Source organism: Cydia pomonella, chromosome 1, assembly GCF_033807575.1.
Source record: "Cydia pomonella isolate Wapato2018A chromosome 1, ilCydPomo1, whole genome shotgun sequence".
In the NCBI taxonomy this organism is placed as follows: Eukaryota; Metazoa; Arthropoda; class Insecta; order Lepidoptera; family Tortricidae; genus Cydia; species Cydia pomonella.
Window position 1 is genome coordinate 21,419,836 of NC_084703.1, and position 144,179 is coordinate 21,564,014.

The following is a 144,179-nucleotide window of genomic DNA, read 5'->3' on the forward strand; positions in this document are numbered from 1 at the left end:
AAAGAACGCCTATTTTATTTCTTTTCAAGGTTTAGTAGGTCAGTGGCTTGGGTCGACCGCGCACCGCTTATGACATAATATAATTGTGACGCAACACACTGAGCAACTGAGGTTTCGCTATCTCACTCCGCCTTATCTGTTCCGTGCTTCACCATCTCAGATCTTGTAACTCGTTTTGTAAGTTACATTGTTTTCAAGCAAAAGGTCCGTAATTGCCGTAGAAAATGAAGAATCTCTAGGTTTCTGTGCTATTGTTATTATAGTCGTAATGTACAATGGCAGTATTTAGTCGGGTTCAAAGTTGATCGCCTCACTGCAATGCGAAGATGCTTGACCTAAGCCTTAATAACCATTTCGAAAATAAGCATAATGATTTCATAATAATGTCGCTTGACACTTTTAATATTGTGTTCACTCCGTAGGTATATTCAAAAACACCGCTTTTTTATAGCAGTCTGATTTCCATACAAGCAAACGGCAGGCAAACTATTACAACAGTTTTGCAGAATTTCTGTTTGTGATACAATTTTTTCGTTTGTTTAGTAATAAATAATAATAATAATAACATATTCATCTCCGGTTGTTGTCACGGACATAATCTCGAAGCCAGGATTATTCACCGGCATCTTCCTCTTTACCGACCGCGCAGTACCATACTACAAGTACTTACCCCCGCCAGTGCTCGAAAATGGTCGTGCCACGCTCTATTGGGATCGATCTATTATCACGGACAGGACTATTGTAGCCAATATAAGCCTGATATCGTGCTGTTAGATCGATCACAGCGCCGGGCCGTGCTCGTCGACGTCACCATCCCCCATGATGAGAATCTTGTGAAAACCGAGTAGGACAAGTCCAGTAAGTAGTTAAGTACCTACTAGACTTAGCTCACGAGATCACGAGATAACCTCCATGTGGAATGTTGATTCGACGATCATGTCCCGATAGTCGTTTCAGCAAACGGTCTTATAGCGAAGAGTCTCGACCAACACCTTGAGAGACTCTCACTTGGTGGCTGGATCAAGGGTCAGATGCAGAAGACGACAGTCCGGCGGTTCCTCTCTCTGCGGCCCTGACCACCGACAGCTTGGGCTCTGCCCCGCTCGGCACTCTAGGTTAGATTTTTTATAATGTGTTTATATGTATTTCGCATTCTTTTGTGTTTATATAGTTTACTTTTATATTCATATTATGCAAAACCTTAAACCTAATAAAGAATCTCTTTAGCCAATAGCCTAGTTCATTTTAGATTTTATCAACTGTCAATAGTTAACAGGCAGCAAAACTAAAGTTACATTGCAGGATTTTTTTTTTGAAAACTGACTCTCAAATAACGAAGGGATTCCTAATTCGAAGCATTTCTTATTGATACATCGAGCTCTGTCCCTTTATATTAAGAGCCCGGTAACGGTTTTAGAGCAAAAATGTAAAATTGATAGATTTTGTCGTTGAAATTGTACAGATTTTGTTGAGTAATATCTAAATAACAAGTATTGGTTTCTATTAGAACGTCTTCTCGTCTTGCCTTTTAATAATGAGGTCACAAGCGTGCGTCCCCGGTAATATGTGACGAGAAGGGTCAGTTTTAAAAAAATCATAAAAAAACTATGGTGATATATTATACAAAATGATGTATAAGATCAGTTTCAGCAAATGTTGTAGATTAAGTTTCAAAATTAAGTTAAAATTAAGTCGACTTTCAGAGAAATTATCACTTGTTTTGAAGTCATTTTTTGAGAAAATTTATTTGGTCTAACTTTCATTTACACTACTTCAAATTTATAATAACAAAAATATAGTCTATTAACGTTGAAATACAGGATATGTGTAATACAAATTAACATTTTTTTAGCAGTCCAAATTTTATGAAATTTACAAATAAGATCGACAAAATCAGTGCTTTACGCGCGTTTACCTAAACGTCCATCAGAAAAAAAAAATCATAACTAATTAAGTGACTCTGTTTGCAAAAAAAATATATATTAAAATGAAAGATAATTGTTATTTCTTATAGTTAACAAAAATTTATAGTTAAAGTTTGAGATTTTTGCGACTAAAATCGATAACGGCCTCTTAACTAAATCCAAATTTGAACATGAGTCCTTATAAATCAAAAGTTTAGGGGAGCTTTCATTTCTCCCCTGCCAGCGTACCTTATTTCCTAAATTCCGAAAAAGTTTTGTATTTTTTATTTAGAGACTAATTTTCATTTACATACGGTGAGAGGTCAGTAGCTTGTGTCTATGTGCACAAATACCAATATTTATTTCCACAATGGATTGTCTGATTTTGATGCGGTTATATATAAAAGACATTTAATTATAATAATTAAAGCAAGTTGGTCTTATATTATATGTGTCTATATAATTGTTCTGCGGTTTTAACGCACCAGAGGGTGCTACCGACGGTACTAACATTTTCATGCAGGTTTTTTTTGTGTTTAGAGTTATAATTCTTATTGATTTTTTATATATTTTTGAAGTCGGTCAAAAAGATAAGAAACTAATTATAAGAATATTGCCACGATGTTTTCTATGGAGATGAGATGATTTTTTTAGATGTATGATTAAGTGATATGGTAGCTGATTTAGGAGAAAAATTTATAGGTACGACGACCAGTGACGAACTGTTGATGTAAAGGTAGCTATTATAATTGTTAGCTTTAGAAAAGGTAGGTAAATAAGTAAGGCGAACCATATAAAAACTAGTAGAATATTGCAAACTATGCAAAAAAGAAATAGCTCTAGCTGAACACCGTAAAGTAATTATGGCCACAAGTATCCCCTACACAATCGCATCGGTCCTACGAGTAGATTGATGGGGCTAAGGCGGGACCAACAAACATTTTTAATCGGATCGTCCATCACTCAATGGCTGTTGTTGCTATGAAGAAAAGTTGCTTTAAAGAAAAATACACAAGAACGAGCGCTCAGTCTATCGCAATATGATTTGTGAGTACTCGTGAAATGTTTCGCAAAGGGCTGCAATTGCACGAAACTTCCACTTAGGTCTGTTACAATTTCCCACCCAATTTTCGTCCACCAAATCATAGCCGATTTTAATCGTCTGCGCAATGTCTCGACTATTATCTAATGCTTGTAATAGATTTACCAGAGGCTAACAATCATCCATTTTCTTATCCGTACTAAGCCCATAAAAGATTACTGGAGCCGAAATTCCGTGATAACTACAATTATTGATGCACTAGAAACTTGTTACTTGGTGAGTTTGGTTGCTTGTTGCTTGGTGAGTAAATGTGATGAAAGAGTTAATTCATACAACAAACCTAAAGTTGAATATGCTATGCCCGCCTATATAGTTGATTAGTTTTATGACTTAGGTATATAATAAATACATGCCTACCGTTTCAGATCCCTAGGACACCTGAAAATTTATATTTTAATTTCGTTAAGTGCTTATTTATTCTCAAATCTATTTCACTTTTTAGGGTTCAGTGCTACAAAGTTATGGCTTTTGGACGGAACTTAATCTAAAAGATGTGTGCGGTTTCGTAGCTTTGTCTATACATTATAGAATGTTAATATAATAATATCTGTTATAGATTATATATATGGCGGTTTACATTATTTATTATATTTAATTAATATCCCATAGTATATATATTGTAGGTACACCCTATCGATAAGGAGATTAAATACTTTTTTACGTATGCCGTTTTGTACAGTATGGATGCCTACCGTCTCCAATTGTCCCTCAGTTGCTCTAAGGTCAACTAGAAGAAATCATTAAAAGGGATAAATTCGCCTTTGTACTAATGATGAGTGAGTTTTTCCCTGCAATAAAGTGTTGTACTACTAATACTACTTACAAAGGGAAAATAACTGAATCCGTATACAATATCCTACGTTGTGTCTGTTTGTCAAAGGCACAATTTGCTCCGAAACTAGGTACTGGACCGAGTTGAAATTTGACTCTAAGATAGACGTGTAACTTACATAAATGAATTTTAACCATGGGGCCACTTTTGTAATCTATAACTAGGTATATCGTGTCACATGGGCATCGTATGAAAGTGCTCATCACATACGGGTAGTGAGAATTTCAAATATGTGTTGTCATTTTTGTGCATAATTTTAAGATATACATATTAGTATCTCGGATGATACTGAGAGGTACCTACTAAAAAGATAGTTCCATTGCCCAATCCCCATCCCAACCTAGCTGATTTTGTACTAAAATGGCAATTGGCTTTGGCATTAAATTGGGCAATCAAACTGTCATTATTGTATCTGGGATATTTAAATAAAGTTTAAGCATCATTTTAAATATTAAATGCAAATACATTATTAAATAGGTAATACATTCTGACTTGGCAAAAATCTAACAAAGAAAAATAAAAATGTTTCGTACCCCTGCCACATTCACTACAATATCATCACAGTCACAAGTCCATAACGCAACTTTAGCAAAATACAGTGCAACTGTGGTTCGAAGTCAGTGTCTGCCAGAGCGCAGTGGTGATAGCACGCGCTCCTGTCGAGCTCTCACATTTGAAGGAATACCCCACATGTGAGTACGACTACATAAAGTGCGTATTGTATTAGATAGTGAAGTTCCATCTAAACATTGATTTCATTCAAAGAAATACACGCTGTGCGAATAAGTGCGTTGCGATAGTTTATATTATATTAAATAATAAGCTTCAACAATTTTAACAACATAAGTAAGTTTTATTCTTCCAATCTTAAAATTACACAAATAGTAGGAGTAAACATAATTAGCGTTTTAATATTTCTTGTTGTTGGAAGCAAGTAAGTAATTTTAATTAAAAAACCCTAAAAATTGACGCCGAACTTTTTAGTCACTTCTGAATCGGAAGAAATGGACGCAGATTAAACACTTTTACAAATTAATAAAATTATGTATAGGTAACAAACTTTGATGGAGCCCCTCTTGCATGTAGTTATATACAGTGTTAAAAAACGTGTTACATAGATTACTTAGCATAGACAACTATTTCTCATCACTACACTTCTCTATGAAATCTTTATGAAAAATAAATCTTAAGCGGACTAAATTAATCAACAAACCGTTATCAATGTTGTATCCCGATGTAATTAATTGAAAATAAGGGTTGAAAAAAATGAGATAGTTTTGATATATTTGGTATTTGGTGCCCAACTTCGCCCTAGTTCAATATTAAAGTATTTTTTTACAATGAAATAGAAACTCATTTTTGAATTTGAGCGCTCGTTTTCGGCACTCGAAAATCTGTGGAAAACGGCGAAATGCTACTTTTGAAATACTACTACTAGGTACTACTTATTCAAAATCCTAAATGTACAATTAACCCTTTTCCGGGCATAGTACGATTTATCGACCACATACGCGCCATTAGAATTTCCACTTTAGCATTCCGATTTAAGGTTCATTTTAGATGACACTTTCAAGAAATGTTACTTGTCTTCAAATGAATCATCAAAGCTGGATTAATTGGAATATATTTGGATTTTTTGGGAAAACCTTGTAGATTGGTGCGGCTTGGAAAAGGCTCCACTAAACGGCCATGATACAAGTTATACTGAAATATGATTTAATATTAGTTAAGATAAAGTTATGTACTAAAGGCAAATTAAAGGTACGTATTTTTGTCAACCCTTATTTTCAATTAACTGTAACATATACCAAGGTTTGTTTATCAAACTACTTAGCTAAGCAAGCACACATATACATACGACTCACACGAGTTCTATAGTTAAGTTGTTTACTGATACTTGCCTGATTTCTAACGGAGTTACAAGAGTAAGTCATTTCAATTGTGATCTTGTATTTAAGTAATAACACCTATGCTATCTAATATTTACTGTATTTAATTTGAATGATCTCATTGTCACTAGTCAGAATTGTTGTTAAGTAGAACAAGGCAAATATTCAAATTACATTGCCAAAAAGCCAAATTTGTTTGAGAAATGATATTGATAAGAAAATGTCTCAATGTTTCGTTCCGGCTTGCGTTGAAATGGAAAGCTACCGTTTTCGAAAAAAGAAATGACTGCGTGTGTTTCGGTACATTCAAGCGGTTCTGATGGGTATACATACTTATAATATAATCCATAGAATATCAAAATGGTTATCAATACGTCCGTTTTCTGTATGTACCTATGTTATCTCCGAACTCCGTTATTTCTGAACCGATTCGGAAAATAGAGTCAGCCCAAGATTAAGTTAGCAACGATTTTGATAGCCAAGCCTGTGCAAGTGTTATTACGTAAACGTCATAATTTATAGAAGTTTGATAACACTTGCACTGTCTAGGCTACTAAAATCGCTGTCAACTTGTCTTACTTTGACTCTATTTGTTATTTGTATAAAAGTATATTTACACTTAGTTTCAGATTTCTCACATTTTTGCCCCATCCAGATCTTGAAACATAGGCGAGGCGCGAAACTTTTTAATGTCATGTATGTTTGGCCAGACAGGAACGAGTCCTACATACATAATTAACAAAAACTTAAAACTAAAAGTGAAAAAATTGAACCTTTTAAAACATAATGAAAACCAACTTCCTAAAGGTTAAAATTAAATATTACCTACCTGCCCCTTTAATATGCGCTAGTAACTGATGGCACCGACTTCAAACATGAACATATCAGTATCTTGCTAGGGCATATAAATGTATGTGAAAAAATTGAACCTTTTAAAACATAATGAAAACCAACTTCCTAAAGGTTAAAATTAAATATTACCTACCTGCCCCTTTAATATGCGCTAGTAACTGATGGCACCGACTTCAAACATGAACATATCAGTATCTTGCTAGGGCACATAAATGTATGTCAATAAATACTTTTTGAAATCATTTTTTTTTTAATTAAATATTTGTGTCCTTAATACTCATGATTCTCATAAAAGCATCATAAGTAAATGTAATCTCTTTAAAATATATTTTTCACGTCAGCAGCTGCAACAAGGGTAATTTGCTGCTTAAAAACAGTGAGCAAAATCGCATTTTGCTCACTGAGTGAGACAAAGTAACATTCAAGTGCCCTTTATATTCGAATGTCATTTCAACGTGTAGGGCCTAATACAAGTTCGAAATATTTGGATTTTATTGTCTTTGTCCCTTTCACGTCATTAGCAAAAAGAAAGAGACAAAAATAAGTGTATACGTAATTCAACGGTATATTGACGGTTTATATTAGACCCCAGAAATAAGTCAGACTGCATCGTTCCAAAACACCCTACGAGTCCTCAATCGTAATAATTAATTAATGAAATAAAAGTTTAAAATTTGTAAAAACACCGTATTTTACGTATTTTATCATACAATCAAAACAATGAACATAAAAAAATACGCAATTGTTACGCAAAGTAAATAATTCAATTTTTAGCGATTTTTACTGTAGTTGACAAATAGTTGTATCCGCAATTCGGACCGTATCTTACAAAGTTTTTTGTTACAAAAAAAAGTTGTCGATTGAACTGTCAATTGATGTTCGCTACTTCATTATTTCCGTATTATTTTATTGAAATTCTTCGTTTTGTTTTAATTGTTTTATTGCGGTAATTAAACTTAATTGTTAGAATACCTTAAAAAAACATGAATGAAATAGTGATGAAGACGAATTACATTTTTTCTGGTTGTATTTTTACCTTTCAAATATGTTCACACTGCTGTCGTGAAAATTTTTGTGTACTACACGAGATCAACGTTATTTACATCTCGTGCGCTTTTGAGTCCCTTACTGCACTCAAGAATCTAAATGAGATTCACTCGCTACGCTCGTGAATCTATTATAGAATATTTCGCTTCCACGGGACTCAAAATAAGCACTCGAAGAATGAAACTTTGCTCTCTTGTTGTACAAATAAATATTGCTCATTTGAAACGTATCATACCACGCCTCAGTGCGATCATATGTTATGTACTATGTATTATGTAGTATTTGAAATTAAATGTCTTGGAGTATTCATTAGTCGTTTCCGAATTTTAAAGATCTTAAATTTCGTTAACTTCGATATATTATTACTATTATTAGGTGAATATTGATTGATTGATTGATGTCCGAATTTTAAAAATACATATCTTAAATTTCGTTAACTTCGGTATATTATTACTATTATTAGGTGGACATTGACAGACATCATATGATTTTCTATAGTATTTTTTTTTTCACAAAGTATCTAATTAAATGTCATATCAGTCACTATTGTAAACGGTTTTTATAATTAAATTGGTCGAACAATTGAAAACTGTGACAATACAATGTCATGTCTAATATTGTTATTTTTTATTTTGTTATTTGAATCAATAATTAATATTTCACACCCAACTAAATGTGTATAGTTACAATAGATTCAGAAGACGGAGTTTTAAAAAAGTCCTAGCGCTTGTTTGGATCACAATACGGCTGCCATAAATTTAATTAGCAATCTTGAATCTTGATGCCCAGAGGCGGCGTTAGCCGTGGGTCTCGCGCCTCATATAAATACCTATATCTCGGCAACGTAAAAAAAATCATTGTTCCATGCACCACCAGAGGGCCTCACTAAATCTACCTTGCCCACATAATATTTTGGTCTTGCCCCGCCACTCTTCATGCCTTTTTCGAGGAACTGGATTCGAATCGTGAGTCTTAAACTTTCGCTCGACGGAAAAAAAACTCACTTTAAAAATTTGTAATAAATTATGCACCAGAGCTAAAATATGAAAATTGCTTCTAATAATCACCTATATCATGTTTGACGGAACGTATCACGTGTGTACCAGCAAAATTACCTTTTCGTGGTTTTCCTTAGGTTGCCGAGGAAAAGAATCTAGTGCTTGAAAGTTAAAGTCGGCTCCCTGTTTTTAGACGCCCAGGAATCAAGTTACCTATAGATGATATGCATGTATGTTTCTTATATAATTTTTGCGATTTCTAGAGTATAAAAAAAAAGAACGATCAACGTATACCACAAAAGAGCAAAAACGCATGGAACAAGCATTAAAACATTATATTCATACTTTTATAATGCCTAATTCAATGTTTATTTAATCATTTTTAATATTTGGCCATTATATGCAACACGGCAACACGGCAACACGTCACACATACTTTTAAGAATAAGTAATAAATGGGCTAAATAATTAAATTAGTGCAAACTGTGATTGTATAGGCCAATATTAACACAAAACGTTACATAACATTTTCATTTCTTATCCATAAATCAGTTTTTTTGTATGATTAGGTTTAACGATTATTTCAAAAATAAATTCCTCGTCCCTTCCTCCTCCTCGTCCATCCAGCAGGAAGAAATATAGCATAGAGTGGACCTGGGGAACCGACCCTTTCTCCTAAGGGACAATCGTGCCATGCGGCATCGCCTGAGACGAAAGTGCATACCTACTCACTGCACTTACTTGCCCCACTATTCGTTTGATGCAAATATTATAAGGAGAAATTAAGCGTAATTTGAAAATTTTAAGTCTTATAAATTTATGTAGGTACTGCCAAAGACAATATTGTAGAGAATTTTATGGAAAGTATACTTTTCCTAGACATTTTTACTGTACCTTTTCCAGTTTTCATGAAAAATGTTATACTAAAAACCGGCCAAGAGCATGTCGGGCCAAGCTTAGTGTAGGGTTCCGTAGTTACTCCTCCGACACAATAGGCTAAATGGGAGCTATTAGTATAGTAGATTGTTAACCCCGAGATGAAATGGTGCCTTTCACCTGAGTTAAACACTCTACTTTTCATATCGAATGCGAGGAATCCAAATAAGACATGGCTAATTTGCATAATCAGTACCTTATTAAAGTAATAGACGTATTTTCTTTGACGATTATAATATAAATTCACATAGATTAGTTTAATATTAATTATAATTGTAATTTCATATTATGAAATAAATAAATCTAAATCTAATTCTATGGCCATGATTTTTTTTCCTTATAACTTACTTGCAATTTGAGATTTTGCATAACTGGAGATAAATAACCCATAGCGATTTGAAAACATTTTGATTACAATATTGTTGAAAAAATACATATTTTAGCAAAATGCAGTAATGTTAAAATCAGCGGGATTACCTCTTACTTTTTTGTATTTTTTTAATTTTTCGTGCTAAAACTTTACACATTAGGACCAACACATATACCCACGATACGACGTCGTATCGTGGACACTATACGACATCGTGTCACGTTGCGAGGTCGTGTCGTAGAAACCTACGACATCATGTCGTTGCGATGACGTGTCGTAAAAACGTACGAAGTAAACTGGAAGTAAACTTTCTGCGGCTCTTTAGAGGTAATAGCAGCCGAACAACAACACACATTTTTTTTACATTTATAACGTTATGGTAGTAATATGCCTTGAACTGTATAGTCAGGACATATTTTTGAAAAAAATCCATGTCGATTGGCAAATCACAAACTTTTTAGCAACTGGGGTTTTTTACCTAATTTGAGCTGAATCCGAATTTGCCGGTTGCCCGATCTAGACTAGTATTATTAAACCGCGATCAGAATACGATTGAGCACATATAATTAATATACGAAGTGATATTGTCTATGGTAGAGTGTGCAGATCAATGAAAATACTTACAAAAATATCAAATTAATTTTACAGTTGTCTATCACACAAATATATCAAACCTAAACCCGGCACCTATCGATCAATAATTTTCCACGAATCATGTTTTATTGAAAGATATGACGATTGATATTTTATAGAAAAACGTGACCGACAGACGGATAGACAGAGTCGCACCATAAGTGTTTTTTTGCACGGAACCATGTTTTTGGTACGAAACCTTATAAGGGCTTTTTTTTATCAATTATTTCGTTAAAATATGTGTGTAGTGACTGTTTTCGTCATTGCCATAAACTACTAGAACCTTTGCGAGTAGTCTTGTGACCCCCATGGTCAAAATTGAAAATCGATTGAAGAATGCAACAGCCAATCAGCTGGTCAAACGGCGTACATTGGAAAGCATATTTGCCCAAGCTGAAACGGAGACGCTTCGCTCGCTCTCTATAACTATTCGGGCTTGTAGTATGAAGGCATATTAATATAAACATTATAAATATTGACATATGAGTATGATTATTAATTTGTTGTGCTAACGGTACTTTCGAATGGTATTCTGATGGTGGTCGAGTAATACTACGATACGATATCGTCGTGAATCAATGCACATCGTAGATTTCCACTTTGCGGCGCCGCAACGTGACAGGACGTAGTATTAGCTGGTAGGACGAACTGTTAGACTCGCTATTCCATTTGTGCCCAAAAATCTCCTGCGACCGCGAAGTCACAAGCTTTTGGCCGTCCCAATTACACGCACTGTAGCACATAAAAACTCGCCTGCTGTGCGGGCTCTAAGGCTGCTGAACTCCCTTCTGTCATGGGCACCAGATTGTGATATGTTTGCAAGTCGATGGACGGCTGTGTATCAGATGTGTCTGCGGTATTGCGAGGTGATGGACGAAAGTTGATTGTGATCTGTTTTTCCTAGTATGTAATCCTATTATATAATCTGAATTGTACAGTGCTTTGGTCTCGACTGTAATGCTGTATGTTATTATGTTTCAAAAAATAAATAAAAATAAAAAAAAATTAATGCCCAGACACAAAGTCGTATTGTGCCACGACACGACGTCGTATCGTGGATATGTGTATTGGCCCTTACTCATACAGCCAACATAACAGTTTTAGAGAATTAAAATATTAAATAACAATTGAATGAGTTAAATAATAAATTTTTCTCTTTTATTTTCCTTTATTTATTAATAATGCCAAATCACTTTAAAAAACCCTTTTATGTCGTAATAACGTTTGAGTATGGTTGTAAATATTTTTACTATGAAGGGGACACTTTTTGCGATACCGCAAAAACGACTAACTGATCATATTCCCTACAGTTTTATTCACATTTCTAGCTTCCTAGCACTAACGATCACGGAACAAAGCCTTGAACAGACGATCAGACAAACAGACATCGCTATACTATAAGTGTTCCTAGTTGACTACGGCGCCCAAAATGGGGATATAAAAGCAGGGGGGGGGGGGGGGGTTGGAGGGGAAGTTGTAGTGAAGCTTCTCGGCGTGTTTCTACTAATGTTTATTTTTATAAATGTAAAAGCTATAACATGCATGGCAACTTTTGTGCTTTCTGCCGGATGGGACCAGAGTTGAAGATCACAGAAATATAAATATTGTCACGAAACTAAAATGTACAGTCACCATCAGATATATCGGAGCGGCCAAGGTGTTCACAAATATCTGAACACGCCTCTATTGTCAAAGCGTTAGAGTGCGTGTTCAGATATTTTAGAGCACCTCAGCCGCTCCGATATATCGAGGACGTTACTGAAATGTCAAAGCGCCTAAGTATTTATTACTTTATTAGGACGACCTTTCTTGTGTATACTTGTGTGCCGTTGTTTCCTGTGTACGCATATTATTTAAGCATGTTCGATAAACATAGGTTACCAACATCAACACTACATAGTCACTCGCTTGACACATACCTAGTCAAAATCCGGAAAATTGCGCAACTACGACATTTACACGATTTTTACAAGCTTTTATTTAACTAAAACTTATAGTCGGCTAAATTTATAGTCAGCGATAAAATAAAAATTTTGCCAAAAATATATTCATTTACAAATGTAACTACCAGTACGAAAAGTAAGGTAGGTACCTAACAAAAGCTTTCACACGATTACGGAGAGGCGGTAGAGCCTTCAATGGTAAATGAGTAGTGTAGTGGACTTCAAAATATCCCAATTCCGTCAATATCCAATAATTCCAAGAAATTTGTTACTTTATTTCTCAACAAACAACAATCGGCTATTATTTTAATTTAGATTAATTAAGATTACCTATAAATTTGACATAAATAAACCCACATATAATATAGTTACCAAATGGGAATAGCCCACCTGATAGCGGATCGAATCTATTTCTGTATCCAATCAACTTTTTTTACAAAAAAATGGATATTGATTTAGCCAACAATTTAATTGAATATGGACAATAGCATTCCTGTAGATTGGAAATATATCCAGAGCATCGCTCGTTTTACTGGCTTATGAACATGAATGTAATAAGAAACTCACGAAAAACGTCAACACGGCAAGAGACCCGAATTTTAGAATTTTGTATAGAAAACGACTTTTGGTTCAAGAAAAAAAAATGTATATATATGAAATTAATTCCAAATTAACACAATGGCGTTGGAAATGATTTTATTTCCTAAATCAGCCTCGATTTTGTAATAGGTACTTATGTGGATATTGATTGTCTCCTTAGTCACATGAGCAGTTTAAAGATAAAGTTTTATACATAATTCAGTATACGCTTAATATTAGGGAAGGAAGATATAATAAGTGAAATAGTGCTTGTTTTTAATATTAATCTACTTTTCTTATAAAATATTTTAAAGTCTGTAAACTGTTACAAATGAATGGGACAACATTGTCAGCCAAGAGACAAAACGTGTAAACTATACTTGGGAGAATCAACTTTTTAGCGTCACTCGTTGCCATGGTTACGATTAGTTGTCCAGGGGACAAAAGTTCATTGAAATACTGATTTTATGGTACTTAAATGTATCAAACTTGCGTTTTTGTGGTCGTTAAAACCAATGTCCATAATGGGCCCCCTACTAAGCATGTTAATAGAACGGCATACAACGTCTCTTCAAGCAAACTGTGCCACTGTTGTCCCTTGGACAACGGGACAGGATAACAAAACAAAAAAGTTGAGACACCCACTTACAAAACTATACTTACCTTGCATAATTTGATATAAAAATATAAATTTTATACACATCTGCATCTTCAGGTACCAGCTCATCGGTTGCCCTTTTTAGATACCCATCAGATAGACTGATAGATTTTTCAGATACCAGACCCTTTGTCATGCCCAAACTCAAAGAAAGACCAGGATAAGCAGGAGAGTTTAAATATACAAGTTTTGTTCCTGGCGATACTGACTGAAAGGATCGTCACTGGAGAAGTGAATGGTTGTATTATCGAATATATAAGTTTTAGGAAGTATATAATGGTTTAATTGTATATAAGCTTAAAAGAGTCTCTTGAGTCACAAAAAGTCTTTTGGATCACAATTTGTTTGATTCAGTGGACCGTGAGCCAAGTAACATTTGAATAATTTTGCCAATTTTTTGTCCCAAAATTATTGAAAACACTGCAAAAACATGGTCCTGCGGGATTTTAGACCTAATAGACGTAAGGTAAGAATTATTTTCTAAAATTATCTAACTTATCTAAATTGTATTGTTAGCCAGTAGACACACAATAAACATAACTTTTCACTTCTCGAGTCACAGACGAAATGGCCCAACCAGTATTAACCAGTTGAGGCTAAGTAATGCGATATACGCTTTCAATTGTTTTTTTTAGGGTTCTGTAGCAGAGCTAGAATGTTTTAGTTTAGTTCGTTCATTAGTTAGATATCTTTGATGTCTCTGGCATTTTATTTTAAAACTCATATGGCAGTTTTATGGACTTGGTAACTAATATTTAAATAATTATTAAGTTCATATTTTCTTTTAAAGTTTCTCTAGCCGCTCTAGGCAAAGGCAATACAATACGATAAAATACAAATCCTCTTTATTGCAAAACCTCAGAATAAATGTACATGAAAACACATTTAATACATGAAGTTAGAGGTAAACAGCAAGCAATTATGATTTGTCAAAATAAAGATTCAAAATTGAATCTAATAGAACTTTTTTTAGACCTCTGGGCGCTTTGCATAAAATAGACATTAGTATGTTATAAAATGGTCCTATTTAAGTATTTAACTTAATTTAAGTTTAATGTAGGAAAAATTAAACGTTGAACATACGTATTAATTTTTGAGCCTGAAGTGTTCCTTTGCTGGAAAAAGGCCTCCCTTTTCGTCAAAAAAAGGAGATGTAGCCTCAAGTTGCAGGGACAAAGATTCAAAAAATATTTTATACACTTAAATATTTAACGACGTGCTCAATACATAGAATTTAAAGTAAGCGGACAATGTTTTTAATAACAAAGTAAAATTTAAATATTCGCTCAAGAAAATATTTCCAGAATCACCAATACGCCTTAGGGACAGTAATATTTTGTATGGGGGACAAATTTTGTCACCTGAGTCACCATGATTTTTCTTAAAAATCGTAATAAATTTTCCATCATAAACTAAAGCAAACGTAAGGAAATATACCGGATTTATGAATGTAATCGAATAATATAATAAATTAGCATAAAATAGCAGTTATTATTTTCGAAATGAACAGGACAGGTTCTTACAGAAAATAGTTGATAGGCCCATGTAGGTTTCATCCCGATATCTCAAAAATGGTAATTTAAGTGTTATCTGGGTCATGATTATAACTGGAAACTGTTACATAAGATCCATCCTAATTATTTCCTAATATACAATGTATAGCAACAAAATGTTAATCAAGCGCGAATATACGAGTATTCCTACAATAGCCGTTACACTGTAATCAACTGTAATACCTATTTCGTAAAATAGCGCGAGGTCCCAATGTTAATTCTTACATAACATAAAAAAATTATAACGTTGCAAAAGCTACTCGACCCAGTATCTTGTTACTCAACGTCAAGCGAGACAACACGAGTGGGAGAGCAGCTTGGCTACTCGGATATCGCTCGCCGAAGGGACCAGCGGGCCGTCCTACTGCTTCATATACTTGCTTAGGTGCTGACATTTTGATAAACCAGTTTAAATTTCATTTATGAAAATTCTTGTTTTAGCGTCTTTTTAGTTCCGAGACTTAACATAAGTAGTTATGGTAGGCTAGACGGACTACAAATCAGAATCAAAAGATTCCCGTAGATACGTAGCGAGCAGCTATAGATTTGCGGATTTCTTAACATGCGGTTGCGTGTCATGATATTATCTTACGCCGACGGGCGTGTTGAGAAACGCTGTTGCCGTCGGCGACTCGACGGATGACTGATGTTTCTCTAGCAATTTCCATGACCTAAACAACTTTGACAAATTAGGTATTTACAATAGGTGGTGTCACATGCGATGTCCTCAGTAAAATTTTATATAAAGCTAAGGTTATTGCATTAATGTATTGATATAATACCATAGAGGAACAATTTAGGTCCACGTATAATACTTCCTAAATAAAAGTGCTCTTCCCTGACCTAGTTACATACTTGTTTAAATATTTTACTCTGCGTCACTCCTTAAGCATCAAAATGTCACCAAATATTTTAGGGTTCCGTACCAAAAAGGTACAAAAGGAACCCTTATGGTGCGACTCTGCCCCCTCCATTATCTCCGAAGTTTACGAATGGAAAATTAAGAAATTTCTACATAATAATTACATTATTATAAAGATTACAACAAAAATATAATTAGACCTCTATCTTGTGATATTTTTTTTTAATTAACAAAAAACATTTTATAGTTTAATCCTGTTTGTGGGTGTTTATTATAGTTGAATATCCTATGAGATTACATTCAAGACACCTTCCTTCAAATAAAACAAAAAATACTGATATCGGATCACATGATAAAGAATTATCCCTGAAAAACCAACATACATACAAAGCGCACAAATTAGTTAGCCAATTCGCACATAGATGACGCTGTACACAATTATGCTAATAGTATACTACTGGTCAAAAGTTTTACGTGATTATAGTTACATGAGATGAGATAAAAGAAACTTCGTACGGAACCCTCGGTCCGAGAGGTATACGAACTCGCACTTGACCGGTTTTATACACACGTGTAGCTTTCCTGTGACTAAACACTATTATGGCTGAAAATGAAAAACACAAAGAAAAATATTAATACAATAATAACATAGGAGTTCATACATTGCTTTAGGGTGCTTTAAGAATAACTATGGACTGTACGCTGTCCTACGGCCGCCACGGGTCCTGACTTAGGTTTTTGACCCAGATAGGTATATAAATAGATAGGTTATTATAATCGATGTTTTTGCAACACCTACTTTTTTTGATAAATCCTCTGTTTCCTCTTCTAAAAGATTTTCGCTCTTCAGCGATAAGACCACATGTTATCTGCCTCTATTGTTTTTCCTTAAGTGGTATAGTTTACTAAATTTTCTATTTATAATCTATTTCCCGGAGAGGTGGGCACTGAACGGATTTCAACTTGCTACGATCCTGACATACCTCTGTCGCTCCCTTCACTTTCATAACATTCCTCATACACGCTCACCGGTTTAGGGTACTCTTGACCTTGCAAAAATTGGCGCCATCTATTAGAGCATAGTCCAAAGGTATGGCGGCATCGTTTCGAGCGATGGCGCCATAACTTTTGGACTATGCTCTAGTAGATAGCGTCACTTTTTGATATTTTACAAATTTAACACATATCAGTGAAACAAAAGTCAAAGTCAAATGGCGTTCTAAAAGTTTGAATCATGTGTCGAAAGATGGCACTAAATTTACTGTGGCTACAAAGTTTACTTTGTCAACCACCTCTATTTCAAATTCTCTTTGGTCTTGCTTACATCTATTTGAATTCCTTTCCTTTCAAAAGACCCATGCATTCTAGTGACTAGGTATCTTTCGCAACTCTTTACCCGATGACACTAGCAATACCAGGTCATCAGCGTAAAGAAGACATTTGGCGAATAACCCACTCATTCTCAGTCCACATTCATCATTTCTCAAATCATCCACTTTACTGTCGCTACACATCCTAATTGCTGCATTTCACACGATTTTTTCGTGAATATTTTTCTAACACCCTTTTCGATGCTACACACAGTGTACTTTCCGTTTAATCTCACACAAGCACTGGAATTCTCTTCGCCAAGCCTTCTCCAAATCCACGAAAGCGCAATAGACCTTTTGACCTCTGGCCAAATACTTTTCGGCTATGCATCGCAAGGAAAAGACTTGATCCGTATGTACATCCATACCTCTAAATAGTAGGTTAAATATACTTTTCTCTTCTTTTCTAGTAAAACATCAAGATGTCACGGAGGCTGACGAAACGCTACTTACTACCCGCCGACGACTACCAGTGCAAGTTGTCAGCTGAGACGCAGGCCATCGCGGCGGAGCAGCTGCGGGAAACCGAGAGCTCCCGCTCACAAGCCCTTGCCTCGCTGCGGAGCTGGATCGAGCAGAATCCCAAGTTCATGGCCATCCGGCTCGGTAAGTACCCTATGACCAGCGTCTCGGCCACGCTCACGCTCAGTAAGAGTGAGAGAAGAACCTGAATTCATGGCGCCTTAATGCTATACAACCATTCGCAATTAGCTACATGCAGATTTTTTTTCGCCAAACTTGAAATACTCAGCTTTGAAGAGTTCCGTTCTTGTCTTCATCAGAGTGCAGTTCCACTTCATAAAATGCACATTTTTTAATATTTGCGTTTGTAGATGAAAATGCAAAAATCGCTATATGCATATAACATTTGAGTAGTACCTACTAGTTTCCTCAGTTCCTCATGGATCCCATCATCAGAACTTTTGACAATAATGGGTAACCAATCTGGTACTATACCTATATTACCTTTAAAAAAAACCAAATCGGTTCAGGAATGACGCAGTTATAAATAAATAAATAATGAAAATAGGACATTACCTCAACTTATAATGACATTTGGTTTCGATGTTTTTAGATGCAAACTATCTTCTCCGTTTTCTACGCACAAAAAAGTTCAGCGTACCTATGGCCCAGGAGGCCATCGAGCGGTACATTCTGCTGCGACAGTCTTGGGGTATTGCCTTCAACCAGCTCGACTACAAGCTTCCCGTTATGATGGAACTTATAGACTTGGGGTATGAGTTTACTTATTTAGCTTCTGATTTTAAATATATCGACAGCCGATTGGAGCAGAATAATATACAAGCACTAAAAATTCGTCTATAAACAGTCTTATTAATGTTTAACACTGTTTTTCTGAATAGTCCAGAATTTACTCTTTATCAACAATTTTAAAATGTCTTTATGTTTCAGGTACATTTTTGTGAGCCCTTTCAAAGATAAAAGTGGTCGTCGTGTTATCATATACAGGCCTGGTAGATATTACCTAAAACTATCCTAATATCACCAGTTATGTAATTCACGTAGTATATCTTCATCACATAATAATAATTATTATTTTTGTATTCACTATAGGACATCGGTATTTAAGTACCTGCTGTGGTAGATAGTTTATTTATCATTCATTATTCATAAGTAATTGAGTGTTTATAAAATATTTAGTTGGAATAGGCGTCGGTTTGACAGTTTTATGGCGGTTTGTTACCTCTAATAGCTTGGCAATAGCCGTCTGCGTGTCTTTCTAACAAATAAGGGTACGTAAGAGGCAAATAGGGCTTAAGCATTTATAAAACGATACTTACCCTTTGTATAATTTTTATATTTAAATCACATTCCGGTAAAACAAACTCTGCTTCTCGACTTTTTATAATTCGTAAGCAGTTTTACTAAAGGATAATATTAGCCGTGCCGATTGTCCGTGAGTGATCATGAGTCTGTTCTCGTTTTGGTTTGAATACTCTCTGGATAAAGGTTAAAAACCACTGTGGAACCGCAATGCATGGGGTACGCCGTTATGAAAGATATATATTAAGTATAATATATAGCCCAATATTAAAATATAATTGTGTATGATTCATTGATTATATATCACAAATAATTATTAATATAATGTGTCAATATGGATATAAATTATATACGCCATGTAGAGTCGGACCACGCTTAACTTACATGGTAAGGGCTGCGTCAAGTATGTAGCTTGTAGGGAATAGTAGGGATATGTATGCATTCTTACTGCCAAGTTTGTGCAAAGTGAGCGTGGTCGGAGTCTATATTTACATATTGTACATTCGTGTGGTTCCAGACTCAGAATATCGAGCAAATTATTTGTACAAATCAAAACTAAACATTCTTATTCCATCTGGCGCTACCATGGTGTTATTTGTTAAAATTATTTCGAGCGTTCGAAACCTGTTAATTGCTTTCACATACGTTATGAGTGTACGAGGGTCATGCCAAAAGAAATTAGATACTCAAAAGTTACCGACTTTATTCTTTATTACAGCTATCTATTTTTTCGAAGTAGTCACCGTGAACACGTATACACTTTTCCATCCGTCTAAACCACTTAGAAAATACCGATGACCACTCTTCTTTAGATACCTCAGAAATTTCATAATTATACGCAGCCAGGGCATCTTCTTTGTTCTCAAATCGCCTTCCTTTTAATTTTTCTTTAATTTTGGGAAATAAGTAAAAATCGCAAGGGGCTAGGTCGGGGGAATATGGCGGGTGGGGCAAGATAGTCACGTTTTTTGAGCTGAAATAGTCAAGTGTTCTAGCAGAAGTGTGAGGGGCAGCGTTGTCATGGTGCCAGAGCAGGTGCTGAGTTCCCGATTTCGGCCGCTTGTCACACCAAGCTGACAGTACTCTGGGGGCACAAACTGTCACATACCATTCAGAGTTGACTGTCCTTTGATCTTCTAGCACTATCGTAGCAATATGTCCCGTCTTGCAGAAAAATGAGGCAATCATTTGTTTTTGTGTACTTCGGGTTCGGCGACATTTTGTTGGCGTCGGCTCATCTTCAAAACACCATACTGTGGACTGCCGCTTTGTTTCGGGGTCGTAGTTATATAGCCATGTTTCGTCACCTGTAAGTATATCATATACATTTTTTTTCTCGCCAGCGTCGAATTTATCTATCATAAATTTGCACCAATCTACGCGGCGGTCTTTTTGCAAATCGGTGAGTTTGTGCGGCACCCATCTTGAACAACGCTTATGAAGGGCCAGATGATAATGAATTATAGTTTGCAATGCTGCTGATCCAATACCCAGCTCACGCTCGAGCTCTGCATATGTAATTCGTCGGTTCGCACGAACATTTTTTTCCACAGCCTGTACGTTTTCTTGAGTGACTGCGGTTGGCGGTCGTCCGGTCTTCGCCTCATCTTCAAAGGTCTCTCGTCCCCTTTTAAATTCAGCAAACCAATTAAAAACAGTTGCACGTGAACAAGCAGACTCGCCAAAAGTTGAAACTAAAAGTTCAAAACACTCTTGAGGTTTTAAACCTTTTTTAAAATCATAATAAATCATAACACGAAAATCACGTCGAGTGAGCTCCATTGTTGCGAAAATTTCCCTCCAAAATTACCCAGAAAAAAAATAATTAAAAAAGGAATCCTAACATTTTCCGAGTGTTCCATATTTGAATTTATTAGCAAATAACCTACCTTTACAATGGTGTATAACTGGCCAGTATCGATCAAATGACCATAGAGTATCTAACTTCTTTTGGCATGACCCTCGTAACACTACAAAATTATTTGCTTGCATCATATTTAACGTAATGCACAATACATGCAAAAAATAGCTTTACGTCCGTTTGTCTTTAGATTAATATGTATTTAAATAACTTATATCTCACTGCTTTTTACATCATTACCCATTTTATTCCAGCACAAGTGGATTATATTGACTAAAACATGGAATAGTTTGTACCGATGACGATTTCTCTCCCAATATTGACCAAGTGATGTGTTCGTAGGTGTATTCGATCCTTATAAGTACACAAACCAGGACATGTGTCGAGTGATGGCAATCTGCTACGAGACCCTGATGGAGGACGAGGAGGTGCAGGTGCGAGGGCTGGTGCACTACGCGGACGGCGGCGGCGTCAGCTTCCCGCACCTCACCCTCTTCACGCCCAAAGAAGCAGTCCGAATTGTCAAGAATGGAGAGGTAACGCTATCCTAATATTTTAAATCGATTCTGGGGTTAAACGGCTAGTTAAAACAGATATGTAATTTCAGAGAACTATCCCGATGCGACACAAAGAAATCTATGGAGTCAATGTACAATCAACAATCAAATTCGCACTGGACTTCGGAATGGGATTAATATCTGAAAAAATAAGAAAGCGAGTAAAGCTGTACACATCACCCGAAGAAGTAGAAATCGATAAGAAGCTGCTACCACAGGAATATGGTGGTGAAATGCCTATGAAGCAGATGATAGGTAAGTTTATTATAGTGACGAACCCTTATTCAAATCCGATGGTAATGAATTTATAAATTTATAGACATTCGAACAACAATGTAAATATAGCTATTTCATTTGCAGAATTATGGAAGGAGGAGCTGGCAAAGCAACGCAACACATTGTTGATGAACGACAAAATGGCGGTTCGGCTCGAGCTTTATAGCGAAGCGGCGCGCGAGGGCGCCATCTCCGCGCTGCGCGCCGGCGCCAGTACCTGCGCCGGCGCGGACGCCGTCGGCGACGCCATGCGCGGCCTCACCGGCAACTTCAGGAAACTCGAGGTCGACTGACACCACTAACTCCTGCAACCTTACTGATCCTTCAGACTGAACTTAGTGAATCTTGAACAATCTCGTTGTTTAGTTTTGTACATAACTGAATCATTGATGAGTACAATTCGTAAGCAGGTTCTTTTTCTACGAAAACTGTTGAATTTATTCTTAAAGGCAGTTTTACTGTGTTTCGATTATTAGTATTATTACCAAAATAGTTTATTTAATTAGTTATTATGTTTTTGCCTATTATGTACGTTTATTTTAGAATACATTAGTTTAATTGTATTGTACAATTGAATTACCTTACATGTGTGTTAGGATGTTAAGGATACCACCTGGTGAGAATTACTTTAAAATTGTAAAATAAAAAGTTAACAATAATGTGTCATTATTTATTAAAAAAGTGTTAACTACCTATATGGTAGAAATGAATACAGGATACGGAGTTTCACATCGTCAATTTTAAGCATAACAATTATCAAACATAAATGCAAGTTTTTACAGGGGAACAGATACCCACTGTCGTCTTTAAAACCTTAGCCAGAATCCTGAAGGTAATTTTTATGAAATCGGTTTACTTACTATCTTGCTATAACTATTCTAAACACTGCAGGCCACACCGATATTTAAAACGACTGACAAAAATCTTCAGCAGAATTCAACGAGTAATAAAATATCATAAATATATTCTTAATTCTTTGTTGTTAATTTTTTTTTAAAAAGCAAGTCTATACAATCGTATCTAATCATAAAACCTATTACATTAATAAGTGTACCTACTTTATCGACCGTAAAAACTGCAACTATCTACAACTTCAGAATTCATCCAGTACATACTAATATCGGTTCACTTACAATTTGAGCGTTATAGGTATCATACTTAATAAATTAATAATCTGAAATATTACTATTTAACGAGAGCTAGGTAAATATTACAAACCAACATTTGCATCCAACATGACAATCGTATATCGATCAACACTAATCGGGGAGGTCCGGGAAAACATATTTAGTTGCTTTCACTAATTATTACACAATTTAAGACACTAATCAGCGTACAATACGTGCCCATACGGAAGTATTCACGACGCCATACTGTTCATATAGAAAAGTGGATACTAATTTATGTTAGACCACCCACTATTTCTATTGTCAAAAAAATAGGCTACAATTCTAATTTGTTAAAGTTTAATCTTCATCAACACAGGCAAAGATAAAAATTCAAATATGACCAGCTTAATTTCACACAACTTATAGTCTGCCAGACATTTCCGACAGTCGAAAAAAGCTGCAAATCTAAAAAATGTAGACACGAAGGGTTAATTATCGTTCCATAGAAAATTTGATTTTCTCGCCTTTTCGACTGACAAAGTTGCTTAACTGACTATATTACAAATTCACAAAGACAGAGTTGAGGACTACATAAACCATTCTATTTTCGCAGCCCGACATACTGAGTTTTAGACTTCATACGTTAAAATATTGGTTAGCAATACATATGCCTGATATGCCGCAGTCACAAAAAAGCGGCTGAGCTCAGTCATGAAAAAGCAATTCAAGGAGAATGCATCTCTCCTTGAATTGCTTTTTCTGTAAGTAATACAATGGCACAACACTTATAGTAAAGGTACGGGCACGAGAGCCGAAGTCACGCACACAATAACAAAATCATGTAATTAGTATCAAGAATTTGAAAGTATTAATTAATTTTGTTTCTCTATCGTTCCAATAGCAAGTTGAACCTTCAACTGCAACACGGACCAAGTTTCTTCAAGGTTTTTTTATATATTTTTTAAGCTTAATAACGTGCGTATAAGTCACATTCACTCGTTCATTCATTCAATACTGTTTTTGCGATGACTCTGTGTGTGTAATCACCTTAATTCATTCGTTTTAACGCTCTTATAGTAGATATTATTAGTGAAATGAAATGAAAGTTCATTCATAAGAACATACGGTACATTAGATATCATTAAGTATACATTATTGACCCTTGATATGCTCGGCCTTAGGGTACATTACTATAGAGGCCGGGAAACGAAGGGTTGCAGGCCAAATAGATATAGACGGATAGGGATACGCGGCCGGCAACCTCGTTTCTCGCCGAGATTTGTATAGTGCTTTTCTCAAAATTGGAATAATAATAATAGGATGATGATGCTGATGATTGTTTCATGTCCTAATGTGAAAGCATAGAGAAATAAGTAACATAGAGTGCTCACTCAATACATCAGTTTTGGTACCAAAACGATTATTATCTTCGTAGTGTCGACAACTAGCGTCGAGTAGCGGAATTATCAGTACTGCTACTTGACAATAGATGTTGTGACGAACGAAAAGTCTAATTCTCGACAATTTTCAGCTAATATTATAACCGGATTATTCAGAACTCTATTTTCAACTCCTCCTGCTTGTAATATTAGTTGTAAATTGTTGAGAAATACAATTTTCACCAGTCACAACACTTGAGACATCTATTGTCAAGTAGCAGTACTGATAATTCCGCTACTCGACGCTAGATGTCGACTACGAAGATAATAATCGTTTTGGTACTCAAACTGATGTATGGAGTAAGCACTCTATGTTACTTATTTCTCTATCTTGAAAGGTTATTCAGTGCGTAGGGTATTGAAGCGGAACAAAAAAATTGGAGTAGTTATGAACAACGCTAACCCAGACACATAGAAAGTATTATTTTTAATTTTTTTTTTTAACTATGGAAAATGCCCAATATGAAGAGGGGGCAAAATTTCAAAGTCTAGTGACTAGGTCAAGTGATACCCATCATTCGAATCGAAGTGAAATGATACCCATCATTTGAAAAAGCTTAAATTGTACATTCCAAAACTTTTTTGTAGTGAAGTGAGGAAAATGTAAAAAAATATTAGTCCGATAGATGGCGCTGTACACAATTATACTTAGTATTATATGTAGGTACTTCCATTGACGTACCTATTATACTTACATCAATGGGTACTTCTGATCAAAAGTCTTTCGCTTATAAGCGATAGTTATACGAGATGTTTCAATGTTTGTACGGAACCCTCGGAGCGCGTGTAAAACGAACTCGCACTTGACCGGTTTTTTATTATTACTGCGTGATTATCAAAAGGGTAACGAAAATTTGATTATTTTTGCGCTACGACGCACGGTTTAGGAGTTACATCCCTATACAGATTTTTATTTCAGTCATGCAGATTTTTTTATAGGGCTTTATCTCCTAAACCGTGCGTCGTAACGCATAAATAATCAAATTTTCGTTCCCCTTTTGATATCTTTGAAATAGTAATAACAAGCCAAAAAAGATAAAAATAAAAAACAGAAAAAAAGCGTAATGGCAGAATATTGCTTACAGGTTTTTCATGTTTGAATGCCAAGACGTGTCACAATTTGACGTTTTAAAACAATAGAAGGTTGCCTTAGAGGCCTAGGTGTCTAAGGCTGTATGAAATTCCTTTACATATCATCTTCACTCATCGCACCGGATATCGTCGCTATACTTACTCAACTTCGTATCTACATATTAGATATGTATATCAGATACGAGTTTGAGTAAGTATAGCGACGGTATGTAGTATTTCCGGACCTAATTTGAAGTCATGTCAACATTACATTGCAAGTTTGAGAAAAAATCTTTCCGGTTCCTCTATATATATGTTTAATTCGCAATTACGAAATTACAACTATTTGATGATTGATATAGTTGAATGCCAAAACGTGTCAAAATTTGACGTTTAAAAACAAACGATGGTTGCTTTACAGGCCTAGGTTTGTAAGGCTGTATGAAATTCCTTTACATAATTATCATCTTCACTCATCCCACCGGATAAGTAGTATTTCCGGACCTAATTTGAAGTCCTATCAACATTTCATTACAAGTTTGAGAAAAGATTTTTACATACTATTAAATATTATTTCTCATTCTTGTACTAAATTGAAAACAGACGATTTTAACAGTGCCGTGCAGTCTTCGTAGAATGTTGCCTCAAGGCCTTACGTAATTTTGCTATTTTGGTTGTGTTTTGTTGTCTTGATGTATTGGTTCAGGTGCTACACAATTTACAAAATCAGTATTAATACTGCCGGGATGGTTAGATAATGAAGGCCGGAATGCATAATATGTAACAACTTGGCATTTTCGTTTTATTTATAGTTTAAAACTATACATTTTACAACATACACTGAAAATCCTTTACCTACTTTTTCTTATGGATTAATATTGGCGAGGACAGAGGCTATTATTTGGCACATTTTTTTTCTATACTATTTCACTTGATACTATATTATACGCGGTGTCCCGGACAACAAGGTACACTCAAAATCACTACTTATATGTTATAAGGAATGTTTAAACAGAAACTCCGTAGATCAACCATTAGAAAGCAACGCTATCCAATGCTTACGAATTAGTAAAATATCCTCGTACTACTATTAGTAGGTGAGCCGGAGCGTATCAGATTAAGTTATGAATGATATCTACTTACTTTAGCAATGGTGGTGAGTCGGTTGGTGGGGATTGGTGGGCAGTTAAAAAAATCACTAAGTAGATTGTGGGTTTGGTCATTTTGGTCCAAATTAATGTTATTCGCGAGGTGCACGACTGGTGCTGCCCTCATTTTGTTGGTTTTCTACGATCTTATGGAGTAAAATTAGTTCCAGCGGCTGCCGCTAGCATTAATGTTTGACATTCCACAAGATTACGTGTTTGTGACACAGCACCACAGTTTTGAATGATTCACGGTTAGTTTCACTAGACTTAAATCGACCGGGATATAAACCGTGATTACGTTTTATATTGTTTTTGAGCTCCCGATATTGCGATGCAGTTACATGCATCTTATTCACGGGTAACTGGAGATATTGGGTGGGTGTCAAAGTTGTGTAGACCGCGCTCCGTTTACCCTCATTCGTGCGCGTCGACTGCGTTCGCTTTCAACGTTACCACTGGTCGCGTCTACACTTGTTAGTCTATCCTAGCACACCATGTACAACTTAGTAGACCAAAGTTATTGCAAACCAATTGATCTGGTAGTAACAAATTTCTGAGACGAAAAATTGTGTTTACTTCCGAGGACGTAGATTACAAAAATGAAGTATTTCGATAAATCATATTCGTAATTTCACTTCTTATATTGATAATGATAATATCAAATGACGTGCACTTATTCCGGGACAACCTGTATATAAATCTACCAGACTTGGAACTATATTACTTTTCTTCTACAGAAAAATTAATGAAAATATACATAAATGAAAAATTATCAAATAAAAAATTATCTTATTGGATTTGTCTAGTGTCTTTTCCTTACAGGATTTTGCCGAAGCGGCCAAGTGTTATGAATGGTCAATATTAGCAATTTTTATAATTCAGTATTCAATGTAAAATTACATACAATTTCCAAATCTGGAATACCTATGGTCATTTCCGGGAAAGTTATTTTCTTAAAAAGCCCTCCCTGTAAGTAGACTAAATAAATTCAGTTAAAGTTCATGGCTATCAATTTGTTAGCCACGCACGTTACGTATCGTAGAAAAATTCATGGATTCGTTTAGCAAAAATGTCAATAATTGACACGTGTTTCGTTCCAGAAACGTTAAAAGGTGCTTCAACATATAAAAAAATGAGTTTTTGTACAGTCAGGTTTTGTTGTACAGTCATCAAACATTCCTCAAGATGACTCTAACGAGCCCAAACTCCTAGAGTTAGGGCCATTTTCGGTGTCCGTCATGAAATTACCTTGTTGGTACCGAAACCATAATTTAGGCCAAATTGAATGTACAAGATTTTATTATAGACTAAACAGAGACAGGTAAACGCTCGTAACAAGGAATATTCATACTAACTGGTTTTATTATGAAGAACTTTTTAACAGCTCACAAACTGATACCAATTGCTAAATAGATGAAATATATTTGCTACAGTTTACTTCTATATTAATGCAACATGATTATATATATTGTGACTTAAACCTCTTTAATTTAGTATTATTATATTATTAATACGTAAGTTAAGTTTTAATAGCAATAAACTTAAATTAGATACTAAATATACTAATCAATAAAACTTATAACTTGTGTATAAAGGTATCCTTAGTAGAACTTTGGCACTATCCTTGGCATAATTAGGATAAACACTTCACTAACAAAATACCGTGAAGTAAATGAAAGAGTATGTCTCACACGCGTTGCATATAGCGTTGAGTACTCTGTACGCAGACCTTGGCACAACAAACATTAATATTTTGTCTCAGGCGAATATTTAATTAGATGTGCTTGCAGGAAAAATAATGCAGTTTAACCTTTCAACCGCTTAGAATGTTTCATCGAGCGAGTTTATATCAGACATTATATCAGATAGTATGTCTTATATATCAGACTACGGCGGTTAAAAGGTTAAACATAGGTACATGAATATATATAGGTATAAGATCTCGACAACAATTTCATATAAAAACAAATTATAGGTACAAATTCAAAATACCCGATGCCTATAACAATCTATGGGTTCCATGGATTAAAATAACTCATAAAATTTCACCCGATAGTTATAATCATTCGAGTGAATACACAGATAGACACGTCATAAACATATCCCGGTATTATTACTCTCCCTCCGCCGTATAATAATCTACGTATTTTAGAGCACAGGCCATCGAAATCACTACATATTTTCTATAATTTAGACATAAATCATTGTAGCTTCATACAAATAACGTAAAAGTTAAAACGTATATATTAGGTATCGAACAATCCGTCTCCAGCTAATATACCTATTCCCTCCCAGATATATCATAAGGACGGTATCATTCGTGCAAGAGTCGCAGCCACAAAAACATCCTTCTTTCTAAACAAAAAGTTCATTTTTTGTTGTTAATTTCCTACCAACAACTTATTCAAGTAAAATTCTTACCCAAAGCTTGATTGTTTTGTTGAATAATCTATTCTACCATTTATGAAATATTCTTATGGATACAGGTGTGTGATCAAATCTGTAAACCTCTCTAATATTAACCTACAGTGCTCAGTCTTGGTATTTGACCATAAATCAAATCTAGATTCTACGTTTTCATTGTGTACTTTAGGACATCCTCGAATAATAAAAAACAAAAACGTACTTAGGGTGGAATGACATCTATCAGCATCGAGCCGCATTTCATATGAGAAATCGCTCGTTAATATGAAGATGTGTATGCATGTTTCAGCTTTCGCAGCTTCATAATAACGCGCGATTTCTTATATATAAAATGCGGCTCGATGCTAAATCAGCATAGGTACAGATTGCTGATAGAAGTGATCCCACCCTTACTTCATTTATGTAGCACAAGCTTTAAACTAGGTATTTAAACATTACAAGGATGAAAAAAGATCACTTGTTAGATGTTATTGGTTTTGTATTCGACTTTCCTATGAAAATAAAAATTACAGGCACTTTTATGTTATAAATCGCAAACGAAATATTATTTATTACAACTTTAGTGTATTGTTACTAGTAGTGTAAAACAGCATTGATTATTCTCAGAAAGTTATCGGCGCTCTATTATTTAAACTATACATTCATACGCCGACCCGCACAGAAATGAGCTCATTAACAACCTTAATATTTCACACTATAATTAAACGATTTGGCACCACAATTGTAAAAAACAGCGAATCGCTAACTTACATTAAACTTAGGCCACTCCCACTTTCAACTGCGACCGTGTCCGTGGCGTAACAGATGCCCGTAAACATATTTTATTCGGTTAAATTGCTTATTGTTATGAATGTAGAATTCCTAGGAACATGATTATTACAGTATTTTTATGTAATAGTTTTTGGTTAAGACTATAGGGCTCAGACGGCTCAGAGTGTTACCTCACAGTTTTCGTGCTTCTTTGTAACTCCGTAGTTGCTGAGCAGAAAAGGCGTAGGAACTAGATCGACGTAGCGCCGCTGCTGCAGCCGCCGGTTCAACGTCACGCAACCTTCTTCGTGCGTGGTGAGGATTACTGTAATAAATAAATATCATAGGACATTATTACACAAGTCCCACGGTAAGCTCAATAAGGCTTGTGTTGCGGGTATTTAGACAAGGATATATATAATAATTACATTATAAATACTTAAATACATAGAAAACATCCATGACTCAGGAACAAATATCCATGCTCATCACACGAATAAATGCCCTTACTAGGATTTGAATCCGGGACCATCGGCTTCATAGGCAGGATCACTACCCACTAGGCCAGACAGCTCGTCAAAATGTAATGTGTCTAATGTATAACACAATTGAGATAGACGCATAATGCAATTTATAATATAATACGATTATATAACAGGAGAGTGGAGGCTTAGGTCTAGTTGCTCACGCGTGCCGGTTACAAACTGAAAATAGTGAGAGTCCAGACCAATTCGACGAATGAGCTTTCTCGATACTTACCAGTGTCAGCCTAGCATACAAAAATTTAAATCTTTTGGGATTGGAAAGGTTTGGTTTCCTCTTAAATAAGATGGCGGTTGTTTTAAGAGGCTGTCAACACCCAATGTCCTTGAAATTGATGTTACTTAAACAGTTTTTTAAGAAAGACTATTTGTTTTAGTCAAGTAAGAAAAAAATATGTTCATATTAATTATATTTCAAAGACCGTGGTTGTACTCGATACATGATTGAACGAAATCGGCTCGATAGAAAATAATTGCAAAGATTGGTCTTAAAATCACAATTAAACGGTTTTATGTCTTTATTGTTTTAACTTATGGGTCTGCAATTAAAATCACAATTTCAAAACATTTATATCTAAGCCGCTATTGAGTAAAATATTACACTAATAATCCACTTTTTTTATTTAAATATTTTTCTTATTATTGGCCCAGGCCCAGTAACATGCGACAGTGCTATCTCATTTACTTCGATACAAATAGACAGTGTGCGCGCTTTAGGTATTGACAGCCTCTTAACAACCAGATTTCGATTGGTTGTAGAGCAGATTCCAAGCTTCTTTATGATGCTATCAAAATATTATGGTTGAGAGTTACCTGGTCGAGGTTGCCTGGGCAGTGTGAAGGTGTGCGTGGGTCAGACCCAGTACTGGTTGCGGCGTAGCATGGGGTTCGCCGGGGCTACCCCTGGTGCCCTTATCGGGTACGCGGTTTCGCTGGCTTCGTAGCTGCTCCAGTCTTCCGCCTGTGGAACGAAATAGTTATTTGTACAACAAGAGAGCAAAGTTTGATATTTCTTCGAGTGCTTATTTTGAGTCCCGTGCAAGCGAAAGATTCTCTATATTTAGAATCATGAGCGCAGAAGGGACTCAAAAGCGCAAGAGATGTAAAAACTTTGATCTCGAGTAGTACACAAAAAATTTCATGACACCAGTGTGAACATATTTGAAAGGTAAAAATAGAACCTGAAAAAATGTAATCCGTCGTCATCACTATTTCACTCATGTTTTCTTAGGGTATTCTAACAATTAAGTTTAATTACCGCAGTAAAACATAAAACAAAACGAAAGAAATTCCAATAAAATAATACGGAAATAATGAAATAACGAACATCAATTGGAACTGTCAATTCCAAATATCCGACAACTTTTTTTTGTAAAAAAAAACTTTGTAATATACGGTCCGAATGGCGGATACAACTATTTGTCAACTATAGTGATCATTAAAAGTCGAATTATTTACTATGCGTAACAATTGCGTATTTTTTAAGTTCATTGTTTTGATTGTATAATAAAATACGTAAAATATGGTGTTTTTATTAAATTTTAAACTTTTATTTCATTAATTAATTATTACGAATGCAGACTCGTAGGGTGTTTAGGAACGATGCGGTCTGACTTATTCGGGGGTTTAATATAAACCGTCAATATAACGTTGATTACGTATGCACTTATTTTTGTCTCTTTCTTTTTGATAATGACGTGAAAGGGACAAAGACAATAGAATCCAAATATTTCGAACTTGTATTAGGCCCCACACGTTGAAATGACATTCGAATATAAAGGGCACTTGAATGTTATTTTGTCTCGCTCAGTGAGCAAAATGCGATTTTGCTCACTTGTTTTTAAGCAGAAAATTACCCTTGTTCCAGCTGCTGACGTGAAAACATATTATACCTAAAGCGAAGTTCGATAGAAATTAAAAATAACGTAAACAAACCATATTACCTTTATTACTTCGTAATCTCGCGCTTTTTTAGGACAACCATGAACTTATGGCAACTGTTTATATTGATATCTATTTAGTCAGTACAAATCGACTTTACACGTACGGGTAATTTACATTCACGAAAAACTCATATAAATCAAATAATTGTGTCCTCACGGGTAAGGTTTTTCCTAACTGCACATAAACTTAAGTAAAGTATAACAGATCTAAACTCCCATTTCCTCCCGCAGACGCTCCGGCAGTGGAATGAGCTTCCTATCGAGGTTTTCCCGAGGGTCTACAGTATAGGGTTCTTCAAAGAAGGTTTTTTCATCACACTTGCTCGAAAAAGATCTTATTTCATGCAGGTGTACCTATATTGTTCCCCCGGGAGTTATGAATTGTTAAAAAAAGCTATAACTCCCTAGGAAGTTATAACTTTTTCTTTAACTAATTTAAACGAATTACCTAGGTATAAATAAGTTTTATTTTTTAAATATTAACGTTTATAATTAAGTATTTATGTTCATGTTTAAAACTATTTAATTTGATTAATTTAATAGCTGTTTGAAATACTTTTACACAATTTTCAATTGTGGCTGAATGTCGGATAGGTCTGTGCCTTCGATGCCTAACCTGTCAAAAAATGACAATATGGCGGACGAATGTTTGAAATGTCACCATATTTAAGAATGATTTCACTTAAAATTTAGTTTTTTCTTCGCAAGTGTGATGATAAACATTGTATGTAACTCCGGGGGTAAGAATATTGTTACTCGAGTCTTTAATTCACTCCACCCTGCGGCTGTCGTGAATATATAATAGACTCTCGTGCAATATTTCACTCATCCCCCTCGTTGCACAATGTACTCTACATAACTACTATTAAAGAGTCGTCAACGGGCATGTAACACCTCTGGAGTTGTAGGCGTCCATAGGCGACGGTAACCGCTTAACATAAGGCGGCTCGTATGCTTATTTGGCACTGTCGTGGTATAAAAAAAAATCTACTCAATAAAACATGTTTTCAGCAAATAGGCCATAAGGGGCACCTTTACATGTCATTTTACAAGCAATAAAAATAACCAAAAATTACAAAGTACAATTACAAATATGAAATATTAAATACTTCATTAGAGATGAAGAAAAACTATAACAAAAAAATACAAACAGACAATTTCTAAAACTCTTTAGAAACGTAAGTCTCCAAGTGGCAGAGCTAAAATATATATATTAAAAAAGCGGCCAAGTGCGAGTCGGACTCGCCCATGAAGGGTTCCGTACCATTTATGACGTATTAAAAAAACTACTTACTAGATCTGGTTCAAACCAATTTTCGTTGGAAGTTTGCATGGTAATGTATATCATATATTTTTTTTAGATTGTTCATTTCGTTATTTTAGAAGTTACAGGGGGGGGGGGGGGACACTTTTTTTCACTTTGGAAGTGTCTCTCGCGCAAACTATTCAGTTTAGAAAAAAATGATATTAGAAACCTAAATATCATTTTTGAAGACCTATCCTTAGATACCCCACACGTATGGGTTTGATGAAAAATTTTTTTTTTTTAATTTTTATGACGTATTAAAAAAAACTACTTACTAGATCTCGTTCGAACCAATTTTCGGTCGAAGTTTGCATGGCAATGTATATCATATATTTTTTTAGATTTTTCATTCTGTTATTTTAGAAGTTACGGGGGGGGGGGGGACACTTTTTACCACTTTGGAAGTGTCTCTCGCGCAAACTATTCAGTTTAGAAAAAAATTATATTAGAAACCTCAATATCATTTTTAAAGACCTATCCATAGATACCCCACACGTATGGGTTTGATGAAAAAAGATTTTTTGAGTTTCAGTTCTAAGTATGGGGAACCCCCAAAATTTATTGTTTTTTTTTCTATTTTTGTGTAAACATCATAATGCGGTTCATAGAATACATCTACTTACCAAGTTTGAACAGTATAGCTTTTATAGTTTCGGAAAAAAGTGGCTGTGACAGAATCGGACAGACAGACGGACATGACGAATCTATAAGGGTTCCGTTTTTTGCCATTTGGCTACGGAACCCTAAAAAACGATCATCAAATTATCCTTAGAGATGTAAAAGGTCTCTAAGACTTGTTGTATATGTATATATATATAGTCACTTACGTCTGTGTGGTCTTCGGTGCCGTAGGGGTACCTCGCGTTGAGGTCGGGGAGCGCCGCGTCGGCCAGCGGCGTCACTTTGCAGGCCACGCTGCCGCCCGACGGCAGCGGCGTGCTGGCGCCTGTGTGCACCGACTGCTCCGATGACACGTATCTAAATAATACATTTAGACCATATTAATTAGAATCATATGTACTGTTAAATAAGTTTGTTTAATTTACAGTGTGTTACTTTGTAACTATAATAAAAAAATAAAAAAATATTATAGGACATTATTACACAAATTGACTAAGTCCCACAGTAAGCTCAATAAGGCTTGTGTTGAGGGTACTTACGACATAATAATAAGAGATGTATTTTATGATTATAATGAATAATGATATAGTCAGATATATTTGTCATCACAACGTCAATTTATTGTTAATGTAAATTATAATGTCACTCAAAGAAGTTATGTACTGCTCAGTTGTGTGGTTTGACGTCATCAGCACTAAAAGTTCGAGTCCCATTTATAATCATAAGCTATTGTTTTCACTGTAGCTCTTTCAGCTTTAAAAAACGTAACACAACCTTCTGTTTTGCATAAAATAGCATTGAAAGGGTCAAAGATCCACATATAGACTCGGTCACGGCATTTATTACTCCTAGTTTGTGTGGCAAGTCCTGAGTTTTATTAGTCTCCGCACTTCACACCCACCTCTTTATGGGTGGCGTGGGATGCGCCGGAGAAGGCATGAGATGGTCGGGCGGGCGCGGCAGCGGGATGGGGGCCACGGCGCCCTGGCTCTGGCCGTGCGCCTTGGCTCGCGCGCGGCGGTCGCTGGCCAGGCAGCGGCGGCACCGCACCAGCGCCAGCAGCACAAGCATGGCCAGCACCACGCCCGAGAGGGCCATCAGGATCGTCAGGTAGTACGACGCTGAATCGCCGTTCGCCACCTGGATCTCAGTTCGTGTAAGACCATCAAAAATATAAAAAAGCAAATTACATAAATACAAAGTATGACATAATTTTGAATCAGCTCGTCAGTCTTTATATGCAATTAATATCATTACTAATATAGAATCAGTTGTAATAACTAAGAAACAGTATTATTAATTTATTAACTTACGGGTACCCCCTCGTGACTCTCAGGATCATTAGGCCCAGGCAAGTTCTTTTTCGATTTGCTCCCAATGAATATTTTAACTTCGCCTGCGGCCGGCTGGAATATCGTCGCCGCCAGTAAGAATCGGAAACTGTCCTCCTTGCCGACCAGCTCCTGCGATCTCTTCTTGGTCACGTAGTAAATGACCCCCGCTTTGATATCCTCGTGCGTAAAGTACGGAACTTCTCTTTCCCTCGCACTTGTATTTCCTCCAGAACTTCTAATTATATTCTTGACAGTACCATGTTTAGGTTTACTTAAGATGGTATAGATTGGATTACTTCCAGTCAACTTGGCTAGACCGGTGGCGTCCATATTGCTCAGAGTTATTCTCGACTTATCACCTTCGACTTTTATATCTTTCAAAGCCATCAGAGGCTGAACCAAAACATTTATTGTGAAAGGGTTTGTGGAATTACTGTTGTGGATGTATGCAATAAGGTCGAAGCTGTCACTAGCTGCGGTCATATCGTTCTGCATATAAATGACCACCTTATCCATCAAATCCCTATGGGAAAAGTAGGTGACTGGATTCCTGCCCACGTATATCATGCCGTGAAGAGGTTGTCTAGTAATATTGTACCACACTTTGTACTTTTTGGCGTTGGTTTCGATATATATTTGCTCGGTGGTCACTGTTGCAACATTAGAGCCTTGTTGTAATAATACTGGATGCAATGTAGACGCGTTTAGTGATACCGGCAACACGTCAATCGTGAATATCTTATACATAGGTTTGAACTGTCCGTCCCATACCCTAAAGTAGAAAGTGGCCGTTTGAAGCATGCCAGAATGCTCATAGATTACGCGTCCATTGTTGATATCATCTTGAGTGAATTTATTTATTGATTGTGCGTCATCAATGCTCAAATTCTTGTCCATCATGACGATCCTCCCTTGAGTGGGACCGCTTATAATGTCGTAAAGTATGCCAGTGGAACTAGTGTCAGCGTCCTCGGTAATCAAATCTTTTTTAGTGATTGTATAATTCTCACCCTGTACCACCTGTATTTGCGGCGTTTCGGTCAAAAGTCTAAAAGGTTGGTCGTTGATTGGAATAATATGAATAGTAATAGTGACATTACACAGGAGAACATACTCAGGTAGAAGAAAGAGGGACATTTCTATTTTGTCTTGTGTAGTGTCGGAATCGTCGTGTTGGTAAAGGACGGCGCCAGCCTCGAGCTGTGCCTGCGTCAGCGACGACACGGCCGGCTGCAGCGTGCCGTGCGCCGGCTGCGACCACTGCGCCTCCACCTGAGGCTGTCTCAGCCCCGCTTGACTCTCCAGGTATACTATTACGTTCGTAACGTTCACTTTGATGGGAACTTTATCACCCTCGTTCACCTTAATCTGAGGTATATGAACATATTTAGCCAAGCCTCCGGAAGATACCGATATATCGATGTTGAAAACTTGATCTGTTATCGGTTTAGCTAGGGCGGCTTCAACCGTAAATATAAAAGAGTCGTTCGTGTGCAGATCTGAAAAAGGATGTGTATGTTCATAGTAGACAAGGGTGTTATTGACGTCTTCCTGTGTAAACTGCTTGATGGATCTGTGGTGGCTGTCTTCACTGAGCATAATCAGTCTGCCGAGAGATGGTGTTCTGTCTATTTTATAGACAATTGTTCTGGTGTAATCTGAGCATTTAGCCATCAGCAAATAATTGTTTAACGGTTCTCTCATTAGAGGGAAAACCCGAAGATTATGCTTTCTGATAAGTTTCAAAGATACCGATTTTGTTGTAATTAGAAACGTTATTTTAGACAGTTCGTGTAGTCCGTCTGTAACGTTGAAGATCATTTTGCCTTTAGAGCCATCTGCAACAGATAAAACAACCTTATATAGTATATTTAATAGTAACCCTTCGAAACTTGCATTTTATTTCATGTAATATTTTAAAAAATATATATATTTCCAACAACTCAAACATGACGTGTGCCACCGGAAGAATAGAGAAATAAGTAACATAGAGTGCTCACTCCATACATCAGTTTTGGTACCTAAACGATTATTATCTTCGTAGTCGACATCTAGCGTCGAGTAGCGGAATCATCAGTACTGCTACTTGACAATAGATGTTGCGACGAACGAAAAGTCTAATGCTCGACAATTTTTAGCTAATATTATAACCGGATTATTCGGAACTCTATTTTCAACTCCTCCTGCTTGTAATATCAATTGTAAATTGTTGAGAAATACAATTTTCACCAGTCACAACATTTGAGACATCTATTGTCAATTAGCAGAACTGATAATTCCGCTACCCGATGCTAGATGTCGACTACGAAGATAATAATCGTTTTGGTACCCAAACTGATGCCTGAAGGGATAACAATGATAAAAATGTAATGCACTTACTTTTGTGGACGAAAACCACATTTCCGTTATCAATATCAGCCTGAGTGAAACGTGTGACAGGCTCGTGGATATTCCCCTTCATAGCAATATGCCCAGAAACTATATCAACCACAATTATTGTAACATTTTCTAGTGGCGTATCGATGTCGTTCACATCTGTAAATAAAACAAAGAAGTAGTTTAGGTTCGGTTACTTGCAATAATAATAAGTCGGGGGAAAAGTCTTTTGTATATTATAGAGAAATTTAGGACATTTGTTTACATAGTTTATTTACATTTAGTTATAACATATATGTGCCATTTTGTTCGGTAACTTGCCACATTGCAGGTAGTGACATTATTACATTGCTGTAGAAAGTTTGGCACTTCTGCTCAAAAAAATGCAACAATACAGGTCGATTCGCAAGAGCTGGCACGAATGGAATGAATTATCGAATGAAAATATCTGTGTGTATCACATTAACCAATAAAATGGTGGCTCTGGCTGTATACAGATACAGGTGTCACTCATACAATGAAAGTTTCGTTCATTCCATTCGTCACACCCAAATATCTAGCTTTTTTGTATACACAAACTTTTTCGACTTTAAAACTGTTTATAGTCAACACCTGTTTTAAAGTAGAAAAAGTTCTCTTGAGCTACGTTGTAACTACTAATATGTTGTAATGGAGGATTTTTCGATTTATCCGTAACAGGACGCGGAGCTTCATAGTTGACATCAAAATTCTCGGACTTAAAACGCTTGAACCAATATTTTGCTACTCTTACTGGCACTGCATTAAGTTCATATTATTATACAATTACATAACAATTTTTATCACGGCATGATTGTGTCGCATTTTTCCCTTTTGTGAAATAAAGTTCAACCATGTATGGAACTTCTTCTATACGTATATTCACTCTTGGCGGACAGAAAAACAATAGAAACATGGCGGCGAGCATTTATTATTTTTATTCCTGTAAAAGTAATCTTTTTAATGGTAACATTAATTATAGAGTACAATAATTAAAGAGTTTTTAATACAACTTTACACCTATAATAGAACAGTACCTGGGCGACCGAGCTTTGCTCGGTTATAACTATTTATTGTAATATGGTGGTGTATAGGTAATAATCTTAACTACATTTTTTTACTTAATTAAACTTGTCTAAAACAATAAAAAATAAAAAAATATGTATAAACTTGAATATATATAAAAAAAAAAAAAACAAAAGTTAGCCACCGGTCGAGATTCGAACTGGGTTGCGTGACAGTCATGCACGTAGCGAATATCGAAATTTTCGAACGGGAATAGAATGCCCGACATGTGAACGAGTTCATATGTTGTTGATGTAATCCACTTACACAGCTCGTTCCTAGTAAACGTGAAGGTGCCGCCCTCCCAGACACAGAGCCCGGTGTTGGCGGCCACGATGGGCGTCTCGTCGTTGACCGGCGCGATGCTCACGCGCACCACGAACGGCTCGCTCTCCTTGTTGCTCTCCGTCGCCGCCGCCAGCTTGAACGAGTCCGACGACTCCTCCGAACCGTCGTTTACATACTGTCAATAACGTATTACTGATCAATCTTATATTTTCTGAATGTACTAAAACTTAATTGAAGGTTTAACCCCAGTTTCTTTCACCAAGGAACGTGCAAGAGCCCAATGCGAAAACAGGGCCCATCCTCAAGACTTACGTCCCTTACAGCCTTAGCTTTTAGCAAAAATACCCTTTGCAAAATATGTCCAGGGTTAGAAATAATGTTTCTTGAGATACAAGACTAAAAAGACTTATAGTTCTATAGATTCTAGTCCTATTGTTTTATAGTTTCACTATGCCTTGGTTTTTCTGTGATGCTGTGTTACTTATTTGAGTAATAAAATAAATAAAATTGAGGAGAGAGCCATTAAGAAAACGTGTTTTGCGAAAGGTACAAAGGGATGTCTAAGAGTTTATAATGAATGACCATAATATGGTATCCAAAAGAGTAATTAAATATTAGTGTAAATCAGAAAAATAAAACCATATAAAATGTTGTAAAGCATACCTGAATATTTCCAGAATTAAGTTTAAGAACAGGCAGTAAAGTCAATTCCTGGTCGCCCATCAAAATCTTTCCATATTTGGGTTTTTCAAGTACCTTATATGCCACCACTTTTCCTCTGTAGTACTCTGTTATCGTGCGGAACATTTCTGGCTTAATACTGATGGCTTCTCCTTCGACAACGGTCAAATTAGACACCGTCACGTAAAAATGTTCTGGAATAATTATGATATTCAATTCGACATTCCTCAACCATACGATGCCATTAGTGACGTCCATTACGATCTTATCCCTAGTGCGGTTGACGCCAGACTGCATGTACACCAGGCGGTTGCCATTGATGATCGACTGGTCGAACACGGTCGTGTGTGCCGGCTCATCGTTCGAGGTCTCCACCTCAACCACACCAGGAGTTGCGGTGATTTCCAGCCAGCCATGATACGGACCTTGAGTTATTTGGAAAATTATGTTCGACGGTTCGATTTGTGGATGCATGACCTGTTGAAAATTTTATCACATTAGTATGACTATAAGTTTTACTCAACATGACCATTTAATGTATATTTTTCAACTCCTCTACTGTTATCTGACATTTATACAGTGATTAACACTAATATAAGAACATACATAATAGGTTTGATGAAGTCTATATTGTCTATTCCTCATAACAGACTAACCTAACCTAACAAAATCAAAATTAATAGTTTTCATCTAAACTAATTTCACTACTAATGTCATCACCCTCTAGTGAACGTCAATTTAAAACAAAGTTCACCATAGACATTTTTTGTCATTTTTAAAATTAATTTTGCATTTTATTTAAGTCAGTAGTCGTAGAAAAAGTATGGTATGCAACGTTGTTGCGCAACACACGCCATTAGCCTTTTTTGACCCTTTTTAACCGACTTCCAAATTTCAAAAGGAGGAGGTTATCAATTGGGGTTTTTTTTAAATGTTTGTTAATTCATAACTCCCGTCATTTCTGTACCGATATTGAAAATATATTTGTTTGAATTTATATGTATAGAGATTGGTCCCTTTTTGTCAAAACTCAGTTCTGATGATTTGAAACTCACTTCAAACTGCTTATGATGATCAGAATGGAACTCTTCAACGACGCTTAGTACACGTTTGGCGATTTGTCCTCTTCGCTGTGTTTGTTAAGCAAATTAGATTTTCAAGACAAATTTTTGTCAAATTCGAGTTCTGACTATGGGGTCCATGAGGAATCGAGGGAATTCCTCAAATGTTAAAGGCATATATATACAGTGAATTTAGTATTTTCATCAACACATTAAGTATTTACATTTGTAGAAGTGGCATTTGATGAAGTGGAACTGCTGATGATGAACAGAACGGAACTTTTAAACGACGCATAGTCACGTTTGGCGTTTTGTTCTCTTCGCATGTTTGTCAAGCAGTTAGGTTTTCAAGGCACATTTATATCAAGCTTGAGTTCTGATGATGGATTCTATCAGGAATTGAGGGTAGTTCTCAACTCTTTTAAGCATACTTATAGTAAGTGAGTAAATATTCGTTATTGTACACCATACAGTTAAAAATAGACAGGAAATGAAAAAAACATTTAAAAGTAGGTAACAACAGGCGGTATTATCGCTAAGAAGCGATCTCTTCCAGACAACCTTTGGGTAGCAGGAAACTATGAGCTTACAACATTGAACGTGTATCGTGCAGTAGGTAGGTGCAGGGTTATAGCAATTTTATTATTATCAAACTTTGCTAAAGAAAACGCACAGCCTCAGTAGTATATTTTTCAATTATGATGTCAAAAAATTCTCTGAACATCGCAATTACAAACTTGATCATAATCTAAATGTAAAAACAGTTCCACAGGTAAGATATAAATAAATAAATAAATATAGGACATTATTACCCAAATTGACTAAGTCCCACAGTAAGCTCAATAAGGCTTGTGTTGAGGGTACTTAGACAACAATATATATAATATTTATAAATACTAGAAAAAACCCATGACTCAGGAACAAATATCCATGCTCATCACACGAATAAATGCCCTTACCAGGATTTGAACCCGGGACCATCAGCTTCATAGGCAGGGTCACTACCTACTAGGCCAGACAGGTGGTCAAATAAATAAATGACACGCGATTTTCGAAAAATTCAAACGTAGTACCGTACCGACAAGTTTTGCTTGACTAATGGACTAATTAGGCGTAGGCTTGGCGACGCTGTCTTTTTATAATCTTTCACCGGTCTCCCTCATTGAAGTCAGGTTTTTTTTCTTAAAAATTATTATACAACGGTTGCATAAAATACTATGGAAAATTAAAATGAAAATATATATTTCAGACACCAGACATATGTTGGTTTACAACATTATGTTAGTAATAATAAGATTTAAATATATACCTATGTTAGTAAAAAGTATAGTGCTAATTGGATCGAATATGCATAGACATCCAATGAGTGATAAGAGGGCTATTCACCCTATTACTCTACCTCCAAGACATCCCTGGTGATGTTGACACTTGTAGATTCCTCGACTACCAGAGGTCGGTTAGTTGTTACTTTAAGCGGCTCCCAGTAACTTGATGGGAATATTTTAATTGGATATGTCCCTTCACCCCAGGCTTCCAGACACTTGACTTTAAACCTTGAACAGGAACAATTAATTTAATTTAAAATGAACAACTCAGTAGCGTTATAAAAATTGTAATGCCGTATTCTAATCGAATTGATGAGCTCGCGTTTCTCGCGATTCTCGCGTTTCGTGTGATTGTGATCACAGTGAAAAATGTATGGTCACAATAGGTATTATTTTAAGCAAAACGTACGAGATTGCAAGTGAGGTATGTACCTGAACTGGTCGGCAGGAGTCCTGGGCTCGCGGTGGCGGTAGGCCACGCGGCCGGCAGCCACGTCCAGCTGCGAGAACGTCACCGCGCCCTGCCCCTCCCCGACCTCGATGGCGCCGTGTTTCGGCTCCAGCGTCACCTCGTACCGTATGTCTTCTTCCAAACAGTTCATGTTTGTATCCACTTGCATATCCCTCGTCGTAATTACAACCGCTTTACCGTTTTCAACTATTGATCCGTTTGTGGGGTACATTCGAATAAACGGTGGCGATGCTTGAATCTCAAGATTTCCATTCACGTCAAATAAACCGTCCGATATCCAAAATGCCATCTTACCATACTCTTTACCTTGATGTTTGAATAGAACAAGGTTTTTATTAATATCATCCTGGGAGAATTGAGCAATGAGTTCCGCGGGGTTATCGGCTCTGTATATACCTCCGTTTGGAGGGTCTTTAGTGAATCTTTGGATCGTGTAGATGATATCGGCCGGCTTCGTATCCAAGTCAGCGTCAGTGTAGCTCAGGTCCCTGGCCGTGATGAGGCGGGCGCCTCCGTGTACAATGTGAAACACTTTATCGTTCGCCCTCACTGGGCTGTTGTCGTTCTTAAGTATTATATCGATGTGAAATACCCCTACATACTGAAAATCTTCGGGTTCAGGACTGAGCGCCATAAAGTGAAAAGAATCGTGTCTACTTTCGGAATCATCGTGTGAGTAGTAAACCCTATCTGAATTCAATTCCTTTAAAGTGAAATAAGTGGTGTTATCTCTTAATATTTTTAAGCTTTCGCTTATTACTTCGATTTTTCCATGTCGCGGCAAATGGGTTATATTGAAAACAAGATTTGTAACAGAGTCCGTTCGGAAATTTAAATGAGTAGCAGGTATGACCATTCTAGAACCTTCCATAACCTGCAGTCGTTCTAAAGTCGTATGTACACGCCCCAACGAATGCTCCGAGGTTGAGTAGGCTGGTGTGTGTCGGATCGTCATTACTCCAGTGATGTTCTCGCACTCGGTGGCTCCAACTACAAATGAGAATTCGTCTTGGATGTGAGAGTATGCACGTCTATGTAGGCGGTACCACAGCTGGTCGGTGTCGATATGTTGCTGAGTAAACGTGCTGTGTGTTTGCAGATGGTACTTCCCAGAAGACAGGTGCAGTATGCCATACTTAGGCGACTTAAGTATCGTATAAATAATTCGATCACTCGGTAGGCCAATTGGCTTCGTCTTGAATTTCAAATGCTGCGCCGAAATGAACGCTTCTCTGGTATTGTTTAACACCAGTTCTTCATTAATCGATTGGTAAAGATCAAGTTTGATGAAAGTAAGTCGAAAGTCGTACAAAGTGTTCGTTCGAATCGTGCCCACCGAAGCTTTAAACTGTCGAAATCAAAAATATGGGGTTAGCGCGTAAGTTTTAATGGCAAGGAAACGAAAAGATACATTTTTACTTAACGGGTAAATAAAAAAAATAAAACGGGTACCTTGAATTCGTCGTGGGAAGGGTTTCCGAGCAGATGCATGTACCGAACGCGGCGGAAGGTGACCATCTCACTCGTGAACGAGTCCACTGTCTGCCACGTGCCGTCCAGAACTCGCAGCCTCTCTATCACTCCAAACTGAGGCGGTTTTACTATGTCATACCTACAACATTAAATGTTAATACCTAAACGTGAACGTCATAGCTTATTTGTACAGTCGCCATCAAATATATCGGAGCGGTCCATGTGCCCAAAAATATCTGAACACGCTCTCTAGCGCCTTGACGATAGAGAGCGATTTTTGAGCACCTTGGCCGCTCCGATATATCTGATGGCGACTGTACTGCAAATTAATGTTGAATTCTGACGTTTCTCTTCTTAAACTAGAATTTTTTGAAGAAGATAACGATAGATTTACAAAGCATATCACAGAGAAGAGGACATATTCCAAGCTAGACAAGCAATATAGTCTGTTAGATAAATAGGCAATAACTTACTTGACTTGCACATTGCTCTCGTCAGCATTAGTGGTGAATGTCAGATTATCAGCCGTGATAATAGCGTACGAGTTGTGCACCAGTTGCAGTCCAGTGTTGTTTATTAAGCGAACTTGGAGGGGCACTATTGATATGCGCAAAATCGCCGGACCGCTAGTTTCTATGCCGTCTGAGACCTGTGAATGAATACAAAACTTTAATAAAGCGTGTTCATCATTAAATTTAAATAACCGTGGTTCATATGTTCAAATGACACTTTTGGAATTTATTACCCAAGTTTTTTTTTTTCACTTTGTGATTGCAGCTCTACAACAAGAAGTACTTGTCTTAAGAAGTCAACAATGTGAATATAAACATACCTGTAACGTGACTTTCAAAGATGTTTTGTTCAGTTGTCTCTCATTGTTCGAGCCGTGGACGTACGAGATCACTCCAGAGTCAATATCTTGTTGTGTGAAGGAGTCAACTGGTTGTCCGGACATCTCAATGTGCCCACTGAAATATGGATATATTAGATATTGTTAATGATTAAATTAAATGTATTATTTTAGCAGTTTAGTAATCAAATACATAGTTTTGAGTGCAGATGATTTCGGGGACGTAATCAGCAATATTTTTTCCGTTTTGTAAATAAGTCATTTAAAAAAAAAACTTTTAATGATATATTTCACAGATGACCCGTTACCAACTGTTGGGCACACCGCAACATATATGGAATATTATTATAAATAGGTATTATCACTAAGTGCCTATTATAATGTTCCAATTTACCTCTGCAATTCATTTTTTCCGTGCAACACAGTGTATAGCAGATCCTCCGGCGGTGTGTCAGGGTCCTCCGCTTTTAGAATATCTGAAGTTATTACTTTACGCGTTCCCTGAAATTGAAAATGCACTCAGTACATTGTCAATAATTCGTTATTTATCGCAGACTATTATAAGCAGACGTGTTTATTTAAGGATTGTTATAAGCATATTACCGTCGTTGCGTTCGTTGTGATCGTCAAAAAAAAACCTTAAATATAGATTTCAGCGAATAATTTTGACTTTCAGAAATCGAGGACATGTGTAACGTATATTAATAAGAGAAAAATGCGCTCTTAATATTTATGTTAATGTTGCCACATTGACATTTATCAAAAGAGTAATGGCAGCTTTGTGACCAAGAACTGTGTAAGATTATCCCCTTTATTTTATTATAAATTTTCAAATCACAATCCGATTTTTATTTGGATACCGACTCTTTGCAATATTCATTTAATGTTGTTTGTAGCTAGAATTCGTAATTATTCTGCTCTGACTGTTGTTTTTCCAGTTATATTCAAGCATTAAAAGCAGGAATTAATATAATCCTAGTTAAGAGCATGCGTTATGAATAGTCAAAATTTAAGTCTACAGCATTCTTGTACTTACACTGAACTGTTAATGCGGCGTGCTTTTGCACAGTAGCTCAACAATCATGCAACTACGCAAAGCAAAATTAACCAACTAAAAGACTATTTCAAATTAGATTGGTGGGTTAAATTACACTTCTGGGATTAAAAATGTATGCGAATGCTATACAGTTTAAAAAAACACAGAACACTGAAGCAGCAGGAGCACTCTGAAAAAAAAAACAAAACTTAAAATAACCTCCATTTAAAAATCAAGAAAAAAATATGAATACCACACAAAACGCATCTGTCACTAATGTAATAATATTAAATAGTATACACCTTACATATACCTAAAATTCTTAGAACAATATTTGTGTTTATGACATTTTTTTCAATAAGATTCCACATACGCCCTTTCGCATAACTCATCAATGATGAGTCATCATCAAAATATAATGTCTATAATATGTTTTTCAAGTGATTTTAAAATTCGCTCTACTTGTATTTATGTTTATATATTTTATTGCTTACGACTAGCAACAGTTGTGACATTTTTAACCTGAGCTAAGTGTCATCCCTTTTGATACTGAAATAATAAAGCGTTTCAACAACGAGAGTTTTCTTAAGAGATTCAACAACATTTCTATGCTCGCTTTAGTTCGAGTTATCGCGTGTGTTTGAAGAACTGCAGATAGGTACAAGTTATTAGGTATTTAGACGATATTTCTCAAGAAATACACATGCATGGGTTATGGTTATTGAGCTACTAAAATAAACTAAACATTCTGCAAAAAGAATGTATCTACTGAAATGCTGTAATTATGACTTTTCGTGTACATAATTATATTTTAGCCCACCTGTGTCAGTCTTAATACTTTCGCTGGAAGCAAATTGAGGACCGGAGGGTCGTTGACCGGAGTGACGTTGACATGTAAAACGAAAGTATTCCATCCTTGTAAGTAGCTTGGTAGAGTAAATTTAGTCTCTGGAATAAGTTCCATGTCAAGTACAATTGAATCTTGATGATTTTCCGAACCGTCATGAACATACCTCACCTGCAAATACGACAATAAGATTAAGCAGGCAATAGAATTAATAAGCTACCGTGTTAGCATTAATGAAAGTTGAGTATATTAAGTTAATTGCTATAGAAACAATGTAAAATCTGGATATTGATTTACGAACTTGGTAGCACAAAATAGATAATAAAAGCATATACAAGGTACAGAATTATCACAAACTACCTAACAAAGCCGATGTTTTGTTAGGTAGTTTTAACCTTTTGACCGCCAAAGACGTCAAATGACGCGCGCGGCTACAGCCCAATATCAGCCTTCATGCGTACCAACAAGGTTCACGATTACGCGCCGCGTGCGATAGGCGTGGCGTTCAAAAGGTTAAGTGACGAGAGCCGGGCGAGCGTGACAAATCGGGTGATATACTTGTACCACTGTTTGTGGTATATAATCAAGAACAATACTAATATTACAAACTATTAATATAACAAATATTTTATTTTAAAAGATGCATTACAAAACATTAAAATAAATACTTTTCTATTGTTTGACCTTTTTAGTACAACTTGAATTATGTTAGATACGCACCTTGTCTCTTGACAAATTCATGAGTGTAAAGTATTGCTTCATTTTGCCATCACCATCGAGATAATTAGAATACTGCGGAGAGTTCCTTTGCAGAGATAAGTCGTTAGCTATCCTTCCGTGTTGCGGGGACTGGGATAGATGAAACACAACCCCCGACGGGCGCACGCCGTACTTGTGGTGGTCCAACACCACGTCGATGTTCTGCGTCGTGATGACTGCGACTCCGCCTTCCAGCACTGTTAGAGGATACAGTGCTACCAGTTCCAGTTCACTGCTGGACTTTGAGAATACCTAATGAAAAAAAAAACATACACATTTTTTTGACACAACTTATTTATTTAAATGTAATATAATAAAATTACATATACACAATTTTGTGCACTATTTAAGGTTAGGTGGAGTAAGAGAAACATTTGTAGGGAAAAGGGGGTTAAATGATAACTTTATCTTAAAAATGGTACCTAGAAGGACTTTCTTCATACAGTTTCTCTTACCTTACCACCTTACCTTAACTACCTTATCTATTTATTACGCATATTTCTTAAATGTTAAATAGTTCTTAAGGGTAACATTTAACAAATTTTTTTTTAACCCTCTTGCCTTGAAATTCTCGCAACACTTAAGATTCCACTTCTCGAACCACTCGGTACGCTCGTGGTTCAATTTTGGAATCTTGCGCTTGCTCGGGTATCAATATTAGCACGAACGGTTAAACAACAACTTTGCTCCCTTGTAAAACACAAAAATTTTAACCACACCAACACGAGGAAAATACTAACTATATACTAAATACCAAAAAAAATCAAAACTAATCAAATTCAACTCAAAGTAATAAAAAATGTATCATTCAAAATCATCATTCAAAAGTCATTTCTGCCAGCTAACATAAGGAAACAAGTCAAAATTTGCATCTGATTACTTTGCCCCACATGTGGATAAAATGCAACTTTCTCATTCGTTTTTGAACAATCAAGAGGGCCTTTACCAGTTGGTGTGGTGGAAATTATTTTACTGAAGTCCGACTTACACACGACCAGATTGTTTTTAATAGTCGTAAAGCAGTATTTGTTTATTTAACTCATAATCACTCTCATCTCATTATTAGTTGTGCCATTAATTACGAATGTTGAGTTTCTATGACAGCAGCTAAGACCAAAGAGCATATTATAATCACTACATTGCTAAGATGATCAAGAAAAGTATGTACAGTGAGCTGCAGAAAAAAGCTACTCCCTGCATACAAAGTTTGTCGCAAAGAAGTTAGCGAATGTTAGTACTGACTGTATCTACTCAACAAACAAACGGCGGATATACATTTTAGTTTCCTTCCTGGATTAAAAGTTAAGGGTACTGCCGTATTCTCAAAAACAAGTATCTAACTTAATCTAGGAATTAAGCAGGCTAGCGAATTGGCCCGTGCCACAGGCCCGTCTGAGACACAACCGAAAAGGCAGAAAGACAACCTCCAGGGTAACAATTACCTTGTACTTTTCGGCATAGTCAGGGTTAATGCACAGGTCAGAGCCGCATTTACAAGTGAAGTGATCGACGCCATGCTGCTCGCACACCGCCTGCGGCACGCAGGGAGGGTTGGCGGGGCTGGCGTGGCACGGGTACCACCAAATGCATTTAGGGCTCACGCCGTAGGTGACCACGGAGTTTGGCAGTCCGTATATTTTATCATCAACCTCTATCGGTTTTATGCAACCCTGTAAGACAAGAATAATGAATTAAAACTTTGGTTTCATGCTCGTCTACACTGGCTGTTTAGTGCGCGAGGATATTGCCTCGAGCGTATGCTCGCTCTGTATGGACCCGCCTAATGGGTAAAAGGAGAAGAATCAAAACGAGAATTCAACTGTCATCTAAGATGTAGTTAATATTTCCAAGAAACATTGGTAGCTTTTTTATAAATATGGGAAATTGGAGGTGTTAAAGCAAATATTTATACTATTAAGAGTTTACCATTATGCTGGAATCGGCTGCTTTGATTCCTTTAGCGAAAGCCCTCTGTCGCTTATCGGTTTCGATTCCACCAAGATAGAATGAGTCAGACAGGTCTAAATACCGGGTACCTCCACTTTCGATTCTTGTACTCATTGCTATGTTGTCCACAGAGAGCTGTAATTTTTAATTTGAGTAAAATGATTTCATAATAACATTAAATGTTAACAAAACATTACTTAGATGATCACTGTAATTAGTATGTTTTCCTAAAGACTTTGTGCAACGTCCATTTAAGAGCATAATAAGTCGGAAGATAATTCTTACTAATAAAATGGTAATACTAGTAATCTAACGAATTCGCAATGCATTAAGGCCTGCGCAAACCGACGAAACGCAGCGCAGATCACCGAGGAGGATTAACTCCGCGCAACGCACACCGATGAAGTAAAATCCCTCGCGATACAGCACTACGCCAAACCTTCGGTTTCGGCAAAAAAAAAACATGTTTCGATCGGACGCTAGAAGTAATGTAAACGGTTCGATCCCGTCCAGCATTGGTGTCGGTCACTGGACTGGAATGCCACTGGAATAGATGTCAAGAAGGCATAAAGTGACTAGTGTGCACGAGCTTTCCCCTCTCGCAGCTCCCCTACCCCGGCGCACTCGGGAGGCCACGGCGCATACCGGAGAATGCCGCGGTATGCCGGCGCCTACCACCGCAGAATCCTCTAACGTGCTCCTGGATGCCACGGAGTAACAATCCTCCGTGATGTTCCGAGGTCGGTTTCAGAGCATTCAGATTTATACCTGAATGACTGTAATGGAAATAGGAAAGAATATAAAGCGATACATTCACATTGAAGTGGCACCTTGGCGTATTTAAAGTGATCTGCGCTGCGCTCCGCCGGTTTGCGCAGGACTTTACACTGTGCTCTTTAAGTACGGTTATATTATTCTTATATTATTAAACTGGATAATAATACTAAAAATCACAATACTCAAAACCAAAATAAATAGAGGAATATACGACAGCGAATAAGTCAACAATTGTACCTACGCACATGCTAAATAACAATAGTATTTTCAGAAATACTTGACGAGAATTTTGTTAGATCAGTGAAAAAATAACAAATTTTACAGTTGAAGAGTTGAGGTTAATCTAACAAAAGTTAGATTTAGACTTACACTGAGTAAGCGATTTCGAATATAGACTTGCCCAGGAAATAGAATAGGAGTGAGGGTTGAGTCATCAAACCACACTCGTTGGCACTTGGCTAGTATATCTTCCATCAGGTATACTTAGGTAAGAAAATACCTTCGCAATGCAGCAGACCGCAAAAGCGATATAATTTATTTATGGGACTACTACGGCAATAACTACATAAACACATAGACTAACATTCATACAATAATATGCCCCCAGGGCAGCATGTGGCAAGCTGTATGGTTAGTGACATCCCTTGAGTCAAATTCCTCCGAAAGTCGGTCATGCCCCTTTTTCCGACTTCATTCTTTACTACTACTAACTTTGTTCACCATTTTAATGGAACAGCCATTATAAGATCCAGCAGATTTCCACATCATCGCTGAAGTATTTCCCATAAACATACCAGTTGCCCATAGCTTTGCAGACTTTACAGCCCCTCTTATAACAATGACAAGTGAAGATGCTATTGACAAAAGCTTTAGCATATAAGGGACAAAATGAAACATAAAAAGAACAATGCAAATAACTGAGTCATTAGTAGCTTCTTCTAAGGTATTAAGCCCAGGCAGTTCTACATAATCTTCCTTGGATCCATCCAATGTACAAATTAATTTAAATTGCAATTAACTAAGTTAATTTCTTCATAAAATTTCGCATTGCATAAAAACTTAAAAGTACTTGAAACAGAACTAAATGAATTTTATTTTCAGTCACACAGTCTTAAAAAACCGGCCAAGAGCATGTCAGGCCATACTCAGTGAAGGGCTCCGTATATAGTTACACCTCTGTCACAGTAGTCTCCCTTGAATGGGGGCTATTATTCAGCATTATGTACAGTCAGCAAAATGTAGTACCTTCGCGGTGCTTCGACTTTATACTAAGAGGGGAAGACTTTTTCGAGAACTCAAAAACAGCTTAACCAATCCTCTATAGTTTTTCATTGAAATATTTTACTAAGCTGATTTTTTTCATATTTTTTGGACCCATATTTTTGAAAGACCTATCCAACGATGTCTCACAAGGGTTGAAGGGGAAAAAAAAATCTCCACTCTACGTGTAGAGGAGGCACCCTAAAAAATTATTTCAAGTTTCTATTCTACTATTTTGTCTGCATGATATCCATTCCAAATTGCATCTTTCAAGCACTAACTACCACGGAGTAAAGCCGCAGAAGGACGGACAGACAGACATGTATAAGGATTCCTTATTGACTATGGAACTTTAAAAAGAAGAAATTGAATAACATAGGTACCTCTATTAGTGAAGGATTAAATAACAAATGTATTTTATGCCACTGTCCATCGCTGACTCTCACAGTGTGTATGATTTGTCCACGCGCCATTTTAACTCTGACCACTCCATCAAGTATTTCAACACCAAGAAAATCAGACACTGAGCCTCTCCCACCTCCAGGATTATAAAGAATTATAGCATTAGGTGTTATTGTCTTGAATTCAATCTGCCATCTGAAAAATAATATTTATTATGATCCAATACTTATCAATTCCATTTTATAAAGTTTGAATGAGGTCTATGCTGATGCTGAAACTAAACTAGTCTTAGCTAGGAGTTTGAGCATAAAGATAATTTCATTAAAATCACCACTTTAAATTACACCAAGTTAAAGCTTAAAATATACAAACCTCCCTCCAGCCCTAGAATTGATCTTGGGTAGTATAAGATAGGCGCCTTCATCAATGAAGCTAATGTCTGAGTTAATGTCTGCATCGAATTCAGGTGCACAGTTCCAAGTGACGCCCTCTACATGCACTGAGGCACTGCGACTTCTAGCTTTTTCTATTATTTTAACTCCATTATAAAACACCTGTTGAAAATATATCAAAACTAAAGGTATAATGCCACATGAATACAGTAACATAAACATTAAAATTATAACATTTAATCTACTATAATAGTACATTACAATACAATTGTGAAAAATAGGAATTTCTCAAGGAGTGGTGATAAATTGAGTGGTGACATGACCAATGAGACTGTTTTAACCCTTTTCCAGGACGCACTAATCTACAAGGATTTTCCAAAAAAAAACAAATATATTCCAATTAATCCAGCTTTGACAATTCATTTGAAGGAAAGTCTCATTTTCCGAAAGTGCAATCTAATTTGAACCTTAAATCGGAATACTAAAGTTGAAATTCTATTGGCGCGTATGTGGACGATAAATAGAGTTAAATCGTCACGAGTTGAAATTACCTATTTGCACATGTATCTACAATGTTTTAGAATATGTATGGCCCTTTAAATTTTCAAGAGAGTTACGTAATGTACTATTTATTGCATTAGTGAGGTAAAGCAGCACCATATGTACTGTAAAGTTTAAGTTTATTCAGATTTAAAGCCACAAAATAATACTCACATCCTCCATGCACCCCCGGAAGTTTTCCATATGGCCCAGGAACAGTTCAGAGAAATCACCTTGCCCTCCCAGAAATACTCCGAAGTGTATGTTCAATTCAAAGAATCTTCCTGGTAGTCTTTTTCTTACAGTAGTATCATCAACCTTCAAAAATGTTTATCATTAATGATCAGGGACCATACATGGCCAGGCATGTGTTGATGCAAAAATGATGTAGTTCAGGACATACAGCAGGTTGTTTTATATGCCACAAATTGAGATAACTAATCTGTTGACGCTTAGAAATTTAGTGCTTGATATGTAAAAGGCACTCTTAAAAAATATGTATTATTTCATAAACTAACAATAAGTGACAATACAATGAAAAAGTTGGTTAGACATTCCACACTGATTGTCAAGTATCTTAATTGATTAACTAAAGAGGTTGTACAAATGATAAATTGTTCCAAAAAGACTATTTGGAATCATACTCTATGTAGCGTGACATCATTTTTCTGTCTTTTAGTGATTAAGTAATTTACTATCTTAAAAATGTAATTTAATTGTCTTTATTTTTCTGACGTTAAAGTACTAGTAAACAAAGTTACCTTCATAGTTAGATTAGCTTCCCTCCTGATGATGCTAACATGGTGCCATTGAGAGTCGTTCAGGAATATTCCTTTAGGAGAAGACAGTTCACTTTCACCAGCACCCAGGTTTATGTGCAACTTTATTCTCCCACTCTCTAGCTTGATCTAAAAAAAAAACACATTAATATGGTTGGCAATTTCCTTGCAAAATTTAATCCATAATGTAATCCATAAATTTAAGAAATATTTTTAGGGTCATTCCCTATATGGATCAAAAAGACAGAATATGCAACAAATATGATTGATGCAAAAAACATATGATAATATCATACACATAAAAAAGGGTGTTTGGTACCCACCATGCAATAATCGGTTTTTCCTGCAGCCAGGAGCAACAATGCATCTGATAGATGTGTTCGAAACCGAAAACTGATGTCTGTGACACCCTTTGCTTCTTGAAGAGGGTATGTTATAAAGCTAGCTCCGTAGAAAGATGCTGAAACATTTATGAGCAAATTATTATTCAAAATAATCAAAAAAGAATGTGTATATCATTATAATACAACAGCTGCAATACTTTATGTTAAGGATTAATTAGTAAATAAACTATATCTTAAAAGCATTTCAACGAGCGTAAACCGCTTTCAGTAGATTTAGGTCTAAACATACGCCAGTTTTGCTTACCTTTGTCGTAAGCCAATCCCAGAGGGATAAACGACAAAATAAGAATGAATTCCATCTTAATAAACAATAGAGGCACGAAAAAAAGTCGATCTGTTATTCTTAGCACATCTTGTGTATCCTAGTTATAGTAGAATGTTTAATTTGTTACTCGATAATTCAAATGTGGTTTCACAAAGTACGAATACATTTCTGAAAGTCAACACTGTAGCCACCGAGGTGTGGCGTCAAACAAAGGCTCCGCCGTTTAATAATTCCCACCAATCATGTCTAACACTGATAACAATATTACACTGGCAAGATTGGACACGAGCTTTTAACTTTTGTTGTAATTATAAATATAAAATTAATGAATAAACACATCGTTCAACTCATACTTCTGCTTCTGCTCTTAATATTTTTTAATCATAAATCTCGTTTTCTTTTTGTTGATCAGTTTTGCCATGGAATCTAGGTTTTTCGCAGTGTAAGCGCCAATTACACCCACCCTTCCCGATATCGGGCCCGAAATCAGGACTGATAATCGTTTTCCGTTTCACAGTAAAAAAATACTTTTCTGCCCTCCGGGCGGGCGCCTCCGTCGAGCAGAAAAATAGTATGCACACCACGGGAGGAATCGTAAGACATTCCACCCCGCGTGTTTGCCAATTTTACACGCGGGACTTTTCCTCCCTTTGGACACAAATAACTATTGTCCAATGTTCGATATTTTGATATTTTCTCCATTTTTTTACATTTCAAATATTGTAAACGATGTGCTGATATTTGGTGGAACGGAAAAATATTATTTCTCGGGCCCAAAAACTCGATGTCGAAGTTCGGTGGAAGCCGCGAACGCAAGTATGGATGGCCCTCGCGTCGATGTCGCAGATTTTGATATTTGCTCCATTTTTTTACATTTCAAATATTGTAAACGATCTGCTGATATTTGGTGGAACGGAAAAATATTATTTCTCGGGCCCAAAAACTCGATGTCGAAGTTCGGTGGAAGCCGCGAACGCAAGTATGGATGGCCCTCGCGTCGATGTCGCAGATTGTTCACGCCTTCGCGCCTTATTCCCCGTTTTTTGTAGGTATTTGGCCCGCGTCAAAGGAGACGCGAAACGCGAACTTGCAAGATTCCACACTCGCAATCGCTTCGCGCCGCGATTCGCTCACGATTCGGTTAATCTGTCCTTCTAAGGCTGCTACTTAAGGCTGCTGCTACAATATTGGGTGCGAACTTGATCAACCAAAAATCAATTGATAGTTCCCAGTTTGAATCAGAGGGCCTACCGCGAACCACGTTCAACGTGTTGCCTCTCTGTCGCACTTGTAAATTCGTACGTAAGTGTGACAAGGAGGCAATACGTCGAACGTGGATCGAGGTAGGCCCTCACCCTCAGTGCCTTGCCGCAAACTAAATCCGATCACCTGGCGCTTCGGCGCCATCTTGCCGCGAACCAAACTGCGAAATCGATGTGAAGTTGTGCGAGTGTGGAGACTACGTCAACGTCGCGGCATGTTCGCTCCGCGAAGTCGCACCGCTATTCACGCGCATAGTCTGGAGGGGGTTTAAGGCCAATTTAAACAGGTTGTGTGAACGCCAGAAATGAAATTGAAGGACATTGGCTCGCTGATTGCCAATTACACAATCAAAATTGTTTTTTTTTTTAATCTTTATTTATTTATTGAGGGTTTTTAAACAAATACCACCCTCATAGTGGCTCTCTAACAAAACTACACCGGTCTAATTTTCACTATTTCTACGTGCTATGATATCGATAACCATAGAATAAAAGAGCCCAGCCTCTTCCGAAGCTGGGGATGCTAGGATGCTATTGACTCGGCCGAGGTCATAGGAACAGACATTAAGCAAGCGACGCTGTGCGACACCTCGGCGACATTCCATTGTTATATGAAACACGTCTTCAATTACTCCGCATACATTACAATTGGGCGAGTCAACTTTACGCATCAAAAACGCAAAATTATTCAAAGGAATGTGGCCAGATCGCAATCTAAAGGCAACAATTAGATCCTGCCTGTTCAACTTACAAAAAGAAAACCATGGGGCTCGAGGAAGTGAGGGTTGGATCGTTTTGTACCATATGCCCTTTGTGCGAGATCTTTCATCGAAATATTCAGACCACCTGTTAAAGCACATATTCTTGACTTTGTATAGAATATCAGTAAACCAAGGAACATTATGGCACTTTTCACTCATTTCGGATACTTCCCTAGCCAACCGATCCACCACCTCGTTCCCCACAACACCGCAGTGAGAGGGAATCCATTGTAAAATAACTTTCTTTTTGGCTGCGTTCAGTTTAAGTACTAAACGAATTATTGAGTACGCCAATGGAATGCCCCTAAAGACGTGAGTACAGCGGTTCAAACATGGTTCAAATGTTAAAGAGCGCATTTTGAATCCGTTAAAATTCCAAAAATCAAAATTGTGTACGTGTAGACAAAGAGTGGACGCTATATGATTTTCACGCCAATTTTTCTGACCAAATTGTCAATTTCAACTTCTCTTCTGGACGGGTCTTTTCATGCTTTGGCCCAACTTTGGCCCAATAAATCTACCCTACATGGTCAATACAATGAGTGTTGTCTGCAGGTTAGAGGGTAATATTTGAACTCATCGCGCGAAGAGCGCAAAACGCAGCTAGAACGTAGCACGGACGTAGATAATGAGGTGGATAGAGTACACTGGCCAAAAAGTGTGTCCACATGAGAAGTCAAACCAGAGCCTTGCATCTTGTTCTAATTAGGGTGACCATAAGTCATATTTATGTGGGATATTAGGATAAGTTGGAAATTTGGAATGTATAGTTAGGCCAGGATCTTTTCTCATTCGTGCATAGTAAGAGAGAATCAAACTCCACACCCACGCAGCTGATCAACTTTATTGTCACCCTTGCAATAGAGTGTGACAATAAAGATTTAAGAGTAAGTTCGGCCTGGCCAGCCACATTAGAGCTCAAGGTAGACAATATCCATAGTGTTGATTTAAGGTCGCCGTTATCGAAAACGATGAGGAGGACTACAATTATATATATATACAGGGTGATTCATGAGACGTGAGCAGGACTAAGCATACACAATCAGTAAATGTTAAAGAACCGTTCATCATCATATTTAAGTAAAACAATCTCGCTGTATTTCTGTTATTTAACTTTTTGGGAAGGACGAACTTGATAATCTACAATCATGGACACCCTACAACACTTAATTAAGAAAGATAAAACCTCTGTAACCGTTATGACAGCAGTTTGATTATGAAGAAAACAAAATGTCACACTTGAGTGAGATACGATTTTTCAAAAGTAACCAGACTCCGATGACATTCAATTTGTCACTTGTTATGGATAAAACAAAGAGGGTGACCATACATGGCGTAAATAAATTAAAACATTTTTTTTGAACAGTAAAAAATAAAACAACGTTAATCTCACAAATACTGGTATGAAACAGTTGCTTATAACTTACTGAATGCTCAAGCTTGATCCTGCTCACCTCTCCTGAATCACCCTGTATATATATATATAATTGCCCCAGAAAACTGTTAGTTTTTTTCTCTTCTGTAAAATACTTTCAACAACGTCACATAATTTAGTCGTTCAAAAGCTGTTAGAGATCGGTGTATTGGATCGCGATCCTGGTCGATTGTGAGGAAGACGGTCCGCCGGACGTCCGTCAAAATCCCAGCTATAAGTAAGAGCGAGATAGATATCCAGGATAGTGGACCGGTACGCCCATCATTACAGTTGTTAACTACGGCGCTTGCCCCTCTGGAGCACAGACATATTATCTTATATTCACACTTAGGAATTTCACGTAATGAAAAATAAGAAAGGAGCTATACGGATGCAGTGCGATAGAAAGAAACTTTCTTATAAGACGTCAACGAGTTTCGATCTCTGCTTTATTTAATTTAACTCTTATTTTTTTTCAAAATCTAGAATAATCGGCATACCTGTGAAATGAAATGCCATTTTTGTACACCAGAGCTTTTACTGTTCTTGTCACACAATTTGACACAACAATAATGCATTTTTCATAGCAAAAACTTCTTCGAGCTAGCGATGTTTATAGACTGAGCCCAGTCCGTAGACTGAAAAGTTTCAGCCCAATTGGAAATTGGAAAGTGTGTCCATCAAGCCCTATCGTAGCGTAACAAAAAAGATTTTTACACAAAATAATCTTAATTATTGAATAAAATATTAGCACAAAACGAAATAAAAACTTTTATTTAACTATGTTAACAGGCTTCTTACACTACTATGCTTTTATTAGTGCTTCTTATGCTCTTAATTTAACAATAGGTACCTATTCTTTAGAAAATTTCGCCTGTCAATCATAATTACCAGTTAAACAACACGACACTAATTTGACTGCAATACGTTTTTAATAGTTTCCTCCTCGGATTTATCTATATTTTCTACTTAACTTAAAAATATAGGTGTTACGATTCCATGTGTTTGTAAATGAATAAATCATAAATGTCGGCCGTTAGCAACTACTGTCGAACTCAAAAATGGTCATTGGTCAGGTTTTTTCATTTGTAGTCTGCCTCTTTCGCACTCATGGGATGTTCATATACATGATGGCTTCCCTTTTGCACACTTCAGCTAACTTTAAGCGTCAGTATCATCGTAGATCTGTAATTGCAGCTAAATTTTTCAAATTTGCCGCCTTGTCCTACGGACGAATATGTGTGTCCAACCTTTTTTGAAACGATTACATATATATATACAGGGCGGAAAAATCGAATGCCACATGGATGGCAACTACCTTAAATATTGTAAATAGCACATTTTGTGTAAGGGAGACTTTCCTTTGTTTTTAAAAACAATAAATACTGCATTTAAGGATTTATGAAAAATCGCTTGCCTCAGTCGGGACTCAAACCGGTCAAATAATGTAAAAGCACTTGCAAGTCACAATTTCAATTTATCTACGTAAAATAGTAGCTCTAATATTTGAAAATGGAATAAACACAATTCGAAAAAAAAGAAAAGAATGCGTTCAACAAGTCGGGCATTATCTGTTTTAAATTAAAAGATTGCACTTAAAAAACAAAAACGGTTCGTTAAAATGTTCCATTTTTAAAAATTTACCTATCCTAGCTACTATGATGACTAGAGAATAATTGATGCAATTTTCCTATCAAAGGAAGTAGGTAGGTTACTAAAGTGGCATTAGCAATCGCAACTAAAGTGATAAGTAAACATAAGTGTAGCTCATCATTATCATGTCATTTAAACGTCTTTATTTTCCTTGTATTCCAAGGATTACGTCTTAATTCACGTGACGGGTGAAATCAAATTTCAAAGGTAATTGTTAATTTTCATGGCCTTCCGTTATTCTGATTGTATTTGTTATTTAGAGAAAAATGAACCTTATCAGTAACCCTTTCAATCTGCATCATAAAATACAGCACATTATTTTTTGTCACATTTGACCGGTTCGAGTCCCGACTGAGGCAAGCGATTTTTCATAAATCCTTAAATGCAGTATTTGTTGTTTTTAAAAACAAAGGAAAGTCTCCCTTACACAAAATGTGCTATTTACAATATTTAAGGTAGTTGCCATCCATGTGACATTCGATTTTTCCGCCCTGTATATATATATATATATAAATATAAATATTTTGAAGCAACGTTTCAGCAATAAAATATTATATATAAATGTGGGTCTGTAATATTTTAAGGACTTTGAATTTCAATTTTGTCAATTACTTATTATATAATAGCTCTCATTACGTCGACCACATTAAACATGCCGAAATAAAGACATACCTATTTACATAAAGTTACTTTTACATTAAATACGTAATAAGAAGCAAGACCGATTAATATCGTGCCGACATCATAGTCACCCTAATAAGTTTGACAATATAGTCTTGTATTTTTATGGTAAAATTGAATAATTTACACTTACCTGTGAAAAGATATTCCACAATCAGCATAGCTTTCACTCAACCATACACAACCAAACACTGCAACCCGTCACACAACATTTTTTAACCATTTATTTGCAATATTATACGTATCAACAATGCTGAGCGGCGCCATGAACGTATTTTGAAAATACACGAAAATATGTTATCAAGTTGGGGGATACCAAGTCATATTCTAAGTTACTACAATTTCTACCATATTACATTTAATGCTTTTTTTTTATTGTGCACATGCTTGATTTAATTAGTTAATAATATTAATCATAATTAATTGCAAGTTACTTAAAAGATATCAGAACTGTAATTTGAATATAGCGCTAAAATAGTATAAGGTTATTAATTTCAGTAGTATATTGATATTATTACTACCACAATGGTATATTTTAAACAATGGCGATATGTGCGAGTGAGACACAGGACTCGGGTTTTGCTATCTCAAGGGGACCGTTTTCTCTAGTCTGGTACGAACTTCTTTCTAGCTCGGTGATAAGGTTCAATTTGGTATAGCAAATAAAGTCATTGCGCTTTCCACTTTAATATATACCTTCATGGAACGTAGTGATTGTAGTGATTATACTGATTATATCCTCTTTGGCCTCTTTGGCAGGTGTTGCATTTTATTGTACTCAAATCATACTTTATGTACTGTACTGTACGCCCGGTTTTGCAGTTTGCTATTGCTTTTACATTAGAAATTAGAACTAAACCTATAATTATTGTATTTGCTGCGTGGCAGGGTTTAAATAACTTCAGTGGCACGCATAAATATTCATTGTCAAAATGAATAACTCTGCTGCTAAGGTTGGTGTTCCACAGTCTGCCGTGGACGGGCCAATTTTCTTTCCTATTACCTACCTTGTTGATTTATTTTGGCAGGTTGGAGAGATATTTCGGGAGGCCGGTACAGCTTTTAACAAGCTTTCTGAAATGACTATGCTGTTGCATCCTGTTGGTGACTCGCAGCCCGGGTATGTCGTATCTGTACTAACGTCTGGAGAAATATCGTCAGGCCAATGCAATATCAGTCTGTAGATCTTTAAATGTAGATTCTAGAGCTTAGATGTTTATTCCATACGTAGATTCTAATCACTATTAGGTTTTACACTACTATAAGTATAAAGTAATCATTAATTATATGTATAAAGTAATAATAATATTCTTTATTGTGCACAACGAAAACATGATTAAATACAGTAATTAACATAAAAAAACTAAGCAACAACAGGCCGTCTTATCGCTAAAAAGCGATCTCTTCCAGACAACCTTCAGGTAGTAGAAATTACCGTAAGGAAGAAATATGTATAAGGGTAGCAAATATAAATGGAGAACCAGAACAGAGGAAAAATACAACAGCACAAATATATGTATAACATATAAATATATACATAAATAATAAAAAAGTAGTACTTTTATAACATATATTTTTTTAAATTAGTAACAGTAGTAATTGTCATCAGGTTAAACTGAATTCAGCACCTTCTAAGGTTTTACAAATCTCAATAATTACAAAGTATTTGGTAAGGCAATTAATATTTACCGAAAAATGTAATCAATGAAGATAAAGTGACCAAGGCCACCAGTGTTCTGGACACTGGAATTGAACCAGCATCCAAGCTAGCCAGCTTATTTATTTAGTAGTGTTTCTACTTATATATATAAATTACTTTAATTTGTTTCTAACAATTGATACCTATCTATAACTGTTAAAAATATTGAATAAACACGGCTATTGGTCTTATTTAATGTAATTCTGGATGTTACATTGTATACCATGTTCTATCTCCTTTCCTCTGTGGTCTTATCTCTACTCCTTGGAACCACAATCGGGCACCTGTCATTGTGCAAGCCACTGAGGAATGGATACAACAACAGTAAAAATGGGTTCAAAAGAAACTTGCTGGTATCATTAGGCTAAATAGTCCAATATGTGCACTAGATGCGTCAGAAGTCACACTGCATTGTTGTGCTTACTGAGTCTGATATGTGTGCGATTTTGATTAAATGAATTTATATCATGTGTATTTTGTTGCTAGGTGACTATTTGTCAATCTAAAAGCGAGCACATATCAGCTTTTGAAAGCGCAATGATGACTGACCTAAAAGGCCCAATCTATCATATGCTGCTGTCAAAATTTGCTATTGACTCAGTTACCCTGATGTTTTGATTTAAGAATTTTTTTGGACACATGTAAGGTTACCTAACTTCAAAAGTGAATTATAAACAAGTTGTACATTAATCTACAGAACAAATAGGAATGTTTTATTATGATTTACATCAATAATCCTTCAATTCATCAGAGGCAAATGGACAGACGAGGAGATAGAAATGCTCAGGTCTTGTGTACACCGTTTTGCTGTGGACCTCAACAAGCTTAGCCAGCATATAAAAAATCGGACTGTGTGAGTATATTTCAATAATATTTCTGTAATATTGCAACAGATGTGTTATTTTTAGGTAAGCACCAAGCTTAGCAGACTGGTGCAAGGATGCAATCCCAATGGTTAGCATTTATGTTCCTTTTTGCAGATTTAAGTAAGTAAGTAAACACTTTATTGTATGAATAAGAAATATTTTACAGCAGATAGAACAAATAATGTGTAGTACAAAGGCGAACCTATCCCTATGAGGGATCTCTTCCAGTTTCCCTACAAGAGTAATAAATTATTTTATAGCCATCCCAATAACCTGTTTCAGAACACAAATCCGTACTACTTTAAAGAAGAAGGCTTTTGAAGATGCAGGTATACCTGTAAGGCAGGTAAGCAGTACGGTGACCAGCCACAGCCAACCTCCTCAGCCGCCTCAGGTAGCCACTCAGTCTCCACTCAGAGCCCTCAACCAACAGACGGTGTTAGGAAAAAACGCAGAGGTTCAAATCTTCACTAACTACTTAGTGCAAAATCTTTGTCACTCGTTATCAGTTGTTGTGTTTGTCTTTTGAGTTTTGGTTAGTGAAGTTTGAATATTTTTTAAATGTTTTTATTTATTTTATTTTTAAATCTTTGTTTCCCACTGGGCTGTTGATTGCATGTGCTGATAAAATATTTTTACTTAGTCATTATGATTGTATTTTTAAGATATATTCAGTCTCTTCAATTTATTCATGAGGTGGCCTTGAATAACTGGACGAATTTCAACCATAAATTCCGATGCCAAACTAGAGATATATTTTTTACATCAAGGCGAAGTAGTCACCGTTATTGTGAGCTTCATTATTTCCCAAAATAATTAATCATAACTAATTATTTATTAATTAGTAATAAAATCTCTAGGTAATAATAGAAAAACGACGCGTCAATTGGCAGTTGTTATTACGTACTACCTAAGGGTGGCTACCAACAGTTCGGCACTGACATAACGCTATCGAGAACGTAACTTACTTTCTATGCATCTCGCTCGTACTCGCGTATAAGTGCGAGCGAGATGTATGGAAAGTAAATTACGTTCTCGATAACGTATACTTATATCAGTTTTGACACTGTCAGTGACTCATGGTACGGGTGAAGGTGTTTAGTTGTTTACACAACTAGGGCCACACTTTAAACGAACATTTAGACTTAGAGATAGATATAATATTATTTACAGTACATATGGTGCTACTTTATAGCACTAGTGCGAAAAGTGGCATATTACGTTACTGTGTAGAACATTTAAAGGGCCATATGTACTGCTAAACGTTGTACGATACATGTGCGAATAGGTAATTCGCACCTCGTGTCGATTTAAAACACTCCCTTCGGTAGTGTTTTACTCGTAATTTATCGCCACTCGTTACGAATTTCCTATTTTTCGCACTTGTTATCGTAATGTACTATTATAGTACATATGTTGGTACTTTACCGCACTAGTGCGATAATTAGCACATTACGTAGCCATGTCGAAAATGTAAAGGGCCATACCTAGTTGGTTACTAAGTTCTGTTACTCGATTTGCAACCTCTTTATTTCCGTTAAAACAAATGCTCCCGAAAAAATAAATAATGACATAATGTGGTGGATTTGTGAGCTATAATTATATACCACACATAACGGTTATCTCGTCGTATCTATAATGAATTGGGGCCTAAAAGAGAATCGCATTGCAGTTGTAATCTTAATGTACTATTGCCAGGGCAGGATCTAGGGAAGGGCAACCGGGGCTAAAGCCCCGGGGCCTCCACAAAAGAGGGGCCCCCGCATTAGAGACTTCGGAAAATTTAGCATTTTATTTGGAAAATAATTTGGGGCCAGGGGCCTCCGCTCCTTTAAATCCGGCATTGACTATTACTCGTTATATTGTTCGAAATATGTGGTTTAAGTTTATCCTGTTATTGGGGTCCACAGTGTAGTAACGGAACATTAAAAAAAAAACACGAATGCAGATTGGAAAGGCTCCTTCAGTATTACTGACAGTATTTAGTTGTATAGCTTCAAAACAGAAAGTATTTGGTTAGTGGCATTAATGTTAGCATGGTCTCGGTTTAAATATCCGTACAGTGTTTAAAAGTTACTGAAATGTGTTAAAATTGGTTTACATTTTGATAAGAAACAACAAAGAACACATTTAGCCAACCATAAATAGGTGAAACAATTATTTACACAACGTGTTTAACTGCCACACGACTGTTCTCTGTAACTGTATGGACATGTTAAGCTGTGGCATGGTAGTGCAAGTAAGTTGAGAAGGGGAGGGAGAAGACGAACAGGTCTGGGAACTATCATATCCTCCAGCCTAGCATCCCACGTTCCTAGCACTTGTACAAACAGCCTATAATAAAATTTAAATCATAATTAAATAGAACAGAGTAGCTTCTGTTTTGTTTGGTTCTATTTTAAATAGAAACAAATTCAAATTAACACTCTCAGCGCCATAGAACAAACGATTTATTTTCACGGCAGGCCATGTGGGTTGCCGACCGCCCCAATAAAATCGAGCGAAGGTCGTTGTGATATTTAGTAACTTTACCAGCAGGCCAAGTAGGCCGCCGGCGACCCACATTGATTATGTTGTGGCAGACCAGTTAGATTTTGTAACAACTTTACCAGCAGGCCACGTAGGTCGCCGGCATGCCAAAAGCAGAAACTCATAATCATGAGCAATTTTTCAATCTTGACAAGTCAACGTTTTTACTCAGCAGGTCAAAATTTCCATCGGCCAAGTTTTGGTACCCGGGTTTCAAAAATTGATAACGCGCCTACCACGCGTGGACCAACGACATTTTTGTAGTAGGTTTGTTGATCCTACACTGTACATTCGCGTGGATTTATGCAGTTTATGCATTAAAATTATTAAAAATCATGTCGTCCACCCACCAGCTCGCATCAATTTAGAAAACGAAAATAAAATAAGGCGCTAGATTCGAATTTTCTATGAAATTTCTATGAATGAATTTTCCTTCGCGCCTAATTTTTTTTAAATTTGACGTCTAGCTACTGACGTAATTGGCTTGCCAATTATCACGCAACTATTAAGCACCAGAGAGTAATGGAGTGTATACAATTTAAAGGGGCCTTAAATTAATCGTTATAATTAGATTATAATCATTAACACAAGGATTGTAATATGCCTACTTGAATAATAAACTATCTTTATCTTATCTTTGAATAATCCTTTGTATTAAATAAAGTAATGCACATAACACCTAACGTCCATGTCATGTGACAGTTGCGACACGGCCAAGGCAAATATTTTGACGAAGGTGTAGTTTGTGAAGTTGGGGCTTGTAGAGTTAGAAGGTTGATCTCGTCATAGTACAATTTTACATGAAAAATGCACATGTACATGTTGGATGACCTGGACGCATATCTCACCGACTGGCCGGAGATTGCTCAAAACCGAGACGGATTGAGATCGTAGGGCCACCCCTATTAAAGCCCACGCTTTTGCCCGGCAATAGGACACCGTATAGTTTAGTCATATAATATAATATATATGATAAGTAAAGAGGATCGATCGTATCCAGGGATCACGGGACACCAAAAAACCAGTTGCGTTAAAAAAAACCCGCATTGCCGACGTTGATGTGAAAATCGCTTAGCTCTAATGGGTCTAGGCCGGTCACGTCTGCCGCATGCATCCAGGCTGGTGGTAGGTGGGCTAGTATTTATATCTACCAAGCGGATGTAAGAAGGGCGCGGACGTGGCAGGCCTATACGGAGATGGTGGGCTATCCTAAACACCTGTCTCAACAACTGGCCGGAGGATGCACAAAATCAGGAGTAGAAGGGGAGAGGCCTTTGCTTAGCAGTGGGAAACCAGGATAGGCTAGTAAAAAAAAAAGAAGCCTCTGTACTTGTATAATAATTTTCAGATCTCTTAAGTTTAGTTTCGGTTGGCCTTTGGCGATAGTGTTTATTTTCTGCACAGCTAATAATGTTGTCTATATGATTGTGTTAAGATTGTTTTGTGTCATAATAAAAATGGAAATAAAAAAGTTAATTTTGCTAAACAATTTATTAATAAATATTGTGACTGGAATCTCCTATTTAATAGCTTAGAGAGTAAACTCTTTATTGTACAAAAACATAATAAAAGGAACTTACAAATTAGGAAAAGCTAAGTACAAAGGCGAACTTATCCCTTCAAGGACCTCTTCCAGTTAACCTTTGAGTAGATGAGAGGAGAAAGTGAGAAGAGGGTGACAAATGCAGCAACATGTACAACAAGGTAGAGGATATAAATAAATACAAAATTTATGGGATAAAAATACATATATTACACAAAAAGTAATAGGGAAATTAAGCAAAAAAATAATGAAAAAAGTGGAAAATAATTAGTAATAGTTTACTGACTTTAATAGGTATGGTAGGTATAGGTAGGTAGAGGTAATAATTTTAGACTTTTATTTTTTTTCGTATCACGAACATTAAAACAAATATTGCTGAACAGCAGATAGAGCCTAAAACCCCATTACCTAAGTGACAATTACTCTTGAAAATGATCGCTTGCCCTCGCTCCGCCCGGTTGACGTATTTGTGCGGTTGCCCCTAGAGACTTAAACGTAAGTTGTCGATGGTAAACATGTGTATGACACTACGTTAAAATATTAGTTCTAAATAGTATCAGTTTGTTTGATTTGAAACCATTGACATCTTATCCCGATAATTTTGTTTATCTGGTATAATCCAAGTTATGAGGGTTCAAAAAAACGACGAGGGTACGTAAAAGCGGTTTGTTAAAAGGTGGGTAGTGGCTTTGTGCTACGTTTGGCTCGTCTTGATCGGGGCACTCTCGTGCCCCCAGATTGTCAGTTTAAATACCTAATGTATAATAATCAGTGTAACTATACCAAGAACCACACCAGCCAGACGCCGCAGACGCATACTACTACAAGTTTCAGCTGCCAGAGTCAATTGTCATTCTATTCAATAATTGAAATTATTTAAACACTTTAACAAATGTGGCATTATCTAGGAAAAGGGACCTTATTGTAGATGGCGCACTGCGTCGCGCAGCGTTGCATTTGTATCGGAGCATCGTTTATGACGGCGGAAGCGCCATCGACAATAAGGTCCCATTTCATACATAACGTCACAAATATCGGCGTTAAGTGGACTAGAATCTCGAGTATATACATTGGGGTTTTATGGATATCAATAAAGTTTGAAGTATAAGATCTATGCAATTGAAACTTAATATATTTAATAAATCCACTATTGAAATGATATCCTTAGGATTTTGCTTATCTGGTATAATCGAAACCCAAGTTATAAGGGTGCCCTTACGTTTTGCTTGGCTCGTCTTGGCTATAAATGCGCTTTTGCTTATGAGATTTAAATTTTCATCAAATGATTTTTCAATATTACCGTTATATTCATAATTTAGAGAGTATGACGATTAATTTGAAGCCCGTTTCAATTTTATACGCTCCAGTATGTTCTGGGCCGAATTACTTAACAAAATCAACGGTCTCCTTTTTTATCTAGTTTTTAACAGAATATGGTAATTTGAGTTTTGTGGGATCTTTGCGTACCACGTGGCCTGCCAGTAAAGACGCTTACTACACTTTGGCCTGCGGCACTGGAACTTCTGTGGACCGCCGCCGCACCATGTGGCCTGCCCGTAATTTTTTTTTAATATAGTGACGTGCTGCATTCGTAAGTTTGTGGGCCGCCGGCGGCCCTCGTGGCCTGCTGATAAAGTTACTCAAAAATCATAGTGGCCTGCTGTACTCATAAACTTTTGGCCCGCCGCGCCGACAGCCCACGTGGCGCTGAGACTGTTATACATATGTTTTCATACCATTTATTCATATTTGACTGCCAATTTTTCTTGTATGGTGGGCCGCTAGAGGCTAACCTGGTCTTTTTCTGCAACATCATTTATTTTATGTGCAAGGTAATGTGGTATTTTAATTCGCTCTATTTTATTCGGTTAGTCAAGATTTTGATGATAAGATCGTTCCCTGATTGAATAGAAAATGATGCACGAAACTTAAATAATAATACTTAAACAGAGTAGAAATAACTGTTAACCCTTAAATTGGCAACGGGGCACAGTGCACCATCTTTTACATTTCACATCGTCACATTTTATTTTTCAAACCATTATTTCCGAAAATATTAGATATATATTGTTAGTGCTATCTAGAAAGCACTAACAATCTCGGAGCAAAGCTGCGGACGGACAGACAGACGGACATGGCGAAATTGTAAGGGTTATCAGTTGAGTTGACTACGGAACTTTAATAATAAATATACATATTTAGGAAGGCATTTAAAAAGAGTATTATTTTAGAACTTGGTATAATAGTAGTTAAGCTACTTTGTTGTAGTGGAGTGAACTAAGTACTTATCGGCTTTAGTGGATACTATTGTTAGATTAAGAGGAAAAGGTACGGCCGCTTCTCCAGACAAACGTAGTCCCCATTGTCTTTTTCTGATATTGACAATATGGAAAATATTTTTACATTATTTGATGTGTATTAACAGTAGATACGTTTGACTTTCTTCGATTTTATGATTCTTGTAAAAATTAGGAGCGAAGAACAGTTTTCATACAAATATTTAAATGCTTAGTAACTCTTATGATAATTAAAAAATCGAAAATGATAAAACGTTGGGGCATAGCTGTGGTCGATATACAACAACTTGTGTCAAAATATTTTCAATAATGTTAATATCTAAAGAGGAAAATGAGGTCTGCCTTTGTATGAAAAATCTGTTTCGTGCGAGTACTCCACCTTCGTCTTTTGCATGTCAATAAATTAAGGTTTTTTATATTGATTGACGCAGCTTTAGCACATTTTACAAGTGGTGAATTGTGCTTGGGTTGTATTCGTAGATATACCGTGTAGCCTTGCTCGGTGTCCAGATTTGTAGTACTTGCTTGGGTCTCGGCAATTTCCAGAGAATTTTACGGGAAATAAAATGAAGTTCCCATTTTTGGAAATTTTGTTCGTTTCGTCGTAAAAAGTTTCCGAAAATGTCCATGTAGAAGTTTACATTTTTGGATACTTTTTGACGGTACAGCAGTAGCTCTCGATTTAACTATATAACTTAGAAATTAAGTTTTGCTTAAGTTATTGTTTTTAAATAGTTTTATCCTTAAAACTATTTAAAAACAATAACTTAACGGGAGTATTCCATGTTCCTACATGGAATACTCCCGTAATATTTGTTGACTGTCTCTACGATTAAAATATTTTGTGTATGTCCAGGTGACGCTGAATATGCTTAACGCCTCTGAGAATGAGGTGGACGTGGAGGGCCTCGGCAGCGACGTCAAGCTGGAGTTCGAGGCCAGCACCGAGGAGGTGGCCACCTGAAACATGTTTGGCTTTTCCTTCTATTAAGCAGGAAGGCTTCAAAACGCACCCCTATATAAAGACTTAGCGCGTATACAAGACAACTTTTAGTGCCAATCGCGTGAGTGTGCTTCGTTCTGACTTCAAACCTTTATTGATAATTCAGATATTGTCTATTTACTAGCGGCTCCGTAGCTAATAACGTAATATTCTTTACAGTACATATGGTGCTACTTTATAGCACTAGTGCGAAAATTAGCATATTACGTTACTGTGTCGAACATTTAAAGGGCCATATGTACTGTAAAACGTTGTACGATACATGTGCGAATAGGCAATTCGCAGCTCGTGTCGATTTATCTCCATCCATCTCATAATCTCCCTATAATATATTCAGACACAATAAGCTAAGGGCTTATATTAACAAATATGTATGTATCTGCATCGGCTGCATCGTAAGATTCACTTTAATATAGGGACCGTGCGCGTTGGAGGGTCTGCCATCTTGTGGCCTGAATCGGAACCATAAACGTGCACATGTACACGTCGCGTGTTTTCTTGTGCATAGTAGGTTCTGCCATCTTGTGCGCTACGGTTTATGCGTCGTTGGACTAAAAGTAAATATGGCGATGTATAAAAATGTCTACTTGCATAAGTTCGTGCGTATATAATTTCGACGAAGTATAAAAATGTGCATCTGTACATTAGACCAAATATAAATATGTTGCGGCACATACTACATACATACATTTGTATACTTTGAAAGTAGTCATTTTTATATTCCGACTTGATAAGACTTAAACATTTTGAAGTATTGGCTTTCTAATACTCGGACCAATTTTTATTTTATATGTAGACATTTTTATACATAGCCATATTTACTTTTAGTCCAACGACGCATAAACCTGCGCTACATCGGAACAAACAACATCACATTTACGCCTCGCGCCTAAAATCTGACGGCTCCTGTGCTGCCTCCTACAGTTCATGCACGCTCCCTATATCGATAACCGATACCTTAATTATATTCAAATTTAGAACATCTCTGAGAAACAAAGAAATTTGGTTTGACCTCTATTCTAATATCAGTCGAGATGACGTTTTATTCATAATGAAGTGTCAGTTGTTGCAAACAAATTTGACAAATCTCGCATGTTACTTGATATTGAACGATATGGCAGTAGGCCCCCGACTCAAGTTTGTCTTTGAATAAAAAAAAAACAATGGATGTGAGACATGCACGAAAAAGTTTGGAAAGTCTTTTTATTAGTTTGTAAGTATAAAATTATTTGATGATATAGATGTAGATAAAGCAGCGTATGTAACTGTATATAATTACTATAATTAGGCATTATAAAATAACAAAAGTAATGTTCAGCGTAAAATATGATTCGGTTTGTGACATTTTTATATCTTTTTAGAGTGTTTGAACACAAAGGCCAGAATCTCTAGAACAGTCCTGAAATTTGTTATGTTTCTTTAATAATAGGTCCTATTTTCGTTTCCAGACCATCGGATATCAGCGCATCTCGGAAAACGCGTTTCATTCTTTAGAAATTTGATTGTGCACTGTCGATAAAAATAGTCCTGATGTCCAATGCTGGTTTGCTATTGCCTTTTTAAAAGATTATGTGTTAAAGTATACGAATATGGACGCTACAATTTAGAAGTCCACGTTGTCCAGGTTGTCTTAATTGCTCACTGAACTCATTGTAAATATTATACAGCGTATATCTAGGGGGCGTGCGTTAGATACCAAAAGACTGCTTCAGTGTTAGTTTGTAGGTAATTAAATAATATGGTGTGCGTTAATATCGGGTGTCGTGAAATTCTAAGGCACAAAAAAGTGAAAGTGCACCATGGGAATATAAGTTATGTGGAAGAGTCAGCTGTGAGAGAATCAGGATCTCTGCAGGCTACAAGAAACGGAACTGGTTTATGGACTTTCTGAAGAACCGGTAATTGTACAGGTACAGTCAGCATCAAATAAATAGTTTTCGGCCAAAGTGCCCAATTATACGGAATCCATGCTTATGACTATGGTAACAAGGTGTGTTATAGATACTATTTAGCCACTTTGGTCGTCACTATTTAATTGAGGCTGATTGTACTAACTTCACGTACAGTTTGTGTCAATGAGGAAAATGCATGTAACTATTTAGCGATTTCTGAAAAGGAACATGCTATTTGTATTTTGTACCTTCGTTGAAATGCATGAAACAAAATGTTATTGTTCCTTAAATGTCCGTTAAATAATGCATCCAATTATCTATTCATAGATTAATGTCTTAGAATTAAGTTAATCATAGTTATGATAAACAGGATTTGCCATAATATCATCACACTTCATCTGCAAATTCTGAAAAAGGAAATGGCCTGAAGTATTCATTTGATGTGTTGGTGTATCGCTACTCAAAACATGTGTAATTGTATGACTTGTGAAAAAGATACAAAACTAGTACCGTAAAACTACCCAACTATAGTCCAATACTGCAACTATGGTCCACAAGTTCAAAAGAAAATTAAATATCTATACAAATGTTCCTTTTGGTTTACTCCTAGTTTTACCTTCCATTTATAAACATACTTTGCCTTAGAACTACAAAAATAAAGTAAAATACACACGTGAACGAGAAAAATTGAGTTTATTTGTGGACCATAGTTGGGAGCTTTGGACTATAGTTGGGTGGTTTTACGGTAACCTGGTTTGACCTTCGAATATACTCCATTCCAGATAACATTAAACTCTAGAAGATGACAAGATCAGGCTTTCTAAATCTGTTCTGTTAAGTTGTAGGTAATATTATTTTATAGGCATGGAGTATCTTTGCTCATTACAGTCATTACAATAATATATATGTTAATCAAATAAAACAAAAATAAAATGCAATCATGACATAAGTAGTGTTTATTTTATAAAGGCACAACTTGGAACCCGGCGACGTGTCGCCGCGACTGTATGGCGGATGGTCCAATATTTTGATGTTATTATACTTTGACGAGCGGTGGGTGGACTGGCGTTGAATGAATGATGCGTCGGTTACAGTTATTCTAAGTATGCCGATAATTTCAGGCAGGCAAATCATTGTATACCAATCTGCATTGACAGTCCTGCGATCCTCAAGAGCCACCATCTTTTTCGCCGTGCTTCGAGAGCGAACAACCTTGGCTGGCTTCAGCTCGTTTTCATAAACCCGAACTCGAGACTGGTTTTTATTTTCGGGTTCGTATGCATGTATTCACGTTTCATCACCCGATACGACATTAAAAACTGCGTTTGAAGTTCCATTGTTGAACCTTTTTCGATTTTTTCGGCACCTAATGACTCGGGCCGTCTTTTGTTCTTCGGAAAGTAGGTGCGGGATCCAACGGAAAAACAGTTTTCTTACGCCTAGTTCTGTTCGCAAGATTGTTTGGATTTGACTCATTCCAATCCCTAAACATGACTGAATTTCACGATATGTGACATGTCCATCTTTCTCAATCAGGTTCCGCACTGCGTCGACGTTTTCTTGACTGACCGCAGATTTTGACAGACCTTCACGAGGAAGTTACATCAAACACGACCATTTATCGCTGGTTTTCCGAATTTCATCGCGTTCGTGTGAATCTTAGATTAAGTTAGATTATGAACGCGATGAAATTCGGAAAACCAGCGATAAATGGTCGTGTTTGATGTAACTTCCTCCCCAAATGCACGCTCTAAGCTTTGTTTTTGTGATACCACTTTTAAAATCGTAAAATATCATCGCTCTTAAATTTTCCCGCGTTGGTTCCATTTTGTCAACGGCCACTTCGCTTAGACAACAAATAAAAAAAGTGTGTAGTTTATTCAAACTGCCACTTGTGTTGAGTTGTCAGACCTCTATGATTATAAAAAGGTTGAATTTGAATCATAATTGTATAATTAAATAAGCGATTCCCGAGTCTTTCAGTGCAAGCCTCGTAACAGTCATAACTATTAATTAAACATTTTAAAATAGGATAAAGGCTATATCTACATATATGCCAATAAAATCCATTTTATGCTAAAAATGCTTTACATCATTCTGGAAAAGAGCTAATAATCTTCAAACTGCTGGATCAATTTCTATGAAACATAGCTGAGACTCACGTAAAAAACCGCATCAAAATCAGCCCATCCGTTAAAGCGAGCTACGATGCCACAGACAGACAGACATTGGCGTCAAACATATAACACAATCTTTTTGCATCAGGGGTTAAAAATGAGGTAACTTTAAGCCGAATCTGCTGCCGGAAAAAGAAGTTACAGATGATTAAATATTTAGTAAAAACTATTTAGAAAAAGAGGATTTTTTCGATTCATGTCTTTTTGTTAAGGTTTAGAAAAATCTTAATATTTTAACTGCTTAGATAATATTCTTCGCAGGGGGGCGGGGGCGACACTTCTATTGCAACGAGACACCTACTTTTGCGTTAAGCTGACTTCCTACTATGTACACTACATCACTAGATGTCACTGTAAAATTGTTAGAATTTTGAAGTATTAACACAAAGAAAAAAGTACGCATGCATATTTCTAATTATTATATTTTCTTTTTTAATCCTAATCGAAATAAAAAATGCTTAAGCCAGCCATAATGAGCCTACAGCACACTGTCAACTATTACACTATACGAGAAACATCAGTATATGCATGTTTTCTCGACCTTAGGGCTTAAGGACTTGGTAAATTATAACTTACTGTGGAGTAAACTTAGGAACACTACAGTTCCTACAGAGGTCACCAATCTGTTGAGATACTGGTACGAAAACCAAACTAACTACGTAAAATGGGGCGAGGCGACTTCTAACGAGTATAGGTTAGAATGCGGTGTTCGCCAGGGGGGAATAACCTCTCCGGGCCTATTCAACCTATACGTGAATGACCTGATTGTGGGGTTGAAGAGCACCAGAGTCGGATGTCACATAGGTGGCGTCTGCGTTAATAGTTTTAAGCTATGCGGATGACATGGTGCTCTGAGGGTCTCAGGTTGCTTCATTTCTGTGAGAAATATGCGATTTCTCATGGAATGAAGTATATATAATAGCTCTAAAACTGAATACCTTGTATTTAAAACGGAGAGGATACTTGACGTGTTTTTAAACGGGTTACATGTTCGAAAGGTGCAGCAGTTTAAATACCTCGGACACATCCTAACCGAAAACCAGAAGTACGATAAAGACATTGAGCGAGAGAGAAGAGCCTTATCAGTAAGGTGCAACATGCTCGCGCGCAGGTTTGGCAGATGCTCTGACGAGGTCAAAGTGACGCTTTTTAGAGCATACTGTCAAAGCTTCTACACAGGGCAACTTTGGACCAACTTCACCAGAAAAGCAATGAACACCCTAAGGGTTCAATATAATGACGCCTTCAGAATCCTGATGAAGTTGCCAAGGTGGTGTAGTACGTCGAGTATGTATGCGGAGGCTCGTGTCCTCGATTTCTTTGTCGTAATTCGGTCTAGAGTGGCGTCCTTTTGGAGTAGGCTGCGCAGCTCTGACAACTGTATCCTAGCCACGATTAATGAGGATTTGCACAGTCCAATCTGTAGGTTTTGGCTGTCTCTGCATCAAGATGCGAACTGGAAGTAGTTATATTATTTTAATTTAAATCGAAAAAAAAAAAAAATATAGTTATTTTACTTTTTTATTTATACTTTTGTGTCATTTAACATTGTAAATTCCCTGTGTATCACTTTATTTTATATGGGTGCTTGCCTGAAATAAAACCAATTAAATTTTTAATTTAATTAAAAAAAATGATGTAAGAACTGGGGGCCTACCGCGAAAACCGAAATTCGCAAATTGCGGGGATATTTCTCTTTTACTCTCACTAAGACGTAATTAGAGTGACAGAGAAAAATGCTCGCAATTGACGAACTTCGATTTTCGCCGTTATAGCCCTGAACTTAGACTAAACTATTCATATGCTATATTTGCATAAGTTAGCAACACTTTCGCAACTGTCAAGACATGTAATTTTTTTCCTGTCACTGTGTAATAAGTAGCGAAAATTTTAAAATATTTTAGTGATTGTTGTCATAGAGTAAAGATATCAGAGGTAATTTGACTTATGACAAACTGTGACACTGGAATGGCGGATGGTTTAATGGCTTCTCTACACGATGGCCCACCGTAGGCCAATCCCAGGGACGCATTTATGCGTTAGAGGGAGAAAGTGATATTGCTATCTCTTTTCACCGCATAGCTGCGTCCCTTAGACTGGCCTACGCTGGGCCATCGTGTAGATGAGCCCTGAAAGTGTGCGCGTAGACGAGTGATACCATGTAAAAAATATTCTCCCTGATGTAATAATTATTCATTAAATAAAAAAAATGCACTGTTTTATGTTTGACGATAAATATGTACCTGAAGTAATAGGTCTTGAAAATGCGTAATATTGCATAATTACTTGGTGCAAACATTATTTAAAATAATAATATTTAGCATCGGAATGATATCAGTATCGTTTTTTTTTATTTATACATTTAACTTGAAACATATCTTTAAATCATAAGTTTTAAACAAAAAAATATGTTGCAGATCGGAAAATATGATAAATTATGATCGAAAATTGATAAATATCGATTATTTATAAATTTATAAATAATCCTGAAATATTATTTAAACAAATATAGACTAAATTACAAATATCTACGTAGGTATATGCTTTTATAAGTCTTAACACATGCGCACCATATCTACGGACTCAAATTACATGCACCGCGTGCAAACACTTATAAAATCATAATATTTAATATTAGATGAAATGAATTGTTAAAAGACATTAGAGACATCTGATTTTGAACAAAAATATAATATACATAACAAACAAAGGTTTACTATCAAATATTAGTCATAAAAGTGTCTATAAACTCATTATTTTCGGGAAATTACCATACCGACTTATTTTGAAATTCGCAATCAATAATTTATCCATTTACCTAAATAATCTCTTATAAGTACATAACGATTTAATAAGAAGGGCATCAATTACCCTACTTTCGGGAAATTAGTAATTACCCTATTCAACATACTGGTCATACTCCTGTTCCGCAGAAATTGAAATTGAAATATCTTAATGTTACGTACGATAACATGATAATTGATAAACTTACCTATGAAAAGTTATCCCATCTCTTTTTTTCGTCTGATCTATATAATTCTTATATTATAACACTTGACCACTCATGTCGGCATATTTTATATTTTTCTTCCGTCAATTTACTCAAATGACGTCGATCCGACTGACAAAACGTAGTGATTATATGCTCTTTGCGACTGACGGCAAATTGGTGGATGAGGGCATATAGATAACTGTCAATGTCTGTGTGTCACGCGTAAATACTAGCAGCAAATTAGTGGATGATGGAATCCTAGTTGTGTTTTATCGATACTCCGTCCGCAGTATTATTAGTCCAAGGAAAAAACATTACCTGTGTTACAACGGTAGTAAGACTGGTAGTAACACGGGTAAAGCACGATTATTTCTTACACAAACGGAACTCCATATTTTGATTTTTTTATACTTTTAGTGCCGATTTATAGAAAATAACACCAAATTAAAAATATATCGTCAAGATAACTCGCTACACAGCTGCTTTGTGAACAAAATTACGTGTTATTTCATGCAATTATTAAACATTTATTGAACAAATTATTTGCACAAAGCGAGGTCCAAATCGAAAACGTCGTATACCGTCCCTTTAATAGGTGATGGTACTAAATGTTGATTTTCAAGTATAATAATTTGATATTAAGAAATACTTATTTTTTTAAGAAACAAAATATTATTTTAATAATTTAAAATATTTAAATTAGTGATTAAATGTGTACAACTTGGATAACTCTAGACATCCCCCTGATTAATACTGTTCTATATGATGGTCACTATTTTTTTTTTGTAAAAGCACATTACTTAATGAGAACACTATAAGAAAAATTTAAATTTCTTGAATGTAAGTTTGTAGCTAAGGAAATTATCTACCAATTAATGTAGGCAGTAATTTATTATAATCCTTTCTCCAATTGATAGGAGAAAATCGCATGAAAATCCGTTCAGTAGTTTTTGAGTTTATCCCAAACATATATACATACAGACAGACACGGCGGGGACTTTGTTTTTTAAGGTGTATTGATACTTACCATAAATGCTTGTTACCTATAATGGTCCGTCGTAGCCATACCACACGCTTGCCCCCTGTATGATGCCTTCAACCAGTAAAATAAAACAATGGAGTATATTTATATTTTAATTTACATCCATTTATAAAATTACCACATGTTTCTAATATAGGTACAAGTAAAATTATTGTACAAGTCTCAATTTATATTATGTCTACTTAGATACTTCCAGTTTGATATTCATAATTTTTCATATTTTGATCGGCAGAGAACCTTTTTCACGCAGTGTGTGTCGAAGTTATTAAATCGTAGATATACCCCAAATAAATAAAACTAAATTATAATGTGATATTTACTTAATAAAATTATAAAACTTTTGAATTAGCTGTATATGATCTTAGGCCTGACGCATTTAAGTGTACAATTTCAGAAACATTAATGAATGATATGGTGATTTTGGTCGAAATAGATGATGATGTGGTGGTGAGTTTGGTATAATCGATAAATGACGAATAGCAAACTAGAAGTTATCGTACATCGATATATACATAAATAGGGAGAAACCCAACCTTTTGACTAGAATATTTAATCCTGCTTAACTCTTAAACAATTTATTCTTAATAAATATAAAGGATCAGATGACATTCCTACACGATCAACCAGCTGAAGGGTTAAATTTTAAAATGTTTTATTACGCATAATTATCGGTTTGTTTTATGTAAGTATCTAAACAATTACTTATGTATTTGAAAACTTGTGTCTAATGTTAACAATTAAATTCATATAATTTTAGTAAGGTGTAGTAGAAACATACATTGTTTAGTGCCATTGATGCTACGCTACGTAGCGAGACTACACTATTTCCTTCTTTCCTAAATCGTTTCAACGATCAACAAGATTTATCGAATTATGTAGGTTGAACGGCTCCCAAACCACAAGTTAAGGTGAAGTCGGTGCAGATCCTTCTTGGACGGTTATTTATCACTTGGCTTCTCAATCTCATGTCGTATAATTGATCAAGTAAGATTAAGTTCTCCGTTTCTGCTTGGCAAACATTGCTTTTGTATGTCCGTTATCTCTCCTCTAGAGGTCACATTTCTCAACCGATTATCGTGAAATTTTGTGAGCTAATTCGAATAGTTACACCGGTTAATATTAAAAATGATGGAAATTGGCACAAAGGACTTAAGCACCATGAGGGCAGGGCGCCTATATGGCGCTTAAAGGCAAATCCATTTGCATGATACCACAGTTTGGCCAGTGCTGTTCATATCGATATTTTCAAAACAAATCGAATAAGAGAATACCGCGAGAATTCACCCTAGGGTCGCTACTGTTGAGTTCAAATGTAACTTTAAGTAATTTTTTTACGATATTTTACAAATGTTCGTTGGTATTTCAAAAATGGCGCAATTTTACAGTTGTAGTTACAGGTAATTAGACTTGAAATAAATATTTTTTTTATTTTATTTCATGGTAATCGAGACAAGGATATTGGATAAATATATTGTAATGGCTCCTCTACACGATGGCTCAGAGCTGAACCAGCGAGATAGCCATGCGATGGTGATGGCTCCTCTACACGATAGCCTAGCGCTGGACCAGCGAGATGGCCATGCGATGGTTGAGAGCACGCACTATGGAATGGGCCACGTGTAGATGCGTATGCACCATCGCTGGCCTACTACCTTTGATGTGCGGTCGAAAAACCGACACTGTGGCCATCCCATCGCCATCCCGCCGCGCCATAAGCCATCTGACACCACTATCCTGTCTACACGCTGGCCCATCTTAGTGGGCTAGTATGATGGCCCATCGTGTAGAGCAGCCATAAAAAAATATATATTACGGCTCAAAATACAAATAAGGCCAACCCTATGTTTTTGAATCTTATTAATATCTCAATTACATTGTGCGGTGTGTACATGGTGGCATGTACAGAATTAAATCACAAATTTTAGATTTATGGCGACAACCGAGCTCTCGTAATAAACAACTTGCTCCCAAACCTGGATACTAACACTAACATCGAAATTTGGCATTTTTGCGTCCGTACCTCCTGATTTGATCGGTATAGTATAACGTAATGTCACAATCTTAAAATCAAATTAACAACATTTCTCGTGAAATCATAAATAAAAATCGTTTATAATCATCCCATGGGTAGTAATATATTATATATATACACCGTGTTTTTATTGAATTCCGTTAACTCCGGGGTATGGGTAAGTACGCTGAAGGAACTGAATGGCATAAGTAGTTAATAAAATACATAAATAAGTTAAAAATAAAAATATTTTTTTTTATAAAAAGTAATTAAATGTTGAATATCGCGTTGTTGTAACACGGGCATTACATTGAATTCAACCAAACAATTGAAAACTATGACATGTCAATGTCATTTCGAACTTCAGTTGTCAGAGATAGTGTTTACGTTTAGTAGCAAATGTAGACACTCGTACTGAACACTAATCAATATGTAAACAGGCCCTAAGGCAATTGTATACGCTCGTGAGGGCCTTATAAGATAAAAATAAATTATTGATTATCTCCGAAATTAATTAGAATATCGGTGTCTTTGAGAAAGTTACTTAATTTAAGCTCAAGAACGCCCTTGAAATAACGAAAAAAAAAAACACGGTATATATATTATGTATATATGTATATATTCGTGACTATTCTTTCTTTGCTATTCCTGGTATCATTTTATCTGTCAATCTCATGTCAATTTAGTTCGCCTGATTCTGGAGGAAAGTTTACATCCATAGGATCGTCAACATTAGATTCAGCCTAAATATTACTAACAAGAAATCATTATTAAATTTACTAAAACATCATAAACCATTTTTGCTACCACGGCTTATGAAAATCGTTCGATTTTTTATTTATTTCGTTGTTAAAATAAAATAAAAGCATCGACCGCGCTCGAGTAAGTCACGATCACTTTTTTTAGCAACTTTGTAACCCTGTCACTCGCTTACGGTTCGCTGAATTGTTCAGATTATTGAAAAGTACACTTTTTAACAAGTAATTAATCCACTACATCTTAATCTGACGCGCTCGATTATTTCTGACCGGCGATTTTTTTACTATTCATGCAGCCATGGACACGCGGCTCTGTTTCAAAGACTAATACATGGTGGAGGTACTCAATAGGATGCAAGATATCCCTCTTAATCTGACGAGGTCGAGTAACTCTAAAAATCCCCTCTTGAGCTCTCCCATCATAAATATAATTGTGTACAGCGCCATCTATCGGCAAAGAGGCTACCTAACTAATTTGCGCGATCAAATGTATGTATGTTGGTGTTTCAGGGATAATTCTTCAAATGATACCCGATACCTAATTTAACCTAGTAACTACTATACTTTGTTTTATTTATCGATAGCTTAGTCATACAGTTACAGTTATCGAGATATTTAGCGACGTGACAGACGTCGACGTCGGAGAGAGTCGCACCATTAGGGTTCCTTCTGTAGGTACCTTTTTGGTACGGAACCCCTTAAAATTAAAGCATTCATGGCTTTGGAATCCATGCCTGCTAAGATAGTAGTCCTGGGTGCGTAGACAAGACGTGAGAGTCAGAATGGCGGGTGTACCTAAATAAAATTAAATGAAAACCATACCATATTTTTGTACCTAATTTGTACTATTTAGTACCTCCTTTAAAAAAATGTGTACCTCACGGTACTTAAAGTTATCACCAAAAAACAGTACACCCGCCATCCTGACAGTAAGAATGGCGGGTGTAGTTTATTACACTATATTCCCGTGGTTATTGGTAAATTCTATAAAAGCCAAATTTTTGTACCTTTTTTGTACCTTCATATTCAATTATAATATGAGCCATTTTATTTGTGGTTTCCAAGTTGTACTCATTTATATTTTGCTTGCTATTACACTTTTGCAGGCGTTATAATTTTTCAAATTATCTATCATATTTTTAAGAAAAAACGCTAAGGTACAATTCTTTTTATTAAGCCACGATTTAGTACCTTTAATGTTTAACCTGTTATGTTTAAATAACTCAGAAAATCATGTCTTAAAAAAGGCTAGGCGCCAGTTCAAAGAAATCTTTCTAAGAAAAATCATTTTTAAGACATGTTTTTCCGAGTTATTTGAACTTAATAGATTAAACATCAAAGGTACTAATTCCTGGCGTAATAAAAATATTGTACCTTAGCGTTTTTTTCTTAAAAATGAGACCGATAACTTGAAAAATGACAACGCCTGCGAAATTGTAATAGCAAGCAAAATATAAAATGAGTAAATCTTGGAAACCACAAATAAAATGGCTTATATTATAATTGAATATGAAGGTACAAAAAAGGTACAAAAATTTGGCTTTTATAGAATTTATTAATAACCACGGGAAAATAGCGTAATAAAGTACACCCGCCATTCTGACTCTCAGGATGGCGGGTGTACTGTTTTTTGATGATAACTTTGTGTACCGTGAGGTACAATTTTTTTTAACGCAGGTACTAAATAGTACAAATCATGTACAAAATATGGTAGGTATGCTTTTCATTTATTTTTATTTAGGTACACCCCCCATTCTGACTCTCACGACAAGACGTCAATCGTTCACTCTCCGTAGCGTAGCTATCTCTCTCTACCACTCTTCTATATTAGTACGACAGAGACAGTTGCGTTTCGTTCGCTACGGGGAGTTAACGATTGGTATCTTGTCTACGCACCCTGGGTTCAAATTTGAGCGATGATCTCGACTTTGTTCCTGAGATGGTGACGTCTTTTTACGTACTTTTCTCAGTGTTTAGGGGAAACTGTCGTACTGCGAACACCCGTACTTTCGACACTTGTTGAGATCTAAATACTCATGCAATGATTAATTTTATTAACTTTGCCATTGGGAACATTGTCTGAAACTATTTTGTGGAGACATATGAAGGCCATTATACTAGCTCATCATCTTACATTTTATAAGCTAAGTTGAATAAAATAAAAAAAAAGCCTTTACTTTTTTTGCATTTACGAATAAATAACAAATTATAATAAGTATTTATAATTCGTGAATTGGATAAATATTTTATTTTGGAAAACAATATGTATTTGCTGGTAACATGAACTACGTCGCAAGCACCTCCCTATCAATAAATAAGTAGTTTAAGCTTTGTTTTGTTTGGGACTATTTCAATCTGTGTATTATTTTAATCTTCGTCATACCTTCGAATACGTAACTACATACATACATTAAGTATATCGGTTATCGCTGGATAATAAATAATACCTATTCAAATACACTTCAATCGTTATTCATGTGATTATCAATACTGAATAGGTAGTCTTTTCTAATAAGACTCGCATACCACTCATACCAGTTATGTACTCGTATTTGAAGAAAAATGCTAAGTACCAACTTGTTATCTCTGCAATGTTAGGTTATAGTCTTCTTACGTTTCGTTTTACAACTTAACGATACAAAACAATTATTAGGTAGGTAATGATCTTATGGGAAAACATACTATTTTCACAGTATCAATCCGACTCATGTGGCTTTAGATAAATATTACCAATTAAATCTATTGGACGCATGCTATGTATTTCATATGTTATGCCTATGTAACATCAATCAAAACGCTTCACGTAAAAAGCTCATGAAAATGCCAGCCCAAGTCTTGCGGAACCAATCCCGAGTTAATAGGCGTATCTAACTAGAGTTAATACAAGTACCTACTTACACTACGGTCTGAATAATTTTTGGTGCCTACGATTTAGATACCTAACCATAGCAATTTTATTTGAAATAGGTATAAGAATGATAAAAACATAAAACAAAATCTCATAAAATTACCTAATATTACACTGTATTTTCTGCATTGGCCTGCTGTTATATCTCCTGCTTTTTCTGTAATAATCAGAAAAACAGGTACCTTTTGTATAATTGTAGGTATATCAGCCAACTACAGTATTAATTCCACATACATTACACATATCACCTCCCTAATATCTACGCCTGGTTTAATAGTTTTGTACACTTTATGCACATTCGATTTAATTTTATTACTTACTAACATTTTGGCGCCTATAATACTAGAGTTAGACCAAGCTAACTCTGCAACGAATTTGATAACAGAGACTACCAATTTGATGACGTTTATAATACCACTTCCACAGAGCGTGGAACGCTTAACCTTTTGACCGCCAAAGACGTCATATGAAGCGCGCGGCTACAGCGCAATATCAACCTTCATGCGTACCGACAAGGTTCACGATTACGCGGCGCGTGCGATAGGCGTGGCGTTCAAAAGGTTAAAACAGTACTTCCATATTAGTCTGTGCTTTCAAATTTTAGCATGGTCTAACTCAAATAAGGTTTTACATTTTCTTAGAAATTATCATATGAAGTATATTTCATATTAAATAAGTAACTAATTCGGCACTGAAAACTTATTACATACTTACAACATTTACTCAAGACTTTTTGGAAAGTAAGTAAATGTACTTTATTATTCTTACTACTAATATAGTATCTTTTTTTTACATTTGTTACCTACTAACATTTTTACAAATATACAGGTGTTGAAAATGGTGCCTTGAATGATAAGTATTTTCTTTTTTGGTGACATTGACTCGGATAGGTTCACTCGAATAGTTTACATCATGTTATGAACAGGCACTTCACCAACCTATACCATAAAATATTTATCCGAGTAATAGTTGTTCAAGTCCACAAGTGAATTCCATAAAGAATTGGTAGTTACATTGAAGATATTTTGGGGTTGTGCATTGGACGCAGTGGCTGACGCGGATGGGCCGCGGAGCTGCCTGCGGTGCCGCCGAACCGCGCCTCCTCTCCCGAATCAGTGATCAGTACTAAAATACGAATTCTGCATAAGGTATAATTTGTCTATGGGATTCACCACCGCGCCCGTGCCCAGGTTCAGGGGCTCGTGAGCAGTGTGCCCACCGTGCTGGTGAGAGTGATGCTGGACTTCTAAGTTTTGTAAACTCATGGTGTCGGAAGCTCCTTCGTCGAGTTGATCGAAGTTGCTACCGTCTAGTGATATGTCTGAACTGCAAAAGCTGTCTCCGGAATGTGCTGGATAGTCTGAAACACACAAAAAAATAAATCATAAAGCTATAGGTACCTATAAGAATAATAAATTGGTTCAAAGTTAAGATGTTATGGGGCCTTAATTTATCTAATCTATCTAATCTTTTAAATGCTAGGATTTTGGGATGTACTCGATTTTATCTTCAACTTTAATTTTATTTCAAATTGTGTTCCGAGTTTTCACCTACTTCTACGGAATTTATAGTTGGAAATGTTCAAAGTAGACTTCCGGCCCGCGAGTCCCGTGTGCACTCTGTCGATTCAATCTCATTCATTTTATTTTGTTGATAGACTTACCATCGGGGGAGTACGGCAGGTTTGGATTTAGGGGTTGGCTAGACGCTGAATATGATCCGTCAAGCCCTAAATAGTTCCCATGCTCACTCGACGGAGATTCCTGTTTGATACTTTTCTCATCCTTATCTTTATCTTTGTCATTATTTTTATCTCCCTCTTGTTTTGCTTTTCTTTGGATTTTTTTCATTTTAGCTCTCTGGTTTTGAAACCATACTTGTACTACTCGCACGCTCAAGCCAGTGTCTTTTGCGAGAGCTTCTCTAACTTTGCGGCACGGTTTAGGACTAACTTCGAATGATGCTTTGAACTGCCTTCTTTGGGCAGATGTTAAAATAGTGCGCGGGCGCTTCGGCCCTCGGCGTCCGTCTCGCGGACGCTCCGAGTCGTCTATAATCATGTCATCTTCTGCGTGCTGCATCAGATACATTTCTTTTTCAAAGTCTTGTCGACAAAATATTTGGCCAGCCCTTATCACGTACTGTTCGCCTTTTTGAAGAGGTTGGCAGCACATGACACACACGAAGCACTGAATGTGGAAAACGTACTGTTGAGCTCGCATGACCATTTCTTGTGGAAGGAGGCGATCGCCGCATCTCGTGCATTTAACTCCAAACAATCTAAGGACAAACATGAATAGATACTAATGAAATGCTACTCGGAAAACACAATTAAGATATAAATTTACCAAAAACAATCGCATAGTCCGCATTGCATTGAAATTCGCGGGCACTTCGCAATAACGCTTACGCTTAAAGATAACAAACGTAAATCTTTATTATTGATTATGTTTTCTAGGTTGTCAGTGTTTACCTGTCATAGTCGGGTTTACAGTAGAGCTTGGCGTTGCGCGTGAAACAGGTGTGCGCGAGCGGACAGCCGCACACGCAGCAGCTAAGGCAGTGCTCGTGCCACGACAACTCTCCGACCCGCATGAGGTATCTGTCTTGTATCTTTTGACCGCATCCCTCGCAGATTTCCACTATTTTTTCCCGTTTGATACTTGCGTTGAGTTCTGAGAAAAGGAAGCCTAAGTTAATTGCTCCTTGAAGGTAAAGTATATTCATATTCATATTCCTTTATTGATAAAATTACAAATTTTACAAGTCAAAAGGTAATACAATATATAATTAGGTCTATGTCAATTTCAGTACAATTAAGATAATAAATAATAATAATCAAATTCAATACAGTAAAATAAAACAGTATAAAAATAATCAAAACAATTCAAATATCCAATAAATTAAATTATTATTATAATATTCTGATATGTCAAAATTATCAAATTAAATAATATAAAATATAACAATATATAATATTAATAATCAACACAATTCATACATCCAATAAATTAAATTAAATTAAAATTCAAATCATTATTATAATATTCTGACATGTCATAAAAGGCATTACGAGGATTCAAAAATACGACGAAACGTGCCGAGAAAAAATAGGCACTGCCTTTTGCCCTTTGTCTCGTCTTGGCGGGGGCACGGCCGTACCCCCAAAGAACAAAATGTGGTAGGTATAAATGTGTATACTAAAACTTATTTTGATTATTAGGTATATACCATTATATTCAGGACATTTTCAAAACAGAATACAAAACTCACAATGTATAATGACAATATTTGTATAGATCGTGTCATTCACGACGACGCGTGCCTTGCTTGACTCGTATTGTCATGTTTTTAAAGGTTAGATTTGACAAGTCAGCGCGACATCATGGATGACACGAACTATACAATTTATTAACAAGTGCACATCAATGTTACAAGAAAGTATTAAATATAAGAATTCGCTAAAGCAACATTAGGGAATATGATCTATATAATATAACATAATATGAAATAATTTGATTCTTTGTTGAAATAAAAATCTATACCAGTAATTGCACATCCAAAACGATAACTCATAACTGTCATTTCCTTTGCATCTGGATTATTTTAGCCAGCCGTCCAGATGAGTGTCGCCAGTGCTGCGTTCTCGAGGGAAGATGTGGAAATATAAGGGGAGTGTTTGCTATAAGTAGAGTCTGTGCGGAAAGAAAAGAGTCGTAGAATGTATTGGATCTAATACATTTCACGATTCTTCTCTTTGTGGTGATTTAAACATAGGTGGAGCCTACCTATGTTTAAATTCCAGTGACAAGTGGTACATGAAATTTTAGAAATAAATTAACATGAAACTAAAGCCGAAACATAGGTAGTGGCAACACCAAATATTTCTTTGTTAAGCTAGTTATTATATGAAATAGTAAGCATCAAAACACGCCTTCAAAGACGTTTTATTTGTTTTAATAAAAATAACAGCGATACTTTATAATCTGCTTGACAAGTAACAAGAACTATTCACAAAATACGCCCCGTGCTCCTCCAGATGCAAATGGCCCATGGGATGGACAAGCTTTGCATAAGAAACGACCCGGAGCGAGGGTCATGACTGTCATGAGCATGACTACTCTCCCGCGAACGTCTGCCCACTTCCCCAATAAACGTCTTGGCCTCAGTAAGTACACCATCAAAGTTAATAAAACAAAGTGGTTAAACTCGGAAGATAACATTAAACGTGTAAACGCCTTAAAGCGTGGCAAAATTTCAAGTTGGCTGATTGGATGATATGACGGTATGTTCGCTTAATACCTACTTCTTAGATTAATAACTTACCCAGATCGAATACCCGAACATCCCTAGTGAAACAAATTCAATAACTGTGTCGCCTGAAGAAACCTCGGGGTTTCATTGCGTCAAATCCGGTAGTACTGATTTTTTGCTGACTTGTTTATCATGTCAACCCAATGAATAAATCCAAGTTTGTAACATCGAGCGCCGAACGCAACTTTTAACGTTTTAACTCGGGCATTTTGCTTTCGTATGTTTGGATGTTCTCCTCTTCACGTCGCGATTCTCAACCGATTGACGTGAAATTTTGTAACCAGATTCTATGATTGAATATAATTTATTTGTCAATCCAGTTTTTGGACTTTTTTCAAAATGTGAAAATTGGCACAAAGGACTTAAGTGCCAATAACACCTATAGCGCTTAATAACATTGTTAGTTCACTGTGTAACGACTCAACGAACTAAGTATTTTTCACTTTTACATTTTCTAAGCTCGAGGTCTACAACTCCCAGAACCACTACTGCCACTAGTAATAAATACACACATAACATAATATTACTTTCAGGTCAAGTGTAATAAAAAATAAACTAGTAATAAAAAAACCAACCCACTAAAAAGCACGAAATATTTTTTATACAATACTCCACTTCTACCCTTGTCCAGTCCCTATCCCGTCGTAAAGCAAATTCTGCCAAAAAGTAATTAATAATAATTTTACAAAATAATAATTTTGGTTTGGCACCGTCTTCAAAAACTAAGTAATTACCCGAATAGTTATTAATTATGTATCTTCTATGTTTTTCTACTTTTTTAAAATGGGGTTTCACTTGAACTAGGTCAAGTCGTTAGACTTTGAGCCCTCTCTTCATATTGGACATTTTCCATAGTTATTTAAAAAAAAACCGGCCAAGAGCATGTCGGGCCACGCTCAGTGTAGGGTTCCGTAGTTACTCTTCCGTCACAATAAGCTAAACTGGAGCTTAAAGTATAGTAAATTGTTAACCAAGGGATGAAACGGTACCTTTCACCCGAGTTAAACAAATAGGCAAATTTGCATAATCAGTACCTAATTAAAGTAAGTCTTTTGACTATGAAGGGAAAACTTTTTGCGATAACTCAAAAACAGCTAAACTGATCATGTCCGCTATAGTTTTCATTTAATGTCTTTCTTAAGCTCTACTTCCACGATTTTTTTCATATTTTTTGGACCTATGGTTCAAAAGTTAGAGGGGGGGACACATTTTTTTTTCTTTCGGAGCGATTATCTCCGAATATATTCACTTTATCAAAAAATGTTTCTCGAAAACCCCTATTAGTTTTGAAAGACCTTTCCAACGATACCCCACACTCTAGGGTTGAAGCGAAAAAAAAAATTTCACCCCCACTTTACGTGTAGGGGAGGTACCCTAAAAAAAATTAAATTTTTAGATTTTATTGTACGACTTTGTCGGCTTTATTGATTTATATATCCATGCCAAATTTCAGCTTTCTAGCACTAACGACCACGGAGTAAAGCCTCGGACAGACAGACAGACAGACGGACATGGCGAAACTATAAGGGTTCCTAGTTAACTACGGAACCTAAAAATAGCACTTTCTATGTGTTTGGGTGTGTGTTTATATAGCGTTATTCATGACTTAAGTAGTTTTAGCAATGTGACAGACGGACGGACGGATTTTAGGGTTCCGTAGTCAACTAGGAACCCTTATAGTTTCGCCATGTCCGTCTGTCTGTCTGTCTGTCTGTCTGTCCGAGGCTTTGCTCCGTGGTCGTTAGTACTAGAAAGCTGAAATTTGGCATGGATATATAAATCAATAAAGCCGACAAAGTCGTACAATAAAATCTAAAAATTTAATTTTTTTAGGGTACCTCCCCTACACGTAAAGTGGGGGTGAATTTTTTTTTCGCTTCAACCCTAGAGTGTGGAGTATCGTTGGAAAGGTCTTTCAAAACTAATAGGGGTTTTTAAGAAACATTTTTTGATAAAGTGAATATATTCGGAGATAATCGCTCCGAAAGAAAAAATAAATGTGTCCCCCCCCCCTCTAACTTTTGAACCATAGGTCCAAAAAATATGAAAAAAATCGTGGAAGTAGAGCTTAAGAAAGACATTAAATGAAAACTATAGCGGACATGATCAGTTTAGCTGTTTTTGAGTTATCGCAAAAAGTTTTCCCTTCATAGTAAAAAGACTTACTTTAATTTGGTACTGATTATGCAAATTTGCCTATTTGTTTAACTCGGGTGAAAGGTACCGTTTCATCCCTTGGTTAACAATTTACTTTACTTTAAGCTCCAGTTTAGCTTATTGTGACGGAAGAGTAACTACCTCAGATCATAGAAAGTACTAGATGGCTGACGGAGGCGTGGCGCGTGTCGCCGCGACATGGCCACATCGTGGCCATACCGGCCCGCCATAAGACAGTAGCAAATTAGCTGTCATTGAACAATGTGCGCGTCAATTTTTTTGAAATGCCGAATTATAGCGTTATTTTGTGTCGAAATAGGAGTGCATCCAAAAACTATAAGTTACATACCACATGTGAGTACATTTTTTTCACGTATTAGTCAATAAAACCACACATTTTAACAAATAAATCCAGTGACATATGATTTTTCTGAGTCAGACCATGTCGTCATTCAAACGCGTGGCAATTTGTCTATGCATTCTACATTGACGCTTTGGCATGGAAAACTATTTGTAGTGTCCTAAGCAACGGCGCAATGCATTAAACCGCTAACGATATTCACAGGGGCATTATTGTTTCTTGGTACGACTGCCAACCGCTCCCTTCACTGACGCCGCGAAATAGAGTGGTGCTCGTGCATATAATTGATCTTTGAGCGTTATCGATAAAAATGTTTGGATATAGTGTGTATCAAAATAATTATTTTTCAAGTAAAATTTAACAATTATTTTATATGCACCTAATGTTTAATTTAATACTTATTAATTTGGATTAAAAATCGAATAGGTACGCCAAAAAATAAACTGATTTAATTAAGTACAATTTATTTATAACATTATAGTTTATACCTATAAGTATATTTTATTTGAAGCGCTGGTGGCCTAGCGGTAAGAGCGTGCGACTTGCAATCCAGAGGTCGCGGGTTCAAACCCCGGCTCGTACCAATGAGTTTTTCGGAACTTATGTACGAAATATCATTTGATATTTACCAGTCGCTTTTCGGTGAAGGAAAACATCGTGAGGAAACCGGATGAATCCCCACAAAGCCTAGTTTTACCCTCTGGGTTGGAAGGTCAGATGGCAGTCGCTTTCGTAAAAACTAGTGCCTACGCCAAATCTTGGGATTAGTTGTCAAGCGGACCCTAGGCTCCCATGAGCCGTGGCAATATGCCGGGACAACGCAAGGAAGAAGGAAGTATATTTTATTCAGGTTCTTAGCAACGATTCGAATAACTGCACTAGGTATAATCAAATATGTTCATGATTGCAATTTTTTTCAGTTTCCCGAAAAATCCGAGTATTAAAGAAAAATGGATAAATGCTACATGTAGAGGCCCTAACTGGTTTCCAAGCGAGAAAAGTGTTATTTGTTTGGATCATTTTCAAGAAAAATGTTTCCAGTTACACTTCGCCTCATTTATATAACGATAGAATATAAATATGTTTAAAATATACTTAGTCGATCCAAAAGTTCTATCAGAAAGATTTTTACTGATAATTATGATTAATCTTTTCTTATTATTCGTACATATGATTTAAAAGCTTATTTTAATGGTGCATTATACTTACAATATAATTTACCATAACTTGCTTGCGCAGTTCTTCATAACTCTATGTAACATGCTGGAATTGCTTTCAATCGGTGACGAAATATGCTATAATAAACTGAAACTATTTTTTTTAAGGAAACACTGATTTTTACTCCGTTTTGTGAAGTAGAATCCAGGCGAGCGCTCGCGTCTAACGACAATCCCAAAGTAAAGAATTTAAACAAACATTACATCAAATAATGACTAAAATTTAAACCAATTTGATTAGTTTAGCATAAACAAGTTTTCGGATCATGGTACATGTTTTTTTTTTTTAAATTAAAAGCTTTGTATGACATTTTATCAGTAAAAACCTTTGTGAGAGAACTTATGGATTAACTAATATACCTTACACGTACCTTAAAATTCTTAGCTCGCAAATAAGGTCAAAAATTTAAAGGAATATAAATTAAATCTATGGCAATTATTACTTAAAACAAAAATTTCAAAACTCTAAGGTCATGTTCAGAATATGTAAAATATCGATAGTTCTATCGAATTGTCCTCACTCTAGTGCCGCCGCTCTAGGCTCCTACACCGCGCGGTTTGGCCAATCACAGCGCGTGAGTTGGTTGTCTGGCCACGCCTTTAATGATGTGGTAGGGGACAGTTGGAGACAGCGAGACTCGTTGAAATTATGCTTCGTTATAAATCTCCTTACTTCTTATATCTATGGTAACTACGGAACCCTACACTGAGCGTGGCCCGACATGCTCTTGGCCGGTTTTTTGAATTTATTATAGTTTGATATATTGTCATTTTCTATATTTTATATTGTCATTTTGAATGAATAACGTAATACAAGGCATACTACGATATTACCTAATCAACGACATACATAATGTTATTCTTGGCATAATGGTTATATTTACACTTCGTCTAATACTTATATTTTAAATCGCTACTTGCGAAATATCATTTTTTACGGATCCGTAGCCAAATGGCAAAAAAACGGAACCCTTATAGATTCGTCATGTCCGTCTGTCTGTCCGATTATGTCACCGCCACTTTTTTCCGAAACTATAAGAGCTATACTGTTCAAACTTGGTAAGTAGATGTATTCTATGAACCGCATTAGGATTTTTACACAAAAATAGAAAAAAAACAATAAATTTTGGGGGTTCCCCATACTTAGAACTGAAACTCAAAAAATCTTTTTTCATCAAACCCATACGTGTGGGATATCTATGGATAGGTCTTTAAAAATGATATTGAGGTTTCTAATATCATTTTTTTTCTAAACTGAATAGTTTGCGCGAGAGACAATTCCAAAGTGATAAAATGTGTGTCCCCCCCCCCCCCTTAACTTCTAAAATAACAGAATGAAAAATTTAAAAAAAATATATGATATACATTGCCATGCAAACTTCCACCGAAAATTGGTTTGAACGAGATCTAGTAAGTAGTTTTTTTTAATACGTCATAAATGGTACGGAACCCTTCATGGGCGAGTCCGACTCGCACTTGGCCGCTTTTTGTAGTTATATCTATTGTTCAGGGATTGCAATAAGTCCAAACTTGTGCGGTAAGGTAGGTTCATATTCAAATGTAATAACTAGCGCAGTAACCCTAGTAAGTATGCCAATAAAGTAAACATGGCAAAAAATTTACGTAAGGGATGTCCTTAAAAACACTAGGTAATATTTTGGCGTTAACCAATCAATTTAAAATTGCTCAAAAAGCTTAAGTGAGAGGCTCTAACAGGCATCACTTTATTCAAATAAGCTTATAATATTTTTTTTCTCAAAATACATATAACGGTTTTTTGTTCTCCTGAATCGCATTTTGTCCATTACGCCCTTTGATTGTGGCTGTCGTTTTAGCCAGTTATGACGACAGTCAGACGGATACACGTTTACATAGTTTTTAGGGTTCCGTACCCAAAGGGTCAAACGGGACCCTAGTACTGAGAGTTCGCTGTCCGTCTGTCCGTCCGTCTGTCACCAGGCTGTATCTCATGAACCGTGACAGCTAGACAGTTGAAATTTTCACAGATAATGTGTTTCTGTTGCCGCTATAACAACAAATACTAAAAACAGAATATAATAAATATTTAAGGGGGGCTCCCATACAACAAACATATTTTTTTTGCCCTTTTTATAAATAATCGTATGGGACCCTTCGTGCGCGAGTCCGTCTCGCACTTGTTTGTGTATTTATGTTGATATTATGCTTCTCATATATCGTTTCCCTAAGCATGTCGACGATTTTATAAATAATGTCAGTTCTTTAAAATATGCCACAAAAACGGTTTCTAAGAAAATGTGGGCATTTTATTAGTTTTTCAATTCACAAAATTGCCGAAAACTATATGGTTGCTACGGTTGCGCGTTGCGCCCTTGATTTTGACGGCAACAAATTATTTGAAGTAAATTCTGCATCCGCACTAAATTCCGGTGGAGTGCAAAGTGATTCCGTCATTTATTCCTTATGAAAAAATTGATTTGAGCTTTATTTTCTCATTTCAACTAACAACTATGATTTATACCATTATTAGGTTTAATAACCGACTCTCATAGAGGTTTTGTGTTTACAAATAAGAAAGGAAACAAGTTATAACTTTGTATTCTAGTCCTTTAACTTCAACAAGGCTTTTATAAGTAATGCTGCGTTGGACAGGACAGCGTGGCTGAATGAAAACCGATATCGGTATAAAAAGCACTAAGTAATACTAACTTACAGTCAAGTGCAAAAATATGTATCGAAAAAATCGTCTCATAAATATGGTACTACGCTCTTATTACACTGGAACAAGATGCTATGGGACATATTTTTGAGTAAGATGTGTACACCCATATTTTTACACTGGACTGTACATAAAGTTACCCTGCATTATGGTATCCAATATGAACTAAGATCAAAATGTCTTGTTTTTAGGTTTCCGTACCAAAAAGGTACAAAAGGAACCCTTATAGTGCGACTCTGTCTGTCCGTCCGTCTGTCTGTCACATCTCTAAATATCTCGAGAACCACTTAAGCTGTCGATTTGAAATTTGGAATAGTTAAAAACAACGCTAACCCGGACCTATTGAAAGTATTATGTTTATTTTTATTAACTATGGAAAATACCCAATATGAAGAAGGGGCAAAATTTCAAAGTCTAGTGACTAGGTCAAGTGGGGTATCATATACCTTGACATCCGCGATTCTGACATGAGACTATACAGCAGAGAAGGGATAACTCAAGGAGATCCACTGGCCAAGCCCCTGTACGCCTTTGCAACCCTGCCCATTATAACCAAAATGAAAGATGAAAATACCATAAAGTCTTGGTATGCAGACGATTCACAGCACATTTAAAAAAATTACGAAATTGGTGGAATAATATAAATATGGCACGACCATCCTTTGGCTACTTTCCGCAAGCCAAAAAGACATTGCTTATAGTATCTGAAACTGACAAACAAGCAGCTCAACAGATTTTCAAAAGTACTAATCTAACTATTGTCATCGGATCTCGCTTTCTGGGAAGCTGCATCGATGAAGGAAAAGAGGATTTCATAAAAAATAATGTAAAGAAATTCGTCTCCACCGTTGAAAAAATATCACTCTCCTCAAGCCGCCTACACCGCCCTCACTAAAACAAATCAATTCCAATGGTCATACCTACTACGTGTCCTGAAAAGCTCCCACAAATTTTTTGAACCACTAACACATACCACATCTTCCTTCCAACGCTCTTTGGAAGTGACATCTCTCCAATTGAAGCCGACCTATTCTCCCTACCTTTAAATAAAGGCGGATTGGCTATTTGCGACCCTTTTAATGCCACTAATTTAAATTATGACATTTCGAAGACACACAGCTCTCACGCAAGCTAAAATATTAAATAACCGGCCAAAAGCATGTCGGGCCACGCTCAGTGTAGGGTTCCGTAGTTACTCTTCCGTCACAATAAGCTAAACTGGAGCTTAAAGTATAGTAAATTGTTAACCAAGGGATGAAACGGTACCTTTCACCCGAGTTAAACAAATAGGCAAATTTGCATAATCAGTACCTAATTAAAGTCAGTCTTTTTACTATGAAGGGAAAACTTTTTGCAATAACTCAAAAACAGCTAAACTGATCATGTCTGCTATAGTTTTCATTTAATGTCTTTCTTAAGCTCTACTTCCACGATTTTTTTTATATTTTTTGGACCTATGGTTCACATGGTCTTGTGTACACATGGACTTACAATATTCAGAATAAACTTACACTGTGAATAAACTTATTTTTAATTGTAGTTTTGATGTGAATAATCTAATTAAGCTCATATAGGCACATTGTAAGTTGAAATCTAGACGTACGTAGTTTGTCCATTATACTAATAAGTTTTTGGCAAAAATTTCATTTGTGGTACAAGCTTTTATCGCTAACTGTACATTTTTTCCACAGGCAACTAATACTCATCGAGACAATTCTAAAAACCCCAAACACAATTAGGTTGCGTTGTTTTATCACAGAGTTCCTATACCTCCTGTCTCCATCACCATCCATCATCAGCTTGATGGTACCATAATAATGCATTGTCACCCGACTTACATATGTATGCAAATTTTTAGCTTCATCGGAAACCGGGAAGTGGGTCAAATTTAACTTGCAAGATTTGTCCCGTAGTCAAGTCAAGTCAAAATATTCTTTATTCAAGTAGGCCTAGCAACAAGCACTTTTAAATCGTCAAATTTTACAAATATCATCTTAATCTAAATATCAGAGCAATTTATTGATACAGTTATTATTGTTCTAAAAAAACATTGAATTATTATAGATATGGTAAACTTAATAATAAGAATTTCACAGAAGGATCGTCAAACATCAAAATTGTATAAAAATACTAGCCTAGAAACTTTCTAGAATTAAATCTAAATGTCAAAAAATACGGTATAATATATACATTGAATTATCAATTTCATCATTATTAACATACTTAACAATAAATAATTCATTCTTTACAATCACACCTAATCCCATTAGTATGTATTGTTCTGAATTTTTTCAATTGTGTTAATGTGAACATTGAAATGAGGATTCCAGACTGTAGTAGCGTATTCTAAGTTGGACCTAACAAATGCATTAAAGAGAAGTTGCAGAGTCTTAGGGTTTGTAAAATCCCTGCTTTGTTGGAAAATGAATCCCAATATTCTGTATGCTTTTGCTGAAATTTTGTCAATGTGTAAAATAAATTGTAGTTCGCTATCAAGATTTAACCCCAGATCATTCACTTCAGAAACGACCCTTAAATTTTTGTTGTTTAATGAATAATTATACTCTATTTTACTGCGTTTTCTTGTAAATGTAATGAATGACACAGCATTTTTCGATATTCAAGTACAGTTCATTCATAGAACAATATAATCCCAGTCTATCAAGATCAGCTTAAAGTTCCATACAATCATCATCGACCTCAATAATGTAAATGTTGAATAATAATGGACCCAAATGGGACCCCTGAGGTACGCTTGAAGATACGGGAACAAAACTAGAAGTGTATACCTTTATAGTAACTGCTTGCGTTCTGTCACGCAGGTATGAAGTAAGCCATCTCAAAAGATTACCATATATTTTTCGGTAAATATAGTTTACTCACTGAATTATAAGAAAAGAAAACCTTACGTTCGTGCGGCGTGGCAAAAATCCTATCGATTTTTGTTTGATGCAACTTCTGACGATGTTGGGATATTACCGGATTGATGGTGAAAATATTTGATACTTGTACCAATATTTTAACTTTATTCGTTTCTTACAAACATAATAGCAACCAATTACAATAAATTTTCCAAAACGTCTTCGGCTTTTCGAACTGGCGACTTGTTACTGATGCTTACCCACCTTTTGATAACAATTCAAAATGGCGGGAAATGTGGGTTAGATTAAATTTGAACTGCGATACTCCCAGAACCGAACTGCTACCAGAAAAGCGGGTTAGGTTAGGTTAGAACTGCCACCCTTACAGAAACGAAATGATACTAGCAAAGTGGGTTAGGTTAGGTTAGGTTAGAACTGCCACCCTTACAGAAACGAAATGCCGTACATAAAAAAAAATCCAGTAGAAAAAATTGTGCGTGGAGTCCCTCCGCGCGGAAGAAGTGAAACTTCGTAATATGGAGATGAAAATAATGCTCTAAAATAGATATGGTTTATATTAAGAGGTAAGTGATACGAAGTTCACCGGGTCATCTAGTAATGAATATTATAAATTAAAATAGAACAACAAGTACGTATTTCAGCTAATTTCACGACGCTCACACTGTTTACTTCGCTGCATAGCAAGAATACCACGCGCATAATAGAAAATATAAAAAGAAAAAATACAAAAAGTCAGGTTCCACTCGGATCGTTGGATTCAGAGTCCAGAGTGCTAACCATTACACCATGGAACCGGCTCAGCTAATCGACGAATTTACTCATCACAAACTCTTACTACTTACCGATTATAGCGGTAAACGTTTAACGCAACCTTGTTGGAAGTCGCATAAGGTGACGAAGTGGATTAATTAATTTAATAGGATAACGAGAAGTTACATGTTTGCATTTTAAATTAAAATGTGGTTAAAAGTTTGGTGGTTATTGACTATTTTTGGGTTAACAATTATTAGTTTGGAGTTATTTGCTTAAATAGGATACCAAAATGTAAAAAATTTGGTAATCAATTCACATTAAAATGGAGTATTAATTTTGGGTGATCATTTACTATTTATGGTGGTATTTTTTTTTAAATGTAAAATCTTACTCTGGCTGGTATCAGTCAAATACCAGCCTAAATAAACCTGCAAAATAGAGCAAACATCGTTTATTTTTATTTTTTTATATGCGTAGTGGGAGCGTCAAATAGAATTTGTGTGCTTAATTGATAGCATTTTACGATTTCATCATTTTATAGTCCTTTATTTCGTACATGATGTGATAGGTAGGTAATTTATTTACACTACAGTCAATAGGTTTCCCAATTATGTTGTCGGTCATTATGTGAAGTAATATTGGTAAACATCAAAAAGCTTCTGTCGATGACATTATAATATAGTTGAAATAACATTTTTTATTTTATAATTATCTGCGACGGTGAATAAAACAGGCTGCTAATAGGCTCTTTGTAACGCGATAAAAACTGTGCATTTCGAATTGGCTCGCCAATTCGAAATAGTAGGCCGATTGCGAGTTGCGCTTTTATGTATGTAAGTTATCAGTTTAAAATGATTGTTTTACAGGAAAATAAAATAAACAGACTGTTACTGATTATATTGTTGATGAGTATTTTTTTATGCTTGTGATGCCGATTATTTTATCGATTAAAAATGATCGAAAATTATCGTACCTATACACTGAGGTGTCTATACGAGTCGTTTGAACCTGTTAAGTGTGTTGCATAAGTTTTTTAAACAACAGTATTCATTATCCTGTATAAATAAATTACCAAAATTTATAACCTATCCACAGCTTTTCACAGAATCAATGTGCTTTCCAGGTAGCAAGTTAATAAGCACAGAAAATATCTGGACATTTTAACTAAGATGGATTCTAAAAAACGTAAGTCAAAGGAGAAAATAGCAGCGCTGGGAGCAAAATATAAAGCAGAGGCGCCTCAAAGCCCTCCTTGGAGTGGTGGGGATGCAGGGGGGCCCGCCCAGAGGGAGGGGCGTGTCCCGGTCACCCGGGTCACGCCACCGAACTCGAACAAAATGCCGGCGTGAAGCTGTCTTTTTGAGGTTACCACTTTCTATAATTATCATGCACAAATCAGTTTTCCTCGCAATTTAATCTAGGACTACGTAATAGTAGTTCCTTCCCCTTCTTTTAAAATATGGCTTCCATCAAATCTACGATGATTTTGCCAATGTCAAGATACGTTGTACGTTTTAAGTGTGCTCGTAGAGCATGGCGTTGTTCGGTAGTTGCTTTTAGTAAAGAGATAGCTGGACTTTACTAAAAGCCACGATGGATTGCCGGGTGTTGATTAAAACATAGATAAACTTGTCTCAAGATTAGTTTTTCATTAGCTGCCCAGTTCCACGATAGTTCACTGCATAATAAGCTTTCAATATTACACTTTAAACTACATGAATGAGCAAAACACAAAAAAATATTCTCGAGACGTCTTCGCCATCTTGAATCTCAACGACAATATAATAGTAGTTTATTGAGTTAGATTTAACTAGCATTCATTTAGACAGCTGGCTGAAAATTTTAAGGTTCAAAAAACGAGTATCTATACTTCATACAATTAAAAAAAAAACAATTGCACAAGACAAATTTAAGCTTTTTACAGATTATTAAAAAGAAATAAAATTACAATAATTCAAATTATATAAATAAACTACAACCAACTAAACTAAAACTACTATAAAACTAAAAATCTAAATCTAAAATGGGCCTACTTCATACCAGATAAAATTAAAGTTTGTAAGATCTAAGTTCATACGTATCGTTTGTCAAATGTAGCGATTAACGTTAGAGTTTGTTCGGAAAGAGAAGAGTCGTGTAATGTATGGGGCCCCATACATTTCACGACTCTTCTCTTTCCACACAGACTCTATAAGTTGTACCACGACTGCGATATCAGTGTCAAACTGACATATTCGCTAACGCCTGCGCAACTTACTTTACACTCGCACTAATATCCCAGTACCAGCGAGATGCATAGAAAGTAAGTTACGCAGACGTTAACGAATATGTCAGTGTCAAACTGGCACTAGCTGTAAAGACCCTAGAGATCACAGAACCAGGAATTCTGAACCACTTCTGTGAATTAAAACGACTTCTATTTCTTGAAAAAGTTCTATTTGTTGACAGTGACAGTAATGACAGCTGACATAGAGCGTTGTTGACCTCTGCTTCTTTAGGTATTTTATGCGGAAACTCGTTATTTATTGTAAACTACATTTAGAATATTGTACTACATATTTACAAATTATGTTACCTACCTCCTACCCTACTCTCTGCTTTCCAGCAAGGCAGTAAGTTAAAATCTTCAACAAGTACTTCCCAAAAATCAATTTATTTCTGACAATATTTCTCAACGCATATACAAGCTCAGAGCACTAAGCTCTGAAACAATTTTATTGTGATGAGACGGTATTGTAATTGTAACTAAACCATGATCAAAATTGTTCCGAATTTATTTTTTCAACATAGAATATAGGGGGTTACCAGTCAGTTTCACTATGTGGCGCCGGGCTTTCATTGTTCGAACGATAATCTTGTCTGATAAGCAGCAGTAATAACTTAGAAACTGGATAGTTTTATAGTTATCTTTTCCACAGCATCATAGGGAAACGACCCATACCATTGGTCCTTAGTGATATGACCTTAATAGACGACTAAAGTAAGGATGCTAAGCACGAATAATTTATTACATTAACCTTTACATTTTTGCGTTTTCTTCGAATTTATAAAATACAATTTAAAAAATGAAGAAATCTAATGATAAAATATGCGATTGCTTCTCCAAAAAAAGTTGACCAAAGGGGCATAGCTATGGTCAATATACATACAATAAATTGTGTAAAAATACTTTATTCGATGTCAATAACCAGCAGGGGTTCTTTTTTTTTTATTTAGTCATATTTTAAAATTACAACATAATTACTTATAATTACCTTACTTAATTACATTTGACCTTAGTCGAATGTCAACATTTAGTGTTCTCAGCCATGCAGCTGCATGGGTTGTAAGATGTAGTAGGTCTTCCGGTGGTCCAGAGTATGAATGCAGAGGACAGCGCTGGATAATGTGTTCCATGGTTTAGGTGAGGTCCAAACCATGGAACAAGAGAGGAAAATGAAGACTATGTTTGTACGGAGACGCGGTTGTCCACTCTTAAAATAAAAATACATACACAAAGAAACTGTCACTCATACTAGAGGCCGTCTAAGCCAACTCAGCACCTACCCCTGGTCGGCCCAGACCCGTTCTGTGGAACACTCGAAAGCTAGAGCTTCATCATCAAAGGGTTCAACTGCAAAACTGCTAAGTAGCTTTTAGGGCTCAAAAGACACAAAACCTGCGCGGTGACTAGAATATTGACAGGAACTGTAAGTTCAACAAACACATGTTTCAAATTGGGAAGAAACAAGACAATATATGCAGGTTCTGCCAGAAGTCAGAGGAGACTGCAATGCACATTCCCTGTTCCTGCGGACCACTAATGTCAAAAAGAGGTATCTACTTAGGGCGGCACGTATTACAACCCTATGAGCTACAGAACATTACGGCCCAAAAAAACCGGAAATTTCCTGTATTCAACGACGGGCTTTACCTAGTAATGAAAATTAACGTTAAAGGGCCGTCACAATAGACCACTGCTTCGTCGACGTGACACTCAAAAGGCCGCCATAAACTTTGCACCTACTTGGCAAGTGACAAAGTAGTAGCGTCATTGGCGTGTATTATGGGCCAGACACTATCACATTACTAGGTACAATGATTGAATCCTTATTTAATGTGATAAATCATTACAACTGATAACGGAACAGATGTTTTGGGATTTAAAACAGTACCAACAACATGGGTTTCAAGTTCCAACCGAAAGTTAATCAAGATTAACAAAAACTTCGGCGTTTGGTTAATAGGTTATCTACATTTAAGGAAATTAAACATCAAAGTTAATTTCCGTAAATTGAGATATTTTTTAACCCAAATTAGAGAAATGCGCCATCTACCGGTATAATAAAACAAACATTATAATGAATTCAATCAAAGAAAAAAAATACCAGCCATACTTATTTATCGTATTTGGAGGAACCCAAACTTGGTAGGTTTTGAAAATTAATTCACAGAAGAATTGCCATGTCAAGTCAAACATAGATAGTCCGAGACTAGAATAATGAAGCAATTTTTTTTTCGTTACTTTAAGCATAGCTTTAAGTATAGCTATTAGGTAGGTAATGACAATGACTTAATGAGCGCCATAAAAACTGAAGAACGACTAATAGCCCTAACAGGCCTAACAGGCCAATTCAAACGTACACGGGCATCAGAATGATATTGGAATCATATTATTTAATTATCGTGCGTGTTGCCCGCGTCAATATATGTACGGGACAAGTATGAGCGAAATGCACGATAGTCGATAACTCAATGACATCTGGGAACGATTGTCACCTAGCCATGGTGATAATCGTTGAGATAAGAATACGCCAATTGAAACTTGAATATTCTATGGAAATAGTCACTTGACTTTTCGTAGCATCCCAATACATTTTTATTTTTCGTGGCATCCTAATACATTTTTACTTTTCGTAGCATCCCAATACATTTTTATTTTTCGTGGCATCCTAATACATTTTTACTTTTCGTAGCATCCCAATACATTTTTACTTTTCGTTTGTTGGTACGATTGTCATTGTCATAGCAGTGTTTCAGCGTCAGCGACGTCTGAAGTTAATAATTATTTATGTTTAGGTTCTAACGGTCCGATTCGAAGAATGAAATAACGATAAGTTCTGGTTTAGATAATTTCTCATTTACATATCGTTTGTATGTCGTATAATTGACAGAAGCAGCTCGATTCGGGCAACCAATGTCACTTTGACGTTAGAAATATCGTAGATAGATCTTATTGGGAGTCTCACAGTCACAGTGGAATCGAAATGAACGTCACTTTTGACATGTCGTTTAGTTATCGATATTTTAAAGATATTTCCAAGATCTTAAAACGTGTCTTAATCATTCTTCGAATCGGGCCGTAAGTTTGATATCATATTCACGACTATTTGTAGATCTTTCATTTAAATCGGTTAAGCGGTTATTGATACCCCGTACAAATTTCCATCTCCCTTTTCACACACTTAAGGGATGATTTTTTGGGACAAAAACTATCCTATGTTCTTCCCAGGGACTCACATTTAAATTAAAGTTATTCTGTAGTTTTTTTCATATTCTTGAAGTTTTTACTTCGGCATCCCCGATTTATACGAAAACGATACCAAACTTGGTCTAGTAGCTTAAATGATATAGATATAATTTTAGTATATATTTGACGACCGCTCTAGCTTAGTGAGTAAAGCCCTATGAAGCCCCTGCCTATGAAACCGATGGTCCCGGGTTCGAATCGCAAGAGCATTTATGTGTGATGAACACAGATATTTTTTCCTGAGTTCCTAAGTATGTATTTATCTATATACGTATGTATATCGTAGCCTAGGACCCATAGTACAAGCTTTGCTTAGTTAGGGGCTACGTCGATCTATGTAAGATTATCCCCAAAATATTTATTATTATTACCCGAAAGAGTGGAGCGTATTACTGAGCCAGAACCCTTTTGTTTTGCTGCAACGCACACAGCACACATTACCTTTTATTGATGCTTTTTGTTCTTTATTTAATTTTTATTTTGGTGTTGCTATTGTTTGTATTATTTTTTTGTTTAGTTGTGTGTATTGTGGCAAGAGAATAAATGGTTTATCTATCTATCTATCTATCATTATTTAGATATCAAGATAAAATTGCGAATTCTAATATTTCTATAACAATATCCACAAATGCATTTTATTTTTCAGTGAAATGATCAATAAAATCTTTCCTTTATGCTTAACTAACTGTATTAATATAAAAAGATAATTTGTGTCCTGATTTTAACAACAACTTAGTATGTTAATTTCAAAAGCATTGACTGATTAAGTCATTAACTTACCTGCAAGCTGATCGGATAAAAAAAAAAACAAATTTAGAGAACCTTAATTCAATACGTAGCGGTGCTGCGCTACGATATGCTACGCGCCGTACAAGCGACCGACGGCACCCGTAGAGGTTCTACGCGCAGGCTACAATGTTAAAAATCAATGTAAAAAAACGCATCTAAAGGAAATTTGATTTAACTATGTAAATATTTTTTGCAATTATTAAAAGCACGCGTATTATCGTTAAAAAATAGTAAAAATGTTTATGTATCAAGAAAAAGTTATTTTTTTTAACGCAGTAATTTTACATTTTAATATGTATATGAAAGCATGTAAATAATGTTATCGAGGCATTTTTTTGCATTTGTGATGTGGGTTTTTATATCGTATAAAAGTACGTAACAAATCATTATAGCCTGGCTCATTCTTGATCGGTTTTTGAATGAGAAGGCTGCTACTTAGTAAATGGAATGTTTAAATTGAACAGGTACTTTATGTTTTTTTTTTAATGTTAATTAATTTTTATTTATTTACTGTTTATTCGTAAATAAGTACCTACACCATTATAATTATTCTCAATATAAATACCTTGATATATGTATTAATTAATAAATAGTCAGTGATTTGGTTTATATATTTATTATTTTTAAGAAAATTCCTAATTGACTTGACGAATTTACTCATTTTTTTATATAAATAAGGTCATACGTAATAATAATTAGATAGCTATAAACTACCCATCATGTTCAACCATACCTATAAATTTAAATCATAATTAAATAAAACTTTATAAAACAAAGTTAATTTTGTTTTATTTCGTTCGATTTCAAAAAGAAAACCAATACAATTGTTTTTATGTAACGCTATTGATAAATTGACTCAAATTGAGTCGCTTAATTTCAAGCTCAAATAAACCAACCTTCCGATTTTGCGAATAGGGTAGATATTTCCTAAGAGCGTCGAATGGGTATCTAAGTTTGAAGTTAAGCGACACAATTTAATCGACAATTTTTCTTCTTTCCACTAAGGGCGACTTGCACCAACCCACTAACCCGGAGTTAACCGGTTAAACCGTTAACCCAGTGTCAAATTGTACTCGTAACTATGGTAACTCCAGGTTTAACCGGTTATCCCCGGATTAGTGATTGGTGCAAGTGGCCCTAAAGGTTATATATATCATTGCACCATTTAAAAATAAGTTAACTCGATAGGAAGGCGCATCTATACACTAAATAACTGGCCTTTTTCTCAGTCAGTACTTATAGGTTACATTGTATTAGATTGCTTACCTAAAGCTCTAATTAGACGGTTCAAAAACTTGCATGCCGTTTTTGTCACATTGCAGCATTTAGTGAATCGGCGGAATTCATTGTGATTTGTAGTTAGCAATATATATAGTTCTTGAATCGTCTAAATAGGCCTTTAGTTACAAATAGTTTTGAAATAATTTATTTCTTTATGTACCTATAAATAATTTAGATAACTGATTACTTATTACAGTGTACATACATCCAGTAATTAGAGCCATCTTACTTATTTTTCTATGATAGAGTTAAAACAAACTTAAATAAGATTAAGGCGCGTCTAGGTTTAAGAATAGTTTTCTATGCTACATATTTATATTTATATGTATTATATATTGATAATGTATACGTTTTAGATGTGCAGTACTGGGACACCTATTGAAAAGGTACAAATAGTCCTGGAACCTACATATAAGTGCAGCGTTTATCACATTTTAACAACAATCAATAAAATCATTTTAGCAGGCAACATAATTATATTTAGGTATATAAAAATCAGATTGTATATGTCGGCAGCCGATCGTAAAATCAGGCTGATAGCAAAATTTCTGTGTAATGTTTTGACGGTAGTCACAGGAAACCAATAGATACGTAGGATAGGTTCTTCAGATGCTCGAAAGTCAAATTGCCCAGAATTAAGACTGGGATCAGGGAACGAGATATTGATTTTCACGATTCCCGATATGCCTAGGTATTTCCTGATATGCCTGATTTTACGATTGGCCGCCGACATACATATATTATGATAAGTTCAATATATGTAATATCATAAGTAGTCGCATATGAAATGTTTAGGTTGCAAGCTATCCTAGCATACAGAGGTAGTGAGATTTTGGTACTGACCTGTCCTGCCCGAGCACGAGAGCGGCGGCTGCATCCCATCTTGCATCAATCCCGCATTCATATTTGTGTAAAATTCCAACATTTTGTCCATACAGTCCACGTCACTGCACCCCGAGACACTCGCGCCGCGCCGGCCGGACTCACAATGGCGAGTCTGACAATCTTCGACCCACGCCGAGGCGCCTCTCTCTGTCCCCCTTCATCCCACCCGACCAATCACGAGGCCCCCATTTCGAATAACTCCGCCTTTATCATCCGTAACCCAACCTACCCAATACAGATCAAAGCTATGATATTTGCCGCTTGGCTGAAATGGCACCAACAAATCGTATTTATTCGTTTGAAAAAAGCCTATGTGTTTCGCACCAGACAGCGAATAGTGATAACGGTGATGTCACTGAATTTACTGTATTTTTATTTACAATGGAATGGCTATCGTTAAAGTGAGCATTATTTTAGACAAACTATTCGAAGTATTATCGGAAAATTTCATACAGTATAATTGGAAAATGGAAGAATATATTGGAGAGAGAAGGCATCGAACTGACTGTGTTAGGTATTGTAGGCTTTAACGTAGGTACCTATCTTTATTGATAAATTCGCAAATAAAGCATTATTTTTGAGGCGTACCTGATTAAAACATACCGTATCTTAAGTACTTATCTGATTTCAGTATCTTGCAAGTATTGTCTAGTTATCGAGTAAAACTAAGTCAATCTGTAAAATGAAAGGCAGGTACTTGCGGACCAGACACTATCAATGACAATGTCATTTCATCGTTTCATCCCAATTTTCAATCACAATCAATAGAAAATCACCTACTTAAATGTAAAGTCACTCTTAGAAGACACCTAGCCTGGTCCATAACAAAGATAAGTTGACTTACGACCGGTTTGGCCTAGTGGGTAGTGACCCTGCCTACGAAGCTGATGGTCCCGGGTTCAAATCCTGGTAAGGGCATTTATTCGTGTGATGAGCATAGATATTTGTTCCTGAGTCATGGGTGTTTTGTATGTATTTAAGTATTATAAATATTTATATAATATATATATATATATATATATCGTTGTCTAAGTACCCTCAACACAAGCCTTATTGAGCTTACTGTGGGACTTAGTCAATTTGTGTAATAATGTCCTATAATATTTATTTATTTATTTATTTACTTAAATCTGATTCATGTTTTCCCCTTATACATTATTGAAGCTAAGCTTTATACGTCAGTAATAGTTTACTTAATGTTTGTAAACTTCTATTAAAATTAAATTTACCAGTGTAAAAATGTATTTTGTTTTAGTGTTTTTACGTATTTTTAGTTGTCAGTGAAGAGAGTGAAAATAAAGCTTTAGTATGTCAAATCTATCTGTGACTTTCATGCGCAGAAATAGTTACTAGGAGAACAGGACCAGTATGATTCGCCTTACAACCATTGCTGCCCCTTCCCCGCGCCCCAAGCCAATTTTCAGTAGTTGTTCATTCAGCTGTGTGCCAATAACAATAGGATACGGTATATTTGCTATTTATAGCTCGTCATTTATAATATGGCATTGCTACATATACTTATACCTACCTAAGCATATATGTAGCATTTAGTACATAGGTATGCAATCGTAAATACTTGAAACAATATTCTAATGTGTAATAAACATTTTACTAACTTAGGCCACAATATTATACCTGTATTAGTGTACATCTTGAATACGTGAAAATTAAACCACGACTTAAATGTATACCTATATATTCTTACACTTTTTTTATTTCTTGGACACTTGGAGAGCCTTTACCATGGGGACCTTTTACATCTCCAAACTTCATCTATTAACCGCGGAGACCACACATCTCTGGAATATTGTACGTACAAGGTGCACACGAGCAACCCGAGTAATTTTAACCACGCATTTCTGAGACCAAAATAAGGAAAAAATATTAAATGAGTTTAGTTCAATATCACAAAAAAAAATGTTTAGTTTTTTTTTTCTATTTTTTGTATGATGTATTTGTACATTTTATTAAGTATGAATTTAATTTTGACACTTGGAGAGACTACATCTCCAATCTTAGTACTCTGATATCAACTGACCTTTTAGTTACATCTCCAAAGATAATGTATTATTAAATATTTATATTAAGGCTTATTCCCACTAGATAAAATTCTCAAAAAAAAAAAAAAACAATTACCACTGGTAACAACTTGATGATAAACTAAGTGGCAATAATCCATTATTGGAAAATCATTTAATCAATAAATGTAATGTTAACCCGCTGTTGTATTTATAAATGTTGCTATGTATTTTTCATATCACTAGGTATATGATATTACTATATTACTGTGTAGGAGCCCTTGAGGCCTACTTGCAGAATATTTTTTTGATTGCTACATACATATAATTTGGTCACTTTTCCTGACCCACAAGTTAAGGCACAAGGTTCAATACTACTCGCATTCGTAATTATCAATGTAACCTTTAAGTTTGCATCTTAATCCATTAAATTATTTAGTTAAATGAATTCAATCAACCAACCACAAGTGGCCGATTTTCTGCTCAATCCCTTAAAAGCGGTTGGATGGATTGGGTGAAACACACAGATAGTCATACTTTTTTCATCCCGTAATTCATCCCCAGAGTGAAATACGGGTTGTAGTACGTGACTTATTTAAATTTTTATTTCCTACTTTCATATTCCCACCTTTTACCAGTAGTTACCACTGGTAACAACCTTCATTGAAAAATGAACAGTTAGGCACATCATACAAGTTGTACGTACCTATAGTAGAGATCTGCACCAGGGTCTAGCAGGAGCTATCTCAGTTGGAGCTTGGAGGAGCTTTTGTACTTCGAGTGGGCCAATTCTCCCATTGAATCCATACTTGCGCCTTCCGCCGTGTAAACAGACGAGCACCGCTACGCTCGCTTCATTTGCGGATGCGGCACTTTAGGAAAACAATTTAGGTAGTTAGGTTTACCCTAATTTATGAAGACAACTTAGCCAATTATAATTTCTGTTTGATAGGGTTGGACAGTTATCCCACAGTCTTCCTGACAGGATATGATGATGGGAGAGATCGAGGGAACTCTTCAACTATTAGCTAGGCCGCAGAATGAACGCTCGCGGATGGTCATGATCTGCCGCTCGCCGCCCTCCGGTCGCGTGCGTCCAGGCAGGGTCTTATAACACACAACTACATCTGTATTTTTTTACAGTTTGTAACTCATACATTTAGCTTTTTTTAACTCCGATGGAATGGAGACGTTATATTACAGAGAGAGGGTTTTTTTGTGATTGTGCATAGGTACTAATGAATGTTCCCGAAAATCTCCACAGCCGATCGACTAGTTAAGCTGCGGTTTTATGTAAAAGATTTGCGCTGTACTTAATACATTCACCTTTTAACATATGATTGCGTGTATAACTATAAAATTACCGCGTCCAAATACTTGATACACTCAGTGGGCATGTGATACCGTGGAATTATTATTGTGTTTTCGTTGCTCAAGCGCAATGAATAGCACCGCGTGTGTTTTTTGCCCCATTGTACCGGCCTGGCCACTTGAAGTCGAACGCTGTGGTGATCACGAAAAATGCCAAACGTTGACGGGTTACCATTCGGGGTTTTGTCTGCAGAGGAAATATGCTTGAATCAGCTCAATGCAGTTATAATAGTGTTGGTTATACAATCGTAATTTCTATTAGAGCTTCTAGGGCCGTAACATTTTATGTTTTTTTAATAAGCCAGCCAAACATATTTTAGGCACTGACATCAATTGTGGAAGCTAACTGTGATTTGCAGAATTTGTTTTTTTTTTCTACATGTTAATTTTTTTTATTACTTTTTTAAATGTAAACAACGTAACTAAGAAGGTTTCCAGACTTTATTGTTGTTATTTTTTACGTGGTTCGATACATGCTTACCAAAAACCTAGCAACTTTTGCTAGTTTAGTCATAAAAACATATAAGCTTTTATTATAGGTATTTAACAATACGTAAGTAGGTTCTTTTACATTAAATAATTACGAAATAATCAGCAATGGATTATACAATGTATAAGGCATGTTCGTATTAATAAATCATAATGACATTGTTCAACCTGAAAGCTAGTGCCACAATATTAAATTTTTAATAATTTACTGATTAGATTGTGTATGGTACAGATTGTATGTGGTTACACAATATTAGACACCGTTCATTTAACACCAAAGAGCCTATTAGACTCGTCACAGTGCCAGATTGAGAGGTGGCCACCATGTATTCACTTTTTCCATAATATTACACAAAATAGGTTAAAACTGGGCCGCGTTTAATAATATATATTGTTTAGGGCAAATGTAACTCTCGGAGTCTCTTTCTAATAAATATGATTGTAACAAAGACAGACATAAAGAGATTTCAGGTAACAAACCTTCATAAGGCCTCCCTGGAATTCTCAATAAACCGAAACACTAACTAGTTTCTAGCTAAATGATTCTGGTTCGGTTCTAGTAGCATCTCGAAGTAGTATATAAAAAAAACATGTGTCATTTGATGTTTTGAGTCCGTAGTAGATATGCTTTACTCTACAGTTATTAATGCACATCATATGTAATGCCATAAAAAATGAAAATATTAGGTATTTCTAATACTTACTTTTCTGCTGACAGACAGCGTTTTTGCATACCAATAAAGAGGGGTACGTATTTAGAGCAGGTGGAATTTCATTTGCCCCCTTCGAGGGAGGGGCAAGTTCGCCGTCAATAAAGGCCGTGCACCACACGTGCCGCCGATACGGAAAATTCCGGTCGTTTCTTACCCGCCACTCAGATGTAAAACTACCGCCATTGTAACAAGGTTTGATTTAGTCTAATCACCCTGGAATCTTATGCGAATAGGGACCCGCTTTCCCCAACGTAAACACAGGGTCGTATTTTCTTGTAGATCAGTTACCGAACAGAGGAATTGCTTTCAGTGAAAAACGCTTTAACGCCTTTATCAGATCGAACTAACTTGAATATGTACACATAACTGGGACTATTTACATTATTTATTTCGTATTTGTATGTACTTATTGTGTCGCAAGTGACGTAAAGTACGTAAATTATATTTAAAGCGATATCTAATGAAATCGTATTGCATTTTACTTTCACAGACACATTCATTTTCCCTATGACTTTATAATTTGTTTTTTTGTAATAGGTGGCTTGAGTATGGACTGGACATTTTGTATACACTGTAAATTGTATATGTCGTTTATACTGTGTTTCGATCCTTATTGGGAGATAACATTTTTAGATCTTTTAATTGTAATTTTTATTGAGACGAAAATTAGTGTTCATTCTTATAATTTTGCCTAAGACATGTTCATATTTATATTTATATCTGAAATAAATACAAACAATTAGCAGAACGAATATCATCATTTTTCACTTCAATACTTTATAATAGGCGAGAAAGAGAATTCCTTCCAAAGTATTTGTCGTCATTTTTAAATAAACTATTTATATGAGTAGGTATGTCGAGGTCCTTAATTAATTGTTATTTTCTTCCTCAATGCATCCGTAAATGGAAGTATCACATATAATACTGATTCCTTTCGCCGATGAATAGTCGCCATCAGATATATTGGAGAGGCCAAGGTGCTCAAAAATGTCAGAACAAGCACTTTAACGCCTCGACAATAGAGACGTGTGCAGATATTTGTGAGCGTCTTAGCCGGTCCGATATATCTAATGGCGACTAAACAATGAAATTATGAATGAAAAGTTTTACCATGAAAAAATATAAAGTAAAAAGTATGCATAACAGAAATAAATTTATACTTATATTTCATTTTCTACACAGGTTAATTCAATAAACAACCATTTATTGATTCTCTCTTACTCCGTCATTTCTCAACTGATGTAAAACTTTATTTCGCTCATTGAAAGTTTGGTTTCATTTTTGTCATAATCCTGTTCTGATTACTGGATCGATGAGGAATTAAAGGGAACTAGAGAATATAAAAACTTTGGTATTTCAATCAACAAGTCAAGCATACCTATATTAAGAAAGTGATATTGATGAATTGGAACTGCTGATGATGTGGAAAGTGTTGATGAAGACCAGAACGGAACACTTCGCCGCCACGCATTCATTCACGGTTTTGAAGCAACATTTTTGCCTGTAATTTATTAACAATAATTTCGATTCAGTAATAGTCTTTATTAAAGGAGACTGTTCTCTCATCCAAAAATATTATCTGTTCGCCTGTATTGATTTCAGTGTTTTTATAGTAACTCATCTAATTAGGTCTCGAAAATGTAAATAAAATAAATTGTATTTCTTGATAACGGTTTGTAAAGTTTATTTTGTTATATGAACATTATTTTTATTCCCTGAAAGGCCTGAAAATCAATTGGAACGTACAATAACATCAGAATGGCATCTGAATAATACCATTACTTACTTATCGTGCGATTCGTGCGTCGCGCTTACGCCAATACATGTACGGACATGTAAAAACGAAATGGGTGATGTCATTCTGATATCAGTGTACGTTCGAATTGGCATGAATATACGGTGAGTGACATTCTACACTGTATTTAATTCACACATCATCATTTGTAGTTATTACAAGTAGAGCCAGGCCCTGACCCTGAACCATGTCAATAACTTCTAAAAGATACATTATTTGGTATCTTTGAAATATGTATCTTTTAGAAGTTATTGACATGGCTACTACAGTAAAAAAAACGCGTTTATAATTTTTTATCGTAATATACCTTATAGAAATGGTTGTTAACTTAATGGATACGTACGTTATTACGTCAAATTACGTTTCTTTTATGTTTAAATCAGAATTAATCATGACTCACATGCGAGTCACTGGCCCTGCGAAACTGTTTAAGCATGACCCGTAAGCTGAGTCGCTCGCCCTGAATGGGTTAACACTCGCACAGGCTGGGCTATCAAAATCGCTTAGCTTTGTCTGACTTTACTGCTATTTAGCAGTAGTAACAACTTGGTGGTGAGTGGTGACTAGCGGGAATAACCCCCTTTTTAATACAATCATTTTTGTAGGCTATAGGGCGTGCTATATTACTTTAATTAGACTGCTCATCATCATTATCATCATCATTTTAGCCTTCAGTCGCCCACTGCTAACTGAGACTGCTAGTTTGATATCATCTGCAGCAAAATAAGAATACACTGAAACTCTTATCAATAAAATTGTGCCTCTACCGTGTATGTAGTTCCAATACCTTCAAATGCCTTAATAAAATATTCTTTAAATCTTCAGTGCAGCTACCAAAGACAGCTTGAAACATCAATCGTTAAAATTCGTGCCATGCAAATTGATGGTGTCCTATCTGCAGTCAAACTATACAAATACATTACATAGGGGAAGATAGGCACCATTCGGATACTTTATTTCGTTTATATTTGTCAAAAATTGGTCTTTAAAGAAAGATTGCTCAATTAGTTATTATAAGATTTTACATACTTTCTGCTTGCTTGTCAAAAAGTTAGAACCCAGTAACTTTTCTAATAACTGAATAAACTGAATTTTAGTAGAAACTCTCGATTGTATGAATCTATCCCACCGAGGGGGTACATTTGTACATAGGAAGGGGCATATTCAGAAAACAGCAAAATAATTATCAAACATAGTTTTGATTGGCCATGAAAATAGCAAAGATGTAATAAATGAAACGTTAATAATTTTTGGTCAATGTAAACATACATTTGTTAAATTACTAAATAAAAAAACCGACCAAGAGCATGTCGGGCCACGCTCAGTGTAGGGTTCCGTAGTTACTCTTCCGTCACAATAAGCTAAACTGGAGCTTAAAGTGTAGTAAATGGTACCTTTCACCCGAGTTAAACAAATAGGCAAATTTGCATAATCAGTACCTAATTAAAGTAAGTCTTTTTACTATGAAGGTAAAACTTTTTGCGATAACTCAAAAACAGCTAAACTGATCATGTCCGCTATAGTTTTCATTTAATGTCTTTCTTAAGCTCTACTTCCACGATTTTTTTCATATTTTTTGGACCTATGGTTCAAAAGTTAGAGGGGGGGGGACACATATTTTTTTTTCTTACGGAGCGATTATCTCCGAATATATTCACTTTACCAAAAAATGTTTCTTGAAAACCCCTATAAGTTTTAAAAGACCTTTCCAACGATACCCCACACTCTAGGGTTGAAGCGAAAAAAAAAATTCACCCCCACTTTACGTGTAGGGGAGGTACCCTAAAAAAATTATATATTTAGATTTTATTGTACGACTTTGTCGGCTTTATTGATTTATATATCCATGCCAAATTTCAGCTTTCTAGCACTAACGACCACGGAGCAAAGCCTCGGACAGACAGACAGACAGACAGACAGACAGACGGACATGGCGAAACTATAAGGGTTCCGTTTTATGCCATTTGGCTACGGAACCCTAAAAATGTAACACGGTATAGACAGGTACTTATTGTAAGACAATGTTCCTTCCAAAACATATTTTGCTGATGTCATATTTTATTTTTCTACTAATGTAGATCTAGTGTCTTTCCGTTTAGGATTTTTGGCAATTTTGCCGTGTCCCTATAATTTTTGAAAATTTTGGTAACTGGGGTACATTCGTACAGATTGCTTGTAATACATATGCACCCGTAGAAAAACCTGCAAAATATATACATTATTATATTTACGAGTTACTTACCACTGAGCAATAGTTTCATAGAATTTAACACTCTACTTCAGCACGAAACATCTAAGCATATGATATGATCCAAATATTTACTTTGAAAATGCAAAAACACATTTGCTTGCGAGTTGCGACGGCTGCGTTGGCGGCTAACTTCGCCGACACCTGACTTTTGCCAACGGCTACTTACACACGCAAAGCTGTAGTAAATATAAATACCCTGTTCCGTACCCCTAGTGTAAATAAATTCGATTTCGAAACGTGACGTACGCGTTTGCGTTTAGTCTCATTTTGTATGTGATTTAGAAAGAGCGCGCCAAGCGGGACGTTTTGGAAACTCAAAATCCTATATAAAATGAGACTTAACGCAAACGCGTTCGTCACGTTATGATGTCGATTAAATTTACACTAGGTGTACTGATATGCTGTAAGAGCAAGTATGAAACTACCACGTGTATGAATGGTGCTTATCTACCCCTGCACAAATTTGGCCAAGTAGGTTGTACTTACATATAGTCAACAAAGAGCCAATTATTTATTTCGAGTAACATGACTATACAATTTGTAGAATACACTATAAAACTTAAAACCTAAATCTAAAAATAAATAATACTAAACTTAAAATAAAATACTAAAAAATATCACCCTGCGGCATGGTGCCGTAGATACTGGCAGCATTTCCTCGCTGTATTGCAAGACTAATTCTTTGAGCGAGGAAGCTGCCAGCTCTGCGGTCGTAAATATCCGTAAAGGTTTGCATAAGTATTTGGTTCGGATAAATATACTTGCCAATTAACATTGCAAACAAGTAATAAACAAATTAGATTTGACAAATTCATTGTAAGTGGGCAGGTATTTATGAAGAAGGGCCTTCTCGCAAAATGGTCGTCATGGCGGTCTACCAGCGCATCCATCAAATAATTTGTGGAAAACCACCGCACGATGATAGATAGATGTAGACCACCAATTACTCAAAAAAAAAAAAACAATATTGTACGAGTACAATAGAGCCAGTGAAGCCAGTCGACTTTACTACTCCAGTGAATCCTAAGGAGTCTTCAAGCGCATGTTTGACCTGCGAGCTGCATAAGAACTTATAAAGGGGTCACTGATTGGATTTAGAACCGCATGAATACGGCTTAAAGCCTAATTTATATTTTCTACGTCTCCAAAGCGTTGTATTTTGAGAAACAATAGGTACACGAAAGGAGCACAGGGTCTCGTAAGTTACACACGCCGCGCCGCCGCGGGGTGATCGCCGGATGGACACGGTCTCCCCTACAAACGATCTAAGCCGAATATTCGCCTTTTACACTCACTATCTACTATTGCATTTAATTGAAATTGAACTTTACTCTGTACTGGACAAGGTTGCTTTACCAAGTGGATGGTTGGATGTGATACGAGTTTCAGAAAATAAGTGTGGAGTTCTGAGGGACGCGTACCATATTTGCAGCATCCTCGCCTATTACTTTATTGCTGTATACACGTTGGCTATCGGTGTCGGTCGCAAACGCTTCCGTCTATAAACGACCGCCGAATAAATCATAAATGCCTTATCAATTTGGGTCCAGGTAATGATTGTAGTTTTGTTTTCAAATGCCTGTTAAAATCTGTTTAAGATAGGTAATATTATTAATATTATTATTTGATTTAATCTAGGTAGGTTTGTACAAGTACATACATGACGAAGTCACACGTTTGTGATAACCGTAGGATTTGTTAGTTAGCTCTGAGCTCCAAGTATAGGTACTTTACTACTACTGTACTATCTATTGGTAAAGGTACTTTGGGTGTAAATACTTACAAAGCATAAGGAAACAAATAGAAGAGTGGGTGACTTTGTAGATATAGATATGTACTCGTATATATTTGTCGCCCGCAATTTGCGGGCCTCGGGTTAAACTCCTATTCCAGGGCGCAACAGAGCGCGTTTATTAAAACGGTTAAAGGGAAATGTTTTATTCTTCTCGACAATATCGGAAAGTCAACCGGTATAGCCTGACAGCCAATATTGAGGTTGTCGGGAGCAATTTGCAGGTGTTTTTTTCGGACGATCGTTTTTATAGCGTCATAGGTTTTTATGTTTGCGTTTCGACAAACGCAGTTTGTGTTTTTTTTATTGGTTTACTTTACTTTTCTGTTGGAGCCTGTTTCGTGTTGAACTGTATAAAGATTTTCAAATGCTGCTGTGAATCGTTTATTTTTATTTTTTGCCATCATTTTATTTTTGGTAACTTTTTATGTCTTTTCGACACAGCTCAGGCATAGTTACTTGTGGTAAACATGTTTAGTTTTTTATTAGATAAAGGCATATTTAAGGTGTCACAATGCCTAAAATGTTTCGTTACTAATGATATTTCTCTTATTACTCGTACTCGTATTTATTCTTTTGTAATCGTTACTTCTGTCATGTGTGGATGGAATAGCTCGCGCTACGACTGCAGTTTCCTTGTTACCGATTGTAGCCACTTATGAGCTCGTTTCTAGTATAATTTGATCCCTAGGCTAGGCAACACTTTTTTTTTATAGATGTAAGTTTATATCACACATGGGTCAAAATTCTTTCCGATATCTTGTTTTTTGTCCCCAATAATGTGACAGCTTTTTGTATGAGATGATCTTTAGTTCTTAATTTTTTTTAAGTTAAATATAATCTACAGCTATAAAGACATGCGATATAATGCACTCGACTTTTTTTAATTCTTTGATAACTAGAAGACACCAATACAAGCGTGACAGAGTGGTCAGAAACAAGACAACGAAAAGAATTTTGACCCACATAGCTACTTAAACTGCAACATTGATATGGTTTACGTCGATTCTTCTACAAATTTCCACGATTCTGAATTAATAAAAAATATTAGTCGACATTTCCTACAAAATTGGGGTCGGACCAAAATAACTCTGCATGCCATTTACAGTGACCAAGTGTGGCTGTCATGTCATAAAATTTCTATGAAAATATGCCATTAACACTCTCTTATTTTTAACCGACTTCAATTCTAAGAAAGCGGAGGTTCTGTATTAATTTGTGGCAATTTTTTCATGTATGTTCACCGATTATTCCGAGCCCCGTGGTCCGATTTCCGTATTTTTTTGGCTGGAAAAGAGATACATCCAAGGTGGTCCCATATGGATTTGGTATTGATGATTGGATTTGGTATTATTCATATTGACCGGTATTGTTACTGTTTTATTTGGCACCGGCTTCAAACGTATCAGTTGGTAACGCATATACTTAAATAGGTAGGATTTTATTTAATACTTTTTGAAGACGGTTTCATTTTTAGGATTCCGTACCTCAAAAAGAAAAAACGCGACCCTTATAGGATCACTATGTTGTCCGTTAACGCTCTCAGTCTCAAGGAAATCAAAATTCATAGGTTACTTCCCTTTGACCTAGAACTATGAAATATGACAAGTAATATTGTCTTACACTACAAGTACAGGGGAAAAAACTGAAAAATATAAATATGTAAAAAAAATACATTTGAATTTAAACGGAACTCTCTCGGTAGGCCAGTCTTTCTATACAAATACAGTACCGGAACCGGGAATTCCCGGTTCTCGCCATACAAACTCAGTACCGTATTGCCTAGTTCTAAGTATTCAAAACGGTGCAAGGCTGGCTTATACGGACTCTAGTTTTACCCATTACTACCTTCTAACAGGATAACAGGATAGTTACTTACTTTCCCATTACTCTATCTACATATATGAAGTCTGCATATTTGTAAAAAATAATCCGGATTTGTTTCCCGTAAAAAAATCTACTACTCAAGCAATCAGAACCAAATACATGTACCTACGACATAATACGCACTAACCATAAATCAGCAATATTTTTAAATGCATTATATGTATGACTATAAAGCAGTGGTTCCTAACCTTTTGAGTCTTGTCACCCCTAAGACTAACTAGGGATCTTAATTTTACCCCTCCTCCCAATAATCATCAATACTCTTTCTTATAGGTCTCTAGAATCTTTGTTACCTTTAATTAAGCTTATTACCCCCGTGAAATACCAGTTTTACCCCCACGGGGGTAATTACCCCCAGGTTAGGAACCGCTGGCATAAACATATTCAATAAGCTTCCCACAGACCTTAAAAAACTGCCATCATTACCTTTAAAAAAAACTGTTTGATTGGTTAGTCAAGCAATGCTTCTATAGCATAAATGACTCTTTACTAAGTTAGTAAATCACAATAATGTTCGTAGTTAATATTATATTAATAATAATAATGATCATAAGTAATTAAAATCATGTTGTTGTTGTTATATAATAATAATTATTAAGTAAAATTACATAATATGGTAATTTATGTTACTTAATATCATGCTTTGATACTTACTTTTGACGCTTACTTAATACATTTATCAACAATAAGTTGATAAATGTGCTTTACATTCGATTTTGATCTAAGATATGTAACCAAATATTGTAAGGCAGGATATGGAGAACATGTCTCATTTACCTAAGACCTTTCTAGAACTCATAACCATACAATAAAATATTTTTGATTTTTAATTTAATTGACTTCTCTATATATGTTATGTAATATTCCCAATATAACACGATCGAGGTATTGTAAAAAAAACGACAGTTTAATTTAGTACAATTTATCAACAAAAAAACATTTCTTGTCTATGCGCGTCTAATATTGTGAACGCAAGCGGAGGGTGGCAGCTCTCGCCGCGGGGGTTATCCTTTAATGCCCTAATAATAAAATCCCCCGGACCGTACCTGTTTGAGCAAACTTATAGATGTGTGTGCCTACTCGCTAAGCTGTGATATGCCAATATGTTTGCGCTGCAGATACTTTTGCACATTAAACTACGACAAAGAGCAATACCTAATATAGATATTCCTAACTTTAGAATCTTGATATTAGTCTCATATAACAAACACTCAGATTCTTTTCTATAGAGTAGAGGGTTAAAATTAGTACCTATATCGATACGAAAAAAGTGCCAAAAATATGTATGCACGACTTTATTGCCCATAATATATTAAGGTAGCGTGTACATATTTTTGGCACATTTTTCGTATCTATATTTTCAGACGTGACTGTACACTCAGGATCAAACTACGCGTCAAAAGTATCTACCGATCTCTAAGTATTATTTAAACTATGACATATACAACTACTAATTGAACACGAACTATATAAATATACACCGTGGGCTGGAGAACCCCGACAGATTTGAATATTATTGATCGCATTAAGAGACTAAAATGTCATACAAAGTTTTCTGAAATCCGCCTTCTTTTAGAGATAATGACAATTCTTGTAAAAATTTGTTGTTTTAATAAATGAGTAAAAACGCCTTTTTGACTTGGTTTAAACATACCTACTAACAGACATTAAAGTTTTAAAGGAAACTCGCCATTTTTATCTGTAAATAAAAGTAATACTTTCCTTATTTGTTGTAATGTTTTTTTTAATGAGATATAAAAAAGAAATAACGTGTTATGTGCAGAAAAAGCAAAAAAAAATTTTTTTACGACAATTTTTTTTTTTATCCAATTTGACCAAAACTCATAAAATGTTTTGCTCCTTATGACGTCAGGAATGCGTGGTTAAAATCTGTCGGGTTTCTCCAGCCCACGGTGTATATAAGATGCTAACAAATTTGCTACCGATATTTTTCCAGCTGATAGTTAGTACTCGGCTCCTGGAGTATATATTTAAGTAGTATACATTATTGGTTTTGCAACACACTTGCGCAAAACGACGATTTTATTCCACCGATTTTTGGCTCATAAGCCTAGATATTAAACACGCGTGCTTTTTCAGTAAGTATATTATAACACTCGTGCTTTTTCATTATATTATCCGACTGAGTTAAGAAGGTAACTGATTCCTAATAATATGCATGGAAACGGAGCCTTCTTACTTTGGTCGAGTAATACATTTTTTTAAACCAACTATTAGGTTTCAAATGTTAGTTCAAAGAGGTTTTATCACAACGAACATAATTTATTGATTAAATTATCTCGTAAATTACATAACTTAATGAATAAACATAACATTTTATCGATTTGAATTCCAACCGTCGAATAGAAATGCGAAAATATTAACTTTTTCCATTTTTTTAATTGGCTGTTTGTCGATTTCGTTCGCGCCTTTACCTTGCGCGCGCATTGGAATCCTGCTTAAAATAAATAACGCGCCAGCCATTTTCCGTATTTGTCATAAAATTGGAATAGTTTTGCTTGTTTTTAGTTTATATATTGACGAAAATGTCATTTTCAAGCATTGAAAACGTAGAACATATAAAATTGACGCTGCCAGTAATACTAATAGTGGCAAGAGCCGGGAACGATAGCCTTTTACCATCAAAATCGGGTGAAAAATAATCGGCGGCATATGAAACTTTCATTCAATGGTAAATCAGCAAAAACGCCCAGTCTTTCTTGGAAAACGTGTTGGTAGCTTACTTCAATGAACTGGCGAATAAGTGCCTACAAGCCCAGCACAATTTGGTGCAATTATTCGATGTTAAAACTTGTAATTGAACATTTTGAAAATTGTAAGTACTTTTACTGTTTTGACAAGAAAAAATCTAAAATATAAGTTTTGTTTTTTTCCTCACAAGTGTGTTGAAAAACGTCGTATGAAACGCGTCTGCATTGGTCATTACACACATCGGCTTCCTTATTGCGCACTCGCTTACAGCTCGCGCGCACAATATCGTCTCGTGTCTAATGACCAACTTAGAACACTTGTATCATAATGTACTATTGTGTTTTTTCACATAATGTTAATGAGATAATTAAATGAGACCTTATTAAACAGATTGTAGAACCTCCTTCACCTACCACTTAACTGGCCACTTCACGTCGATAATCAAATAACACGCTGACAATGACATTTAAGACAAACAAATATGGCATTTTTAACCAAACGGGTACTTATTGTCAGTTGTCAATAAGACGCCATTTCCGTAAAGCTTAGAAATTAAATCAACCTCACCGACAATGTGGTACCTTTTAGTTGAAAACGTCACAATTGTTGACATGACCGAAAGTGTTAAACATCTTGTCAGTTAAATGCATATATGATTATTTTTAGATAGACATATAATTTATTTATCTTGTTCGGTAAATGAAAATAAAAAAAATATATGAAAAGTTTTCTTAATTTCTAGTTTAAGTTAATTGTTTTAGTGTAAAGTACCATCTTTTAAAATATAGGTTACCAATTTGTCAGCACCATACTCGTATCTCTATTTGGAAAACTGTTGCAGGGTGCCAGATATTTATGGTGCACTGTTTCATCAGCTCCTATTGATGCTGAGTGTATCGCCCACGCAGTTAATTCACAATTCCTAAAAGTTAAAATTACAGTTAAGAGTGTTACTGTTGTTGCTTTTATTAACTATATATTACGTAGATGGAGCCTGGTAAAAGAGATTTTTAAAAAGAATCGACCTGCATTAAAATCTAGTGTTATTGACTCTACGTACACCCGATGAAATGTTCGTTCGTTTTCAAGTTTTCAGTAGGACGTTTTAGATATATAGTTACATTCAAATTGTATATAACGGTGCTGCGTTCGAACTTTAAAGCTCTGTTTTACTCGCACGATGCGATCTCGCTCGCACCATTAACATACATACTCGTATATATAAGTACAAACGAGATGCATGGAAGAATTATGTCAAAATGGTACGAAATAGACATCAATTTGTAAGTTTGATTCTGTCTTCTGTGCACATGTATTGTGACAAGTATTGTGAGTTTTCAAATTGTTATGTATGTAAAACATAAGAATTTCAACAGTTTTCTAAACAGCTAAATATTATTGTTTCAAAACAATAACTATTGTTTGCTTATATCAGTCTACCAAAATTATATAGCTATTACATATTATATAGCTATTATATTATGAAAAAAATCGTCTCTTAATGAGAAATTGGATTGGATCTAATTGCATAAGGAAAACATCACACTAAAGTCTAATTTCACTCGGTCACTATATTAGTTTCTGACAGATCAGTTTTATTAATCGACTTTCTAAATTTCGTAGTCTTAAATCGTTGGGAATTTGTTTTTATTTCACGTGTCCACCTATAGGTGACAGTCCATTTCCAACTGCAGCTGCACTACCGTTGCGACATTACTGGTGCGACATTACTGCAGCGGCCGACTGCTGCTGTTTGCGGCGTGCAGTCGCGGCAGCGTTCGTCAGTTGATTGTCAAAGTCAATGAATAATGTCACTGTCAGACGTATAAATAAAATTACTAATTTACTTATTTGTATTTTTTACGAGAAGAAGTAAGTGACGATATTGCTACATGGTACACGAAAACGAAAAACAGTTTGCCTTTCTACAAAAGTCACATTCAGTCGAAGGCAGCTACGCAATATTATTAAAAAACCAGATATTGTTGGTGATCGTTTGTTTGCCGATTAAATGAATAACAATTTAACTTCAAATTGAAGAAATACAACCAAATTACTCGAATTAAATGAATGCAGAGGAGAAATATTTCTTCACTTAAGGTAAGTTAACATTTTGAAATTATCTTCCCCATCCTCTTGACTAAATGCGTGACCACCGCACACAGCAACCCGACAAGAGCGGGACTCATGTTGCTCGTGATGGATACGGTATGCGCACTTGATCCACTTGCATCACGTGATGCAGCCAAATCCAGCCGGTGGTGTCTGCACGTTTTTGGTGGCCTAGTACCGCCTGGATGTAGAAGTCTGCGATAAACGTCCCCTCAAAAAGCTAGGTAGGCTCTTTTATCCCGGGTTTACTTTATTTTTGCAAAGGGATTCGTGGGTTTCGGAGATGGCGATGCGACAAAATAAATTCTCCAATGCAGTCGTTCAGTGTTAGCAAAATATTACAGATTTATCTTTCTGAGTTTTCATATTAAACCAATCTTTCATTAGTTACCTAAAAGTAAAGAATAAACGAATAAATTTGATTTGTAAGAGCTATAATTACGCAATTTACACTTAATATTGTCCAGTTTCCTATTTCAAACTAAAGCACAAATTTAAATCTTATAATCGCTCTTGTGTTGCAGGTGTCCATGGGCGACGGCACTCGTGGTCGTGGCAGATACAGTTTATGACTAGACCATATAAAACTTGATGGGCGAGACAAGAAATCCTTTATGAAGAAAGCTATTTACGTTAGCCAAGGGGCTGATAGAAAGAATATTTAATAAATTTATTGGAATAATAAAAAATTTCCTCGTGATGGTGTGATAAAATAAATTCGTGTTGCGCTCTGTAGCAAAGTTTGTTTAACCCTCATGCCTTGAAGTCCCCGCAACTGTCAATATAATTTTATTTTAAAACCGCTGTCGCTTCTCTTGTGGTTCAATTTTGTAATTTTTCTTACGTTTGAGTATCCATATGCTACCATGAGGTGTTAAACAACAACTTTGCCTTTTGTATTTCTAGGTAATACAACTGAATTATTGCTTCTTTTATCTCAGAAATGGCTTTGAAATGACAAAGTGAGAAAGTGTCACGATATTATACACCGTGGGCTGGTAAAACCTGATAGTTTTAAAGTTGTATTCTTAATCGCATTTAGAGGCTAAAATATCATACAATTTTTTTGTAATCGGTCTTCTTTCAGAGATAATGGCAATTCTTGCAAAAATTTGTTTCTGCTATAACTTTGTGAAAAACGCCTTTTTCGCTGCGGCGCTGCCTCTATGTGACTTGGTTTAGTCATACCTTCTGACAAACATTACTCAACTAAAAAGAACACTCGCAATTTTGATCTATAGATGAATTAAGAAAACTTTACTTCTTCGTTGTAATGTTTTTTTTTTTCGCCAAGATGTAAAAAGAAATAACGTGCTGTGTGCAGAAAATGGCTTTTAATTCGGCTAAAAAAAACAGAACATTTTTTTTCCGAATTTTACTAAACATTTTTTGATCCTCAGGAATGCGTGGTTAAGATCTGTCGGATTTTACCAACCCACGGTGTATATAATATGATATTACGACACTTTCACATTTTATCACGCCAAATTCACTGTGCCACGGTACTGTCAGCGAGAATTCAGTAATTAATCCTGTTAAATATAAGCGTCACTGAAACTCCTAAGCACGCCTCCAACTCCAGAAGTGATACATGCGCGTTGCCGACCCTTTAAAAACCTGTACACTTCTTTTTTCAAGAACCCCTACTGTAGTACTTCAGAAAAACCTCGGCAGGGAGCTCATACTAAAGCCGGAGCGCCCGCGGGAGGAAATTCCTCTTAAGCCGCACAGTGCGCGACCATTGTTGCCACTAAAAAATGTAATCTACTGTGGTTTCGTAGTATCCTAACGCAAATATAGAGGATACAGAGTAAGCTATTTCATTCGAAACATTTTCTCAGTCAAAATTTAGAAAAAGAGAGAAAGAGGAAAGAGAGAGGAAATTGCATACGACCACTCCGTTCAGTATTAGAATCATCATAGAAATATTATGTTGTCACATTTTTATGCTATGTGTACATGATTGTACGATAATGGTTAGCATACCTACATCGATCTTATTCTAACACATACGTGCGTCCTGTAATTTAGCAGTAGTAGTAGTAAAACTTTTTATTGTACAAAAATGAACACAAAACAGGAAAAAAACACTCATCATTAATACAAAGGCGAACTAGTTTTCCAGTTTTTTCACTATTATTAGTTTGTAAATAATTTATATATACATACATACATAGCTACTATCTACTTATTGCCTACCATGAAAATCTTAATTTGAAAATCGTATATTTGGCTCTCTATCGTTCTTGCCCTTTCGAGCTTATAGCTGTTCTCGGAAAACTACGAAAAAAGGAAAGAACTGTTTATTTAATGAATTTATCAGGAAACATTAAACAAAAACAATAAGAGCAACGCCAAGATACAGAGGAACTACCGCGAAACATAGAAACTATCGGAGTTGTTTATCCACGGGTGTAATAAACTCCTTATATTGTAGTGGTTATATCCTCTTTGCTTAGAGCTACTAATATCTGTGACCAAAGACATTTCTGAAAAGATTTGACGTGCGGTTTGCAGTTGCGGTCGTATGTACACCAAACACTAAAAATCACCATGCTACGTGCAGTCGGTCTTGTCATCATTTTACTATGGAATTTGACAATAACACTGACGTATTCAGGCCGCTGCAGTAATGTCGGAGCAGTAGTGCAGCTGCGGTCGGAAATACGTTAAAATTACCATATTACGTGCAGTCGGTACCGTCATTGATTTTACTATGGAAATTGACAATAACACCGACACGACCAGGCCGCTGCAGTAATGTCGGAGCAGTAGTGCAGCTGCGGTCAGAAATGGACTGTCACCTTATTTCTCAAAAACGGTTAGCACGATTAGCCTTATTTTCGTTTCATATGGATAGTTAGAGTCTCATTTTTATAAAGTCATATTCATGATATCCTGTGGAATTTAAATTAATTTATCTATCAAATCATGAACCATATCTATTTTTAACTATTTCTAGGACCACTTACCATTTTTTTAATTAAATAAATAATTATTTTATTCATATTTGTGGAACTTTATTTTATAGTTAATCACTGTTACGCTGTGGGTGCTTCAGACAGTACGGTAATACAGATCGTGCATCCACTGATATCTATGATCCATTGCATAAAGTAGACCGCCCCCCCGATGCGTCAAAATTGACCAGCTGGCTTGATTGACAACCACGAGAGGTCAATATCAATCGGCCGGACTTGAGAGATTCGCAAACAATCTCTCCTTACATATGACCTCCGACAGCGTGCAAACAAGACTTTTGTCCTAAAAAACCTAAAACGAATCTGGTGTCTGACCGATTAAAAACAAGTTTGTGTTTTTGTAATACGTTGAATATTTTTCGGGTGTAAGTGTGTAATCACAAATGACTTTTTCTTTGACACGCGTTGCATCGTTAACGACTTGACAGATTTCTGCATAGGGTTTAGATACTTTAGGCCTCTTGCGCACTAGCGGTTAACCGCGGGGGCGGCTAGCCGCTTTTCCAGTTTAAGAGGAATTCCTAGTTGCGATTTTTCCATACAAACGCTCTCGACTGATTCCTCCCTGGATTTTTAACCTAGAGCAGTGATTTTTTCAAATAAGATCAATATCATCAATATCTGTGCCGCTATGTTTTGCTTTTTTGGATTATTTTATTTTGAAGAAAGATACAGCGCCTCGAAAATCGCAAAAACGGCTCAATTGAATTGGCTGTAAAAAAAGGCACAGTATACAAATATGACAAAAAATATCCAAAAAATCAAAACATAGCGGCATAGATTATTTCTTCCTCTTGCAATTTCCAAAATTTCATAATGATTAGTTGCGTTTTGGAGGAGGAAACAGTCGAGAGCGAAACCTCGATTTTTGAGTTTTTTGCGAGTGAATTTCGGTCCGAGCTGCAGTTGTCCTTATCGCACGAATTGGAGGCGGAGACAGTTTCTAAATATACGTACACAGAAGGAATAGTGATGGGCATAACATCCTTATTAGGGATTGCAGAACCGGTACTGTTTTAAATTACCGGGATTTCTCGGTACTTTCGGAACTGGACTAATTATTTCATTATTTTAAATAAAACGACAGCATTTTGCGATTTGACCACCTTTCGTATTATAATTTAATAATCACATTTTCTTTTATTACGTAGTAGGCAATTTTTTTTAGAAATATAGTATTTTACATTGCTCACACTTGTGCGTCACAAGTAAAAGATAACTACTTTGATGTTTGCCACTAGATAGCAAATTTAATGAAATTACATTGACGAGGGGATTTATATATAAGTATCGCAGTCGTATTGTATAATCCGCCGTATTACATTACGGCTAGCCGATATCAAAATAAGGGCCATTTTGAAATGCGGCGGTTCAACGATTAAAGTATGTTGGGTAAATACCAGATGCGGGTGAAGAACGTAGGACATTCATTTCCCCCTAATTTGGCTTTATTTTTTAATGTTGGCAACATTGTGTAAGACGCCATTTCATTGCGCCTCGACTGTCAGTGTCCCCGCGTCGCTCAGGGAGTCGGGCTTGTGCTATGTGCAATCACAGAGAGCAAGGTAAATTTCGCGAATTCTTCCTTCTATCCGATCTTCGCTCTGTAATTTATTTTGCGTATTGTGATGAAACTGTGTTTGTTTTTGTAATTGTGTTAACAGACCTAGCACTGCTGTAGACCGATATCCGATCTTGACCCTTCCAGGTAAAGATCGGACCAGAAACAATCAGATCTTTACCTATTTAAAAACCAGCAGTGATTAGTGACTTTAAATTTTCTTCAATTTACCTACTGACCTTAATTATCACATTTATTGTTTTCTTGATCACACTTTCGTACCATTATTTTTATCCAGTACCACTACCAGCGCGACGATTACTGACAATGTAATTTTTTTAATTTCCGCAACCCAAAGGTTGCCTTTTAGCGATAAGACCGCATGTTGTTTACCTGTGCTTATGTGTATGTTTTCTCTTGTATTGTTTTCTTTTATTGAGGTGTGCAATAAAGAGTATTTATATTGTATAGGGATGATGATACATGTTGAAATTTATAACAAAATCGAGTAAAATAGATAGCAAATGAGCAATTTTTCGCAATAAAGTACCTACACATACGGATGCATATGTAGATGTGCACGCATACATACATTGCTAGTTTTGGATACAAAATAGAGATAGGGCTTCGAAATTAGTTTCCTTAAAATGCTTCAAGAGGGCTCTCTTTTCCTATATATTTACTTTACTCTTTACATACGAAAAATAAGCTTGTATATCAACTATATATATATATATACATAATTGCAAATTTATGCAAATTAAACCAAATAAATCGCAATTTTAATTATTTTCCATACTTCAAGATGGGCTCTCAGTGACCTTGACCTTTTTAAAGAACTACTTAGTCTTTTTGATTTCTAAGTTTGATTCTTATTTTTTTGGCGACCTTCATTAAAAATGACTGGACACGATTATTTTTTATTTTGATTTTTGTCCCTCCTACTTAAGTACTTAATATCTTCCAGTACATTCCATTCAATAAACAATACATTTACACTTTCCCTAAACCTGTACAGTTCACGAAATCTTTAATTGTCAAAACTACGCAACGTATCTATTATTTTAGTGGTTTTTTTTATTACTTCGGGTAAACCTTACAATAAGAGGTTTCTTAGCACATTGTTTACTTATCAAATTGCCTTATGACATAGGTATCAAAGTTTGAGAGCCACAATTTTACCAATTTTTGTATCCGGGTTAAGATCGGATACAAAAGGGTAGACACCGGACCTATATCTTTGTGATACCTTATTCTCTTTCCATTAGAAGCAACTTTTTTTCACCATCCAATGTTCTCCCTTGTTGGCAAAACACTCGTGACCCTAAAAAAAAAGTATGTCTTATCTTTACACAGGTACAAAACTAAAACCGTTCTATATTGAAGATTACCAAAATTCAGGCCGAATCTACGGTTATTATTTAACGATTCGCTACGTACTTCAAGAATCTGTCACGTGTTGAGATCTCGAAAAATCATTTTTTCACGAGTTCTCTCAATTGGTCCCAAAATTGTCCGGCATTATCCCAACATACTTTACCCAGATTGTCATTGCGATACGTTCTTCAATAAGGCGGCCCAAGTTTAGCCCCATCGTACTACAAGTTAAATAGATTGTAGTTTAACCATAGGTATATTTATACCTACTTACAAAATTTCACAACACACCATGATCACTCCCAACTTACTGATACGGATAGGTACAGTCAAGTGTAAAAATATGGGTGTACACATCTTACTCAAAAATATGTCCCATAGCATCTTATTCCAGTGTAATAAGAGCGTAGTACCATATTTATGAGACGATTCTTTCGATACATATTTTTGCACTTGACTGTACGACGACAACCGAAGCTGAGACATCATTCTTTTTTGCAGTTTTTACCTATAATATGGTAATTAATATCAATCAATCAATCAATCAATCATTTATTATTTCGTCATCATAGGTGTAAAATACATTTAGTACAGGTGATAGGGTGTTTGGTATTAGGGTGTAATAGATACAGTATAATATAAAAATGAAAAACAATATTATGTGGTAACAACAAAAACAACTTGCGTCGGACAGCGCAGAATAAATTCCGTCTGCCTCGCGGGCGATGTCGACGGAACGGCGCGCAATGAGCGAGCGCACGAGTCTCGCGTCTGTGTGCGCGCACTCACACAGATAGCTCCGGCTCCCGCCCACCGCAGCGCGACAGAAACATAGCTTCAAAAATTCGAGATTTGAAAAGTTGCTCAGCTAGGAATTGCTCTTAATATGCAACCGCTTGTGATCGTTCGCTAATATTAAGTAGGTAATATGCTTGATCGCACAGTTCTAGGATAATAAATCTCTTTTGACTCCACCTTCTGACGCGCCATATGGAAACTTGTTATGGGGCAACGTTATCCTCTTCTCTATGTAGATATTTTAATATTAGATACAGTTTTTGCAATTTTATTAGTTATTACCATATTTAGAGCTATTATTTGATGACCGTAAAAAGTCGCGAAAACGAATTTCCTCCTAGTTATCGTATATCATATTTTATGAAAAAATTTGATGCCGTAAACCTCCGTGAGAAATTTAGAAATCCCTTGCTCGCATTGTCAGCCTAGTTTGCAATAGTAAGTCTGGACAGGTAGGGCGCACTCCCGCGCTACGCGTGGGAACACTGGGAACGCGCGCCGGCGCATCCCATAGCGCGGGGCGTGTATTGCCATCGCTCACCGAGCGGGGGCCAGCGCTCTAACCAATGTAAGTCCCATTTCTAATATCGAATAGTCCCTGAATATCTCGGAGCCACGGTTACACTGGTTCGCTTCAGGCGAGTATTGTTTAAACGATTGGAGTACAGGCCCAGATAACATCTATATTGGCACTTGTGTCGCTTTGTTGATAGCGATCCGGTCGGAAAGTCGAACGCTCTCGACGGGGGTTGATGAGATGAAAACTAGCAAGCACGTGTCGACAGCTTTTTTAAAACTTGTTAGAATTAATCGCTCCTGTGTCAATCTGTATCTATCTGATAGTGATTGATAGAGACTACTTAGACTAGAGACAACAATAAATAATTGTAATAATAGTTTCTGTTACTGCGTTAGTTTAATCTGCCAACGCGGGATGAAGTAATTGCATTCCGGGCGGGGTGGAGCGTGTTCCTCCTGTAGGAAGTATGTACCTACTACCTACTCATTATGTGCTGCTAGGTCACCGATGCTTCCAAGCAGGAAAATTTAATAACAGATATTGAAATACATAGACACAAACAGTCGATTAACAATGAGAAAGAGTCACTTGGTGATTTATAAACAATGAAATCGTTATCAATGGTATTCTATGCGCTTTGTCAAATACGGTGCGAAATTGCGTTTTCTGTTTACCTTGGGGCCGAAGATAGCGATGAACAAATATAAAACATTCCGATTATTGATACAGGTGTTATCACAACATTGTTTAGATATAAATGTTATACACATATGAGTTTATGTCTAATTACAAAGTCGGGTTTTACATTGTTTAAAAAAAACACTAGCTGTTGCCCGTGACTTCGTTGACGTATAATAATGATTTCCGTAATATAAACTATCCTATGTTCTTTGCCGGGACTCAAACTATGTCCATACCCAATTTCATCCACATCACACTACAAATCAACCAAGCGCGACTTCGATTCGCAAGTAAGTACTACGGTAAAAATAAGAACCATTTACCGTAAACCTAGACTAGCTTTTAACGCACATGTGAACCGTCGCAACAAAGGTATGCATAATTACCTATAATATTAGTACATTTGTATGTTTTTACTTGTAGATATGTATTAAATGTAGAAAGAAAAATTAAATAATAGGATTAAGTTCATGACTTGATGTACCTAGTTCGATCTAGTTTAAATTATTCACTGTCATGCTACGCTCGTAGCGCTACATCGCAGCTGATTGCATGATTTTCCCGCTATATAGCGAAAATACTGCGTGAAGTAATAACGACAATTTGTCGTGATTAGTGTTTCTTTGTTAGGAGCAAGAGAAGAATAACAAGTTATGTGTGTTAAGAGTTACACGACCCCGTTGCCAAAAGGCCGCTCGCTCCCTAACAATCGAAGTACATATATTAAATTACATGAAACTTGGGGGTTATTCCCACTAGTTACCAACAAGTTGTTACCAGAGTAGTAAATACTAGGATTTTTTTTCTGGGTTAAATTCCCAGTAGTGACCACCAACTAGGTTTCTTGTAAAAGCAGGGATTTTTTTAGCCAATAGTTACCACCAAAATGTTAGAGTTCAATACTAATAAAAACAGTAGAAATAGTATAAAAATAAATTTACAATGCTTTAATAAATAATAAAAGGTCGATTAGTGTTTAAGTAGACTGCCTTAAAAGTGATCAAAAATATTAAACCCGGTGCAAGTGCAAAAATAAATATTTAAGCAAAAATTAACGTGTGAATTATATTTATCTTATTAATTGTAAATTGAATTAATTGTGACGTAGACTATGAAACCTGGATATTGTGTCAAGGGCACTTACGCCACACTGCGTAGCGCAGCCTTGTATTTATATAGGAGCATCGTTGATAACGGCGTAAGTGCCGTCAAAAATAAGGTTTCTTTCAATAAATAACAAATCAGTCAAAGACCCACTATTTTTTATCACTTTTAAGGCAGTTTACCGAAACAGTAATTGAGTTATAATTAATTCGACTTTTGAATTAAGTATTGATTAAAACACTCTATATTTATATGTTTTTAATTACTATTGAACGCTAACAAAATTTTGATGGTAAACTACTGGGAAATAGAATCCCGCTAGTTATCACCAACACCAACTTGGTTTGGTGGTAACTATACTGGGATTTTTTTCCCAGTAGGTAACACTGGTAAAAGGTGGAAAGAAATTCCCAGAATCAGAATCAGAATCAGAATGCTTTATTTGTAAAACATAGGTATAAATAGGTCTTACGTATATTACATTTGAACACTATGTTTCGCCGGTTGGCATACAAATGTCAGAAATAACGACAATCTAATTAAAAATTGCAGAATGTTGTAACTTATAAAATAAAACAATTAAAATGAGTATTACATTACAATTAAAATATATCATTAGTCATGGTTATAATTAATATTTATGTCATTAGGTTATAATCATCTAGATATTCTTTTATGGAGTAATATGCTTTATTTACAAGGAATTTGGAAACTTATTTTTTGAATATATGGATGTCCTGTAGTTTCTGTATGCTTTCGGGTAAATATTGACAAGTTAATAAAAAAAATTATATAAGTAATACAATTAACTAAACTAAAACTACAATATAAAACTAAAAATCTAAATCTAAAATGGGCCCCCGTGGCAAGGTACCGAGGATGCTGGCAGCATTTCCTCGCTGGATCGCTATGCTCAAGCGTTGGGCGAGGAAGCTGCCAGCTCTCTTATCCCCGGTCCCATCCACCAGCCGTTTCGCCAATTGAAATATTAAATTTTCGGGTAATTTATTATAAATTCGGGGTTCAATTCCAAATATACTTTTAGACAGAAGAGCTGTTTTATATAGTTTATTTTTTATGTTGTCTATTTTACGTGCACTGTAAAATTTTGTATATTGACTTATTTTGCTTTTCACATACAATGCGTTTCATATATATATAAAGCGATAGAAGAATTAATATTCTTAATTCAGTAAATAAAGCTTTACATGACTCAGTTATGTTTAAACCACTTACGGATCGTATACATTTTTTTTTTGCTTTTAAATACTAAATCTCTGTCTGTTGAGTTTCCCCAGAAAATAAGCCCGTATCTTAAAGTTGACGTGACGTAAGCGTGATAGGAAGTTTTGACAGCAGATTTGTTAACTACTTTCCTAAGATGATGGAGAGCATATGAAAATGTACTAAGTTTCTTACATATATGGTCAATCTGATATTTCCATGTTAATTTATTATATAAGCTGAATCCTAAGAATTTTGTAACGTCAGTTACATTAATTATATGTCCATTATATGATACATTTAAACCCGTCACTTTATTTATTCTTTGCTTAAAGTGCATTATGTTTTCTCTAAGTTAATGCGAAGGTTGTTACTGTTCAGCCATTCTGTAAGTTCATCATCAGCAAAGAGAATCATGGGTTCCCCGATAGCTAATGGGAAATCATTTATATAAATGAGAAATAAGAGTGGTCCTAACACGCTGCCTTACGAGACGCCTGTTTTCATTTCTCTAAGATCGGATAAGGCCGTTACTTGATTTTTGGTCTTGACGCATATATGGTCCAGTTGAGTGTATTGCTTTCTCCCGGTTAGGTAGGATTAAATTAAACTAAAAACGTTTCCATTCCCGGATTCCACATCTGTATAGCTTAGTTAATAGTATTTTATGATCAACAAAATCGAAAGCTTTGGTCATATCCATATAAAGAGCGCTTACGGATACCTTATTATCTATGTAGTTATAATAGTAGGTCATAAATTGCCATATTTATTGATTTTAGTTTACGGAAACCCTTTTGTTCCTGTGAAAATAAATTATTGTTCTCAAAATAGTTGTTGAGATTATTATATATAAATTTCTCGATCGCTTTTGAAAAAACCGGTAATAGAGCTATTTGGTCGGTAATTAGTAATCGACGATTTTTCGCCCTTTTTATATAGTGGTCGCAGGATAGCTACCTAACCAGTAATTATCACTGGTAACAACTTGGTAGTAACTTATGGGAACAACCCAAACTTGGCATGAACATTTACGTAACATATGTATGTCTGTTACGTTACAAGTTTTCGTTGCTAAAAATTGTTAATTATAAAAAGATAATGGAACGAATAGTTCTAGGTTTAAACTTCTAAGTTTTGTATATGAAACTTCATAAATCATAATGTTTAAAAGGTTGTTTTAAAATGAGAGCGAGCGTCACTTCTATTGCATGGTAGCGGCTAGGTTCGTGAGACTGTTAATAAAAAATAAGGAGCATGATGTTGAATTATTCCCTCTCAATTCGTATATCCCCTAGTGTAAGCGTATTTTATGGTGTACCTAGATGTCGTTGGATAGGTCATGCACAGCGTTTATGCTCAACTATGTACGAGTATAAGCTATGTTTACTTAACTCAGTCACTGATTTAATTTTTCATCACAGACAAATAAATAATAAATCCGAAACCAGCGAAATCGCAAAGACGAAATAAAAATATTATTGTTCCCAGGGCCGAGTTTGTGACATGATACAGTGAATTGATTGCGAAGGCAACAACAATAAGTTAACATCCCACGGGCAGCAATAAACGTAGGCCGTAGCCGGTGAGCAAACACGGGGCGCAGAGGAGCGGCTTATCAATCGCTCGATTTGACGTTTAGTGGCGCGGGCGACGGCGGGCGGCTCACGGGCGCGTGCGCGCCGCGGGCGGCACGCGCCGCACGCCGCCCGATTCCGAAACACCCTTTACGATCTAATATCAATAAGCGTAAGCGGTATAACTGTAACTAGGTATTTAAAGTTTTACATTATGAATTCATTTGGGGCTTCCTACAAGCGAGTAAGTGTGACGCGCCGCGCGAATTCATGAGAAAATTTTAATATTTTTAATTACCTACTACCTACTTAAACTTGAACGTTCGTTATGGCTGAAGCAAATAACATTTTAGTAACTGAGAAGCTAACAATTTGGCACATACGATTGAGGCTATGTAATACTACCATTATATAGTTGTAAAAAGGCATGGAATTTTCAAGCTAGGAATTTGCAATAACGAAAGAGTAAAGTGCAATAACTGCACGCAGACTAATTATTAGTCAGTATATGAGTAGTAAATTGTTTAATTATGTTAATTTTTAAATACTTATGCGGTTAGCTGCTATGTTGAGTGATATTGCATTTTTCCAAGATTGATTTATAATATAATAATTTAACTCGGGCAAATCCTAAATGACGGAGATTACTACGCGTGGCGTATTAATTCGGGTAGAGCCGAGACGTCATTATTGGAGGGAGTTGGCACCCGCCGCAAATTAAATAGTATCTGCGGGTCTTTCTACACAGCTATATGAATTTATTATCGAACTGCTAAATGTGTATAAGCAGCACACTACTATAATATATTAATAACTGAGCTTCTACAGAAACTGCTGCATTTTGGGCGTTTGTTGCTTTGAATATGAAAACAAGAGAAAATACAGCTTTTTGCTTGCGCAAGTTCCCGATTATAAAAAAGATTATTTATTGAAGATTATCTAGATTTTAAGGGAAATGAGAAAATATATAACGCTGACAGTACTAATAGACAAAGCTACCCCAGCACTCACTACCTAATATGTTTCCAGGGAAATGGAAGGTTAACCAATTGGCCGGGTGCACGATCGCAGCGCCGCCTCGCGCTGGCAACTTGGTAGGCGCTCAAGAATAATGAGCGCAATGAAATAAAATTATGGGCGAAATCTATTTGTTTCTAATGTTAAAAACATTTGGTTTTCAGCTTTACTGAAAATAGTAAGAGTTATTTGTATATATAATATTATTATGTCAATAGTTTTATGTTTTATTTTGTTTTGATAGCATACCTCGTGATCCTCTTCTTAATAGGGAATACATATGATGCTTTCAAATACAAAAACGTCATTTATATGGATTTTAAAAAGCAAATTCTGTAACTGCTGTCAGTTACACCTTAATGTAATGACTAATTATGTACACTTATTTTATAGGACAATATATACCCACGTCCCACAGTAAGCTCAATAAGGCTTGTGTTGTGGGTACTTAAATAGATAACGATATATATAATATATAAATACTTAAATACATAGAAAACACCAATGACTCAGGAACAAATATTCGTGCTCATCACACAAATAAATGCCCTTACCAGGATTTGAACCCGGGACCATCGGCTTCATAGGCAGGGTCACTATCCACTGGCAGCATTTGCTCGCTGGATCGTTAAGGGGTGCACTGATTACCAATTCGCCGGACGATATCGGTCTGTCCGTTACGTAGTGATTATATGCTCTTTGTGTCCGTTATTCGCAAAAGCTGACAGTTAGGTGGAGGTACGGAATGAAATCTCCATGTACCAAAAAGTGTCATCAAAAGACGTTAAATGGTGGCGCTACAATACCTAGAATACTTGAAAAAAATAATCAAATCATAGACAGCGCACTTCACTCCGTCAATAACGCCTAGGTTCTTAGCTACTCTAGCGCTACTCTGGAGAGACTTGGAACTATTATTTATAGCTGACAGCTGGACACTTTTGCAACATTTCTACCATAAGATATTTCACTCCTTTCAATTCCACACTCCATACTGACAGTCGCGAATAACTGACAGGCCGATATCGTCCGACGAACTGGTTATCAGTGCCATCAGTGCGTGGGCCCATTTAGACTGATGCGTTGCAATCGACACTTCAATAGAATAGACGATAAATAAAATTGTTTTTTTCTCAGAGATGTTCTAAATTTAAATGTGATCGATTTCGATATTATTATAAGTCAGCACGTCTCTGCAATATTTGCGGATTTGGAAAGAATAGAATAGAATAATATATTTATTTCAAGAATTTGGCATTACAAGACCAGCAGTACATTGATCCCCACACTAGGCTCAGCCTGTCACGTGGGAATCTCAGAGAAGTATCGAAATGGTGCGGTTCTCATTTTAACAGAATACATTATTGTTAAAGCTAAATTAAATAAGATTTTTTTATTATATGACTAACTATCAAACTAAGCACAAAATAGTATTTTATGCAACAGTTGTATAAGAAGGGTCAAAAAAGGCGAGTGGCGTGAGTTACAATGTGAGCCGGAGCCGAAGGCGTAGGCGAACATTGTAAAGGAATACGCCACGAGAATTTTTTGACCTACTTATACAACGTTGCATACAATATTTTTCCTACGAGTCAACAAAAATAAATCTTAATTTAGGTAAACAAATTACAGCAAAAGTATATAGCCAAGACGCGCAAGCATACCTTGTTACGCGCCCGGCCCGCCCCGGGCCGCGGCCGGCCGGTCGGCGACACCTCCTCGTAACTCATGAGGCCCTGGTACTTGCTACTTGTTAAATTAATTTTTTGGACAGATTTTTCTCAATTTTGGCCACCGTAGCCTACGGAGACTAACAAGCAACGCTAAGCAGTCTTCGTAGTCTATGGGTGTTGCTATATTACGGGTGTCACATGCGTGTTTCTGACTTATGAAGTAATTATTTTTACTATGCAACCAAATGAATATTTTGTAAGTTGGCAGCAATGCACTTAGTTTAAAACTGTATTCGTTTTGGTTTTGTTAGTTTGGTAGCCATTAATCGCAGTAACGTTATAGCTTATAAAAGCACAAGAGCTTTTATGAGGAATAGACAATATAGACTTCTCTTGAAATCTTTTATGTATGTTCTTATATTCGTGTTAATGAATGCATAAATGACAGATAACAGTAGAGGAGTAGGAAAACAGTTAAAAAGGTCTCAGTAAGTTGTATGTAAGTGAAAGTGTTTATGTGAGGGTATGTGTGTATGTATGTGAGTATGTATGTATGAATATGTGCGTGTGTATAACTACGAAATGTGAGAGAAAACAAAAGCATCATAGAGGGCTTATGATGTGTGTAGATAAATTGATTAATTATTTTTAGAATTTGATTCGTAATGTTTATAGGGTTGTTGTAATTGTTGACATATATTGAATTTTATAACTAAATTTAATCAAATAGATAGAAAATGAGCAATTTATAACAATAAATTGGATACTTATTAATGTATGGGAATGAAGAAAAACTACAAGACATAAAATAATTCATAATTTAAAATTTTCAGTTTAAAAAATTACATCCAAGAAAGAAAAAATATATAGTACATGGAAAAGTACTTACATGTTATTAAAAAAAATGTTTAGCAACTATTTACACCAATATTTCACCTACAAAATTGCAATTTCCTTGTTTCCATACATCGAAACGGCTTTGAATCAATAGTGACGTTACACCGTGACGTCACGATGTATTGCCATTTTGTTATGAGCGATTCATCAGTAAACTGCGATTGTCAAACTTTGGCTGTCATTTGTGATTTCTGTATTGCTTTAACGCAATGGATCCTATATCTCGTTAAACATTTGATCCTCTGAACAAACCTGATCGATTGATACCATTAATAGAAAGTTGACAACTAATTTTTGTCTTGTCAAAAAAAATTTTTTACACAATGTTAGGTAAAACACGTGTATCTTTAGATATATTTTGCTATTATGGCTTTTTATTCATAAACATATTGGTTTGTTTCACATTGTAAACTCTAGTTCTACGTATACCCTAAAACACACTTTCAAGTATCTAGGTACTCGGGTTCAGAGAGTTTCCCCCTGATTTTTAGGGTTCCGTAGCCAAATGGCAAAAAACGGAACCCTTATAGATTCGTCATGTCCGTCTGTCTGTCCGATTCTGTCACAGCCACTTTTTTCCGAAACTATAAGAGCTGTACTGTTCAAACTTAGTAAGTGGATGTATTCTATGAACCGCATTAAGATTTTCACACAAAAATAGAAAAAAAAACAATAAATTTTGGGGGTTCCCCATACTTAGAACTGACACTCAAAAAATATTTTTTCATCAAACCCATACGTGTGGGGTATCTATGGATAGGTCTTCAAAAATGATATTGAGGTTTCTAATATCATTTTTTTCTAAAATGAATAGTTTGCGCGAGAGACACTTCCAAAGTGGTAAAATGTGTGCCCCCCCCCCCCCGTAACTTCTAAAATAACAGAATGAAAAATCTAAAAAAAATATATGATATACATTGCCATGTAAACTTCCACCGAAAATTGGTTTGAACGAGATCTAGTAAGTAGTTTTTTTTTAATACGTCATGAAATTAAAAAAAAAAATTTTTTTTCAACATACCCATACATGTGGGGTATCTATGGATAGGTCTTCAAAAATGATATTAAGGTTTCTAATATCATTTTTTTCTAAACTGAATAGTTTGCGCGAGAGAACCTCCCAAAGTGAAAAAAAGTGTGTCCCCCCCCCTGTAACTTCTAAAATAACAGAATGAAAAATCTAAAAAAAATATATGATATACATTACGATGCAAACTTCTAACGAAAATTGGTTTGAACGAGATCTAGTGAGTAGTTTTTTTTAATACGTCATAAAATTAAAAAAAAATTTTTTTTCGTCAAACCCATACGTGTGGGGTATCTATGGATAGGTCTTCAAAAATGATATTTAGGTTTCTAATATAATTTTTTTCTAAAGTGAATAGTTTGCGCGAGAGACACTACCAAAGTGGTAAAATGTGTGTCCAAAGTGGTAAAATGTTGAACGAGATCTAGTAGTTTAAGTAGTTTTTTTTAATACGTCATAAAGGAACCCTTCTTGGGCGAGTCCGACTCGCACTTGGCCGCTTTTTATTTCTATTTGTGCCATGCTTCAACAAAAGTTCAATCTTTGTTTTTACTTTCCCGGAAGGGAATTATTCTCCCTCGTTGAAAAACAAAGTACAGGAGGGGCCCATACACTGATAATGTTACATTGTCCCATAGACGAGGATCTCAGGAATTTTGTCGTATACATATTTATTAGACCGCGGTATGACTTCTGCTCCTTGTAATAGTGCTCCTAAGCTTAACATAAAGTCGCCGAAGGTTCAAATTTAGCTCGGAAAGAAAGTTAATATCAAATTTAGCTCAGAATGCAATGCCTAGTCATTTCGTTTGATTTCTTATAGTGCCACGTTGGTTCTCTTGCGATGTGATATTATTTATTTTTAAAAACAATGGTCAACAGAGGTCTTGTACTTTGCATAGATCCACCCCATCGGATATCAAGCTGTGCAGCATAAGCTGCAGTGGGGTGTCTTGGCCTGGTCATGCGCAGCTCACAGACTGTCGCCCTGCTAATCCGATTACGGTTGCATCTGTGCACGACGTCATATCAAAAACAAATCTGTGACTTTAAACATATATCATTGTCATTGTATTATTGAGTGTAACAGGACAGTATCCCGTAAAACCCAGGCAAATTGGACCGGAAAAGGGGTCAACCTCGGAAAGAGAGGTAATAAGCTGTGCATTTGTAGGTATATACGCCTTCCAAAGGTTGCCTTGAAGGTAACAGAAAATCTCCTGTGCTCGTCGGAAGATATTCAAGCCCAAAGTTCACACAACACGGTTTTTGCGAAATAGGTAAAAAATGTAGGGTCTAAAATTTATGACAAGATTATTCCACACATTTTGTTCATATATATAACTGTTTTTTGACATACGCGCCATATGTACTACAATGGAAAGTCAACGTAATACCGTATACCTAAACAGCTTGTGTGCATATAAATAATAATTTCCGTTACAATATTTTATCGCCAACAGACCGATTTGCTGACTGAATTTGGTATGGAGATAAGTATTATGAGTTATGTGGAAGGATAAAGAATAGTTTTTATCCCTAAAATCATCCCATAAGTGTGTAAGCTTAATTTATTTATTTAAAAAGCGGCCAAGTGCGAGTCGGACTCGCCCATGAAGGGTTCCGTACCATATATGACGTATTAAAAAAAAAACTAATTACTAGACCTCGTTATCACATACTTTTTTTAGATTTTTCATTCTGTTATTTTAGAAGTTACAGGGGGGGGGGACACATTTTACCACTTTGGAAGTGTCTCTCACGCAAACTATTCAGTTTAGAAAAAAATGATATTAGAAACCTAAATTTCATTTTTGGAGACCTATCCAGATACCCCACACGTATGGGGTTGATGAAAAAAAAAATATTTTTTTATTTTATGACGTATAAAAAAAGTACTTACTAGATCTCGTTCTAACCAATTTTTGGTGGAAGTTTGCTTAGTAATGTACATCATATATTTTTTTTAGGTATATCATTCTCTTATTTTAGAAGTTACATGGGGGGGGGGGGGGGGGCACATTTTACCACTTTGGAAGTGTCTCTCGCGCAAACTATTCAGTATAGAAAAAAAATGATATTAGAAACCTCAATATCAGTTTTGAAGACCTATCCATAGATACCCCACACGTATGGCTTTGATGAAAAAAGTTTTTGTTGAGTTTCAGTTCTAAGTATGAGGAACCCCCAAAATTTATTGTATTTTTCTATTTTTGTGTGAAAATCTTAATGCGGTTCATAGAATACATCTACTTACCAAGTTTGAACAGTATAGCTCTATAGTATAGTTTCGGAAAAAAGTGGCTGTGACATAAACGGACAGACAGACGGACATGACGAATCTATAAGGGTTCCGTTTTTTGCCATTTGGCTACGGAACCCTAAAAATGGACTATAAGTCCTCTTTTATTATTTAGTTTAACTTTCCGTAAGAAATAAATAATCTTTATGCATTTTCGACCAAGAAACCATCTCTTTAGGGTGGAAGTTGTAAATTTGTATAATCAATAAAAAGCAGATTGGATAAAACATGCTACACTAATTACTAATTCCACGCAGACGAAGTCGCGGGCAAAAGCTAATGTCATATAATCATAACGTACTTATATGCACACAAGCTGTTAGCTAATGTCCACAGGAGGGGCAACTTTTGTTTTAAAATCTATATATCAGTGTTGGCCGAACGTTAATTGCAATTAACAATTATCCATTATAAATTGAACCGTAACCGTAACGGACGGTTACCGTTTACGGTTCAATTTATAATGATATCTCCTAATATATTCACTTTATCAATAAATGTTTGTTGAATACCCCTATTAGTTTTGAAAGACCTTTCCAACGATACCCCATACTGTTCATCCAAAAAAAAGTTCATCCCCAATTTAAGTGTAGGGGAGGTACCCTAAAAAAAAATTTTTAGATTTTATTGTACGACTTTGTCGGCTTTGAGGAAAGCCTCGGACAGACAGACGGACATGGCGAAACTATAAGGGTTCCTAGTTGACTACGGAACCCTAAAAAACACTGTCAAAGCTTCTGGGCTACCCTTATTTATATTCGAAATTGATAGCGTAAACAGTTTCCGATATTTAGCAGGCTGTCAAACAGAGTCGCACCGTAAGGGTTTCTTTTACCTTTTTGGTACGGAACCCTAAAAGCGAATCTACATTATGGCCATTACCTACTTTCTATACCTACGTGAAAAATCACGAAGCGCCTAAACCTTCTACTTATGCTTATTAAGTATAATTGCTAAAATGCTCAATTACTTAAATTTCATGTAATCAGGATAAAATTTACTTTGCATATCCCAAAGACTTCATTTTAATATTCCAATAGTCAGATTTAAAACTAAAAAAATACCTCTTGGAAGAACGCGACGTAACCGGCGGGTTATTAAATAAAACCATTTAATTTTATTTCAATAAATTAACTCCAAGGATTAATAAAATGGTAATCGACCGCTCTCTTTAGGAGCCACAGCTTTCATTTATTTAATATTGAGAAAAACGGTAGCAGAGACAATTCTCGAGAAATTTTATTAGCTTAAAATA

General features: G+C 35.9%; 4 protein-coding genes across 6 annotated transcripts; 2 read left to right on the forward strand and 2 right to left on the reverse strand.

The window, feature by feature from the left end:
- The first annotated feature begins 4,398 nt into the window (after positions 1-4,398).
- On the forward strand, positions 4,399-22,666 carry LOC133527497 (retinaldehyde-binding protein 1-like). The gene is made up of 7 exons (XM_061864534.1): positions 4,399-4,530; positions 17,939-18,134; positions 18,604-18,763; positions 18,942-19,003; positions 21,517-21,710; positions 21,782-21,986; positions 22,092-22,666. The coding sequence occupies exons 2-7, from the start codon at positions 17,951-17,953 to the stop codon at positions 22,298-22,300; spliced, it is 1,014 nt and encodes a 337-aa protein (XP_061720518.1). The 5' UTR covers positions 4,399-4,530; positions 17,939-17,950; the 3' UTR covers positions 22,301-22,666.
- Positions 22,664-55,222, reverse strand: LOC133527186 (chondroitin sulfate proteoglycan 4). Its single transcript, XM_061864086.1, has 24 exons — positions 54,691-55,222; positions 54,366-54,502; positions 54,025-54,171; positions 53,438-53,581; positions 52,704-52,885; positions 52,313-52,526; positions 49,872-50,027; positions 49,388-49,615; positions 47,907-48,197; positions 47,160-47,357; positions 45,698-45,804; positions 45,286-45,421; positions 44,927-45,102; positions 44,433-44,592; positions 42,941-44,328; positions 42,583-42,736; positions 40,105-40,599; positions 39,421-39,616; positions 38,074-38,229; positions 35,674-37,532; positions 35,262-35,500; positions 34,567-34,717; positions 31,304-31,451; positions 22,664-30,273 (listed from the first exon to the last, which is right to left on the reverse strand). Exons 1-23 carry the CDS (start codon positions 54,743-54,745, stop codon positions 31,344-31,346), a joined length of 7,077 nt encoding a protein of 2,358 aa, XP_061720070.1. The 5' UTR covers positions 54,746-55,222; the 3' UTR covers positions 22,664-30,273; positions 31,304-31,343.
- A 5,994-nt stretch (positions 55,223-61,216) lies between these two features.
- Positions 61,217-73,260, forward strand: LOC133517839 (chromatin complexes subunit BAP18-like). 3 transcript variants are annotated; one of them, XR_009799411.1, is made up of 6 exons: positions 61,217-61,435; positions 61,511-61,602; positions 62,933-63,034; positions 63,330-63,504; positions 70,273-70,480; positions 71,868-73,260. XR_009799411.1 is itself a non-coding variant. In XM_061851291.1 (5 exons), exons 1-5 carry the CDS (start codon positions 61,415-61,417, stop codon positions 70,378-70,380), a joined length of 498 nt encoding a protein of 165 aa, XP_061707275.1. In that variant the 5' UTR covers positions 61,217-61,414; the 3' UTR covers positions 70,381-73,260. The 3 variants fall into 3 exon arrangements, 2 of the variants coding, with proteins under 2 accessions (XP_061707275.1, XP_061707285.1); XM_061851291.1 differs by having other exon boundaries at positions 70,273-73,260; XM_061851301.1 differs by having other exon boundaries at positions 61,219-61,435; positions 63,330-63,441; positions 70,273-73,260.
- An 11,501-nt stretch (positions 73,261-84,761) lies between these two features.
- Positions 84,762-107,775, reverse strand: LOC133527558 (LIM homeobox transcription factor 1-beta). Its single transcript, XM_061864617.1, has 4 exons — positions 107,004-107,775; positions 86,673-86,874; positions 85,863-86,479; positions 84,762-85,559 (listed from the first exon to the last, which is right to left on the reverse strand). The coding sequence occupies exons 1-4, from the start codon at positions 107,092-107,094 to the stop codon at positions 85,312-85,314; spliced, it is 1,158 nt and encodes a 385-aa protein (XP_061720601.1). The 5' UTR covers positions 107,095-107,775; the 3' UTR covers positions 84,762-85,311.
- Between the last annotated feature and the right edge of the window lie 36,404 nt (positions 107,776-144,179).

Excerpts from the sequence above, each read along its gene's own strand:
- LOC133517839 (XM_061851291.1), top strand. The coding sequence starts at position 61,415 with ATGAATAACTCTGCTGCTAAG. Across the intron at positions 61,436-61,510 it reads TGAATAACTCTGCTGCTAAG|GTTGGAGAGATATTTCGGGA; the intron begins GTTGGTGTTCCA and ends TTATTTTGGCAG. Across the intron at positions 61,603-62,932 it reads GTTGGTGACTCGCAGCCCGG|AGGCAAATGGACAGACGAGG; the intron begins GTATGTCGTATC and ends TCAATTCATCAG.
- LOC133527497 (XM_061864534.1), top strand. The coding sequence starts at position 17,951 with ATGTCACGGAGGCTGACGAAACGCTACTTACTACCCGCCGACGACTAC. Across the intron at positions 18,135-18,603 it reads GTTCATGGCCATCCGGCTCG|ATGCAAACTATCTTCTCCGT; the intron begins GTAAGTACCCTA and ends CGATGTTTTTAG. Across the intron at positions 21,711-21,781 it reads GAATTGTCAAGAATGGAGAG|AGAACTATCCCGATGCGACA; the intron begins GTAACGCTATCC and ends ATGTAATTTCAG.
- LOC133527558 (XM_061864617.1), bottom strand. The coding sequence starts at position 107,094 with ATGGACAAAATGTTGGAATTTTACACAAATATGAATGCGGGATTGATG. Across the intron at positions 86,480-86,672 it reads TGTAAACCCGACTATGACAG|ATTGTTTGGAGTTAAATGCA; the intron begins GTAAACACTGAC and ends GTTTGTCCTTAG. Across the intron at positions 85,560-85,862 it reads CCTGCCGTACTCCCCCGATG|ACTATCCAGCACATTCCGGA; the intron begins GTAAGTCTATCA and ends TGTGTGTTTCAG.
- LOC133527186 (XM_061864086.1), bottom strand. The coding sequence starts at position 54,745 with ATGGAATTCATTCTTATTTTGTCGTTTATCCCTCTGGGATTGGCTTAC. Across the intron at positions 54,503-54,690 it reads GGGATTGGCTTACGACAAAG|CATCTTTCTACGGAGCTAGC; the intron begins GTAAGCAAAACT and ends TAAATGTTTCAG. Across the intron at positions 37,533-38,073 it reads TGTGGTTTTCGTCCACAAAA|ATGGCTCTAAAGGCAAAATG; the intron begins GTAAGTGCATTA and ends TATCTGTTGCAG.